Here is a 110783-nt window from a genome sequence, read left to right on the forward strand (position 1 = left end):
GCCAATGCTGGCTGTGGAGGTTCCTCGTTGCTACGGCGAGCAGGACGGCGACGACGCGGGCTGCGTCAGATCGCGTAGCGGAATCGCGTGCGATGTCTTTCCTTTCTACGGCGAGTACGTACGAGACGTATACTCATATACATAGAGAGATACAGGATAAAGAATCACAAAATTAAATTAGAGACTAATTATGCTTTAAGATGTGTGTATCCTAGGTGGCAAAAATCTAGGCGGGGCCTCACTGATTTGGCTTCCAGGCCCAGCCCCACAGAATTTTTTTCCCCTTCGACCAGTTGTGCCGTCTGGTCATTTCTTTATCCAACCTGTAGAATGCAGAATCTAACCTGTAATTAGACCGTGCTCGTTCGGCTGGAGGTGGAAAGTGGGATAGTTATTTGGCGCGTGACGCGAAAAATATATTAATATATGATTAATTAATTATTAGAAAATATAAAAGGATTTATACAATTTTTAAAATAATTTTTTATAGAAAATTTTCGTAAAAAATATACGTTGAAGTTTAGATAACTTGCGGCCAGTGCCAAACACGGCCACAAGTGATATTTTCTTTGGAAGGGAAACATAAATCACGGTGCTGGTAGCAATTTGGTGCTACTCAGTCTTAAAAAACCAAAACCCAATAATGATAGCAGGGGTTCACTTATTGCGCAAACCGTCAAAACCGCGACACCGCGCTCCCGTGGATCCCGCACGGTAACCGCAAAAACCGCAAAAATCGTGATGAATTTAAATCCAAAAAAAAATTGAACTTAAACTCGCACGGTTTTGCACGGTTACCGCGTGGTTTCGCGCGGTGACCGCGGTAAGCACTTGCTGAAATAGCGCATGAAAACCGCGGTAACCGTGGTTTCCTGCGTGGTTTTTGTGGCCGAAACCGCGGTTACCGCGAGGGTGATGTCAAATGCAAAAAAACTTTAAAAAATCTAAAAAAATACATGAAAAATAGGAAAATATTTCGTGACTATATTTATGACATAGGAAAAATATGACATGTTATAGGGAAAATAAGAAAATTTCCACATGACCTTTATTGCAACATACAAACATACACCGTCATATCACCCTTCGCTAAATAATTCACAATAATAACAAGTAACAACAACTTTATTTTGATTGATGCGTCACAACTATACCTACTACCCATTATTACGAATAAAACTATTATGTATGTACTAACATGCACGTATAATTTTTCTCCATACATATTTTTCATATATCCATCTGTATTTGAACATCTGTATTTGAACATTATGTACCCTAGTGTCTAGTGTAAATTAATAATGACTCAACACAAAAAATATTCTTAACCATCTTCCTATGTAATATTACTTGCAATAGGCTATTTTTTAATTTTGTTTCCCGAAATTCTCATTTATGATTTTTAATTACCCCGAAGATATACTTTTTCATGAATTTCTTTAACAAAATCACATTATATATCAACATACACAACATATATTTTTTCCATTAAATTTCCTCAAAATTTTTAAATTCTCCTCAAATTTAAACTTAGTTACCGCGGTTTACGGAAGCCGTGCCCCCGCAGACCACGCGCCGCGATAACCGCGGGATCGTGAACATGACTGATAGTATAACAAATCCGGACATCTGTCTAAATTCATAGGACTAAGACAATGCTTAAATTTACGGTGTGTATAAGATGCTTGACTTTTTTACTTATAATGTTTGACCATTTGTCTTATTTAAAAAATTATGAAAATATTATTTATTTTGCTTGTGACTTAGAACTTTACGTACGACTTGATATTTTTTATATTTAAACTAATTTTTTAAATAAAACGAATAGTTAAACGTTGTAACTAAAAAAGTCAAACATATTACATTATAAAACGGAGGTAATACTAGATTTATTTTTTGTGTGATAGAGAGAGTAGTTGTCAGGGACTATCAGTGGCAACAAACTCAGGTACCATGAGTAACAGTTGTAATGAGAGTAGACCTCAGTTTTAGCTGATGCACCGACAATGCAAGAGACATCTATACTTACGAGGTACGTATGGTATAACCAACAAAACAAGCCGTACTGTACCATCTGAATAATTATCGGTAGAGTTTATGTGAACCCTTTGGTCAAGTCTTAATTGCTGCCTTCCTTGACTTCTAGTCTACCACGGGGTCCTAGATGAACCATGTGATTGCATTTCGCTTACATCAATGACACTTTTTTACTACAATCTCTGCTGATCCCGATTACTACATGTAGCACCATCTTCCTCCAAACCGACAATTTTTAAGCTGCGGTTATCATAATAACTGTGATTATCTGGCAAGAAACAGTTCAAAACAGCGGAAAAACCGGAATAATCATGCTCCGCCGGACAGCGGCTTCGGAACTTTTCACAATAAGATAAGATATTTTTTACCATCTCTTAAAAAATAGCTCAAGATATCACATCTTTTAGTGTAAAATGCGTATTATTTTACAGTACCTTACTACAGCCGTGTTGCACTGGTCGCACCAGAAATAAACATTCAGATTGAAGTTCCCTTATGATCATTTGCTTTTCTCCTTCAAACCGTGAAAATCCAAAATAGTTAAGGAGCATTTGCAGCACTGGCTTATCATTTGTCCTTCAGGTTGCAGTTTAGTTAACCATGATCAGTAGTAGACCAGTAGTATTGTGCTCACCAACAGCTTACCAACTGCAAGCTCCTCGAGCTTGAGACAGCGACATGGAAGGAAAAAAAAGAAACCAAAAGTATCAAAAAGACTTGTATTTTTTTTACCCCACATAGCACTAAAATAATTTCAAAATCATCAATCTACAAGAACCTAACACTTGCTACACAATCTGGCAAACAGAAAAATGCTATTATATGATCATATCCTAATATGGTCATGGGGGGTTCAATTCAAAATTTGTGTGCAAACTTCTGCACACTAGCGTGGCACAGATTGAACATGATCCAGCCAGCCATTGATCACCATCAGCATCAGCAACTAGCATCTCGCTTGGAATGCTGCTCCTATCATGCTAAGGATCGAGCCGGTTGTTCCTCGGCGTGTGCCGCCGCGCGTGGGCGTAGTCCCTGACCATGAACCACCTCATCTTCTTCCTCTCCTCCTCCCACTCCCTGGCATGCTGATGTTGCCTTCTTCTGTCACCTTCATGGAGGAAGAGCCCACTGGACGCTGCACCTTCTCCTTCCACGTAAGAACATACATCAGTTTCTGGCTCTCATCTCACTCCAGCAGCAGATGCAAACCACTGAATGATCTTCAGAAAGACACAGTAGCAGGAAAAAGAGCAGAATACCAGCAGAGGTGGCAAACTGGCAATGGCAGCAGTCAGTAACAGCACTTACCAACAAGAACTTGCTGATGAATCAGAGACCTGAAGCTGAGGAGGAAGATGAGAGCAACCAAGCTCAGGAGACCAAGGAACCTCATCTTGCCTCTGTAAAATTTACTCTCAGCAGAATTGGTTAGGGCTTGGAAAAGCATGGATATATTATATATATGGCCATGCCTCATGTCAGAGCATTTCAGAATACACAAGCAGGTCAGAACATAGGAAATTCTAGTGGACACTTCTTCCCATTGGGCCTCTCTTTGCCTTGGTTAAATTTGATTACTGTCTTCAAGATGTCCTACGAGAAGAATCTCTTGTTTCTGGAGCTCATCGATGAGCTTAAAAAAAGAGAGAGAAAAAGAAAGCTCGAGCCTTTTCTTGCGCGCGGTTGCGTTCTTCTTGCTGGGGGGTAAGAGCAGCTGCAGAAATAGTTTAATTAAAGCCTCGGCAAATGTCTCCTCGGGTGAGCTCTGTACACTAAACCAGGCAGAGCCACATGTTCACTTGTGTCGTACGTGTAAGGCACGCACTCGGAGGATCATTTTCTCGGGAGGAATTAGAAAAGGTGGTTGTTTTTTGTTGGGGTTCTTTAATCAAACGTTGTTAACTTGTTATGCTGAATTCAACTTTGCCAAAATCAAATCTTTACATAGTAGGTTCCATTTTCTTTTCAGCTTATAGATTATTACATTTACTCTTGTCATGCTTCTAAACAAAATGATTTCTGCTAAAGCTCTATTCATTATCATTTCCTATACAACATTTTAAAATCAAATTTCTAATTTCCAATGTTTAATTATGTATCTGTCTTTAGATAATTGACATAAAACCCAATCCGTTAGAAAATCAGACGCAAAGAATGTATTTCGGTCTCAACTCTTGCTGTAGAACGGTGCGCACAAATTGGGCCATGTAGTAGGGCCATTTTCTTCGGTTAAGAATCTTTTTTACGGCGCGCACAAATTCTAAAAAAATTAATCAGGCAGCGGTTTAAACGGTTGGCATTCAAAGAGCGAAAAAAATACTACTACTAGAGAGGAAACGATCCCTCTCTACCACGTGGGACCCAGATGTCAGATCGCAACTCCCTGAAACGTCAGTGGTGGCCCCACACCCTGTACCCGGAGGGAGGGAGGGACGGAGAGAGAGACAGAGAGAAACAAGAGGAGCGTCGCGTCGGTGCGCGGCCATCATCCCGCACGCACCGACCCGACCCGAGGCGCAACACAACACACACCGCCGCACCCGCACGCCACCACGGCACCACGCACGGCACGCCGGGACAAATCCAACGAGAAAGCAACAGCCCCTCCTCCCCCCTCTCTCCCCGCCGCGCGATACCTCGCTTCTTCTAGAAGCTTCCGCTGCGGGCGACGCTTCAGCTTCCCCGCGCGGGGAGCGGAGGACTGGTGGTTTCTGCTGCTGGGCAGGAGCTAGTGGCGGTAGGTAGTGGCTGGCCGGGTAGTGCGTCGGATGCCCACCGGGACGGCGACGGCCGCGGCCTGCTCTCGCGCCACTCTGAAGCTTCTTCTTCTTCTTCCCCGCGGCTGGTGGTTAAAGCAGACGACGGGGAGGTGAGGAGGTCTCAACGCCGCCGCCGCCGCCGCCGGAGGTGACCGACTGCAAGCTGCCGCCATGGACGCCGCCTCCCGCCCCGCGGTCGTCATCGACAACGGCACCGGGTAAGCCATCTCTGACGCTCTCTCGCTTGCCAGATCTGTGCGCGGAGAGCGTGTGCCCTCGGCTGCGGCGCGCTGAATCTGAGGGGAGGAGAAATTTGGCTGCCCGCCCGCAGGTACACGAAGATGGGGTTCGCCGGGAACGTGGAGCCCTGCTTCATCACCCCCACCGTCGTCGCCGTCAACGACACCTTCGCCGGCCAGACCAGGGCCACCACCAACAAGGGGAACTGGATGGCGCAGCACAGCGCTGGCGTCATGGCCGATCTCGACTTCTTCATCGGGGAGGACGCCCTGGCTCGGTCCCGAGCAAGCAGCACCTACAGCCTTAGCTACCCCATTCACAATGGCCAGGTTAGGTGCCTGCAACCGTTGCCCTTCTGATGCTGCGCTGCGCAGCGCTCGTTTTGCTCTGTTGCTTCATTTACTTGAGCTGATATGGGCTAGCTGTTCAGGTTGAGAATTGGGACACCATGGAGAGGTTCTGGCAGCAGTGCATTTTCAATTACCTCCGGTGTGACCCAGAGGATCACTATTTTCTGCTCACGGAGAGCCCCCTGACTCCTCCGGAAACCCGAGAGTACACCGGGGAGATCATGTTTGAGACATTCAATGTGCCTGGTCTGTACATAGCGGTCCAGCCCGTTCTTGCCCTTGCAGCAGGGTACACCACCACAAAGGTTAGTAGCGCAAAAATTCCTTGAGATGAGAAGATGGATTTCGTTGGAAAGGCCACGTTATGGTGTAGGTCAATTGGTTTTATTAAGCGCTTCCAGTATGCAAGATTGTAGGGACTACTAACCTCGAGAACCTCTGCTTGACATTGAGATGGAATAGCTGAGTTTCGGTGTAACTGCCTTTTTTTGCATTTGGTGTTTGGCTTACCGCTTTTCATTTAATCTATAAGTCGTGAATGGCAATATTATATGTTCCAAAATGATGGAACCATTATGATAAACACACCAATTGGATGACAGTTTTTTTTGGTAACCTTAATTTGAAATCTCATTCTGTTGACACCTTATTGTTAGCCAGCATTGACTCTTGAGCTTAGTATGTGTGGTCATTGGGTTATGTTCAATTTTTTTTGCAGTTTGCACTACAATAGTACATTATTTATTGCTCTTTTCTTTCATCTCTGTTGACTTTGTATATTTATGGGAACTTCATGCTTTGTTTTCAGTGTGAAATGACAGGTGTTGTAGTTGATGTGGGTGATGGGGCTACCCACATTGTTCCTGTTGCTGATGGTTATGTCATAGGAAGCAGTATCAGATCAATTCCAATTACAGGCAAGGATGTTACCCAGTTTATTCAGCAACTGTTAAAGGTAGTTACCATTGCTTTCTTGTGGGTTATCACAAGATAGTACTCAACCTTCCGTTTGTCAGCAGAGCAGATGTTGCTGATCTTACACTATTGTGGATTGCTGTTTTGATACTCCAAATGTCCAATATAAGATATCAAATATTGACGAAAATAATAGCCAAAAAAATAATAAAACGGAGCAAATAAATGACAAGGAGGTGGGATTGGAGGAAAGTAAATGATAATTGTCATCCAATGGAACATGATTGCAGCACAAACAAAATGAAGGTTACTGTACAAAGTGGAACTGGTTGTGCCTTTTTCTTCAGCTTAAGCAGCTGAATTTTGAAAATTCACTTAATCATGGACCATGGTACAAATTTGTAAGAAATGTTTTAGTTTCCTCACCATATTTGTCAAATAAGCACATCTAGTTTGTCATTCTGAATAAATGAGCAGTTCAGCACACATGGTTAAAACTAGAGGTCAAACTGAAACTCTTGTTATCCACATCTAGGAGTGGTAATGCGCGATGACCCTTGGGTTCTTTCACAACCCTATTTAATTCCTAAAAATCTTTAGCTTAAAACTCTATAAAATTTTAGCTCCAACCCATTTTAAACCCAACCCTTAAATTTTACAGGCAAAAGAGTTAGGCCCATTATCACCCCTATCCACATCTGATGAGAGAGAAACAGAGAGAGCCACTTTTTTTGTATCATTGAACCTGCACGTGAAATTGGTCTGGGGGGTTGATATATCAACAAAGTGTGTATAACAAGTTTACCTCATATTTTGATTGAGATTTTCATTTTGTATATAGCAAAACTGAGTAACAACACGACACTTATTAAGTCACAGAGCCAATTATTTCTTGCAGGAAAGAGGTGAGCACATTCCACAGGAAGAGTCCTTTGATGTAGCAAGGAGAGTGAAAGAAATGTACTGCTATACTTGTTCAGATATTGTGAAGGTATTAATCGCATTAAGTATCTGTACTGTTAACTATTGAGTCATGGGTATTTATTTTCCTTTTTTCTAGGGTGAGTTGTGATTAAAAATGAAGGCTTTATTTTACCTCTTAATAGCATGGTGGTCTGCTGCCTGTCACAGTTATAGCAGCCACTGACTGGAACCTAGTTTTGTAAAATACCTGCTTTTCTCTGTTTTTTTTCCTGCAACTGGTGATTATTTTCTATCAATTATGTTGTCTGAGTTCTTGCCAGCTTTAAACCATGGATTTTTGTTATTTACACAACAAATAATGCAGTCCTTGAGAGATCAAAAAGAAAAAAATGTAACATAAATTTATTATTGTTATTTCAGGAATTTAATAAGCATGACAGGGAGCCCAATAAGTACATAAAACACTGGAGTGGCATCAAACCAAAAACTGGTGCCAAATACACCTGTGACATTGGATATGAACGCTTCTTAGGGCCCGAGGTACTTGATTTTGCATTAATGTGGCAGCAGCAAGTGTGACTTCTGCAATGTAACATATGATTTAGGTTCAAAACCTCATTTATTTTCATTGATGAAGTGTCGATCATAATATGGGATACTTTGCATAAATGGAAACTAGTTTTGAGTTCAGGATTTATGGTCATTAATAGTTAACTGTACACATGATATGTCTAGTAGCTCTGAAGCATTTTCTAACTGAACATTTTGATCTCACCTTTTTTAACCCAATCTTCCCACATTACGGTGAACCATGCAGATCTTCTTCCACCCTGAGATTTACAATAATAACTTCACCACTCCTTTGCATGTTGTTATTGACAAGTGCATCCAATCATCCCCAATTGACACAAGGAGGGCTCTTTATAAGGTTTGCGTGACCAAAATGTCATTTTACGGTTCAAAATATCACAGAAATCCTGAGTTTATTTTCAATGGACAGAACATTGTCTTGTCTGGAGGATCAACTATGTTTAAGGATTTCCACAGGAGACTGCAGCGGGACCTAAAAAAGATAGTGGATGCACGGGTCCTTGCATCTAATGCCCGACTAGGTGGAGATGCAAAGGTACAAGCTTTTCATATTTTCTCTTGCTCTCCTGATTGCTTCTAAGCACTGGCCGCACCGGAGACCTTGGTTTGCTTCGCCACCTGGAAATTACAGCTAATTTCTGTTTATTTCAGGCCCAACCTATAGAAGTAAATGTAGTTAGCCATTCTATTCAAAGATATGCTGTCTGGTTTGGTGGTTCTGTGCTTGCCTCTACCTCTGAATTCTATGAGGTATTCAAACTTCTTCTATATACAGTAGTAATGAACTCCCATTTCACTTGAAACCACTTAGTGCATTATATCTGTTTTTGCAAGTTTATTCTACAGCTTAGAAATTTTGTTTTGAATTATATCGCCTTTTTTGGAGCTTCCTCTTTCATGTTCGACATTAAAGCTAATTCTGTTAATTCTTTCCCCAATCAGGCTTGCCACACAAAAGCAGAGTATGAAGAGTATGGTGCAAGCATCTGTCGGACGAATCCTGTTTTCAAAGGGATGTACTAAACCACGGTGCAAAGCTTCTGCTGGAATGGCACCCAACCCAACGCGACCCCACCTGCGCTGGCCAACATGGTAGAACTTGACATTGGGGACCGAGGGACCAACGTTGCCTCGCTATATGAGTTGTACAAATCTAGCAGGCGAATATATAGATCCAGGCTTTCGTTTATACATTTCCCATGTTCATCAGCTTCTGCATAGGCTAGCAGCAAAAACAATGTGACCGGACGGCATGGGCCAAAATCTGGTTTCATGCTGCTGTATAATCTCGCTCCCCGTTTTTTGTTTGAAGGGTAATCTCGCTCCTTTGGGGCAACGGTGTAGCATTAACATTGTTTTCTGTCGGTGATTTGGTATTGCTAATCTCATCTCATGCTTACTATTGCATTCCCTCTGTTCCTCGTTACAGGGTATTTTAGTTTTAGTCGGTTGTCTGTAGTTTTGATCAAATTTATAGAAGAAAGAATCACAACGTCTATAATATCAAATTAGTTCCATTAAGATCCACTATGAAACGTCTTGTAGTATATTTGGTACGGTTTATATGTCAATTACCTCTTCAATTTCATCCGAGATTATAAAAAAATATTTCTAACACAAAATAAATGTAGTATGAAAACATACAAACTAATTTGATGTTTTAGATGTTTATACATTTTCCTTTTTTATACGAACTCAGAGAATTGGCTTAAGATAAACTTAGTGACTTGCACCCTCGTCTTTCTGATTTTACTTATATTTATAAGACAAAATTTAAATTTTCAATTTTTAATTTAGAATTAGTTTTGAGATTTTTTATCGCAATTTATTTTTCCGTTTTTGCTTTTAGATCGTTAATAACATGCTCATAAAAAAATTATTTTGTATCTACAAATACACCGTTGGATTTTCTGATGACCCCGTCAAAACACTCCGAATTTCTCCGGGACTTCATAAGCAAAATGATTTCTCTTTTCGCTTATGCTTATAAAATTATAAACCAAAAGTTGAATTTTAAAATTTAAATTTAGAGTTAATTTTGAGTATTTTATCGTCGTTTATTTTTCATACTTTGTTTATATACACAAAGAACACATATAATAAAGCTTAAGCATAAATTATTTTTTAATCATTAAAAAGCTATTCCCCTTTTGCTTAATTTCAGCAAAATGATTAGGCTGAGTTTTTTCCCAACTGGCTAATTTGTGAGTTTTTTAGTCAGCTGGCAGTTTGGCTGATTTGTGCGTAACAGACTATACCTGCGTTATGAGTTAGTCCCCCAAAGAAGAAAAGACTATGCTAAGCGTCCAATAGGCTAGAAAGTAGAAACCGACAGCTGAGACTCGAGCTAGAGCAACACACAAACAAACCAGAAGACTCAGGGATTCGACATGCGAGAGCAGAAGAGCTACCGACAGCCACGCTGTTACTTCAGAGAAGAACAAAAGGTAAGTGCCCCCTAGTATTTACACCGATGCTAACATCCTGAGTTCCTTCCTCCTACGAAATTCAGTTGACATGCTAATCACAGATCACAGAATATGTCACTGCAAATGGTCACCAGAAATGCTGGTTGAGATTAGCAGATATCGACCGGGACGCGCTCGGGGTTCTGGACTCTGTCTTGACCCTCAGAGAGCTTGACACCAAGCTGGCCTTTGATCCCTCCCCCAAAGGCGTAAAGTTTACCGGATTCCATGAGCGCGAATGTATGCGGGAATCCCATCTCTGAGTTGAGCCAGTATGAAGAATTTGTTGGGCTAATCTCTACAGCCTTTTCATTCAGCAACTTCAATGATTCAACTAAGGTTGGAGTAGAAAAATCTGCATCGTCTGCTGCTTCTTCATCCTCCTGACGACAAACACATCGGGTAGCATTTCTTTATTTTTCAGATCATGGTGATACTTTCCAAGAATGGATGAGATATAATAATGATCTAACCTGGAATCCTAAATTCAAGGATTCAGCAGATCCAAAGGAGTATACATCGCCATTATCAGCGACAACGAAGGTTGTGTATTCACCAGTGGAGACATGCACAGCCTTCACATTGCTCAACCCTTGAACCACAGTGGGGAGAGCCTTGTACTCCTCGTCACCATGTCCCAAACAACCAGTGTGGCCCCAGCCCCAGGTGCAGACACGGCCATCATCACCTAGAGCTGCGGCGTGCCAAGTGCCGGCTGCAACTGAAACCGGATTAAAGCTCAAGGTCTGGAAATGTTCAATCAACTTGGGGGTGCCCTTATTGTTTTTGCATCCATGGCCAAGCTTGCCGCCTAAACCACAACCTACAGAATAAACTGACCTGCAAGTTGGCAAGCACAGTAAATTCAATCGGGGTTCAAATTATACCATTTCAAAGAATTAAGCTCCAAATTCTAAGCAGTTCATGGCCTCAAATTTATTATCATTCAAAAATAATGGGCAGAAGAGTTAAGACTTACATTCCCGTTGGCTGGTAGGCCAACATAAGGAGATAACAATTACCAGCAGAAATCTGTGTAACAAGAACATCGTCAAGCGGTCCAGAGAGAAGACGAGGCTCAACATCTGAAGGATCTGAACTATGGCCAAGCCTCTCGGCTCGCCCCCATGAGAATGTATAAACCTGACCCTCTCTAGATAGAAACGCGGAGAAGTAACCACCAATGGCTGCCTGAACTACAAACACACCCTTTAGTGACTCCACTATCTTAGGAGTGGTAATGTGATCAGCTGCATCAGAAAACTCTGCCCCCACAAAGCTACCCTTCCCAAATGCGTATACACTTCCTGTGTCACTCACAAGCATTGTCTGCCTTGTTCCAACTGCAGCTTGTGTAATTTTGATGCCTTGTAAAGACCTAACAAGGAGGTGATATTTTATAATATTGGTAAACAAACATATAATTCATCAATTTCAACAGATTACCTAATAAGGCATGGTGTGAACCGATCTTCAGTATCCCCAAGGCCAAGCTGGCCCCAGCAATTCGCCCCGAATGAGTATACATCTCCCCTTGTGGTGAGAACAATACTATGGCCTGGTCCAGCGACAACCCGAGAGTAATTCCTCTCTCTAACCACAATGTACCTAAAAACAAGCTTCCACGATCCACCGCACCGCTGCTTCAGATGCTCCTTTTCCTCTTGTGTCATCGTCTTAATCATGGGTCTTTTATGACACATATCAAATGCTGCAACTTCCGGAAGCGATAGCGCCAAGTTTGGTGCAAAATTTGCAGGTTTACTGAAGAATGTACATGTAGCCTGATACAACAGACATATCAGAAACCCATCAGTAGCAGCAGCTCCTGCTAAAGCATTTAGACATAGAGAGAGTATCTGTATGACTTGCCTCCAGAGCAGCGAGATCTTTCGGGTCTAGCTCGCAGGTCGAGAGCACATGGAGCACAATGGAGGGGCTCACAGCAAGGGGAAATTCACCTGGGGTTTCATGACCATAGCAATGGCGCTGTGAGCGTTCCAGCACCGCATGCAGCGGAGACGAATGGGAGGTTGGTTCATCGACAATGCCGTGGAACTGCATCACAGGTGAAGTTCCACTTGCAGCTGCGTCCATCGGGCACTGCATGCTTCTTTGCAGTGCCCTCCCTTGTAGCTCAGTGGAAGCAAAGAATTCAGTCTGACACGAAGAAACAAGACTGACAGTTAGCTTCTTAATAAAGACATCATTCGCAATGGAGGTCAAATTAATGGAAGCAATGAATCATTCAATCGTGTTGGCAGTTCAGTTTTTTTTTTGCTAAGCAGCATTCTGCAGTAGATATAGTGACAGATTCGTCAGACAGCATGCACAGGAGAACAAGCCTGAACCCCAATCCAACACATTAACCAGATCAAGAACCAGCTTACAGTGGAACTTAATACTCCTCGATAAGAAACCATTGGCAGATAATAGCAGACAATACATAAAATTTTCATTTAGATGCAAATGATACATCCATGCCTTGCACAAAAAATTGGCATACGAATAAACTGCAAATGAAACTAACAATCACCGATGAATTGACCCTGGATGATGCTACCAAGCTCAGCTCAACACAAAGATCAGTCTCCACCAAATGATCTTCCACTCGATCATCCCCAACTCGAGACAGCTGGGAAGAAGAGCAGAGCGAAACTAGAGGATCCACGGTCCGATGATCGTGTCAACACAGTGTACAGTTCCACCACCCGATCCCCCACGCGCATCACAAAATCCCATCTTTGAGACATCCAGCACCCCAACTCCCCATTCCAGCACCCAAATCCCCCCTAACTCCGCCCGATCACCATCGGCATCACCCCTCCAGAATTCACGAATCCCGTCCCACGCAGATCGGCTCAGCACGATCAGAAAACCCGATACAATTTCACCAGATTCCCCCCCGATGAACTCCATATCCCCCCCCCCCCCACTCCAGAAAAATCCCCTCGAAAATCCTCCAGATTGAAGGAGAGAGAGAGGGGGCCATCCAGTAAACAGAATCCAAACCGCATATGAAATTAAGCAAGATTCAGTCCGATCGCCGTACTAGAATTCGTCCGATGACGATGGGTTCATCCGATCCTCGCAGGCTGCAGGAGCTGCAACCTTGGGGAGCCGGATGGGGGCGGGGGGCGGTGGGGAGGTGTCCGGGTCCGGTGGTCACTTGCGAGAAAAGAGAGGAAGAGGAAGCTCTTGCCTTTATATAGAGATGCACACCGGCTGGTGCCACGTCAGCTGTCATTCGTTCCATGCCTGCGTTCCGGCGTCCAGATGCAACAGAAATGATCGAGTATCGTTCCAAAATTACTTATTTTTCAGTTTCTACATACATACAATGTTTTAACTTTTTTATCTTATTTAATTTTTTATAATTAGTATTTTCATTGTTACTAGATGATAAAATATAAGTACTACTTTATACTTGGCTAATTTTTTAAAAGCTTTTATAAAATTTTCAAATAAGACAAATGGTTCAAAGTATTAGGCAAAAAATAAAAAAATGATGTTATTATGGAACGGATGTAGTACTCCAGAGGTAGATTGGTTTGGATGGTTAGAGAATCACCGAGAGTTTGATCGAAAATTTATCCCAAAGTTTTTCTTTCTGTTGTTCCATCAGAATTTTAGCTTTCGTAGAGGTTAATGTTTTCAATAAATATCTATACTAATTAAAAGTAGAGTTGTCTATCCTTATTAAGCAAAATGTAGTTAAAAACCCCGTGTCTTTTCTTCGTAGGTACATGTAGGCCAATCATATATTTTGTTTATTCATGTGCTTATGCAGCCCATAATTAATTATATGTACATGCTGTAATGTATACATGTAACTAAAAGTTGGTACATAGAAAAAAATTTTAAAAAAAATGTTGCTCTCTCCTCCTCTTCGGTATATTAGGAAAATGTCTTGGTTATATTTTTTTAAGGATTATTCAGAATAGAACCTGTTTTTCATCCAGAAACGCTAACTTTTAGGATTGAGATTAACATCGGTCTTACGTTGGAACGCTCTACGCATAGATTTAACAGACGACACAAAAATTTCACATTTCATGCATTGTAATTTGCAAAATTTTAAATTGGTTTTAAGTTGCACGGTCATATATGTACTCGAAGCACCCCCAGGTTCATGTAACGCACTAGAACAAACATTTATGTTCCATGTGAGCTTTAGGTAGTGTGGTAATTATCGTTCTTTCGGTGGAAATAGTTCCTACTCCATAATACTATTATTTCCAATGCGTAAATGTAATCCAATCGTACACAAAACTGCCAATTTTGAAGAAAGTAAGCACTAACGGAGGAAATAAGGCACCTTCCCGTTCTTCTCTGAACACAACCATTTGCACGAAGGAATTGTGCGCCTCGGACGGCTGACCAACAACATAATATACTATGTTTTACATTATAATATGTTTTGATCATGTATAGTTGTATAAGGATGATAATAACTCTAGACATATATATATATAACACGTGTGGATAATTAAATCATAGATAAATTTAGATAAAACCAAAATATCGTTTGATATGAAACGAACCACTACCATACATACTGCCCTGGTTTGAAAATGCCGTCTTACTTGATGGGCACAATCCAGTCCAAGAAGAAGAAGACTCCATGCTTTCGTTCATTCAGCAAACGGATCAAAAGGATCCGAGCAATTTTGTGTGGCGCATGCGCTTTAGGATATTGCACGGCGGCGCCGGGGCCGGGCACACGGAGTGCTCGCCGGCGTCAGCATCCCCACCTGCCAAAATGCGTCGCAGCAACTTGCAAGCCGCACTATCCGCGGTGCCATGCCACGCCACGCCACGCCAGAGAGCGAGATGGTTAAGAAACGGACGGGCCCAAAAGGCAGCAGGAAACGCACAGGTTGCGGGCCGAACCCCCCGCGCACGCTAGCGTTGGCCCAGCGCGGATCCCGCGCGAGGCGGGCGGACGAGGCCCGCAGAAACCAGTGCCAGCAGCCAGCCGGAAGAAGGCTTTTTTAAGCACACGGGTGTATATACACGCGTTACTTACATGTTATCTAAATAGTCATCAATAAATATGAAAAAAATTGACAAGATAGTTTGATATGAGTTATATCATTCTACCAACATGCAAGTTTAATTTAACTTCTACAAGTTGCAGCAAAAATAACAAAAACAATTATAAATATGCGTATACTTTGTTTCAGTTTGTTTGTTTTTTTCTATAACTTATAGAAGTTGAATTTAAACTTACATATTTGTGAAGTGATATAACTCATATTAATCTATCTTAGCAAATTTTTTCATATTTTTAATGACTATTTAGATGACATGCAAGCATACGGGTATATATACACCCGTGTGCTAAAAACTCTTTCCCGCAGCCAGCCCACCACGAATCCACGCTCGCGTTGGTGTTTGGCCCAAAAAAAAAGGAAGAGCGTTGGCAGCCGCGGAATCCGCTGCCGGCCCACGACGGGGTCGGTGTACTGTACCCGTGTCACCGAGCATTACACGGACGAGGCTGTGACGCCGCCGACGCAGCGGGAGGACAGCGCGCGCGCCGCTGGCGCACAGGCGTACTGCCCCTCGCCCGCGTGGTGACCCTGTGCTGGCTCCCGGCCGGCGCGGCGAGTTGGCGTAGTCCGTTAATGCCATGTTTAGTTTGCAGGAACTATTCCCAAGAAAATATAACATCCAATATTTAGACATATAAATAAAACATTAAATATATATAAATATTAAAACTAATTACATAGTTATAGAGAAAATCGTGATATGAATCTTTTAAACCTAGTTAGTACATAATTAGTCATAAGTGCTACAGTAACCAACTATGCTAATGATGAATTAATTAGACTAAAAAAATTGTCATGCGGTTTCTAGGCGGAATCTAAAATTTATTTTATAATTAGACCATATTTAATACTTTAAATGTATGACACTACGTGTCAATATGACATTTGTAAAAGTTTTTGGAAACTGAACCGTGTCTAAATATGGCATGTGTTTTTTTCTCTTCTAGCATCAGGGATCGTACGTGATGGCGAACGAGGATGCTCCGGAAGATCCAGTTGCGTCCATGCTGTGAGGCCTCCTCCAATAAATATCTATAAGCTATTTATAAGATGTACTATATAATTTTTTAATAAAGAGAGATAAAAGTTATCTCTTAATTAAGAGATAGTTTCTTGCATATACTTTAATGTTAAGTGAGAATGACATATAGGGTTATTTGTATTATGAGTTAGTCTTTTGCATATACTTTAATGTCAAGTGAGAATGATATGTAGGGTCATTTATATTATGAGCTACTTGCTAAGAGCTAGACTATTAAATAAGTTGTCTTCTAGATAACTTAGAGATAATGTGCTATCTCTATTATCGGAGGTGGCCCGATCATCACATCCACCGTCCCAGATCGTGTTTTGCTCGCGCAGTACATGTACATCTGCCAAAATTGGACCTCCCAAAAAAGACGTACTGTCTACTCTATCGGTTGTAAAACATAAGATACATATATTTTTTACATTATTTGACATTGACTTTGAAAAGACTGTTACGCTCTTAACAAATGATAAATAGATACGCGTAAAAATGATATGTTAGAAAAAATAAATAAAAAATAATCGATGAGATAAATAGTACTGTGAATAACATTTGGTAGATGATTATATTTTAATATGAGATCTAAATTATAACAAATATTTACATTTTAAAACATAATAACGAATATTACCAGCTAGACGAGATTCACTGATATCATCGCCTCGCCCTGCACGCTCAATCGCCCATGCAGTAGCCGTACGCATGGCGTGCTCTGACACGGAACAGTGCAAAGCATATGAATCCAACACGCGATCAACGGGGGAATAATAATTAATCAATTCGGTAGGATCGTCGGAGCATACGCGCGCTGCCGACCCGGGGAGAACCCAAATCCGAGCCTGCCGCGCGCACCAGATGCATGTGGCGATTACCTCAAGAATAATGGCTCGAGATTCCAGCACCAGATGTTTCGCGTCGGGGAGAGAGCACGTTCTGCGCGCGTATGCAGAGCAAACAATGGCGCCAGGAAGGTTCTCTGGATTAACAATCCGTGAGTGAACTCTCGCTGCCTGCAGATGGAACGCATCCACGATCAATTAATCATTCATCGATCGAGATCGTCGTCCATCGATCGGTCGATCTTCCTTGTCGTTGTCTGATATAGCGTCTATCAAGACGTTGTCAAACATTGATTACTTGATTAATTCGTTTGCTAGTATTGTTGTTGAAGTGTTAAAAAGAGGTAGTATGATTGAAACAGTACATTCTTCCCCATCAGCTAAACCTTTCGAAATGAATTTGGTACTCGTTTGAATTTACCGAAAGTGCAAGTTAGAATAAACCAGCGCTCTATAGTGGAGGTCGGTCTCACTGTCACTATGTATTTATGTGCCTAGTTGTACCGGCCACCGGGCAATAAATTGCTTGTGTCTAAGCAATTGGACTTTCGGTCGAGTCTGAGTTTAATTTTAATATACCGCGTGATTTGTGTTCTTTATTATATTATCTTATTTAAGTGATTTTTAGAATCGCTCAGACTATATTTAGTCCAGGCGAATGCTCATTTAACACGCATTTTTCATATGACTCTAACCTCTACGCTCTTTAGCAGAGATTTTGAGTCTCACGTATCGCCCATTTCACCGTTAAGACATGGGAATCATATCTCTCGTCCCCACGGTATTTGAGGATGTCTTTTAGCTGATCTACCGAGCCTTACAACAATCCAGCACACGTTCATCCTGTCATCTCGTCTCGTCCCTACGGTATTTGATGCCAGCAGTTAGCTCCATATACGGGACTAGAAATACCAACGCAAAGATCTTAAATTAAGCCCTACAAGGCCACCTTAACCACACCTAAAGCCACAAAGTATGGAGATCATAAATGGATACCTTTCGAGCTACTCAAAAAAACATGCACACGTACGAGCTGGTCTGCTCATCATCATCTTATCTTCCCCTTTTGTGTTCAGCAAGACGGCAAGTAAACGATAGGCCATAAAACCAATTAAGCTACCTGTGCATGTTGATGGCGTCCAACCATTCATCCTATCATGGCAAATTAATAATCTAATTGAGACGCTTATGGGCTATCTAACCGACCACCCCCCACCGCAATTATCATGTTCTTCCTCCCTATCATCAAAATCTCATCATTTTATTTTTGCCGCCAACCTCCCATGTGCAACCCCCAAAACCTGCTCTTTCCATGCAACTCGAAAAGAACATCTCAAGATCAATTAATTTAATCAGTACTCACACTAATACTACAGTCGTACTGCATAACATGGCCCCCTGCATTTTTAAAATTGGGTCCCAGTTTGGACTTTGCAGAGATTGCAGCAGCATGCATCGTTGGACTCTTTAAGCAGACGCACGCTTCTAAAGTCTCATTCTTGAGTCTGCCTATATATACAGACACACACAATGACACAAAGCCTTGGGTAGCACTGTCACCACTAGCCACAGCCTTAACCGGTTCCAGAGTTGGTACAGAAGCCGCCATTGATTTGATACAAGCTAAGGTAGCTAGCTTAGCTGCAGCGATGATCAAGCTGAGGTACTCCAAGAGGCTGTTCAAGAGGAGCTGCTCGTCGTCGAAGGCGACAGCGTGTGTTGGTGGCAATGCGGTGGCCGCCGGCGGCGGCGGCGCGGGGGAGATAGAGTGGGAGGTGAGGCCGGGAGGGATGCTGGTGCAGAAGAGGGAGGGGAGAGGCGGCGAGGAGGTGGTCCTGGTGAGGGTGTCCACCGGCTTCTCCTGGCATGATGTGTCCATTGGGGCTACCTCCACCTTCGGTGAGCGAGAGTTCAGACTTCAGAGTTAATTTTGTGTCTGTTTTCTTCAGAGAGCTGATGGTTTCTTCTTGGTTCTTCTCCTTTGGTATTGTTTGGGTCGATGTGAAGAAATGTTAGTAGTATTTGTTTTTTTTTTTGTTTTCTGAACTTTAGATAGGTTCTTGGAACTTGTTGTGGTCATGGTTTTCTCTGGGAATCCCATCGCGATGCACAATCTTTTTTCAAGAACGATAAAGTTCAGGATGAGATTGCACCCCTTTTCGTCAGCTCATAGCTTTGCCATGCATTTTTAGTCCTAGAGTAAGCTGAAGTGAGGTTTATTAGTTTACTCTTAAAATCTGAGTTACAAAGAAGAGCAAAGAAAGAGTGCAAGAAAATTTCAGTAATTTTGAGGAAATTTCACTGCTTTTTGTTTGGTAGTAGGTGGGTCATTGTGTTGCAGTTAAGAACCCATCACACCACACACACTTTGCTAGTTTGGTGTGAAGTAAATGTCAGTTCAGTTAGTAGTAGCACTCCTCTGCTTCACATTTTCCTTGCAAACTAAAATGCTTTTCAAGATTGTTCTACTCCGGTAATGGTTCACCAGGTGCTCACAAAGTCACAATTAGAGAGGTTAAACTACCTTTATTAGCCTTGATTCTACAGACAGTACATCTCACCGGCATATCCTAAATAACCAAAATGTGACCTTCTATTCTTCTGAGTGCTTGGGTAAATGCTGACCTTTTTTAACTACTTGACAACTACTAAAGGTTGCTTGCTTTAATTGAAAAAGAATAGCAGTGTACCACTCCTGCTCCATAACTGTACTGAAGAGACTTAAAATTTTGCTTGTAAAAGTCATACACGCTCAAAAAATTTATGGCTGCACATGCTCATATATGTATTTGTATATATGCAACTATGCATCTGTCAGTGCCTGGAAAAATGCCTAGGATACAGACAAAATTTCCTGTTACATTTCCCTTGTGTTTCCAAGCAAGCAAACAGTGTACTAAATGAAGTCCCAAGTTTGAATTTCACAATGTTCTGTATGTAACAACAAAATTTTGCTTCTCATATTGCAGGTGAGCTGAAGGTGAGGCTGTCCATGGTGACAGGGCTAGAGCCCAGGGAGCAGAGGCTGCTGTTCAGGGGCAAGGAGAGGGAGGATGGTGATCACCTCCACATGGTTGGGGTAAGGGACAAGGACAAGGTCCTCCTTCTTGAGGACCCTGCCCTCAAGGACATGAAGGTCCGGGCCGCTCTCGCAGCGGCCCAGGTCCTTCAAAGCCCATGCCACCCTTTTATCCAAGTTTAGGATTGGTGGCCTCTTATGTTATGCCCTAATTATTAGAGTATGATTAAGTTGTACTATTTAGTCGCAACACCTTGATTTCTGGAATGTTTTATTATATCCGGAATAGGAGGAGGGTGATGTTCATTCCTCCTCCCTTTAGTTTACTGTCAGTGCCACTCCATGGAAGGGCAAAGGGTCCCTCAGCATGAGAGTGTGTTGAGATGTTTTAATGATGTAGTAGTTAGTTGCAAGTGTCAGCCATGGTGGTTGTGATGTGATGTTAAGCTTTGGTGCTGGGCTCCTCCTATGGTCCCTTGTACTGTACTGTGGTCTTTTTCCCATTCCTACACAGGAATGGGGCTAAAGATGATGTGTTTTGTGTTTTCTTGAATGGAAACTGAATGTGTGTTCCTTTCGTTGTCCCTGCCTTGTGTCGGATTTTCATGATTTTGATTGCAATGTCTGTATGGAGAAAAGAGCCATGAATGATGCTTCAGGTTGAAGAAAAGGAACATATGTCATGTGGAAAATCTTTAGGTGATATGGAAAATGCTGTGTGATTGTGCCATTGAGACGATGGTGCTAAGCTGATGTTGTGCGGTTGTGCCATGGAAAAACTTCAGATTGGACTGCCCGTGGGCAGCAGTTTGGTCACTCGTATGTTCCCCATTTACAGACAGCAGCAATTAACATCTGCACTGGAATTAGGCTTTCGTTTAATCTCTTTTCATGTTTGAATTGACGGTATCAACACTGCAGCACTAAAAAGAAAGGTCACTTGGCTTCACAATGAAGCAAGTGCAAGACCAGGACATCCCCTGCTCCACACATAAGCTGTCTCAAGTCTCGACTTTCGTAATCTCATATAGAACAATCACTTCTTACGCTAAGACCAGGAGATGAACTTATTAAATTGATACTTGCAGATCCAACTGTAAGAGCCTAAAGGAATGTTAATAGAGCCAACGTTCATAAGTACCAACAAATCTGAAAAGCAGATGAAATGACAGGTGGAAAGCTAAGAAAATGGTTGAAAACATGTGAAGAAAAGGATAGTGAAAATTAGTGTTCACTGACAAGATGTCTAATTTACGCAAGTATTATCAGAGGAAGTAATCCAACGTACACAGAACTACCAGATGAAAAGGCAAATTGCTTCGCAGTTACTCCCTCCGATTTTTTTATGAGTAACGTCATTGATTTTTTACACACATTTAGCGATTCGTCTTCTTTAAAAGTTTTATGCAAATATACAAAAATACAAACATTGCTTCAACAATCTTTAATGACAAAGCAATTTCATCAAAAACAAATTACAATTGCATATTTTTTTTTAAAAAAATAAATAGATCCAAGAATCAACTATATCACAAGACAGAGCTAGTATATTTCATACTATATCCATTTCAAAATAGAATCATTTATAAACTATTATTTATTATAGTGTAAAGAGATGTTAAATGGTTCTCTCTTAGTTACTTCTGTTATCAATTTTTAAATTTTAAATTGATTAGATTCCCTTTTGAGTAACTAATTGGCTCTAAAATTATTGAAATAATTGAAACCATAAAAATCAATGTAAAATTGATTATAGTATTATAGTATAAAATTTAAATCATTAAAAATGGTTATATTTTACGGTAGAGTATTTGACAACTCAGACAACTGTTCAGTACTTCACATTTGTCAAACGGCCAGCATGGCCCCGGCCATTCCTGCACTGCCCAGTACTACTAGTGTAGTAGTACTTGGAAGGATGATGAATTATGCCACATTTTGGCGCCAAAAGGTGATTCTAGGCTTCTACTAGCTCCTGAATTTTTCCGCTCCAACTAACAGCAGCATCAATGCCTACCCAGATTCCCCAATCGAGTCTCTTGATGCAGGAGTTGACCTAGTAGTAATATTCTCCTATCCTCTCAAAATCTCAAGTGAAAAAAAAAAGTTCTTACCCGCTTATCCCGCTATCACCCCATTCTTGCCCTGTTCTCCGATCTCTCATCATCATCATCAGCGAGACGAGAGGATGCAAAGCCGCCACTACCCACTGCCTCAAAACACCCTTATCTTTTCGCTTTTATTTATCCTTATAAATAAAATTTAAATTTTTAGTTTTAATTTTGGTATAGATTTTAAAGCTTTTTTGTCGTATTTTATTTTACCATCTTTATGTTTAGATCACAAATAGCATATATTTATATATAAGTTTTATTCATATATTATTTTGCTATTTTGCGTTGTTAATAAATACTCTCTCCATATTTTTTTTATGACGCCGTTAACTTTTAGGTCCACATTTAACCATTTATCTTATTAAAAAATATATAATTATTAATTATTTTGTTATAATATGATTTATTATTATACACTTTAATTATGTATTATAATTTTGCATAGTTGGATATAAATTTTAAATAAGACGAATGGTCAAATGCGATTTAAAAGTCAACGGTGTCATAAAATATGGGATTTTTTTAAAAGACGGCAGCCTAGCCGGCGGTCCCTCTCGGAACCCATTTGCTTCTGCCCTTTTCGATCTTCTTGATGCCGGCAGGCTCATCCCTCTTCTCTCCTTGGATTGGGTGATTGGGTCTCAGGCTCTCAGCTCTCAACCGGTTCTTCCCGGAGATGATCGATCCCTGGTTCTACCCGCGCCTCTCCGCGGGATGGATCATCATCACGCGGTACCAGCCGTGGAACCGCGTGCGCACGCGCGAATCGCGCGGTCCTCCTCCCGTCCTGTCCCGTCGGATTAGCGTACGTGGAGTGTGGGAGGAAGGGGGAGTGGGTGGGTACCGGGTACTGCAGCGTTGCGGTGGCCGGCGATCACGGGCGGTCGGTGGGGTGGGGGTGGGGGTTCCCTTCCGCCGCCGCCGCCGCCGCCATCATCATCGTCTTCTTCTTCGGGTCAAAATCGGCTGCTGCTCTGTGAGGCTGGTTTCTTCCCATTGCATTCATTGGGCTCGGCCCCGAGAGGCCCGGATACGGCCCGCTACTACTGTTCCCTCTCGCTTCTAGTTGTGTGGGTAGAAAAGAAAAACGAAACCGAATTTTCCGGTTGCCAGGTGGGACTAATCAAAATATTTTTGGTTAACTTGAGAATATTTATCGGTCAACCGAAATAACCAAACTAATGTAAATAATAAACATTAAAGTCTACTAGCCCATAAAGTATATCGAATTATACAAGTATATTTGTTAATATATTTCTGATTTGGTGTTATCATTGGTTACTGAGTTATAAAAAGAAAGAAGATATAAAAGAGGAGAGCTGTTGTCAATTTTTTTATAATTCCTATCATTTTTGCTACAATCTCAATCTGTCAAATTCGGTCAAGATCGAAATCGAAACCGAATTGCTCGATCCTTCCCAAACTAATTTCGGTCTTACTTTCTGACCTTGTGGTAACCGAATTTCACGTCTAATCGAACTAACCGAACCAAAGTAACTGAACACCCACCCCACTCCCTTCCTAATCTGACGGATTTTGTTCCGAGCAGTACCTAGCGTGACTTCAATTTAAGCAGTTGAACTGGGACTATCCAGAATCCAAAGACTGAAATTGATGATGTTACTGTTCACTCAAAACAAATCATTAGACATGTACTACAACGATGACACTATAGCATGCAACCTACACCATCCATTGGAAAAATGAATGGATAAGATTCCATGCCTAACAAGTTCACAGTAAAAATATTATTAGATCTCTCATGCGGTGTTGATGAAGCAACATTGTTTCCATTGGACAAGTAAAAAAAAATCACTCGTCTGATTTTTGTTGTATCTAGAGTAATCAAATTACTCTTCGACAGGGAAAATCACATGGCTAAATTGTCAACTCTCATTGAGTAAACAAATTACTTTTTGATAGCAGTACTTTGAGTAATTTTATTAATGAGATTATGTGTTGCTCCCAAAAGTAATTTTTTAATAATATATAGGAACATGGACGTACATGCTATAATCTGTGTCATTGGTTTTTTCTATAAGTTGTTTAGTTACATGACATATGTACGTGCTATACTACGCCCCTTACTCCAGACCATTTATCTCACAATACGTGCTACGTCTGGTTAATCATATTACGAAAATAATCGTATTATGTATCTAGTATGTCACATCAATATCTCGGATAAATTAAATATAAGATTATTTTAGGTGAGATCATTTTGTGACAGTAACGGTCCAGTACGATGAGTAAAAACACGAAGTCAAGACGCCAGTGGAGCGCGGAATAAGATAACATCGTGCTAGGCATGACGTAAGAAAGGAGAAAGTGACGACATGTTTTGCCTGGATGAAAGTGACGATAATACGTTTGATATCATCCGTGGTTATTTACCTTTTTCGTGGTCAAGACAGAATAAGATGATATAGCACATTTTCTCTCGAACTGAATGTTCAGTATGCGATGGCCATAGTATATATCAGTAATCTCTTCTTGATGTGATTTATCTTGGGAGATGAAACAAACATCGATTGAAGTATGTATTCATTATAAAGAAAACTGTGTGCATCTATCAATCTCAAACATATATCCCTTGGAGGCACTACGGAATTAGAGAATCAGTACATTGTACTGCCGTGACATTCCGAAGGGAAATTTTCCATGCAAATAGAACAAAGGAGAGAGGATTAGAGGTGTAATGTGGGTAGCAAATATGGGAAATTATGCTGTAGTTATGGAAAAGATGTGTAATAAAGATCACACACACAAGAATACAAAACGATGACTAACCTATTTCTTAGAATAGCGAGTGAGATTAATGCAACAACCAAATGTGCCACCTTCAGTTGAGCTATTCGTGCCATGTATTAAAGAAGCATGATTTCCTAAGAAAAGTCATCAGCGTTGGTTAGATATTTTTTAAAGATACCTGTTAACTTTATAATGGAAAATTTGATGATACTAACATAGTGTGTGGGTATTGTGACGGAATTTTAATGAAAAAAAATTAACTTATTATATCCATCATAATAATTATTTGCATATAACATTTCTTCATTGCTATATATATATATATATATATATATATATATATATATATATATATATATAAAACAAAACTAATATGTGCACCATTTAGTATAAGCTATTCTACACCTCTCCCTTTTAAGACCTCCCAAGGCCCATCCCACCTCCCACCCTCTTTCCAAGTCCCAAAACCCACCTCCACCTAATTAAAAGGTTGGTCAAAGGGTTAACTACGTAGGTCAACTCCCTTATGGGTCCTCATGTCTGTCTAAACTCACCTTTCGTCTCACAGGAATTGTGCAGTAATGTGACGATAAAAATGCAGTAACGCGACGACTAATTTGCGGTAACAACGACGAAAAATACCCATGTGAGATCTACTTTTCTTAAAACATTTTTTTTCAAATAATATGGTACAAAGATTCTTAAAAAATAATATATGAGGTGAGAGATAAAGTTGTTTAAAGTTTAAAATCTTAAGAAATATCTATAGGATTTGTATTAGTATACACTAATGTTATGGCAATAGTTGCAGTAACGCTATAACGTCATGTTACTATAAAGTATGTATATTGTTACTGCATAATTATGGTATAAGTGTAGTAACATGTGCGTTTTTACAGTTTTTACGGCACTAAAGTCATGATACAAGTATAGTAATATTATGATCGAAGTGCAGTAACACGAGATATGACTCCATACTATTGCTATAATACAACTAATACATGTAGGAGAGCTAAAATGTTGTATTCTCAATCTTTAGAGAACAATATCTCATGTGTCTTATATTATTTTTTAAAATCGTTTTCACTACGGTGGTTAAAAAATTGTGATTTAAAAAATTAGATCCGTCATGGTATTGTAACTGCATTTTATAAGGCATGTTACTGTATTTTTGCCTTCGTGTTACTGCACTTTTCAGATACATAAGACTGGACAAAGGTGGGGTGTGGAGGGAAGTTAAAGGATGAGTTTGACCGGCGGGAAAAAGGTTTGACCATGCTAGGAGAGCTTTTGAGTCCTTGGAAGGAGGTGAGAGATAGGTTTGTGCCTTGTGAGGGGAGGTGGCATAGAATAGTTTATTCTATGGAGGTGCACATATTAGTTTATATATATATATATATATATATATATATATATATATATATATATATATATATTACTGACATGACCTCTCCACTTTCTTTTCTCATATAATGTAATAGAGAGTTGAGGAAGCATAGCTGAAATACGAGTCCTCTACTATGTTTTAAAAGAAAAGAAGTTGCGGTGAAGTGGTGATAAATTCACACCTACTCGTTTTCATAGGAATATAAATAAGTTTGTTTGTGCTATTTATTTATTAGACATTGATCTATTTGTCTTAGAGCAAGTTCAGTCAATTTATACAATAGTTACCTACAAAATATTAGTGAATGGTTCCACATGTCATATACACACTGTCTTGGAGTTTGTATGCAGCTGGCTTCCAATTTAGTAGCTCATCTCTGTTATCTCTTCCCTTTTATCTCTTTAAAATATGCTTATAGCCTGCTATTGTACCTGCTCTTATCCTATCCAAGGCAAGATCTCATAATTAGAGAAAATAACGATGATTTTGTACGTACCTTTTTATAACTTATTGTAATTTTTTAATATCACGTACTGCAAATTTTAGAATTTATCTTTTAGGGCGATAGAATTTATTTTGACATTTGCTTCAAAGAAGCTATAACCAACGGTCACAGATTTTAGAAATTAAATAAAAGTTTGACATGCAAACCCATGTTCCCGAAAAACATCCGAATCTAGAAACTGAAATTCGATTCCCCCGCTTGTGAATTTGTGATTGAATAAACAACACCCGAATCCAAATCTCCCTGAAACCGGGATCCAAGTGAGGCCATCGACCTCCTTGTCTCTTTTCTCCTGTGGCCTTCTCGTCTCGCGGCCCAGACCCCAGAAACTGAGATGGCATGTGCTCTGCTCACCAAGCGACGCATCTGGTCGGCCATTCCTTCCTTCCTTCCTTCCTTCCCTCCCTCTCCTCCCTGCTGCCTCCCAGCTCCCCCGCTGCTGCTGCTGCTGCCGAGCCAGCTGACCTCCACTCCTCCGCCACCGCCACCCCCAGCAAATTGAGCTGCAAAGCAAGCCCCTTTTTCTCTGCTCTGCACCGGTTGCGTTGCGTCCCTTTTCCCAAGGGTGCGGTGCCCTGCCCCTGCGCTCCTCTTCGCGGGATCAGATTCGCGTGGGCAGCGACAGCGCGGTGGCGAGCGGTTGAGGCCTTTTTACTGTTTCTTGATTACTCTAGTAGTATATATCAGGAGCCTTTCTTGCTTCCCTTTTGGTGGGTTCTTCTTTGATTAGTTAACCGCCCATACCTGCAGCGCCAATCTCTAGGCGCGGTAGTTCTTGGCTTCTTGCCAAACCGCAACCACCACCAGCAGCGGCGGGACGTGGATGAGAGCCCGCTTTGCCCGGTCTCGCCCTCTCTCTACTCTCTTGGCAGTTCCTGGGGCTTTCGTTTCTTGGTGCCAGTTGCAGAATTGAAGGTTTCGCATCTCTGGTTTGGGCCTGACGACCGACTGGTGAGTTATTGGAAAGAAATTTTGCTGCTTGACTGCTTTTTTCTCTCATTGTTTTGTTGGATTTGTGCCGTGCTTGGGTTGGGCAGGGTTGATCGGTGGTGAAGAAAAGGAGTGGTCTTTCGGTTGGGGGGCAAGGTTGTCGATGGAGCCGCCGTCTGGGATTGGGGCCTCTGTCTGGACCTTCTTCAAGTTCCTGCCCTTCTTCGTCGGCCTTCTCCTCCTGGGGATCATCAAAGGTGAGCACAAGTATTGGATGGGAGTTCATCCTGTTTGTTTGAGTTCATCCTGTTCATCCTAGGGAGGTTGAATTGCGTTGGAGGATGGCTTTTTTATCGACCAAATTATGTGTTGTAGACCTGTGGCCTATCTATTAGTTTGATGAGAGTGGCGAGCTGAAGATCTCTTTGGGTGACACATTTGAATTTCCTTGCATTGGGGTGGTATGGTAGAATGGGTTGGAGTTGAATTGCAGAGGATGTCGTCGTTTTACTTTTTGCTTCTATTTTGGCTGATTGATTAAGGTTTTTGGACTTTAGCCATCATGCCTGGTTCAGTTGTAGTTTGTCCCATGCACTTCATTTAAACTGATTGGAACTGTTCATTGCAAAAGGGAATGTTAAGTATCTACAAATTCCAAGATTGTTATGCTGAATTGTAATGCCTTTTTCCTATGCATGCAGGTGCTTTGCTCTTCCCATGGGCATGGCTTATTATGATGATCGGAATCTCTTCACTCGTTATTGGCTTATGGCCTATGCATGTGATTTGGACATACTACTGCATCATCAGGTAGTGTTCACAACTCTGTATAAGTTAATTCAAAAGAAAAAAAAAATACCCCCTCCGTTTTATAATACTTGCCTACTTGGCAATTTTGACTTGTCATTGTTTTGATTTTACTAGTTATATTTTATAAATAAACTTAAAAGTAATTAAAACATATACCATATTACTGAAGTGTATTACACTGTAACTATAAACAGTTAAATCTCATTTGTCAATCAAACCATTTAAAGATGCTTTAAGTTTAAAGATATTGAGGTCAAATTACGAAAACTGCCAGTCAAAATTGCCAAATATATTATGAAATGGAGGAAGCACCATATTATTATGGAAATCTATCTATCTATATATTAGAAAGATAGCTCGAAAAGAAGTCATCACGCTCCCTCTAGAGACTAGACATTCCCACATTAATCAGCGAAAAGTAAAAAAGATTTGAACTATTAGATCATGTTGCCAGATTAGAATGGTGTAGATTGATCGATATAGTTATAAACAAAAAACATATATACTTAGAGAAACAAAAGACAGGAGATGTGTGTGCAATCCAACTCTACTATCAACATCTATCGTATAGAAAATATAATTATATGTAGGAAATAGAATTAATGAGTTGTATCTAGCTCCACTCAAAATTGTGCAGGATATCCCCTGTATGTACTTATATACACTTCTCATCTTTTTTTGTGGAAGGCAGATCCAAGCTTGTGGGACCTGTTGTAAAGCTGCTACTTCTTCTTGCTGCATCTGTCGTTTTAGTATTGTGGCTTATTCTTGGGATCGTGGGAAGCGTCCTAGCTGGTTTGGTGTATGGTTTCCTAGCTCCAGTAATGGCTACATTTGATGCAGTTGGCGAAGGAAAAGAAAGACCACTATACCACTGTTTTGTGGTACATTCCTTTTCCTGCTTTTACCCTGGTATTTTCCTTGTTCTTATATTTCTAAAGTTTTACATAGGTGTATGCAACTTGAAATGCAGGATGGAACATGGAGTACTATCACAGGAAGCTGTACGGTAGTTAGGGATTTGAAAGATTTACTATTCCATTCATATTTTTCAATAATGGATGACCTTCGTTTTCATGCACCTCCTGATGGAAAGCCATATGAAATAAGGTGTGTTTTCTTGGTCAGGACATTGAAGCTTCACCTAAGATTCTAATAGTACAATCTTCTCACGAATTCAATTCATCTTTTTTATCTGGGACATTTGTTCTTATACATCCATGAACAATTAATGTTTTAATAGATTTTGAACTAAGATCCTACTTTAGAAAAAAGATATGTGGAAATTTCCCTTGTAATACTAACTTCACCATGCTATAGTTTCAAAATTTGTTCTATTTATTTCTGAATACCCCTGTCTTGATCTTATTTTCTTGAAGAACTCCGTATAACAAATTCAGATAATAATTCTCCATCTCCCAGACTGCTTGACATTCCTGGTGCATTATTCGCTGCTGCATGTGGGCTTCTAGTGGATGGAATAATGTTCACACTAATTGCTTTCTACAAGTTCCCTGTGATGCTTTTCAAAGGATGGAAGCGACTAATCGAAGACTTAGTTGGCAGAGAAGGACCTTTTCTGGAGACAGCTTGTGTGCCATTTGCTGGTCTTGCTATTCTTCTCTGGCCGTTTGCTGTTTTCGGAGCTTTTCTAGCCTCTGTCATCTCCAGTGTTCCTTTAGGTGCTTATGCTGCTGTTGTGGTTTATCAGGTAGCTAACTTTATGATCACAGAACATATATTTTATCTTCTAGCAAAAATACATGATTGAGTGTTAGCTTCTTCAACTTATTTGAGGTGAATTCCTGAAGCCTACTTATGCAAATGCGTCAATGTGCCAGGAATCCTCGCTTGTCATGGGACTAAATTATGTATTATCATCAGTGTCAATCTTTGATGAATATACAAATGATGTGCTTGACATGGCACCAGGATCCTGCTTTCCCAGGTATGTAGATGCTACCATGTTTTGAATCCTCTGTCTGAATGATGCGAACTAACTTTAAAACTTTACATGCCTAGGTTTAAATACAGGAAAAATGAAGCTTCGACAGAGAGTGGTTCGTTATCAAGGCCTGTCTCATTCAAGGACAAGCAAGATGGGAAGAAAGCTCCATCACGTGTTACATCATTTAAGGGCAGCTTTGAAGAGTTCAATCCATTTAAGGTGATCTTATGTAGGCTAAAATTGACAGATTCTGCTGAATCATTCTCAAGTAGGAGTACTATGTTACAGGCAATACCTGTTTCAGACTTCTAGAGATTACACTGTGCTGCTTGATCGTACCATTTTGACATTTTCACTTCTCATTTGATAGTATGCTTTAAACTTGCGCAATTTTGTCTGATTGATAGTGTTATTTAGTTGCTAGATCACCTTTTTGTGGAGTGTAAGCACCACGGTGAGGTTTTGGTTGCTGAAGCAGTGATAACTCCAAAAGATATCGAAGAAACAAAGTCAGGAAAAGTTGGAATACTTAATGTTGGCTTGCCTGCATATGTTATTCTTCATGCCCTCATCAGATCTGCAAAATCTAATTCTGATGGCCTAATTCTAAGTAAGTAAAAATCTGTTTTCATCATCAGAAACAAGTGCTATGACTTAGCTTTACTTAGCCTTTGAAATTATGCAGGTGATGGTTCTGAAATAACATCTGACAACAGGCCTAAAAACACAATCTTCGATTGGTTCTTTGATCCTCTGATGGTCATCAAAGAGCAAATAAAAGCACAGAATTTTACAGAAGAGGAGGAAGCATACCTCAAGAAGCGAGTGCTACTGACCAGTGATCCGAAGCGCCTCAAGGAGTCTCTTCCTCATCTGCCATCATTGAACGAGCGAAAACAAGCTGAAATAGACGCACTTTCCCGGAGGTACTTCTGTTCATCGACCTGCCCGTTTACAAAAAAAATAAAGTGCTCATTTTTCTAATCTGTTTTTAACACTATGCAAGATTGCAAGGGATCACCAAGACAATATCAAGGTACCCAACAGCGAAGCGCCGTTTCGATGACCTAGTCAGATCACTCTCTGAAGAGCTTGAGAGGACAATGGGTGGCAGCCAATCTGGCAGTGGATCCCAGATGCGAAAGCTCAGAAGTGGCATCGGTCGAATGCTTAGCCAGAGATCGATGGGGAAGAGGACTAGCAGCCGTGGTGATGATCAGGAGGCACAGTTGACAAGTGACCCTTGATATTTTGGGCAGAAAGGCCAAAGAGAAGCTCCCCCCATCGTCTTTCTAGAGCTACTTTAGTTGACTTAATTTGTACAAAAGTCTTTAGAACAGTGTATGAAGCTAACCCCATACACTCTTGAATGAACTGTATGTTGCAAGATTCTTTGTTTTTAGGTGGTGTTTAGATAGCAAAATTTTTTGGGAAATATGTTACATCAAATGTTTGACCTGATATTGGAAGAAGTTTTTAGACACGAATGAAAAAACGAATTTCACAGCTCGGCTGAAAACCGCGGGACGAATTTCTTGAGCCTATTAAGCCGTCATTAGCATATGTTGGTTACTGTAGCACTTATGGTTAATCATGGACTAATTAGGCTCAAAAGATTCGTCTCAAGATTTCTTTCACAACTGTGCAATTAGTTTTTTGATTTATCTATATTTAATGCTCTATTTAAATTTTTAAAAATTCGATGTGATATTTTTGAAAAAAAATTTTGGTAACTAAACAAGCCTTAGAATCAAACATCCTCCTTTTAGAAGCATTGGTTGTGCCCCCAAATAGAAATGTGTGTGGGTGGGGAGGGGGGCATATTTGCAAATGAAAAATGGTTTGTGAATAAAACTTATATTTACATGTTTTTAGCAATCTAAAAGTTAGGACTGAAAATAAATCATGTTGAAAAAACCCTAATTTAAATTTAATTTAAGGTTGAAATTCAAATTTTGTCAAACAAGCCTAAGAAGAAAAAGATGAGGGTGATGATGTCTTGCATATTTAGGCACCTGGCAAGTAGATTCTTGTGCTTAATGATTTATTAGTGACTAATGCCTTCTTTGGACTTGATTCCTGGAATGAATAGAATCTGGAGGTCTGGATAGCCACAGATGAGAAGGAACAAGAGCTCAAGAAGGAACAGATACTTAAGATAGTTCTGAAAGACATACACGGTTGTTTTTTTCCAAGTCAACTTCAATTCCGAGTATGAATCTGGCATTGCAGTAGGAAATCAAAGATTACAGTCGCGTTTCATAATTAGTGCAAAGAACATCACTCACGATCTAAACTTGGACGGTAATGTATCTATGAACTTGTACAGTAGAGCTACGTACTAGTCCAACATGCTCAAGAAACAGTAAAAATCTCAACAACAATGAGTATCTGAAGCATCACTGTTCTTTCTTCTTAGCATCTTTTGCCTGCCCCTTCTTGCGGATCTTGATGCACATTCCAAGGCGTATACTGTCTATGAGTGACTCGGGGAGAATGGAGATCAAGAACCACATTACAGAGTGTGGCCAGTACGGTGTGCACTTCGGCTCATAGCCAATGTGGCGAATGGCAGCACGGGCGTAGGTGTCTGCAGATGGGACAAAGAAAGAGGACTTCCTGATAGACGCCATCTTTGTTGCCACGTACAAGGGAACCTGAATAGATTGAAAAGTCAAGTTAAGAGTGCTGTGCAGAAGTCAACAATGTCCAAACAAAAGGTGGATAAATTTGCACATGATTTTACATGTTTTTTTTCCTGATAGACTACCAGGTACACTCAAGGGGCTTCAGATCTACAGACATGCTCTTGATTTCTCATTTACATATGCAATGTAGGCTTAGCCAATAATCTAAATTCTGTTTTAGTCAAGGAAGAGCACTTCATAAAACTAAATTATCAATGACAAACAAGCTGAGTCAAAAAGTAGGTAAAGCTCTGTAATCAGAGAAACAATCTTAAAAGTTAAAGTAGGCAGCAGGAAATAATGATTTTATTTGAGAAGGCCTTTGTCGGTGTTCGTAGATCATATCTATATTGTTATGCAATGATTTATCCTTAGCAGTCTGCCCATTTTAGAAATACTTAAATTTTGAGCACATAATTTACAAAGCCTCTACCATAACATTACAGGAGGCTGATTAAAACAAGGTTATTTCATTTGAAATTTCACCTGCTGATTAGAGACGAGGTTATTATGACCATAACAAGTGACTAATACCAATAATTCATTCCAATATAAGGAAATTCAGATGGTGATGTCACAAGAACCACATACAAGAAGATGCTTTGAAACTTGAGAGACCAAAACTAGTCATTACCTGGCATTGCACATCAATACCCTTGCTCTTGTACTCAACATAAAGGCATCTTGAGAACTGGTCAACGTAACTGAGAAACAAAAAATTAATTAGTTGCAATATCCTACATCAACCAACATAGGTGGATTGAAATTGTGTGAGTGGAAGTTCACTGTTATTTGAAGCACAGTAAACAATTCATTTAAACACGTATAAATATGTACATGGTAATACATGTGAAGAGGTTTAGTTCACATGGAAATGGTACAGAGCAGAAATGTCAATTTATGGCTTGCTTTAACAGGCTAATACAGAAACAGGCACATGTGATTTTCTAATATTATGGCATGTTAAAAATAAGTTGTTCACATTCTTCTAGTACTACACTAACAGACTGCAGACTTGATTTCACAGCAGATCTGAGCACAACTGTAGCACATCAAAGTCAAAAATCACTAAAAGATGTAATTCCAGTCTCCAGCTACTTTTATTTCACGCATCTAACCTGTATTTCAGGATTGGCACCAGAATCTGATATGCGTACGACATCAGAACTAACAGCTCACACCGAAAGTGTTCACAGAGTTTCCCCATCTAAACTCTCAAATCTTACTAGAATAGATTGGATCCTAACAAACACCTTAAATTGTAAAATCAAGTACTGAGGTACAAGCAGGGAAGTAGAAGCATAAAAATTCAAATAAAACTTAATCTAGTACGTACTTAAGAACACATTGCAGAGTAGTGGTGATTGGGGATAAGAAGGCGAGAGAGCTTACGCTTTGGTGGCGGCGTAGACGGAGTAGAGCGGATCGGACGGCATGACGGAGGAAGAGCCGGAGCCGATGTTGACGATGGCGCCGCGTTTCCTCTCCACCATGCCCGGGAGCACGGCATGCGTGACCCGCGTGACGCCCTCGACGTTGACCCGGATCAGGGTGCGCATGAGCTCCTCGTCCACCTCGTGGAAGTAGCGGGCGTACGGGTACGAGACCCCGGCGTTGTTGACGAGCACCCCGACCTCGAGCCCCCGGATGGCCTCCCTGAGCCCCTCCACCCCGGCGGCGAGCCCCTCGGCGGCGAAGTCGAGCACGAACGTCCGCACCTCGACCTTGGGGTACTTCCCCCTGATCTCCCCCGACACCGAGGCCAGCTTCTCGGCGCTGCGCCCGACGAGGACGAGCCCGAGCCCCGAGGCCGCGAGGCGGAACGCCATGGCGCGGCCGATGCCGTCGGTGGCGCCAGTGACGACCGCCCAGGCCCCGTAGCGGCGGCGCAGGGGCTTCCCGGGCCGGAGGAACGCGGCGTAGACCCACAGCGCGAGGAGCACCGCGGCGCGGGCGGCCACCAGGAGGCCGACCCCCGCCAGCGCCAGCGCCCACGCCGGCTGCGCGCGGAAGAACTCGGCGTGCGCGCACGTGCCGGCCATGGCGGTGGCGGCGAGGGCGAGGCGAGCGGAGCTGAGATGCGCTGAGCTGCTGTCCGGTTGGCGTTGTTGCGGAAGCGGTCAGAGTTTATAAATATTTAGCGGTGGCGATGCGGAGTCGCGTGGATGGAATGGATGGATGCTTGGGTGGGGGAAGGGGAACGTGGGTGGGGTTGGTGGAACCGGTGCACCGCCGGGCGATCTGCTGCCTGGAAGGCTGGAACACCGTTGCAACGCCGGCTTTTGAGTGGGTGAAAACTGACAACGATACACGATAACACGGCTTTTGAAAGTCGAATTTACCACCCCATCCCCCTTGGTTTACGCCTCGTAAACCAATTTTAATTTAGAACGTAATTTTAATATCGGACATCGGAGTTAGGTATTTTTTTTGGTCGTATCTTATTTTTCATTTATTTTTATATTGCTAGGAATATGCAAAATATTACGGTTAATTACTTGTTGGTCACCTTAAGTCGTTACAGCTTATGATCAGAAAAAATGAACAGGTGATTATAACTTAGGACTCACTGATTTAAAGAAAAAACATTATAAATTTGGAGGACTTCAATCATATAGAAAAAAAAATCCTATGAAGACCACCGAGAAAAAAAGATATTCCTACCATTTTCTTTGAAATTCATGTGTTTCTCCTACATATCAATCAAATGACAATTTTAAAACTTTCATATATTTTAAATTATTCCTACAGTTTTTTCTATGCTCTATATTTTGGCAATCATTCATTTTAAAGAGGCCCTTAGTATTGGGAAATAATATTTTTTTTCAAGTAATTATATACATGGGATATGCACATTTATGACTTGTGGTTACTAACTTCACCACTGGAATTTTAAACCATGGTGTCCATAGATAATATGTATATCACTATCTCAATAAGATTATAAATAAGTCAGGATTTGTCACTGGTCTTCATCTCACGTAGCGTGTTAGAGAAATTATTTATGGTACAAGCATGGATACATAATGCATACATATGAATCATCTACATAATAAAAATATTACTTACATACACGAGCTATGACGCTTTAAGACTTAGAAAATCAGCCATTACTATAATATTTTTCTCTTATTTTTTAGACATTTTGCTTCTCATGTTAAATCTTCATTTGTTACTCCATCCAACCCATCATTTAGACCAAATATTGTGTTTTCGTTGTGTCTCCCCTGACGTGAATGCCCAAGCATTATTGTGGATAAGAATTTTAGTGAGCTTAGCGACACTTATTTGTGTACAACAACTTCTAAAAATATTTTGATATAGTTATTATACGTTAAAAAGACATGTTATGACGTTGTCTAACGTCGATGGATAACCGCAATCTTTATATTGGATGGAAGCACGGGATAGGATGTCAGCACCACGAGTTCAACCACAAAAGCAGAGCCATGAGCTTTATATTGTTTGACCACACTCTTTATACAAGTTTGGTACACCAACATCTATAAGGTTAACTTCACTAAACTCTTATCCAGAACAGTTGCTACCTACAAAAATAAACAAAACACATACTGACGGAAGAAGTCACGAAAATAAATTCTAAAAAAATGAGTCTTGTATCGGTGCTAACCCGAAGACCCCGTGCCTTTCTCCTCGTTAACATTATTAATATATATAACAGACAGAGCTTGGCCGAAAAGAAATCCCCAGTGCATCGCCTAGAATGAGAAACCTTTATGAACAACACCATCTTTCTTTCTAGAGTTAGGCCCCGTTCATTTCTTATGAGAATTTTGGTTTTCTTAGAAATTGTTTTAGCTATTTAAGGGTATAAACTACTAAATTAGTTATTATAAAGTAAACGTCTTGGTTTTAAAATATCACATGTGAATTTTTTTATATTTTTTTAACGAAACGTAGCGTTTAGGAGTTTAAAAGCATGATAACCTAGATTAAAGAACAAGCATGCAACAAACTGACAAAGCGATCCATGGTTTACGTGGTGCCCTGGGAGCGTCGAGAGTTCAGATTCCAGGACCAAAAGGGATATATATATGGATTTGAATTTGGACACTTTACCAAACATTTTGTCAACACAAGTTCCATGGTCGGCTCTCACATTTCTGGAGTCCATCAGTCGTCTTCGACAGCAAGACTTGTTGTATACAATACACGAACTTGACACGCATTAGTCAAGGCACATATGCAGCGGAACAGCCAACCCAGGGCGACCCCTACAACGGCGGCTTTCACACAGCCTGGTTGGTGTCCAGCCAGCAGCTGCACTGTTGCTGTTGTTGCAAGTTGCAACCAAAAGGAATAGTTTCTTGGTGCCTGCACCGAGTCTCCAGTCCTGAGCCATATAGATTTTCTGATAAACAGAACAAAAGGTACGGTAGCAAGACGATGCAGAGGCAAGGCAACCCACCTAAGAGACTTTGTTCTACTGAAGATGGTGCACACCCAGATAGCTGAGCACTTGCCATCACTTTCTTGTGATTTGAACCTGGAATGCTGGCTCATATTCGTCCGGCTCTTTCACAAGCTTGCAGACATCGCCAGACTGAAGATCGTTTGCTGCAGCAAAAGCTTTCCAGCCTGAGGTGAAGCCTACGAAGATCGGGTGGTCATGGTAAAAGACTGGCCATAGCCTCTTCATGGGATCCTTGAGGATTACGACCCTCCGGTCTAGCCTTCCTTTGTGACGAAAAGTAATTGGAAGTGATTTCGGCAACTCCTAAGCAAAGACAGCAAGGAAAGAGCAGTCAATGGGATTGTCATTTTCATCAACAGTAGCAGGAACTAAATTTATAGCCTTATAGGCAACGCTAAGTCAACACTGAAGTTTTATGTTGCATCAAGTCGTTATTGTGATTTTAGTAGATTGATGATTGATGGGCATATCTAAGAACAAGTAGCTACTGACCTACTGTGAAATTAGTAGAGGGGCATCTTTTACAATGGCCTACTGACGAATTAAGACAAATAGAAAACATAAGAAGTCAGGCCTCAACAGTACAATCATAACCAAGAACGAGCTATTCTGAAGTAATGCTTTTTATGTGGCCTAGCCAGTAACAGATGTCTCCCATCCAACAAGATTGCACTCGACAACTGGCATCCATTGCCCCACGGTGTAGCTGAAAACCTTCACAAATTGCACAAAGTGTGTGGATTAATGAATCTAGAGATATATTACTCCCTCCGGTCAAAAATATTTGTCGTTAACCACACAAAAAAAATATTTGTCGTTAAGGATAAGATTTGGTCAAATTTATAAAATTCTGACAAGCAATTATTTCTTAAATGCTTATTTTAAATACAAGACAAATGCTATCCATATGTTCTCCTCGAAAAGTGCTATCATAATATCATAAACATATTAGGTTTTATAAATTTATTTTAACATAAAATTGTTTGTTGAAATTTTATAAGTTTGATCAAATCTTGTCATAAACGACAAATATTTTTTACTGGAAGGACTACTAGATTACTGCTAGTATGGACACTAAAAATGCATGTTGACCATTTGACTTATTTAGCAGTATTTTATAAAACTATATTGGTGTAATATTATGAACACGCGGATGCTTAAGTACATATGTACCTAGATATCAATTTTTGAACTGCTAGATATTTTAACAATTCATGTTTGTCTTTGAAGGTAGAATTCCACTTCCTATATGCGCTTATTGCTGAAAATACAACTGCACAACTTATACAACTATTTTAAAATCAATTGACCCAATATTCTTCACCCAACCCAGGCTAGCATTAGGCCTCCTGGCTAAATCAACTCTTTAAGTCCTCCCCTCATGAGACAACACCTCCCGACTATCCTCCGGTGGTGTTTCCCCACCATGGAATCAGAGCACGGCACCCCTTATAATGTGGATCCATTACAATCCAAAGGTGCTAATCCTTATTTTTGTCTGATAGTGTGCTAGTTTATTATCCTAGACTCCATGAGCGAAGATATGGTGACTTATTTGTCCTTGCTATAATAATATACTAGACAACAATGGGATGCAAAAGGAATTATCCATAGGATACGAACAACTCACAAGCCATTTCTGAATGGTGGAAGGAATGCGAAATTGTAAGGAATGATCATCGAGGTCCAAGAGTTTAGCCTCGGAGACCAGCAGAGCAACTGGGATCACACAACTGGTGAATTTTCCATTTTCCTGTTGGGGGATCTCTTCTGCATGGGTGAATTTAAGTTCCCAGCAAGAAATAAAATATGCAATTGGTCAGCCTCTCATTAACTTTACAGCAAAACAAACTAGGTAAGTTCACCTGATTGTTGAGCAAGTATATGGTTGACACACACTGGAATCTTGTCCCCCTGTATACTTCCAGTGCTACCAGTTGGTTTCAATGGCTCTGTTTTTGTTTGAAGTTGAACAATAGCTCCTACCAAATACAATATATGCTATAAATAAAACTTATCTTCTAACTAAACAACAGAAATAACTTCGTAAATATTAGTTTCAGGCTTTCAGAAATCATAGGTGTTATGAGAGGTAGCACCCTTCCACCTTTTTGATTGACAAAATGGTCGATCTCTGTCCTGCTATCAAGAATCAAGAGATTTTCAATAGGTTTGAGGCAGGTATCAGTAACATCAGACTCTAACCATGGATCAACTGAGTTTTGTCCCATTGCACCACAATTATCAACTAACTTCTTGTCAGCTTTTTGTAGTTCTTCAGGTCTAACCTGTGGCTGTTCAATGTCATCAAGAGCTGCTCGATCGCTAATAATACTCTTATTCCACTTCTCCAAGCACCGAGTACCTCCTGGAGCTTCATATATTCTGGAAATGTTTCCACTAATATCCATATCACTGTTATTTGAATATCTGTCCATAGCTATAGCAGATTTTACTTGAACAGTACTCCATTGATGTCTCTGTCTTAAATCTTCATCTGAATCATGAATTTCTGTACATTTTGTTGGAGTAGCAGCAGCAAGTTCAGGTTCTCTTGTGCTTCCACCTTCCTTGAGGTGAGAAAATGTGTCAACATTTCCCCATGTTAAAGGAATAACATCAGTGATTGGAATTGTTTCAGACCCATTTGTTTTTTCTGTGCTGCATGTTGGTGAAACAATCTTGTTTTTGCATTCTCCAAGGAAAACATTTTCTGTCTTATTATTTAGTGCTACTGAGGATTTGCACCAAACACCATCTGGAACTCTTTCAGGGTCTTTCTTTGCGTTGATAGTCATATGACGCGTTTCTGAATCTTCACTTGATGTCATTTGCGTCATGGTATCCTCATTTTCCTGTGTTGAAGAAGATTCATCAATTATCATAATAACCTCAGATCTTTTTGTTGTTTCTGGTATAAAGAGCACAGAGTCACTCCTTGTTTTACACACTATATTCCCCACATCTCTATCCATGTTATCCAATGCCCCTACGGATCCATGACCAATCCCACTTTCAACTCTTTCAGAGTCTTGTGTTTCTGAAGCTGCATTTATAGATTTAGCAGCTAGATTACTGGTACGAATCTCAGTGGCAACTGTTATTTTGGGCTCTTTGTTCCTAAGAGATTCACCAGAAACATGGGGGGCATCGTGTACGTCTTCAGAGTCCTGACCATCGTAATGTGATTCCAAATCATCAGATAGTGTATACCTTTCATTCCTTTTCTTCATGGTACCTTTTCTTCCGCTTTTGACATTGAAATGTAATCTTTCACAAGAATCTTTACCAAACACACGCACAGAAAATGTTGATTCTGCTGTGTACTCAAATAATAAAAAGTCACCCCAAGTAATAAAATGTTCTGAAACGAACTTGTTCCATCCCTCATAAAATGCTAGGGAACCATCCACCACCGACAGCTTGATCTTTGAAGACATCCCCTCTGAGTCTTCAAGATATACATGATGATTAATTAAATCCTTGAAGCTGGATGCGACTGCTGGAGGTATGAACTGCAGAAGCATATATAATAATGGGCACATAATGATTAAGGATAATCATGGTACAGTAAAAGAATTAAAAAAACAAGAAAAATACAGTAAAGTGAACCAGAGAAAAAGACCTTAAAATTATAGACTTTTTACATTTTAGGGTATTTGAGATCTATGGGGACCATTTATTAGTTGGAATCTAATGATCCACAGTTAAAAATACATATAGAGAGAATTTTAAGCAGTGAGACTGGTGCCAACTTAAAAATATGATTGAAAGCTAGGTACTTCTTGAACCCATGAATAGAGAGAAAAGGAGAAATATAACTGCTTATCTGATCCTGTCGGCTAAAACATTCTGTTCTTAATATGGTGGCAACAAGAAAAATGGCTAGTTGATTAATGGTCATGCCAGTGGCAGCAGAAGGTTACTATAGAACCATAATGATGCACTACGGGGAACTGATTGTTCATTCATTGGGTTGTTTCGGTCTTCCGAAGGTTCCAAGAGGTACATTTAAATTAATAAATGGTAGATAATCTTAAAATGAAATTAACTAAAAGTCTCAAGGTCATGAATAGCTCATTAAATAAGAGCAAAAAGACATAATCAGACATGGGTAGCAATTATTTCCTCCGTTCCACGTTATAAAACTTTCTAGTCTTGCCTAGATTTATATATATGCTAATGAGTCTAGACACATATACAAAACATATACATTGATATATGAATAAATCTAGACGAACCCAGAAAGTTTTATAATACGGAACGGAGGGAGTAGAAATCTACGCACCAGTAATTCCTTGAATTTGTTGCACATGAATTTCAAGAATGTGAATGATGCTTTCCTTTTTTTCTTCTTGCCATCACTACAAACCTTTCTATCATTTCCTTTAGCAACAATACGAGTCTTCTTTGTCTCCTTTTTATCGTCACTGCTAGCCTCCCGCATCTTCTGCTCCCTCTTAAACAGTGTGGACAGTGCCTTTCTCTTCTTTCCCTTGTTATTAGTGCTAAATGTCTGAGATGTTCTCTCCTCAGGTTGAACAAATGATACATCCTGCTTCTTTTCCTTAATTGTCATCTCCATAATGTCATTATGTCGCACTTTTGGCACTGTCCTCTTCTTATCACTGTCATCGTTACTCTTCTTCTGCTCACCATTCTGGTGGCTGCTCATGCCCAACATTTTCTTTTTCCTCTCCTTTTCAAAGAATGGGCTGGACACCTTCCTACTCTTAGCCTTATTGCCACCATTAAACATCTTCTTCTCCCTTTCCTCGGCATCACTTCCAGCCTTCCTGTTCCTTCTCTTATCACGGTTTGACGTCTCCTCCCCTTCGCCAGCATCATTTGGCGCATTCTTCTTCATACCGTCACGGCACCTTCTCTTCTCATCCTTCTTTTGCTCTACGTCGCATCATTTCGCATGTCATCACTGCAATTACTGTCCTTCTTCATTTTTACTTTGTCCCAGCTCCTGAGGGCCTGTTTGGTCGCCCGTATCCCTCAGGCATGGCTCATCTCTCTTATCCAGGCTGAGTTTGGCCTGTCTCTAGACATACAGATGCACTTGTTTGGTTGCCTGTATTGAATGAGCCCAGATATGGTTAGATGGTGTTTGGTTGCCTGTAGCAAAAGATTGCATGGAGGAGATGCTGTTTGGTTGGATTAGACACATCCTGAGTATAAATACATTCTATTGTGAGTGGTGAGGTTACCCCAAAAACTTGTATATTGAAATTTATCTTAACTCCTAATTCTTATGCACTGCAATGACATGGCTATCTGATGGGATTGTGCAACTGGAACTCTAGCTTACCTGTGGTTCAATGTTCGGCTCACCTGTTCCACCACATTCTACAGGAGGAAGGAAAGATCGTCAGTAATCACAAGCAGCTCATTTTTCAGTAGATTACAAATGTTTTACATTCTGCACCTAGCTTAATTGCAGTAGAAGCAAATCTTTTATACTCAGTAAAGATAATTATGTTTTCGTAAGCAAAATGAAAGTAAATCCCTGCCTTCATAATTATCAGTTTGTATTTATAATTATTGTGCACTTCTTTTGAAATAACCAACTACAAATGTAGGAGATCAACGGAGCAAGTCTTGAACATTTTAATCCACACAAATCAACCCAGAAAATGCAAGCTTTTAATAGATCTAGAAGAATTATTATGGGTAAGTGCTCTAGACTGCTCACATGACAGTAAATCAAGAGGAGAAAAAAATGAGGTGAAAGGAGGAAGGGGAAGAAACTTGTTCACCTTTGCACTAACCGGAAGAGAGGAAGAAGGCTGGCTGTGTGGCAGGAGCTGAACAGCGACCTGGCGGGACGGACAGCGACCGGCGGGATAGACGGGGATCGACGGGCGGAGGAGGGCGACGGCCGGACGAGGGGGTGGCGGAGGATGCCGAGCGGCGGATGAGGGCGCAGCAGAGGACGGCCGGCCGGAGGAGAGCGACGCGCAGTCAAGGCCAGAGGAGGGCGACGGCCGGAGGAAGGCGCGGCGGAGAATGGCGTGCAGCGGAGGAGGGCGACGGGCAGAGGGCGGCCCAGCGGAGGACGTCGCGCCGGAGGACGACCCGAGCGCGGTGACTCAGTGAGGGAGAGAAATGAGACCTGGCGACAGCAATCACTCTTCAAGCTCTTCGGTCAGACGGTCACCTGGAACAAACACAAGAGTAGCAGTCGAAAGCTTCAATTAGCAGTAATAGCAAACAATGAGGCTACAATATTTGACAGGAAATCACAGAAAAAGTACCACCTAAACTCAATACGCGATACGGCGATAGAAAAAAAATAATATTTAACTATTTGTTACTCTTTTCATATTTAATAATCAATATGTCTATAACAAGTGAGCAAATTAGTATAGTTCCATAGTCCATAGAGGCAAAAAAAAAATTGATTGCCCCCCAAAAAGACAAAATTACTGATATAAAATGAAACAAACATCTCTCCTCCATGAGATGAAGAGAGAGAACTGCTCGAGGTTACCTGCATTTGCCTCTAGAAATAGTATTGCCAGGCCGACGTCCTCTTCTTCGCACCGAAACCCCATCCAAATGCCACCTTCCTACTGTTAGGTAGGATGAGTGAAGCCAGGCGGCTTGGACAGACCAACGCTGCTGCGATTTTCCTTGGGTGACCCCTCCTCCTCCTTGTACTCCTCTTCCTCCCCAAGAATGCGGAAGCTATCAACTGGTAACAGCGATGGCGGCGGAGGTCGGAGGGCACGAAAGACGGGAGTCGGGAGATGGCGCAGAAACGGAGGTGGTGAGAGAGGGGGAGTGGTAAAAAGTTAACCTTTTTGGTAGGAGAGAAGGCGGCGAGTAGTCGTGGACTTACTTATTAATAGTTGCTTTTTTTGGGTGGTTGAGTAGTTCTTCTGTTACATGTAAAATATGTAAAATATTATGTTTATGTCTAAAATTTATCGATGAAAACACATCTTTTATATATATTTAGATTTATTAGTATTCATATAAAGCATAGGAGCGATAAGTTTGATCGATACACGACTTTTTTATTAGGCGTAGTAAAAAGACACACGTTGCATTTTTTATCTTACATTTAAAGAAAAGGTTTATTTATAGAAGTTCATTATCTATATAGAAAATAGAAAGTGATTCATTCATTTATAATACTAGATAACTATCGAAAATAAAAGAATATTTTATTTTTCAACAAAAAAAACTTAACCCAGCATGCCAAATATATCAGTGTGTGTTTTTAGTCATATAACAGACAAAATGACTATAATACGAAAAAAAACCGTCTAAACGATAAAAATGTCTACGTTTACATAAAATTTCCTTAAATACTCGGTTTTTCCTACCAAATAGAATGGGGCCGTGTTTGCCACCCAGTTAAGTTAACTTAGCTTTTTTTTATGCGCACGCTTTCCGAACTGCTAACGGTGTATTTTTTGAAAAAAATTTTATAGAAAAGATGTTTTAAAAATCATATTAATCTACTTTATATTTTTTAAATAATTAATAATTAATTAATTATATACTAATCTATTACTAAATTTTCCGTACCGGCACGGCGTGGGTCCCATTTACAGTGGTCAACGAGTCGGCGATAATCAACCACGGGGCCCCACGCGAGGAAGCACACGCGATCTCCCGGCACGCTGGTTAACACACACACCGACAGGTGGGTCCCTCACGATGCAAACACGACTGTGACAGGTCACCCTCTCCCAGTCTCCCTGCTACGTGGGCCCCACTCGTAAGCACAGTCTCCTCCAAGCCTTCGCCGCTCTTCTGCTCCTCCATCTCCCATGCACCCCGGGGATTGGGCCCACAAGCCATCGTCTCTCACCGGACCAAACACCCCCCAAAATTTTCCTCCTCCTCGGCGATGGCCTGATCGGATCCCCGGGCCCAGATCTACCGCCGCCGCCGCGGTGCCCGCCATGGGCGACCACTCCGACTCCGACTCCTCCCCCAAGTCGTCCTCCTCGTCGTCCGCCTCTTCCTCGTCCCCCTCCGCGCGACGCCGCTCGCCGCCGCGCGTCCGGGTGCAGTCCGACGAGGGCGGCAGCAGCGACGGCGTCCTCGTTGAGCTCCCCTCCCAGGTGAGCCGGCCGTCTCTCGGCGCCTCTTCCCACCTCCATTCTGATGCACGCGTTTGCACGGAGAGAACGACGGCTTATGGAAGCTTCTGCACCGCACTGCTGATACTGCTGCTGCTGCATGTAGGAAGCGCGGAGCCCCGGGGCTGACCCCGACGGCGGCGTCCTCGTCAACATGCCCGCCGACGACACCACCAGCGGGGAGACCTTCGAGGATGCCCCGGACGACCTCGCTGTGGGCAGCTCCCGCTCCGCCCGCTCCCTAGATGAATCCATTGCTGTCATCGACTTCCCGGACGAATCGAGCGTAGCTGCCGAGTGCCGGAAGTATAAGGTGCTGCTTCTTTTGTCACTGACCAGGTTGATGCTTTCCTTTCTGCGCTAGAATGTGTTTGTAACGCGACGTGGAATGAATTTGGTTCAGGAAGAGAGGGAGGTGTTTGCAAGGGAGACTGTGGTGCTCCGAAAGATGTTGCGTGAGCTTGTGTTGGGAGAAGCACATGAATCATTGCCGGCAGAGGACTCTGATGAGAGGGTTCTGGCATCGCCGACACCTCTACACTCGATGCTTGACGATTGCTCAAGACTTGTGCTTGAACTGAACTCAGTGGTGCGTGCAAGGGAGCAGGAGATTGAGAGATTACGTGTTGGGTATGCAGAGGCTGAGGTGACGAGGGAGGTTGTGGATGCAAACCTTGGTTCATCAAGGGAAGGGTCCGAACAAGCTATTGGGAGAATTATTGCGTCTGTTGACGCTGTGGTTGGGCAATATGAGGTCAGCAGCGAGGGTGCTGATGAAGATGGGATATCTCTTGTTGAAAGGAAGACTTCATTGCTGGCAGAGAGGTATCAGCACATCTTACTGGGTATTGAACAACTCGAGCAGGTCCTAGCAGAGGTGAGGCCTGATTTTGTGGCTACGGGGCGATGTGATCATGCTACCATCTTAGGTATTGTTTCAGAGGAATTGGTTAGCAGCAAGAGGAATGAAGCAGATTTCCTGCAGAAAGTGAACACTTTTGGGGAAGAAAACAAGAATCTTGCTGAAGAACTTCAGACTTTGAAAGCCTCTCTGGATGCAGCTAATGCTGAAGCAAAAAAAGCGAAAGCAGACTTTGAACAGATGGAGCATAAATTATCAACAACTAAGGAAAAACTCAGCATGGCTGTTACGAAGGGTAAGTCATTGGTGCAGCACCGTGATTCGTTGAAGCAGGCATTGGCAGAAAAGACAGCTCAGCTTGATGGGTGCATGACAGAGTTGCAGCAGAACTCATATGCTATGCAAGCCGCTGAGAGCAGAGTGGAGGAACTCAAGGTTTTGCTGGATGAAAAGTCGAATGAGCATGAAAAATGTTTGGACGAGCTTCGAGAAACATATAATGCATGGGAAGCTGCTAAGGCTGCTGTTGAGCAACTGACTGAACAAAACACTGCACTTACTTCTGTTCAGGTCTCCCTTTCAGCAAAGGATGGGATTCTTCAACGCATTGAACAGGTGATGTCAGAGGCATCATTCCCACAGGATGTGCTTTCCTTTGATATGACTGACAGATTGGAATGGCTAGTTGAACAAAAGAAAATTGCTGACATGATCTTCTCAGAGCACCGGAAAGTTAAAGATATCCTAGGCTCAGCTGACCTGCCACATGCAGTCTTAACTGGTGAGCTCGATTCACAAATCCATTGGCTTCTTAACTCACTGTACCAGGCTAAACAGGATGCAGCCCGGATGCAGGATGAGTCCTCTAGTATGCTCCACAAATTAGCTTCACATGAATCAAAGTTGAATTCAATGCACGAGGAAGTTGACCGCTTGACAATAGCTCTACTTGAAGAGAAGCAAGAAAAGGACATACTTACAAATGAACATGCTGAATTGATATCCATGTACAATGCTGTTAGTGATAATCTGTCAGTTGTCTCATCACAGTATACTGAGCTTGTAAAGGCACTTACAGAGTTTTCTGATGTCCAATTGGAAGGCAATGAAATCCTGGATGGTACCAAATTAGTGGAGCAGTGCCTCATCAACATCCAAGGAAGAGGGAAATCCTCTCCTGTTGAGTCTGAAACTTTCGAGAAGCTTCAAACACAAATTTACACCCTAGATCAAGAATTAACATTATGTAAAATAATTCTTGAAGAAGACAAAGTTGATAAATCTGAGATGATGAGGTTATCTGATGAATTACAAAGAATGGTGCAGGAAACTTATGTACTGAAAAATGAAAGGGACTCATTACAGAAAGATCTTGAACGGGTGGAGGAAAAATCATCTTTAATCAGGGAGAAACTATCAATGGCTGTTAAAAAGGGCAAGGGTTTGGTACAAGAGCGTGAAGGACTCAAGCAAGTCCTAGATGAGAAGAACTCTGACATAGAGAAGCTAAAACATGCACTGGATGAAAAGAATTCTGAATTAGATAACTTGAAACAAACTCTTGATGGAAACAGCTCTGTTTTAGAGAAGTTAAAACATGCTTGGAATGAACTGAACTCTGAATCAGAGAGCATAAAACAAGCTTTGGATGCAAAAAACTCTGAGGTAGATAAGTTAAAGCATGCTCTTAATGAGAATAACTCTGAAATAGAGAATTTGAAAGAAACATTGAATGAAAAGGACTCTGAAACAGATAAGCTAAAACAAGGTATTGATGCAATGAACATGGAAATGGAGAATCTAAAGTATGAGATAGCATCAAGAGAATCTGCTGTTATAGATCTCAGAGAGCAAGTTGAGCATCTATCTTCTAAGGTTACACACTCTGAAAAGTTGCAGCTAGACATTATTTCCCTTAATGACGAAAGGGGAAAAGTGGAAAGCATGTTGACAGAATCCAAAGCTTCTTGGGGTGCTCTAGTTGAATCGATATCAAGCATTTATCTTCCTTTTGATAACCCATGTGAGGAACCTATCGACAAAATAGGCCAGATTGTCCAATACATCAAGGAATTACAAGCTGCTAAGAGTTCTGTGGAGAACGAGCTACACAAAGCAAATGAGCAAGTGACCTCACAAGATAGCAGGCTTGCTGATGCCCTTTCAACCCTAAAGGTAACAGAAGATGAATTGAGTAAATTAAAGGAGCATATATCTTCTAGTTCTGAAGAAAAGCTGCAAGTACAATTGCATATTGCTGCTGTAGAAGAGGAATTGGAGAAAACAAATGAGGAACTGGCTATGACTGCCAGCAAATTAGAAGATGCCAATGTAACAATTAACTCACTACAAGATGCGTTGTCAGAGGCCAGAGTGAACCTTTCTGTTCTTGATGCTGAAAAGAAGGTGGCTGAAGCCAAACATGAAACAGAAACCAGTGCTCTTAATGCCAAGCTTGCCGAATATTTGGAAGAGTTGGATAAAAGTCATGGAAACTTACAGAGTCATTCGACTGAACATCATGGTTACCTTGAGAAACTTAATACACTTGCGATGAGAGACAATCTCTTATCATTAATGGCTGAAGAATTTCGCAAGAAGGTCAGTAGCTTGGGAGAAATGGGCCTTATGTTGAGGAGTATGCACGAACAGCTTGCTGTGAAGGGTTTTCAGATTGATCCAATAATGGAGGTAAATGCCCCCCCCCCCTCTCTCTCTCTCTCTCTCGTTCTCTCTCCTGGCCACATGCACACACAATTACATGGTTCTATGTTTAAATGATTTATGATTTCATTCTCTGTTGTTCAGTGCATTTATGCTTTTATTGAACTAGGGAGCTTTCTCAAGTTTTAATATAAAGTCAGGACTCAAGACTTTGTCACCAACTTCATCTTAACACAATAGATCTAGCTAAATTCTCTCTCTGGCCTCTAATCATAACAGTTACTCCTCTATACACGCACGCAATTCAGTTCATTTGTTGAGCTTGTAATGTGGGAGCAATTCTTATGTTTGCAATTGTTTCTTACCAATATATTTGGTAGTATTAGGACTTCTGATGCTAGCAGGCTGGAGAGAACGAGCAAAAATCTGTTGCTTTTCTCTCCCCACTGCCACCCCACAACAGAATTCAAGTTTGAAATGGGGAAACTTTGGCTAGTTCTATTTTTAAATGAGAGATTTTTTTTTTCTAATTGAAAAATGTTTTTGCATGGTTTATGCTTTATGCATCTCAAAATGTGTTGACTTGGCTGGCAAACTTAATCTGACCATTTAATATCTTCATAAGCAGGATTCAGAAACAGGAATGCCGTTCTCTCTTCCAGACTACGATAACTTTGTTACTGAAAGAATGGCGAGCAGCAAAATTAGAAAAGGGAATGCTGATGGTGTTTTGTCGTTCTCTACTATTGTTGAACAGATGAGCAACCAAGCTGAATACCTGTCTGAGTTTTTTAAAGACTTGTCAGGTTTCATGAATCATAATATCATGCTGGTTCATCGCTCTTTGCAATTGGCAAGTAGCAATGTTGCTCATACTTTAGAAGAGCATGGTACCTTGAGGAATGAATTGCAAAACAAGGACACTCATAACAGAGCTCAAGAAGCCGAATTGCTTTATCTACAGAAAGAGTTGAGGGCAATGTCATCAAGTTGTATTAATTGTAGCCAACAGATTCAAACCATTTCTGATGATCTTCTTGAACTAGGCTATGCAATAGAATTGGCAACAGGAAACTCCAACGCTGTATCAAAAGTTGAAGGATCTTTATCTGTTTTGAAGGATATGGATGATGGTGATTATATTAAGGTTTCAGATGCTTTATTATCTACTGTAAGCAAACTGAAGTCAGAGTCTGAAAAATTATCTAATCAGAAAGGGGCAGTGTTCACCTTGTTAGATGAGTTAAAGTCGAGGCTGAAACAAATGGAGTCAGCTGCTGAAACTTCTTCGCAGGAGCATGAGCAGTATGTAAAAAGAGTTTGTTTGCTGGAGAAAGATCTTGAAACATTAAAAGATGAGTGCAAGGGAATGGAAATAAAGATCCAGGAGTACCAAGAAAGGGAGAATATGTTGAAGGAAAAAGAGTTAGAGCTGCTGTCATTAGAGCACGCACAGAGTAAAATAGACAGAGGTAATTCCTCTTATGAAACTACCAACTGGACATTATTTTATTGACAATTTCCTACTTGGAACCTATTTACTTGTTTCACTCTTGTCCTAACTCTCTCCCTATGTAAATATTCAGGTATGGCCAAAGTTATTTCAAAGGATCAACTAGAAGCGCTTTTTGAGAAAATAAATAAGCTAAATATATCATCTGCTGAGTCGCATTTGCAGAGAGAATTGGCTATATCCTCTAGTCCTATTGAAAAGCTCTTCACTCTCATTGATGAAGTTGATGCGCTTCGGCACGAAGTGGATACCTTGAGATATGAAAATGAAGATTTACATTTAAATCTTGAGTCCCATGCTCGTGAAATTGAGCAGCTAAAGGAGGCATCCAGAAATAGTGACTCAAACCGCAGGGAGCTAGAATCAAAGAATAGTGAGCTACTTGAGGTAACAGTTAGCATGGAAAGGATGATTCAGCGATTAGGATATATTGGAGGAAAAGAAGCACTAGAAGATAACAAGCCTACAAGCACACATGCGCTGTTATCAAAGCTGGAAAAACTAATAATTTCCTCAAATATGGAATCTGGGAATGCTAAATCTTTAATACAGGAGCTGGGAGCAAAGCTACAGGCCAGGGAAAAGGCAATTGAGGAATTGTCAACAAAAGTTAAGGTGTTTGATGATTTGCATCATGTTCGGCTTGTTCAGCCAGAGGCTAATGTAGATAGAGCATTCGAAGCATCTTCCTCAGCGGTTGGTTCAGAGATATCTGATACTGAAGATTTGGTAAACGTTGTCTGCCTTTCATCTCATCGTTTCTTTTCTTTTGCTCAATTACCTTTTTTAGGGATATCATTGACACTCATAATACTATTTTACAGTAATATTACTGTTCTTTTGTGTTACTACCTCTGTCCTTAAATATAAGAGATTCTGGAGATGAATCTAGAAAGTGTTTGTCTAGATTCGTTCCCAGAATCCCTTACATTTTATGATGGAGAGAGTATTTCCCTGGCCACAAAATATTATACAAGCATTTTCGTTTTTGATACTTCACATGCCAGCACATCTCTTGAACATGTATGAATATTCAATCTATGCTTGGTTGTAACATTAGTCCACTTGTCTGCAGGGACCAGCAGGGAAGGCTTCAATTTCTTCTGTCCCTACGGCTGCACATTCAAGAATAATGCGAAAAGGTTCATCTGACCATCTTGTTCTGAATATTGGCCGAGAGTCTGAACGGCTAATTACTGCACAAGATTCAGACGACAAAGGTAACACAGCGTCTTTCCTGTGTTGTTTATATCTTTTTTGATGTGTCAATGACAGTGCTCTATGTTTTGTATTGCAGGGCGCATATTTAAATCACTGCATACATCTGGAATGATTCCAGCACAAGGAAAACAGATTGCTGATAGGGTTGATGGCATCTGGTAAGCTGTTTACACTTCAACAAACAATGCCGTTGAACTCTGAGGGTCTTAGGTTGATTTATCGTTGCATCGAGAGTTATGATGGTCTTGTGGGAACAAAGTAGTGCTTCTTACTTCGCATAGCTCGGAGTGCTTTTCTGAACGTTCTAATATCGTTCGTTTAAGTCTTACTATCCTGTATTTTTTCTGTAGGGTCTCAGGGAGCCAAATTCTGATGAACCGGCCTCGTGCAAGGCTAGGACTCATGGTTTACTGGCTCTTCTTGCACCTATGGGTGATAGGCAGCATCTTGTGACCATTGCTTGTCAATAACCAAAGCAATCGTAGCATAATTGTACAATAGCAGATATATTCACAGTTTTTCTTTCCTTCTTCTTAACTATACCTGGTACAAATGCCATTCTTTTCATTCCCTGATAGCTGCTCAGAAATTGTACTCGAGCAGTACGTGTTGAATTCCGCGCACAGAATGTAATACGTGCAGAAAAGAACAATACCATTCTTTGTTAGCTGAAGAAGTGGATGTTTCTGGTGTGACCATGATGAATTCGTCCTGGTTTCTTCGGGAAGCATGATGACAATAATATGAAATAAAAAAGCTGTTGGTTGTAATGAAAGCTTTTAAATGTTCGGGCTTATTTTCGAAAAACACAATGTTGTTGGCTGCTTGGACCCGCATTTCATCCGCTTCTGATGTATAATTCGATTACCTATGCATCGTACTATCTTTTGGATTTATGTTTCAACAGTATTTATATAGTTGAAATCATTCTCACAAACTAAGGTCTCGTTTCTTTCCATTTAGAGTTACCGTAATCTTAATTATTGAGTCACATTATTAATCTGAAGCAGGTAATGAATGACATAGTAACATACAATGGTGTTTATTAGCTGACTCTCAAATGTCACATATACAAATTTGTTCTCAAATGTCATATATACAAATTTGTTGACGTAGATGAAAGAGAGGGAAAAGTCGTTGTCATGCATGAAAACGGCTAAGAGTCGATTCTTAGCATTTATTAATGGAATTTTTGTTATGTTAGATGGATTGAAATAAAAGAAGAGTAATAAAAATATATTTTATAGTATTAATGAAGAAACTATATCTGACTCTGTCTTTGTATGTGTATTTATAAAATAGTGTTGCTGACAAGGATGATGGAATAGTCAATATTAAACTCTATCTTTGGACATGTCCTAAACATATCTACTTCTTGTCTCCTCCCTTCTAACACTCCTTGCCTATTTTCCCCTCATGTCTTCTAGAGCCAACACATTTTCCTTTGCGTTGAGCGTTGCCACCCTTCGCTCGTCAACACCACCACCTTCCTCTAGGCATCACGGATTGTACGACAGTGATAGGGTGACTATAGAGTTGTGTTGGCTTTGTGAGAGTTTTGCCACATCCGCAACAACGAAAAGTAGCTACCAAAGGACAATATCAATGATCGAGTGAGGTGTGTTATGTTGTCTCTCAAGCATTTGAGGCTGGCCTCGGCAACCAACTAGCCTGTTATAGAGCTTGCATATCATTTATTTTGTTTGATTGGAATTATTACTAAATGATCTTAATTATAATTTATGTTTCACATATTTGCATAAAACTTTTGATTAACATGAATGGTTAGACGTGTATTAAAATGTTAATGTGTCATTTATTAAATTATAGAAGTATTATGCTAGTGATGCTGGCCGTAGAAACTTAATATTTTCCAGTTCTTCAATTTATTAAAATATAACCACCGTTACTCTGTAGTCGATGTCTTAGTTGTTACGTATTCCAATGCTGAGATGTTGCGAGACTATCTTAGTTAGCGGTAAGTTATGGAAGAGAGATGGTTGTGAAGAGAGCGAAAGAAAGAAGGAGATGAAACAGGGAAAAAAGTGGATAATATATAGGAAGAGAAAAACATTTTGGTACATCAAATAAAAGTAGTGGCAACTATCAAATAGCTATTAATTTATAATGATATAGTTACAAATTCTCTCACCATTACAAAGCCAAACCTAGAAGGTAATATGACCTCTATCCTTACAACGAATCTAATCCGAGAGACATCGGATATGTGATACTTGGATAGATTTTTTGAGAAATGAGTAAATAGTGATAGCATATTTTAAAACCATAAAAGTTATAACGACGTAAATCCAATTAACCTATTTTTATTGGAAAAAGCTACCAAACGGGGTTTCGTTCGGACGGAACAGTTAAATGAACAATTAATTTAGGTGTGCTAATTGATAGACAATAAGTCACCGGTACCACGTGCTACATCGTGTTTCTGAGTTTTCACAGATATGTTCCGTACGCACGATATCCCGTGCCGTAGTCTCCTCATTTTTATTTGGTCGAGAGTTTATAACCATACCTAGTTTGTGTGTTTCCCTTCCCATGGCGAGCAAGCCAAGCAGCTCCGCGGCGGGTGCTGCGGCCTCTCGGGGCGGCGGCGGCGACTATGGAGGCGCGCGCCGCGAAGACCTAACCCTGGACAAGGTGTCGGAGGCGGCCGACGCGGTCGCCACTGCGTCTAGCGCCGGCGAGGTTGTCCGCGCGATCCACGCCGTCGCCGCCCTCGTCTTCCCCGTGGACTCCGCTGCCGTAGCCGGTGAGGCTCCGAATCCTAATCCGACATAGTCTTATCTCCATATCTGGTTCGTGTTATTGGGAGTGTCTGACGCTCTCTCTCGTTTGCGTCTGCTTTCCCGCAGGTACCGTGGACGAGCCCTTCAGGAGCCAGGTGAAGCTCTGGCTAATTTAGGCCTCCATTGTTCATCTCTGAAAAACGGCGAGTTTATTACTAGGATTTTTAGTTTCTGGCATAGAAAATTTGTGTCTTTCTAAGAATGATGGAAGGGGTCTGTCAGTTTTTGGAGAAAAAAAAGAGGCCATTTTCTGTTTTGAGTTGCAATCACACAACAAGATAGCAAGTGAACTATTTATTGGTTACATGGATATGTCGGTTCTATGTTTCAATCGTTCTATTGTCTAAATTGCAGTATTTGAGGAAATTGATCTCTCGGAGGAAATACACTGAAACTGGATTGTGATGATCTGTGTAATTTTCCAATCAATAGGCATCAAATTGATAAAGCTATAACATTATTGGTCACAAAATGGGTAATAAAAGTGCAAACCTTGCTAGGTGAGCAGCAGCAGGATTCATTAAAAAAACCTCTGTCATTTGATAATGCATTCAGAATACAAAGGACCATGTTTCACACTTGAGGGATAAATTAGTATGAATATTCAAAGACACATGCTTCCTTCAATGTGATTCAGACAAATAGCCAGTTGGAGTTCCAGCCTTTAAGGCCATGATGTAACAGGGAGAGTTATCTGTTTTTCTGTACTATCAGATTATCAATGCGATAAGCCTCAGCGATGATGAACAGGGATCTTGGATGCATGCTTTTTACCATGGTCCAGCATTTCCTACTATATCAAAGATATTGCTAAGCAGTAAGTTTACTCTTAAATCTGTCACTGCATACATACTTGGCATCACTGGCATTGTTGACATGTGCAACACTGCAACTCTCCCTGTTTGCTTATAATATTATCTGCCAGTGCCAGCTACATTCTCTACAAGTCTTACTTCATTTGATTGTTACCAATCTCAGAATGTATTCATGGTTTGCATGCAAATTAACACTTGACTTGTGCCATTATCAAAACCTCAAAGGGGGACTCATGTCAAAAATTTGATTATTATACTCAAACATTTTGATTATTCATCACAGTTAGATCACTTACAAACTACTTTCAGTTAAAATCCCATTCTCCCACTTTGATTGTCCAGATGTTGCCTTGAAGTGGTTACGGCAGATCAGTGCCTCTGCAAGGAAGGAAATCTATGATTCGTTTTTTGTCAAAGGACCTCCAACTGAAGTCATTCAAGCTCTTGTTCCTGCTTTGTCTCATAAAGGAGGCTCTAAGGAAGATCATAACACTATATGTTCAAACATTGAAAGGTATTATCAATGAACGATGTATCAATTCCTAATTACACCTGAAGCTTTTATTTGTCCAACTTTGTTTGCTTAGTATAAGTCTATAGCCCAGCCCTTTTTTTGACAATCCCCTTTGAGTTCAAATTTATTACACCCAAACGTTGTAGGGCAGTTCAACACTTCAACTACATGGGTCTGTACTGATATCATGTATTTTCCCAATAGTTTAGTTTGTATTCTTACTCTATTTTATGATTGAGTCATGCGGAATCAAACAATTTAGCATGCACATCTTATCTGATAATTCCTGGGTCTGTTACTATCTGATTTCTTCCTTTTTCTCCACCTGATAACTATATTTTGAGCTTTGGTTTGTCTTTACTTTTCCTCTTTTCAGGCTGTTAATTCTATGTTTGGTTGAGAATAAGGGGGTAGGCCAGATTATTGCAGAGTTCACTGTCAGCAGCAAGCATGATGAGGACAATCTCAACCCAGGCAGAGCAACTTTGATTTCAAGGGTTGCGCAACTACTCGCATCTATTCCAGATAAAACAAGAATGGGTGCTTCACCTGCATTGTCATCATCGTATCCTCAACCCCCCCACCCCCCCCCCCCCCCCCCCCCACACACACACACAAACACAAACGTCTTTGTTGTTTTTTCCTTCTTTTTCTTAGATCTTTCTCAGTTAATTTTTATTTATTTGCACTATGTGTGTTCCTCCAAACTGTAAATCCTTGATGGAAACCAAGGTCATTCTTCAAGTGTGTCGTGGATCAGCTTCTTCTTGGAGCTGAACAAGCAACTGTGGAGTTGGATGCTGATGAAGATGCTAATGGATCAGATGCCTCTAATTCAGTGTTACTCTTCGTTGGTGAAACGATATCTCGTGTTAGTCGTCGTGGATCTACTGGTGGGGATTCATCCTTAAGGATGTAGCTTGACCTGCTTTGACATTTTTATTTACTAATTGGGGCAGTTCTAGTTAGTGCACTAATGGTTTTGCAATGCATTTGTGTCTGGTAGGATTATAGTGTATTCAACTCCATATCTATGTTTGCAGTACAGGGTCTGCCACAAGGGTTAAGGAGCAGATCATTTTTATTCTCATGTGATTCTTAATCCTTAACTAATAACAACACAGGTCAACTGATATCCCCAGCTGATATTGTAATCATTGAAGGTAGCCTGTTTTGGGGCTTTTGTCCACGATGTTCACTTTTGACAGTCACAATAGACTGGGTATGCAATGGTTGAGATCTGACCTAGCAATAGCATAGGAACGTGTCATAGTTGATCAGCCTAGCACATTGTTCTAGTCATTAACAACTTCTACTTTGTAATCTGTGTACCCTTTTTTCCCCTATTAGTTGTAAATTTAGGCAGCCAGGTTAATTTGTATTTGTGATGATATATCTTATTCTTTTCAGGCATTTTAGTTGCTGAGCTGATTCCTAGGATCCGTAGCCACTTAAAGAGATGTATGGAATCTGATCATAAAACGATAGGTCCTGACATGATCAAGCGTGTTTCCCAGTCTCGATTTTGGTTTAATATGGTTGAGGCAATTAGAGACCAGCATTCCATTGAAAGGTTGGCAGAAGAGATGCTGCGCCAACTCGCATCACAACGTACAAGTGATGAGGAGGCATACTGGATTCTGTGGACTTTGTTTAACCAGAGCTTCATGCATAACACTGTTATGAGGTGAGATAGTACTTAGGTGCATTTTAATCCTATGCAACAGTTAAAGTGCTTGTTAATTAGCTTATCCACCTTGTTGATTCATCTGTGTCTGGCATGCTACATTGATCTGTGAAGGAAAAAGTGCCCCCTGGGTCTGTTTAAAATGTTCAATTTACAACTGTGCCAATCAGTTTTCGTGATTTCATGAAGATTTTTCTGCAAGAACTGATCAGCACAAGTTATTTTCCATGTTTCTGCCCAGAAGTCCTTGAGGCATCATTGTTTTTGTTGAGCATATATCATCTTGTTTTTAGTATACCACTGTAACACATACTTTTGGTATCTCATATTCAGGTTGACATCCAATAAGATATTTGGTTATAATTGCCTATAAATTTATCTGGGATAAAAGATCTATATTTTGTTAATATAATAGTCAAGTCTAAGGCTCTAATCTATTGCACTTTTCAGTTAGTGGGTGTTTTAGGTAAGGCGACTGATATTCTTCAGATACCCTGTATGTTTTTGTTGCTACATTCCTATGAAGGACAAACAAGGTGCCCTGTATATTGACTTAATTTTCATTATGGCCTAATTATGGGTGTCTATTTAGTGTAAAACAGCATGGTGCAATTGATTCGATAATCTTTAATCTGTCTTTTCTTTTCTTTTCTTTTCTTTCATCATATAATTCTCTGTGCTTTCTTCAGGGGAATGTTTGTCGACAAATTTTTGCTTTGGAAAACATTTCCTCTATGCTGTCTGAGATGGATTCTTCACTATGCTGTCTTTCAATTCCCACCAAATTCAGCTATAGAAACTCAGAAGCAAAGGACATCTAACTTCCTTGGTACACTGCAAACTTTAGTCAGTGCATGGTCCAAGAAAGAGTGTGTTCAATCATACCCAGTGGAGCAACAAGCTTGTATCCTTTGAGGCACTCAAAACTGTATTTTCCATTTTATATTTGCAAATTATCATTTTACTTGTTCCTCTTAATCAACATCCAGACATTACTGCAGCAATTGGGTTATGTTTGGAGAAGATGTCAAAAAGAGAATTAGAAACAACTAAAGATGTATTGAACAATATACTTGAAGGAGTAAGCTGTGAGTATTTTTCACTCTTTGAGTTAGCTTATTGTATTATGGTAATACTGAATGCTCTTATGCTGCAGGTAGGTTAGAGAGTCCAGTTGATTTAATCCGGAAGATGGCCAGTGCTATTGCATTGACATTTTCTAAAATCGTTGATCCAAACAATCCCCTATACCTTGATGAGAACTGTTTAGAGAATGTTGAGTGGGACTTTGGGGTTTTATCTCCTAAGGAAATCACAGCTCCGAAGGATGTAGAACATAGAAGCAAGCTGAAAGCATCTTTGCCTGAGAACAAGAAACATGTTGCTGAGAAAAAGGCAAAGGCTATCAAACATGGTATTTCAGATAACAGGGCGAAAATCGTAGAGATCAAATCACTAGATTCTTGTGAAACGTCTGGCCATGCTATGAATGGGGATTTCGAGGAGGAAGAATGTGATGAGGAAAGAATGAACATTGATGCCTCCAGTGAATCATCCTTGGAGCCATATGATCTATCAGACGATGACACAGATTTGCAGAAGAAATTCACCCAACTAACAGATCTTGCTGCTGCACTACGAAAACCTGATGACCCAGATGGTGTAAGTTTCCATTTAGTGCTACCTGTACTTGCAGAAAAAATTCTTGTAAAATCCTGATCATCCTCCCTTTTTTTCCCCCAAGGTTGAAAACGCTCTGAGTTCTGCCGAAAAGCTTGTGAGAGCTTCACCTGATGAATTACGCCACAACTCAGGTGATCTTGCTAGAGCACTTGTGCATGTTCGTTGCTCTGATGTGGCAATGGAAGGAGAGGAAGATTCTACTGAAGAAAAGAGACAGAAGGCACTAGTTGCCTTGCTGGTAACCTGCACATTTGAATCATTAGACGTTCTCACCAAATTGCTATACTCATCAAGCGTGGATGTAAGTCAGCGCATTTTGATTATTGATGTTATGACTGAGGCGGCGCAGGAGCTTGCTGAAACTAAAATTGTAAGGAGAGAGCTGCGGCATGGAAACTTGATATCTGACACCTCTCCTTCTTGGCTAGTTCCTAGTGACAGGGGACCTCCGGGTGCAGGTCCTTGGAGGGAAGTTTCAGAATCAGGAACACTTCTGAACTGGTCGCACCGGTATGAAAGAGAAGTTCCATCTAGATCAGGTCAAGTTAAATCAGGAAAATCTCGTAAATGGGGTCTTGAAAAAGCTAAAGATATGCAGACAGAGTGGTCAAAAAACAGATTTCCTTTGTATGCTGCTGCTTTTATGCTCCCTGTCATGCAAGGATATGATAAAAGATCACATGGTGTTGACTTGCTGAATCGGGATTTTGTTGTCCTAGGTAAATTGATATACATGCTTGGTGTCTGTATGAAGTGCATAGCAATGCATCCAGAAGCATCTGCTATTGCCCCAGCTCTTCTTGATATGATAAGATCTAGGTATGCCCAGTCTAAACAAGCATTTCCCCGTGTCAAGGAACTTTCTCTGTAACCAAGTGACATGATTTTTGACATTAAAATTTCGTTTCTACAGGGCTGTTTCGCAACATCCTGAAGCGTATGTCAGAAGGTCTGTGCTGTTTGCAGCTTCTTGCATCTTGATAGCGCTGCACCCGTCGTACGTCGCATCAGCTCTTATAGAAGGAAATCAGGACATTTCTGCTGGTTTGGAGTGGATACGCACATGGGCTCTTCACGTTGCTGAAACCGATCCTGATACAGAATGCACATCAGTAAGTGCTCTTGGTCACTATGGGGGGATATATCAGTTATGGATCACTAGTTTGCATTTTGTTCATCAATGTAGAGTATTTGTATAGAGCATTTGTGGTATAATAGGGCGATCTCTCTCTCTCTCTTAGAATACTTTTTTCCGTTTTTACTTTACTCATAAAGAGAAACTAATTTAGTAAGCTAGAAGTATTAGCAACTTTTCACAGTGTCATTAACTCGTCCATTGGCATGTTTGTCTTCTATCAGAATGCACATCAGTAAGTACTCTTTGGTTGTTAGGGCATGTTCAATGGTAGAGCTCATTGTGGGCTCTATCTCTAGCCACGTCAGTAACAAGAGTCTATTTTATAATGATACTATAAAGATAGAGTCAGATGTGGTTTTTTTATTAATGCAATAAGATATTTTTTATTACACTAGTTTACTTTTTATATACACTCACGCAAGAAAGTTTTCTTTAATAAATGCTAAGACTCGACTTTAAGCCGTTGCCATGTATGACAAAAGCTTTTCTCTCTCTTTCCCTCTCTTTTCTTCATGTCATCAAATTTGCTTACGTGACGATTGAGAGAGTCAGCTAGGAAACACCTTTATAGGTGGCCTTATGGAGGATCACTAGTTTGCAATTTGTTCATCAATGTAGAGCATTTGTGGTATAATAGGGCTTTTCCCGTTTTTACTTTACTCATAAAGAGAAACTAATTTAGTAAAGCTAGAAGTATCATTAACTTTTCACAGTGTCATTAACTCCTCCATTGGCATGTTTGTCTTGTACCAGATGGCAATGACCTGCCTGCGACTCCATTCTGAGATGGCTCTTCAGACATCACGAGCTCTGGAATCGGCGGATCACGGCAACGCCAGCGGCAGCAGGTCTCTACCGTCTAAGCTCGATCGCATCATCATACCATTTGCCAACATGATGTGATCGATGTATACTGTGTTTAACTCGTAGTAGTAAAGAAAACGCTCCAGCGTTATCTTGCCACACATGTAACTAACGTCAGCTAATCCTGCTTTAGGCTTGATAACGTCGTTACTAGTGGGCTTTTTTAAACCTGGGATTTGAAATGATGGTAGAATTTGAATTCGCGTGAAAAATTGTGTGGAAGTCGTCAGAAAACTGTACGAACCGAACTGATGAGCCGAGAGAGAGAGGGAGAGCGGAGCGCGTGCTCCGTGGGGGCCACCGGCCGCAGGACGTGGCTGCTCCTGGGGCCGTTGGATCAGCCCCGCCGGACGATCCAACGGACGAGATGCGCCCGTTGCTCTCTATCTCTCTCTCTCCAAGTCTCAAGAGCACTAGCGGCGAGCCGGCGAGAGGCGTGAGGTGAGTTCTCTCATTCTCTCTCTTCCCCATTTCTCTCTCCTCTCCTCTGGTTTTGCCCGCCGCCTCCGTCCCTAAACCCTACGTGAGATTCTTCTCCCTCTTCTCCGATCTCGCTCGCTCTCCTGGTGGTGGTGGTTGCGTGCTTGGTGTTTGCATTGGTGTCGGCGGTGCAGCTCTCGTTCGTGTCTTCGCGTGGCATTGATCGAGTAGCGCCGCGCGCGTCTCGAACCTCTCCTTGAATCTAGGGGCGTTTCGGCATCCGAAGCTTCGGCAAGGTTTACCGCGCTTTGATCCTTTTTTTTTTTGTTGTTGTTCTTCTTCTCTAGTGTTCTTGGCTTTTCCGTACCCGTGCTGCTCTTGCTTGATGCTTTTGAAATTGGGATTTGGGGGTGTAGTTTTCATGGAGGAGGAGGTTGACGAGCACCGAAGCTTCATGGTGATCCCCGTTCGCCTCTCTCTCCTCGGAACGAGTTGATCTTGATCTAACCAGAGTTTCATGTTCTCGTTCCTGGTTCTATCTACCATTGCGTGCGCGAAAAATTGGACGTCATGGGCATCAATTTGTTTCTCTTCTCTGCTTGTCTTTTTCAGTCCGTTTCTGAATTTCACATGCTTGGTGTTTGCATTGGTGTCGGCGGATGTTATCGTTCTTGTCTTCGCTTCGCTGGGTGGCATTGATTCGAGCAGCACCACCGCGTCTTGAATCCATGAGGCGTTTCGGCATCCGGAACTTGCCCGGGTTTTGCCGCACTTTGATCTCGTCATTGTCCCCTCGTGTTCTTGGCTTTGTTGCTTGATGCTTTTGAAGTTGGCGTTTGGATTTCTTGGAGTTGGATAGGCAGGTTGACGAGCGCCGAAGATTCATGGTGATCTCCGTTAGCTTCTCTCATTGGAGCACGTTGGTCTTGACTAGTGCCTGCGCGAAAAATTAGACGCCAACGCCATGAATCCGTTTCTCTTCGCTGCTTGATTTTTTCAGGTTGTTCTGTTTCTGAATTTGTTGCGGGAGTGTAAGTTTCTGAATTTGTGCCCGTCCTCTCCAAATGTCAGCAGCACCCGTGTCTCGACCTCTTCTCGAATCTTGATGCGTTTCAGGCATGCGAAATTTTCTAAGAATTTACCTCGCTGTGAACTTTTTCCTCCTCGTGTTCTTGGCTTCCAGTACTCGTGTTGTTGTTGCCTGATGCTTTTGAAGGAGGTTAACGAGCACCCAAGCTTCGTGATGAGCTTCGTTCGCTCTGTCATCGAAGCACATTGATCTTCATGACTCCATGTCTCTATTTCTTCCCGGTCTTGTGCCTGATGCGACCAGATTGTGCGCCAAAAATCAAGCGATATCAATTCGTTTTTCTTCTCTGCTTGTTTTTCAGTTTATTCTGTTTCAGATTCTGAATTTGTATTAACGAATGTGTTCCTGATGCAATGCGCAGGCAGCTTCTTCTCTACCAGTCTCTCTTGTTTTCTTAATTATTTTCTGTTTGGAAAGAACTGTATGTCCTATTTTGACACTATCTGTTCGTAGAGTTGTTTCTGCACGTGTTGCTTCGTTAAGCTGCTTGCTGTTTTTTTTTTTTTGGTTATTTTTCACGTTAATCTTCTGATTCTTCGCATATCAGAGAAGCTTCCATCTCTTCGTGATTTGAATTCCTTCTCCAGATCCTGCAAGATTGCACGATTCTTCTTGTTCAGTGTTGTACTGTACTGTTAGGTTGCCTGTTGTATTCTTCTTGCTGAATTTTACTAGAGTTTTCATAAGCAGAAGAGGTCCATTCTTTTGTTTTCTCTTCTTTTCTCAGTTTTGGATTTTGGTGTTACAATTTGTGAGTAAAGTTTATATGGTGTTGACAGTAATATTTTAGTTCCTCCATGCTCGATTCTTGTATAAGACAAGATTTAGGTGTAAAATACTTCAGCCCTGAAACTGAAGACTATGTATCTCAAAATTTCATTTAGGGGTCTTCAATGCATGCACCAGTTACAACTGTCCTTTGAGCTAGATAAGTAGTGGCATATTTTACCAAGCTTTCTGGTATTTAATCGATCTGTAGTGTTGTTTAAGTTTATTCACTTCACTCTTTCCCCATTTTTGTCAATATTGTATTTGTATATTTGTGTTCATGTTATAACTTTTCAGCAAAGCAAGCTCCAGTATGGGCAATAGTAACAGCCTTCCTGTAGAATCGAAGTTTACTGATGCAAAAGAGAATGACGGAATTAAGTATGCTGTGTCATCTATGAAAGGATGCACTGCGAAAATGGAAGATGCTGTGAGTACCCTTGCAGTCTTTTGTGTGACAAAAATAGGATAGTTCTGGAAAAAATATTAGTAGTTGTTAGTAATTGTGTAGCTTAAAGTAATTGTTAGTAATTTATTAGGATAGATCTGTTAGTACTTGTTAAATACCAAGACTGACATGCCCTCCTTATTCTTTAGCATGCAGCTTTCCTAAATCTTGATGATACCACATCCACGTCATTCTTTGGTGTTTATGATGGACATGGAGGTTTGATCATTGTCATGTTTTTTTTTTTGATCCTTCCAAATTGTTGGCACAACAGTTTACGTCATGCTTTGTTTGTCTGTCTGACACGTGCTTATCAATATGCATGTTTCAAAAACTTTACTGTTTGTCCTAAAACTTTTACCTATCAATTATCAAATAAGTATGATGCTACAGTTCAGGATAATGAACCAAGTTAGCTAATCAGTAATCACTTTCATGAGGGATATAACACTGCATGAATGCGAGTTAATATAAAGAGTCATGATAATTGAGAGGATAATGACATATTAACAGGTTGGATAATTTTGATACATATAAAATGCTAACTTTATTATGATACCTACCGAAGTGATGTTTGGCTACTAGTTTTCATAACATTGTTATGATTTATAAGCTTCTATGCACATAGCAGTAATCTTGACCCATCCTATTGAGCCGCCATACTGAGTTGTTTATTTTCTATCCCAGGACCTGAAGTAGCATCGTATTGTGCAAAACAATTTCACAATGAGCTCCGCAATCATGAAGACTATCACAACGATCTGACTAATGCACTGAAGAGTGTGTTTTTCAGGTTATTTTGGCCTAGTCTTACATCATTTGCTTTATAGCTGCACTTGCAAATATGGAATATCATTGTTCCTGTGTAACTTCTGCAGCATGGATGAGAACCTCCAACGGTCTGATACTTGGAGGGAGTTAGTTATTCCTCGTGATCATGGATGGCTGTATTTTCTCAAGACTGGTGTCTGTGCTAACCTTTGGCCTTTCCCACAGGTGTAATCTGTTAACCCCTAAACGTGTTTTAGCATTCATATGATGAAATTACTCAAAACTGTGTTTGTTGGACAGTGCATATTGTATCTATGAAAAGGAAATGGAAGAATGTGTATGATATCGAGACTATTGTTCTTTCTTGAGATGTACTTTGGAGTTGGAAGAGATATGTTTAACCCTAACCACGACTAATTGCTCCTAAAAAAAGGTTCAGTTAATTACATATCAATTGCCTGGTTTACTGAGTTGGAGGCCAACAGCTTCTTAAGTTATCATTGCACCTTGGTTCTTATCATACTATGGTGCTGCCCCAAATTAAGGTATTGTTTGCAGCATCCCTTCTATGGTTATTTCTTTCATGCTGGTTTGGCTTTAAGAAATGTGTTTCTTTACCTGGTAGCTTTTGTGAGCTATTTCTCGGTAGACCTCTCTTTCCTACTATGTTGAGTTTCTCTGTTACATACTTTAATTTCTTTCATCGTTTTCCAGGCTACATACACTGGGCCAGCACATGAAGGGGGCACAGCATGTGTGGTTCTCATTAGAGATAACCATATCATTGTTGGAAACGTTGGTGATTCTCGTTGTGTACTCTCAAGAAATGGTCAGGTATAGTGACTGTTTTCCTACTAATTTGCATGCTCGCTTATTGTGCTGTGCCTAACATTTGTGCTTGTTTCTGTTGTGTGAAAAGCATATTGATTTATCCTTCGATCACAAACCAGGCAGTGAGTCCGAAAGAGAGAGAGTTAAACAAGCAGGAGGAAGACCTATTGGATATAAGTGTCAATTAGTAATGGGGCATCATGTAGTCAAGGAACAATGGGGCTTACGTAATTTTAAGGGACGTATATCAATCTCAAGATCAATTGGTATAGTCGATTCTGGATCCGTTTTTTATTGGTTGTACTATTGGCACAAAAAAAATCCACATTACATTGTGATTGCCGTTTACCTACTTACGTTTCAGGTGACTTTGCTTTCAAGAAGAACAAAGATTTACCTCGTGAAAGACAATTGTTGGTATGCGATCCAGAAATTCTCACTGTAAGTGTAACTAGTTTTGTATGGTCAAACATAAAGGTTTTATTGCCGAGGTGGGATCTGATGGATACTGGCCCGACCTATGTCAGGATTACATAACTGAAGACACGGAGTTTCTTGTTATAGCAAGTCAAGGCCTCTGGTAACTCTTCAGCAAAATATAATTGACAATAACTTCTTATTAATCATTTTGATGTCATCAGTACTCATTGCCATGCATTTTCCCCCCTCCTGCGCGATGCATATATAGTTTCATTCATAGTTCCATACTGACTGCATATACCTACTGTATATTTTCCCCCTGCAGGTATTGCGTGGATAGTGAGGCATTGGTTGCTTACATACACGACCGTTTGTTTGTGAGTCCTTTTTTTTGCCCCTCGGTTTGCCTTCTTGGCAGGACAACTGACGAGATCTTCTGTGTCAATTATGCTATCAATTCTAGGAAATGACTTCAATCAAGCAATATAATCACATGGTTTACTTTTTGAAAAACAGTGCTAATCCCCAAACACCCCAAAACCAGGATTAGTTAGTTTAGCAGTTAGCACTGAATATAATGGGCGTGTTCGCAACCGCTGTCTGTATTTGGCTAATCAGCGTACGCAAAACAAAAAAATCCATTAGCATCTGATTAATTAAGTACTAGCTAGCTATTCCAATCTTAAAAAATAGATTAGTACGATGTTTTAAGCAATTTTCATATATTTTTTTACCAGAAACACATGGTAGCAATTTGGGAAATATCCACATGAAAAATAAGAAAAAATTAGCAGCATTAGTCATTTGCGAACGCGCCCAATATGTCGGAGTGACAGTCTGGCCTGTGCTCTGTACATATCTGATTCGTTCGTTGTTAAAATTGCTATTCGATAACATATCTGAATACATATTCTGCCAGATATTTTTTTGAAAGGTATATTCTGCCAAATATTATTGACGTTGCCAATATTGCTGTGCAGGCTAGGGCAGACCTGCGTGTCATCTGTGAGGAGGTTGTTGAGTTTGGCTTGCCATCGGGCGAAAACACGACCGTCATTCTGGTTCAGTTCAACGCACGCGCCTTCCAGTACGAGCTGGTCGATCCCGCTACCTTTCCCACCTCTAACATTGCCAGCACCAGTGCCGGCGCGGCTGGTGCCAGCGACTCGAGCGCCACGAGCGGCGAGGTCGACGACGGCAACACCGATGACGCCGACGAGGTCGACCCCACTGCCACTGCCGCAGCCAACGCAGCGACACCGGCGACGAGGTCATCGTTGACGCCGCCGCCATCGTGGCCGCTGGCAAGGAGTAGTATTTGAAAGTATCTAAAGAAATAGATCTAAAATAAAAATTGTATTTGACATGGACGACTTACACCCATACGAGACCAAGCTTACATGGATGCATGACTACGATAGAGTAGTTTCCACTTTTAATTTGTCCAACACAAAGATGATAATATTGTTCCTACGTACTTCTCTAAAACACCTTTCATTATATTTTGGTTGTTCTACAGAAACTATATCTCATGCATAACATTGTTTCCTTTCATATGTCTCATCCAAAACACCGTTTTCTTCTATTTTCTTTATGTTTACATCTCCATGAGTTGAATCAAACTCCACCCAGTGGATTTGGCCAATCTCTGTCATCTACTGCTTTCTACAGCCAAGATGAAGCCACTTTTTAGTTTCCTCGGTTGCATGGTAGCAGGAGGAGATGAACCTTGTGTGACCGAGGGAAATAAAGTGAGATCTGGCGCTCTGTCTGGCATGTTAATTGCAGGATTTTTTTGGGACAATTTCGTTCTTACCCTTGTTTTAGATTCTAATATTAATTTTACCCCTTCTTTTTATGGTTTTTGTATTTGCCCCTGTTTTTTTTAACTGAATGAACTGGATGCCATCTTCTGATTCGCGGAGGGCTGCCGCACCGCTGTCGTCGTTGCTGCTGGATCTGTTGCATTCCATATACTATACATGAAATTCCTTTTTTGCCCTCTCAATCCAAATTGCCACGTGTGGATTTCTCAAGGTACGGAGAGACAACCAACGGTTGTGATTTGGTACCTCTTGGTACTTGGTACTAACTCAAGTACTTGGTTACAGATTAGATTTTTCCTGTTTTTTATGTAAAATTTGGTACTTTAGATACTAAGAGATATCTTAGATAATAGAAGGTACCAAATTTTACGTAGAAAAAAGTGGTACCTCAGGGTATCTAATGCTTGTTTGGGGGAGATTTAGATTCTGAGAAGTAGCCCACTTCTGAGAATCTGGAAAAGCTCATAAACCCAGCTTCTGGATTCTTAATTCATTTTCCAGAATCTATAATTACAGATTCTCAGAAGTTGTGAACCGTTTGGGACAGCTTCTGGCAGAAACAGCTTTTGAAAAAAGCGCAGCTAGGAGAAGCTCCCCCAAACATGCTCCTACTAAGGAATGGAAAAATGTTCTTGGACATAATGTTTTGCTTGCCAGATTGAGAACACCTTGAATAGTTGAGTCTCGATCTCTGGTTTTTGAGTTTTAATGCACTTCGGTCAGTGATGCTTACATCAGTGATGCTTACATCTGATGGGTGATGACCTCGCTTGCCGATTCTCAATAAGAGATGACAGGAGGCTCCCCACCTGAATTCGATTAACTACAAACGGTTTAGAGTCTTACTTAACAAGGCTTAAACTAAAAATAAAAACTTACAAACGGAGAGTAGCACCTTGCATTTCTACGAGAATTAGAGAAACACAAATTAAACCAATATTTCCTTAAAATTTAAATGCGGAAATTCTTCTCAGACCTATATACAACTCTTAACCTGTGAATCACATTCACCAGTACTAAAATCAACCCAGATGCTATAATCTACTTTCTCTGATCCCCAAAACTCTCTTGCTTCTCGCTGCCCAGGCCCAAGCTCGTAGGACCAAATATTCATGTCCGAGGCGATCTCCTTCGTGGCGGCAGACGAACGGCATGGCTTGGGCACAAATGCTGTTTCGCCATCACGTGTAACAAGGTCGACATGGATGGTCTCAGGCCAGTCGTACAGCCTCGGGAGGAACACCTTGTTCTGCATCGATTTAAGCCTTGTCTTCCTCACCATCGTCGTGCGTGTGCCGGTGAACAACGCATGTCCTTCCAAAGACCCCATCTTCTCCCACTCCATTGTCTCCTCGTTGAGCTTGACGACGTGGACAGGTGAGCCGCTGTAGCCGACGAGGACAGCCATGAGCTCGCCTTGGTCGGACTCGAACAGGTGGCTGTCAACTTGGTGGTCAACCCCAAAGCTCTTAGGCTTATCGGGAACTTTGAAGTTACCGCCGTGGTTGCATGGATCATACACTGCCAGCTTCCCGTCTCTGCCAAGAAGGTACAACAGGCCGCCGTGGATGACCGGGTTGCTGGTCGAAGCTGGCAGGAGCTGTGGTCCTTCGAGGTCGAAGTCCGTTAGTTCCCACTCGCCGCCGGCGTCGTCGTCTTGGGTCATACGGGCGAGCTGCAGCGCGAACTTCGTGTTGACGCAGAACATCCTTCGCGCGGCATCATCGTAGATGGTGAACTCGGACATATAGAAAGGCATCTCCGGCAGCTCATGGACGGTACCGGCCATGAGATCGGCTTGGAGGGCGAGTTTTGGTAAGCACAGCGTGAGGCGTTGTCCATTGGAGCAGCAGATCTTGGCGTTGGGCACCTCGAGCGTGTCGGCGACCTCGAAGCTCTTGTGGTAGTAGGGGCTGTAGTACCTGATGTTCGTGGCGCCGACGTCGGCGGCGCTGAGGAGAAGAGGCGAGATCCACGCCGGGTAGAAGGGCGACACGGCGGAGCGCCAGTGCCGGCACGTCAGCGCGAAGCTCGGGTGGCTCGACCACCCGAGCCGCTCCAGGATGAGCACGAGCATGTCCAACGGGAGAGACGACCAGTGCGCCGCCTCCATCTATCCGGCGAGCGGATCGGAGCTTCCTTCAAGAAGAGAGAGAGAGAGTTCGTGCGTGTCAGCAATCAACTTAACGCGCTGCGTTCTGTTTTGCCGGCGGGATACGTGGACGGGAGATCAGCAATTAACTTAACGTACTTAGACGGGATACGTGGAGATCTCTATCTCTTCGCCGCCCGAATTACTGTTTTCTTTCCTGTTTTGTCGGCGGATGATTTGGAATTTCATCTCGTACGGGACTCGTCTATTTGTTGTCTGCTATCCAATCTCCGTACGTAGGCGGTGCAATTTCTTTCCTGATTTGCCGGCGGTGCAATTTCTTTCCTGATTTGCCGGCGGTGCAGATGATTGGAATTTCATCTCATACAGGAAATAGGAATAGGAATAGGAATAGGAATTACTGTTTCCTTTTCCCGATTTACCGGCAGTAGTGCAATTTCATCTCGTAAAGACCACACCAACTCCAACTCCACAGCCATCTCATCGTCGTTGCAGATCAGAATTACCGGCGATGCAGATGGACCAGTCGCCGTCCGTCGAATTCATGGAGGCGGCAGGCGACGCATCGGCGCTGGATCCCAAGCTTGCCCCTCTGCTGCTGTTCCGCCACGGCGACGCAACTTTCCTGTACAGCGTGCCGGCGAGAGCGCCGCTCCCGAGGAGGGCGGCGGACATGGATGACATGATGAGAGGCCACCGCTGGTGGACCACGGCGCAGGGCTGGTTGCTCATGGCGCGCCGCGGTTCACCGGACACCTTCCTGTGGGACCCTTTCACCGGCCGCCGTGTCGCCTTGCCTCCTGACCACGACGGCACCGTCCTCGCGGACGGCAGGCACCGGAGGTGCCTCCTGTCGCGCCGCCCGCCCACGGACGACCCGACCTGCGTCGTCGCCGTCGTCGTCCACCCCGCGGACATGGTGCTCTGGTACTCCCGTCCGGGAGACCAACGCTGGGTGAAGCACCATCACCAGTTCCTCCAGCCCGGGACGCATCTCCCCGAGCACCCTTTCAGCGTCATCTCCTCATTGTGCAGGCTCACGGCGATCGGCGACGGCAATCTCTACGCCGACCTCGGTGAACACTTCTTTGGCGTCCTCGAGTTCTCGCCGGAGCCCGTGTTCACCTTGACCGCGGTGAGCGGCGGCGACGACAGAAGACAGGGCGTATACGCGTTTCGTACCCATAGCTTCGTGGAGTCGAACGGGGAGCTGCACTGCGTCTGCTTGTATCACCCGGCCGACTGCGACCGGGTCGTCGAGCGTGTCAGCGTCTACAAGCTGAGCACGGGCACGGGCACGGCGGCGCAGCAGGAGCAAAGGCCAAGACCAGCGTGGGTGAAGGTGGATTCGCTGGGTGGCAGAGCGTTTTTCGTCGAGATGGACAGCTTCGGAGCGTCGCTTGATGCGCGGGGGGGATTGAAAGGGAACTGCATCTACTACTCGGGGCTCAACGGGAAAGTGCTGTGCGTGCACGACATGGAACGAGGAACTACGGCCGTCATCGATCCGGGCGCAAGTCTCCCGTATCACCGGTCGCCTCAAGTCTTGATGCCAACTATTTAGGTGATGATGAGCATGCCTAGTAACTGCATTCAAATTGCATGTACTGTTAGCTCGGCTATATTTCTTTAACGTTTCGTATCTATTGTGTGATTGGGAACGCTCTTTCTCTATTACTTAACTGTCTTAACACAATTATAGTATAATATTTGCTACTATAATTTCTCAGCAACTGTAAAACTTCTCTACTAATATAAATTTGAAAGTATATAAAGAAATAGATCTAAAATAAGAATTGTATTTGACATGGACGACTTACACCCGTAGGAGACCAAGCTTACATAGATGCATGACTATGATAGAGTAGTTTCCACTTTTAATTTGTCCAACACAAAGATGATACTATTGTTCCTAGGTACTTCTCTAAAACACCTTTCATTATATTTTGGTTGTTCTACAGAAATGTATCTCGTGCTTGACATTGTTTCCTTTTATATGTCTCATCCAATACACTGTTTCCTTCTCTTTCTTCATGTTTACATCTCCTTGAGTTGGATCAAACTCCACCGGTGGATTTGGTCAATCTCTGTCATCTACTGCTTTCTACGGCCAAGATGAAGCCACTTTAATTTCCTCGGCTGCAGGGTAGCAGGAGGAGATTTAACCATGTGTAACCGATGGAAATAAAGGGAAAACGCTGTACATACGAAAGAAGTCGTACGATTTCAGCCGCCGTCATCGTGTTTTGCGGCTGCGCCGCAATCGTTTTGTCATCGTCGTGTTTTGCTGCTGCATGCGCTGTTGTTAGTATCGGCTAGTCGTACGTACCACGGCTCGAAATAAAGTGAGATCCGGTGATCTGCCTGGCATGTTAATTGCAGGATTTTTTGGGACAATTTCGTTCTTACTCTTGTTTCAGTTTCTAATATTAATTTTACCCCTTCTTTTTATGGTTTTTGTATTTGCCCCTGTTTTTTTTAACCGAATGAACTGGATGCCATCTTTTGGATGAAAGTTATGGGCCCATTAGTTGTGAAATGTAACCAGTAAAAAAATAATTAAAAAAAGCAATTTCCAAAATTCTAAAGGATAATTTTGCCCCTGTTACAGCTAGAGAGAGAGAGAGGAAAAACTGGAGTGGCATTTTGCAAAATCTCTGGACGGATTGAGGGGAGGGTCTTGCGGCGCCGGCGGCTAGGTAGGGGAGGCGGCGGTAGGGAGGCGCTCGAGGCGTCGGTGGAGGCCGGGAGGCGCTCTCGGCGACTGGGCAAGAAAGGCGGCGGCTAGGAGGGGCTCACGGCACTAGCTAGGCACTCGCGACACTGGCAGCGGCTGGGATGACGACGGCTGGGCAGGGGAGGCGATGGCTGGGAGGCTCTCATGGCGCCAGGACGGCTGGGCAAGGGAGGCAGTGTCTAGGAGGGGCTCGCGGCGCCAACTATGTTAGGGAGGCACTCACGGCGTCAGTGGCGGCTGGGAGGGGGACGTAGCGTGGTGAGACCACTCGCCATGTCCCTGCACTGTGAATGGCCTTGACAAAATGATTCATTAGATCTTCTTGGAGTAGATTTTGTTAAACCATGTTTTTTGAAACATGCACAAAACCATCTTAAAATGGAAATTTTTAGATATAGGCTCTTACAATTGGCTCCTATTTTTTGCAATGAACTACATTTTTCCTTAGTGCTATTTATTCATGCATGTGAAATAGTACTTCTTAAATTCTATATTATAAGACTTTAAGATTTTTTGGATTTGCAAGATGTATCCATGTATCAATATCTATGTTGTGTATATGTGTCTAGATTTAGCACACAAATGAATCTAGATAAGACCAAAAAGTCTTATAATATGGAACAAATGGGATAGTGTATATATATATATATTTGCTTCTTAATTTGTTACCGTTCTATTAACTTTTGTCATACATGTTTTAAGATAATTTGAATTCAAATAGCTGCACACATTTGTATGATCCACTTTTGAATTTGATTTTTTACACTCATTTTGAATCGTTGCACGCAAGAAGCATTATATGGTGGTGGTAGTAGTTCCAAAAAACGAAAGAAAGAGAGTAAGTAAACAATGCATTTTTTTTACAGAATAAAAGGTACGGAAGTTGTTTTACAAATTATATGAATTATTTTTTCAAGTTTGCAATTATTAATAAAATAATCTTACCTCATTTTGGGTGATCTTTATTTCCTCTCGTTCACTCAGTCTCAGACGTATATTTTTATGTAAAATTTGGTATCAGGTTTCGGCGTCGAGGTCGTCGCCGAGAACACCAGTGCCGTTGCTGAGAACCCCCCCCCCATCGACCCCACTAGCATTGCTGCGGTTGATGACAGCACCACCGGCGACCAGATCGAGGTCGATGCCACTGCCGACACTGACATCAGCAACAACACCGGCGACCAGATTGAGGTCGATGTCACTGCTAGCTCCAGCGCCCTTGTCACCGTGGCTGCTGAAGAGGGCACTGGCAAGGGCGGTGAGACCATGGCAAGGGCATTGGCAAGTGCTGTTGCGGCTAACAACAACATCGGTAGCGAGGTCGACGTCGACGTTCCTGAAACTTCTTCCCTCAACAAGCTGGAGTGCTGGATTTGCCGTAAAACATTTGATCGTATCATGAAAGAGCGTCATGTCGGAACCCGTCATAATTTTTTTGCCCATGTCGCCAAGTGCGAGGACAAGAAAGATCTCGAGGTGAAGAACCGTGACTTTTGAGTCCCGATGAGTAGGATCTCCATAGATGCATGATACGGAAGTAGTAGTAGTTTCAACTTAAGAGATAATGTGTAATGATGCGTTGCGTTGCTTAGTCGTGCTATGGTTTTCGGTTTATGCCTCCTGGTTGGCATTTTTTGGGTAGGAGATTTTGCTTGCCATTTTGCCAGACTGACTAGGATTGTTGATCATCTGGTTGTTGACCTTTGAAAGTCCATGATCCTGTGATGTTTTTCTTATCTTCATTTTGGATACCTGTGTACGCTGATGTTGCTGGCCTGATTACTACGTTTGTCTGAAGTCTGAACTGAAGGGTGTTCAGTGATCAAACCACTCCGAAACCGGCCCTCTGGCGGCGGTATTGCTGCTTGGCTGGTTCGCATTTACTTACACTCTCTTTTTTTTTTCTTAGACAATAAACTAGATTTAAATTTAAATTGTTAACTTTAAATTTACAGTTAGTTTTTTACATATTTCTATCATTAACTTTTAAAAAATTAATAAGAATATATATATATAAGTTTTATTCGTAAATAATTTTTCGTTAGCAGATATATCTTCCGTCTTTCCTCTTTCGGTTCGGCAACAGCAACGGACTCCTCAGTCACCGTCAAGCTCGAGCCGACCTAACGAGAAGGAGGAGATGGACGCCGGCGGCGAGGATGCGAAGCAGGAGCGGCACCTGGTACTGGCCCACAAGCTCTTCCTTCTCTCCCACCCCGACGTCGACGACCTCGCCAAGGTCGCCCTCCGCTCCGACGTCCTCGATGCCGTCAAATCCGATGGTACCTTCTCTGCCTCTATCCATCGGCACGCCCTCCCTCGAGCCACGTAGCTGACGTACCTTGTTTTTTTTTCTCTGCGGGGGTTGATTGATTGGCAGGCATGGCACCGCTGTTCGAGTCGCTGGCCGCCGCCGGCGTGCTGGAGCCGGACGACACGCTGCTCACCGAGATGCGCGCGCGGATCGACGACGAGGTCCGCAAGCTCGACGAGAAGTAAGTGGATTCTTCCTCTCTTCAGTTCCTGGAATCCGGTTACTTTAGCCCAAAAAATAGGTCGCCGTTGCAGTGATGTTCTATGTGGGGATAAGTTTTGTGATATTGCGGGGCCGACCAAAAGGCCGGCCAAAGTATATTAAGGTTTGAAAAGGAATGTACAGGGGATAAGTTTTGTGATATCTCAGGTGTTGCTATGATCCGTTTGCCTAAACAAGCCTAGCTTACTCTGGATGCGAGACTTCGATTCCAGAACTGGCAGATAAATTCCGTTTGACTGGTCACTTGTAATTTATGAATTATGTTTAGGACTTTAGGACCAATCACGGAATCACCTGTATGAATCTGCAGAAGACGATAAACTTTCTCCACGATTTTGTGTCAGAATCCGGTCCATATGCATGCCTCTTTTCATTGTTTCTGTTACGGTTTGTAATGGGGCCTGTAGAGAAGTAATACAGATAGCTAAGGATCACAATTTACAACTTCCCAACCAATAGGAAGTAATTTATGAATTCCTTGTCTCCAAATAAATTACCGATGTAAACTAACGTGAAGGAAGAACGGCGTGTCAAACTTCGTTATCCTTGAGGTCCCAGTCAAGACATGTCCTTTTGGTGATTTGCATAATTCTGCATGTTTCTACTTTCTAATCTTCCATGATGCCCATCACATCCGTATCTAATGTTTCAGTTACTTGCAATCATTTGGTTCCTCTGAAAGTTACTATTTTTTCATGCATGAAGAATTGCTGATGGTGAAGAGAATTTGGGTGAGAGTGAAGTGCGTGAGGCCCATCTGGCGAAATCCTTGTACTTCATGAGGGTTGGGGAGAAGGTATAAACTTGTACCCTTCTATACTTTACATTAAGTGCACTCAAAACTTAACTATTTGCATTCTTTCAAATCAATATTGCAGGAAAAGGCACTGGAGCAACTTAAAGTTACGGAAGGAAAAACTGTTGCTGTCGGCCAGAAAATGGATCTTGTGTTCTACACTTTGCAAATAGGCCTTTTCCACATGGACTTTGATCTCATCTCAAAATCCATTGACAAGGCAAAGAAGTGAGTTATAGCTTTGGGTTGTACCTTTATGGAGTTCCATTCTGCCATCTATAATACTGGATCAATGATATCTGATCATTTATGGTGTTGTTTGAAGCCTGTTTGAGGAGGGAGGCGACTGGGAGAGAAAGAACCGATTGAAAGTATATGAGGGCCTATACTGCATGGCAACAAGAAACTTCAAGAAAGCTGTCAACTTATTTTTAGATTCTATTTCAACTTTCACGACTTATGAGTTGTTTCCATATGATACTTTTGTCTTGTACACAGTCCTCACAAGTATCATCTCATTGGATCGTGTATCTCTAAAACAAAAGGTAATTGCACTTATTACAGTCCCTCTCTCTTCTATTGTATTTAATTGCATTACAAACAAGAGATATGGCAGGTGGTAGATGCACCGGAAATCCTGGCAGTGATTGGCAAAGTACCTCACCTATCTGAGTTTCTCAACTCCCTTTACAACTGCCAGTACAAGTCATTTTTTGTTGCATTCTGTAAGTGTAAATAAGTTGTCTATGGTTTTACAATTGTTAGAATCATTGATCTGGCCTATATGGTCTAAACTTCTTTTCAGCTGGCATGACGGAGCAGATTAAGTTGGACCGCTATCTTCAGCCTCATTTCCGCTACTACATGAGGGAAGTGCGCACTGTTGTCTATTCACAGTTTTTGGAGTCATACAAGAGTGTGACAATGGAAGCAATGGCTGCAGCATTTGGTGTGACTGTTGATTTCATAGATCAGTAAGTGTTGTCACCCCTCTGCACTATTAGTTATATGTTGCCCCATGTAGGATACAATTTTTTTTTTCTGTTCCTACCCAGTAGAGATAATATCTCCCTTTCATTTTTTTTTTTTTAGGGAATTGTCACGGTTCATTGCAGCTGGGAAGCTTCACTGCAAGATCGATAAGGTCGCTGGTGTTCTGGAGACAAACCGACCAGACGCTAGGAATGCTTTTTACCAAGCGACCATCAAGCAAGGGGACTTCTTGCTGAACCGCATCCAGAAACTGTCACGAGTCATTGACTTGTAAATGTCGTAAAGTTCCCCAAGACCATAGACCATACTGAAAGTAGTGTTATGCTTATCCTCCTAGGTTCATGGGAACTGAACTTGATCTATATCTGGCTTTGATTTTGTTGCAGACATTAAAAGTTTAGAGTTTAGACGGAACTTGAGTGTGCAATATCAGTAAGTGCAAGTTCTGGTGCTGTGGATGGGTAGAATGAGAAGAGTGCACATCAAATTCTCACGTCCGCTGACTTATTTTCTGCGTTGTATCTGTTCGTTCAAGTCTTGCAGCGGATGTTCTCTCTGGTTCCTCACAGTTTGATATATGTGTCTCGACATGCCCGTCTGCTCGAAGTACATGGCCCTTGATCAGCTTCCGAAAGAGAATTGCAGAGCAAGCGTAATTCATTTCGTTCTTAGAACATGTTTTGATGTTTTTAGATGCGATATTTCAGAGAACTGAATGATGCAAGATATCAGAATACAGATAAATGGCATTCGGTTATACTCGGTGAGGCAGCCACTGTAACTCGTCAAGGAAATGAGAATAATATACAACAGTAATCTTCGCCGCAGCCGCAGCCGCGCCGGCGCCGGCGAAGACGTGCTCAGCGACGACACGCCGCCCACCACCTCCATTGGCGCCTCCTCCTCCTCCTCCGGTTTCGCGCTGCCGTGTACGTGGTGCGGGTGTGGCCGTCGACGACGAGGGGCAAGATAAGCGCGGAGCGAGCTTATCTCGTGGAGGTGCGGGGATTGCTGACGTGTGGGCCCGCGCGAGCGTCTTGGGCCCACCTGTCGGCGAGAGAAAGGTGGTCATGCGGCTCGTGTCCTACGACTCCCGGCATACGTGGCGTGGCCACGGTCAATGGGCAGCCGATTTCTGTACAGGAGGCACAGCTGCACCCTGCGTGGCTTCTCCTGGGGACGCCACGTTGCACATGGAACGGCCTCCTATTTCTTGCCTGGGCCCGGGCCGCCGCAAGGCCCGCTTGCTCCCGGAGCCGGGCCATATTGAGCCCAGTGATGCGGGTGTATGCTGCTGGGCTGGCCCACGTCGACGGCGCTGCTGGGCCCGGCGCCGGCGTGGAGTGAGCCCGTGGTCTCCGGGCAAGTGGCAGCACGAAGAAACCTAACACGTGCAGGAACATGCCTTCAGATCATTGAGCACACAGTGGTGATTATACTGTCATATACACCATAATACATGGTACTTTCGAGCTGTGATAATACATGGCCGTTGAGACGTTACTGATGAAGACGACGAACGTTTAGTCTATCATAAGACCATTTTCTAGTAGTCCGAGGGGACTAAAAACGTGGTTCTTTTTAGCTTAGGCTAGGTTTAGTTTTTAAAAACTTTTTCCAAAAACATCACATCGAATCTTTAGACATCTAAATAAGCATTAAATATATATATGAACATTAAAATTTATACAGTTATGAAGAAAATCGTGAGACAAATCTTTTGAGCCTAATTAGACCATGATTAGCTATAAGTGCTACATTAACCACCATGTGCTATTGACGGATTAATTAGTCTCAAAAAAATCGTCTCACGGTTTTCGGCAGAATCTAAAATTTATTTTATAATTAGACTACGTTTAATACTTTAAATATACGACGTCGATTTGACCTCCCACCTAAAAATTTTGCTTATCTAAACGCAGCCTTATCGTGAATTTGTGACGTCGCCGATGACCGTGGTTAAGACGTGACTAGAAAGCAAGCGTGGCTTGCCACGTGCAAATAGGATAGCTTAATTGAGTCTACTATACATTTTCAAGTTATTCAATATGAAATGATTTCTAAAAAAATTAGATAAAAGCCTATCTAATTTATGCGATCTCTCCAGGGTTTAAAACGTGCATACAACATTCAATTTCCAAAGCTAAAAAAGCTAAACACCTTTAAATTTATATTCTTTTCATGCTAATAATTATGATGCGAAATAAAACTTTATCCACTTCCTTTAGCACCCACCTTATTGCTTCTCTCTATAATGATGAAACTCATAATAAGACTCCTTGCTAACTGTTTTTTGAGGCATAGTGGTTACCCTAGGTCCTCTTAAAGAATATGGCCATATGGGCAAAACACTCACTTTGTTTTTCTCAAAAAATAAAGATAAAACCATAAAGTTAAAAATAAGTAGGGATAGAAACACCAATAAAGTTGAATATAATGGGAAGAATGCAAATGCCTCTATTGAATAGCAAAATTCATATTTGATTTATATTCTATAGCTTAGTTAATCAGACAATAAATGACTTAGGACTTATTAGTATCTCAATCCTTAAATATATTTTAAAAGATTCTAGAGATAAATATGTACAAATGTTTGTCAACATTCACTCTAAAATCTCTTATATTAAAGTACCAATGTAATACTTTTTAACCGTAGGATTTTTAAAAACACATTGTTATATTATAAAGAGAAAATCTGCTCCATACCATTGAGTTTACATCGATTCAACATTGACTTTGTCGAGTTCTAAGATATACCCTCGGTTAGCAGTTTTCTCTACAATACACCCTTGGATCTTATGCATTTGTAATAAATGTCTAAAATGTCTTTAGACATACAAGATTAACTATTAATTTATCATGTTAGAAGCTCGAGAAAACTATGAAATTTTTTCCTATCATTCTAACAAATCATTATAGTTTGTGGGTATCGTTTAAGATCGAGAAAATATTTTTCCAAAAAATAAAATATGAAAAAAAATCTTAAAAGATACCCACAAACTATAATGATTTGTTAGAATGCTAGCAAAAATTTTCATAATTTTCTCGATCTTCTAACATGACAAATTAATAGTCAATCTTGTATGTCTAAAGGGTATTTTGGATATTTATTATAAATGTATAGGATCCAAGGGTATATTGTAGATAAAATTACTAACCAAGGGTATATCTTAGAACTCGACAAAGTTAATGGTTGATCGTTGAATCGATGCAAACTCAATGATATGGAGTAGATTTTCTAAAAAGAAATAGTTAAATCTTACCCACCATGATACCTGCATTTACGATATAATTATATTTACACATGTAAATTTCAGTACTTTCTATCTAACTTTTTTTGTGATACACAATATATATGATGATTAGGATAAAAATAATTGATTATGTATTTAATAGAGTAGAATGCATATAAACATATTGACATATAAAACAACTAGGATGCACAAAGCGTTTATTTTTCAAGTTAATTATGAAATAAGGAATAACCATATTTTATATTTTAGCTTTAGTTTTAAAGTCACTAGCCACACGTACATATAAATATTTGACCTATAGGTTATATTTTTTTCTCAAAAATCTTTCCAACTTATGGTCACGTGCATCAGCAATAGTAGGATCTTGAAATGTCCGTGGGACAAACATGTTGAGTAAAAAACTGTAAACTTTTTGGATGAGTAGTGTTCAAAGCCTATTTTTTTTCATCTCAACCAATCGTAGGGGCCATTATTTGGTTTTTAGGGAAAAAAATCAATCAATATATTTTTTAAAAATAATTTATGAATAAAACTTTTATATATATACTTTTTAGTAATCTAAAAGCGACAAATAGTTTATTAATATTTGTATCTAGTTCCAAAATCCATTAGTACTGTTCAAATATAAGATCATTTTCATCCCATTTAGCTTGTCATAAATAAGTTCATTTCTAAATAATAATTATATTTGAGATTGTAAAAGTAAGAAATAAATGTATTAGAAATTAAAATAAATAAAATAAAGATAATTGTTGTCAGTATGCCACCCTCTGCCTGCACGGTGGCACCTGCGCCTGCACACTGTAATTCGGTGTAGTACTGGTAGGCTGGTAGCAGTGCACCTGCAACTCCATATTTTGGTGGTGTTTAGTTGGAAAAAACTTTTGGCAAAAAAGTCACATCGAATGTTTGACTAAATATTGGAGAAGGTTTTCGGACACGAATGAAAAAACAAATTTCAGATTTCACATGGAAACCGCTAGATGAATTTTTGAGTCTAATTAATCCATCATTAGCACATGTTGATTACTGTATCATTTATGGCTAATCATGTCGTAATTAGATTTAAAAGATTTGTCCCACGATTTCCTTTATAACTATGTAATTAATTTTAATATTTATATATATTTAATACTTTATTAAATATTTAAAGATTCGATGTGATGTTTTTAGACACAGACCTATGTACTCCTACGAGCTGTAGCACTTGTCATTTCCGAGGCTCAAAAGCACGTTGTGCCACACTGCCACTGCCACGCGCGGGAAGAAGAAAACACGCGGGAAGAAGAAAGAAGCGGGGTGGTAGTAGCACCAGCAAGCAAATCCGACGGCTCTCCGGAGGAAGCAAAAGCTCGATTTATTGTTGCGCCACGTGGCATGTTCTTCGCCCGAGAAATTGCACGGCATTCGGTATTAGAGAAGAGATGACATTACTTTACCAACAGGATTGGTAATCAAATTCAGAAGGCAGATCACGTCGGACGTCAGGTGGAAGTGAGATTACCAGAAAAAACATTTGATTTCTTTCCAGAAAAAAACATTTGATTTCTTTCCAGAACTGTTGTTTTTAACCTTTTTTTACTCATCGTGTAAGTCACAGCATTGTAAAGTCAGAACACATTGATGACCACACTAAGATATGATTTTCAGAGTTCTTGTATAATGTAATACTACTGCCTTCCCATCTACTGTATTTCACGGATTGGCCAGTTCACCCCAAATTTAAACTGAGAGAAATAAAAATGAATGGTCATGTAACAAATTTTCGACTGACTGAAAATCTGAAATGGCACCTAGAGTGTACAAAATCTGAAGCTATGAACCCGAAGAGCTGGGATCCTCTGTAGCATGTACTATTACAGAGATAAACAGTACAGTGAATTTGTACTGATTTTTAATCGTTGAATCAGACATGAATGGATCAGATCTGATTGCTACGGTGCTGCAGTGACTGTGGCTACAACATTTGTGCACGGAATTTTTTTTCACTGCGCAACTCACATGAACAACGATCCTCTGTTAGAATCCGGACCCATCTTTGAGTTACAACTTACAAATAGGAATCGGGTATGCTTTGCCAATTCTCTCACTTGAAGAACTAACAAGCTCATCTATTTTGCTAGTTTTCACAGCATACGGAACACTCGAACTGCGTCTCGGTTCATCGGGTTCCCCTTGTAGATGGTCATCGTCTCCTCGTCGAGATCAACCAAGACGGTGCACAGGGTGTACAGCGTTGGGCCGGTCATGTAGATCGGGTACTTGCCGTCAGCCGTGTCGCCGAGCAGCGAGAGCGCCTTCTCCTTGGAGTCCGGCGACCACTCCGCCGCTCTCCTCTCCCTGGCCATGGAGTTCTCGTCGTGAACCTGCGTTCACCGGTATGTTTCATCGGTCATGGAGGCTGGCCATGGAAATGGAAGAAACGGTTGTTGCTAGCCTTACCTGCTCCACCTGGAGATGGCGGTACATGTTGGCGTGGAAGAAGGGCGCCGCGCCGGCCTCGCGCACGGAGAAGCGGTTGCCGGAGGCGGTCTCGACGTTGACGATCCGCCGCCGCCGGACGTCCATCAGGTTGTAGCTGTGGCCGACCGACATGTCCGGCGAGGTCACCGTCTGCTCCAGAAACGCGCACACGCTGATCGATCCGTATAAGCTACTACACCGATGAGATGAGAAAACGAGCTGATGTGTTGTGAGTTACGTTCATGGCGTCGTCGAGGCTCGTCGCTTCGAGGAGGTCGCGCGACACGAAGTTCCGGGCGATGGCGCCGGCAACGACCTCGCCGCGCGCCGGCGGGACAGAGTCGAGGGTGAACGCCTGACAAGACCTGTCAGAACTTGGAAACGGTTGAAAATGGAAGTTTCAGAGTGACACTGACACCCACCACGCCATTGCTGTTGAAGCCGAAGGCGCAGGTCGGGAGCTCGCCGGCGTAGGTGTAGGCGGTGAACGACGACGAGCCGTCCGGCGACGTGGCCTTCACCACGTACCTGGAAACGACAGAGGCTTTTCAATGGGGCTGAGCGGCTGCCGGCTGTTCGTCAGGGCGAGCGAGAAGAGGTGAGGTGAGGGTGGCCGGATCAGCGGCTACCGTACGTGTGGCCGAGCAGCGCGACGTTGGCGTCCTCGTTGTGTCCGGCGATCGCCGTCGACTCGCTGACGAGCAGCACGTCCGAGCAGTCGTCGTCGGCTTCTTCCTCGTCGTGGTGATGATCCTCATTGGTGATGAACGGCAGGATCTCCTTCCTGAAGTTGACCAAAATTACCTGTCACTCGCACGTGTCAGCACAATTAAGATGTCCTACCTCCATCCAAAACACACTTGATCTTAAATCCACATGTCCTTGCAACCATTAAAAACACTCAAAAGGTAATAATGCATCTTTATATATTTTAAATCAATTGATGCACATTTTGAACATTGCCAGTCACCCAATATATTGATTTGATTATTAGTTATCAGTATAAAACCTATAAAAATTGTATTCTCTTGTATTTTAATAAATGGAAGGGTTGATTTTTTTCACACTTCTAACCATTCATTTTATTAAAAAAACTTACATAAATATATTTTAATTATAACTTACATTTTCACATACTTATAACTTTTTAAAAAGAACGAATATTCAACTTATGTACTTAAAAAGTCGATGACATTATCTATTAAAATATATTTAATAAATGAGGCAACAAAGTTATAATAGTTTAACTTGAACACTAGTATAGCCGTGTCAATTTTACAAGTTGACTCAATATTTAAATAGATATTGATGGTTAAATTTAAACATATTGGTAATTGGTACACATGTTTTACTCACACTGTCCAAAAATACAATGACATAAACGAGTTCAACTTTCTCCAACAATGTAAGTATATTTTCACCTACCTACGCATCACAATCAGTTATTATTTAATTTTTCTTACTTACTTTTCTATCTTCACTGATCATAATCTCTTAACCTTAATCTCTCAAACAGAGCGAGTACCAAACAACACTTAGATTTTGTGACCTGGGAGTTAAAAAAGAAGACGCAAACAAGAGAGGGCGAAATAAGAGGTGATTGTTTGATTTTTTTCCAAAAAAGTCCAATAACATTCTTATAAATAAAAATAATTTATGAATAAAAATTTTATGTACGTATTCTTAGCAATTTAAAAAGCAAAGGATAAAAAATAAACTTCGGTGAGAAAACCCTAAAATTAACTCTAAATTTAAAATTAAAAATTCAAATTTTAGTTTGCTACTGTAAACATAAAAAATATAATTATAGTCATTATACATGTAGGAGTGGGACCCCGCTGCCGTCGGCCGTCCCCACCAGCTCGTCCCAGTACCGCGGGTACCTCGCGCGGTTGGCGTCCCGGAGCGCATCGACGAGCGGCCGCCCCGGCGCCGTTGCCGCGAACGGGAGCAGCTGCTGCCGCAGCACGGCGTCGCCGCGCATCCTGCTCCGGATGGCCTCGCCGAACCGCCGCCCCACGGCGAGCCCCAGCGCGTACCCGTCGGCACACCGGCCGGCGTCGAACACGTCCACCTCGCCCCCGCCGGCGGCATCCACGGCACCCATCTTGCGACCCCGAGGAGCAGCAATCTTTTGGTGCCTTATCTGCAACAAGCCAGGTACTCCTATGTATTATTGATAGCTATGGTGCAATCGGCTTCGTAGAGTTGCGGGTTCATGGACTTGAATACTTGTTGGCCCAGTTTGTAATTTAGCCCAAACTAGAAAGCAAGTGTGGCTTTGCCACGCACAAAGAGATAAACTTAATTGAGCCTACTGCTCATTATAAATTTGTAAACTATATTAGGACCCATACAGGTATATACATATCCGATGGACTTAAACATAATTTTTCTTACAGTGTATTTCGATATTGATGACACATGTGCTTTATTTTCTACCTCTGCCCCTAAATGAAATTCTCTTCTTTTCTGTAGCATGTGTATATTAACTAGATAGTTTGATGATAAGTTTTTAGTTTTATATTATAAAGGAGATGACATTATTTAAATATTACTTTGCTATACAATACATTTGCGATTTGCGTTTTACTCTATAGACAGACATAAAAATAGTGGATACCTACATTATTTATTTGTATACTTAGAAAAAAACCGTGCGTTGTACTGGGTTAAGTTAGTATTAACTGTATAAATTTAAATAAGTTTTGAAAATAAATTATACGTCGAGTTATGTATAGTAAACTGTGATCAACATATAATTGATTGGGAAGACGATTATAATTGAGAATATTAAATTACGCTCAATACTATAAATGCATTAAATAAAAAAGATGGTGGCACACTAAAACAACCTTTTATGTTATTTTTAAATAAGTTCTATGGGTCCTCACTCTTTAATTTTTTATCCGATACAAATATTCAATATTAAATATTGCATAAGAACCTCTTAATTTTCAATTTTTTACCTTTCTCTTTTTTTTTCTTTTTTCTGTTTTTCTACTTTATTTTTCCCATATAGGCTCTTCTTCTCCCCATAACAGCCTTGTCGTGTAATTTTAGAACAATGGATTGAATCCGATTTAGACGTGAATTTCATATGAATAACTTTGTACATAAATAAATTATTTATATGTAGAAATATTGTACAACAATCAAACTAATCTACACTAAAATCACAATAAAAATGATTTATTTTGAGAATTTATATTTGTTTAGGTGATAAACAGAACTATAAAATTTGAGACTAAAATATTTTAACAATTAATTTGGCACCTGCACTAATTATAGACGTGTTAGAAAAAATAAAATTAAATATGATTTTCAGTGGACAAAGGCCAAGTAAAAATTTCTATTAAACACCTCGAACACAGAAACTTTTGGTAGAGAGCTAACCATTCCATCCATTGAACTACAGGTCACTTTTGAAGTCTTGAAGTCTTGGACGCAAGTAATATATATATATATATATATATATATATATATATATATATATATATATATATATATATATATATATATATATATATATATATATATATATATATATATATATATATATATATATATATATCTATATATATATATATATATATATATATATATATATATATATATATATATATATATAGAGAGAGGACATGGCAGCAGAGAGATAGGCAGGCTCCGATGGATAGCACGTCACGTGGCACGTTGCATTGCTCGAAAAATACACTCCAGCCATCGCATGAGCTGTCCCTAGGCACAAAACGAAAATTCTTGACGCTATCACAACGCTAAATACTTATCTAACCAAACAATATAAAACAGGTAGGGTCATGACAAGTGTCAGTTTTTGGTTTCATCTTATTTCTTATTTTCTTGGCATGTTTTGCATTCTAGTAGCCTTTGATTCGAATATTTGATGATATATTTGGTCTTTATGTACTCGAAATTCGAATATAGAGATTAACTTGAGTTGCATGCTGCTTGCAGTAATTCATTGTGCTGAGATTTGCATAATCTTGCAAATTGATTATTATTTTAATTTTAGTGTCTTAATTTTCCATATCCAATAAATAGCTAAATAAATGACACAGATTTTTATTTTTGCACCCAATAGTTACAATCATACACTCTAAAATACATCAAGCTTAATTTAAAATGGTTTCACAATTTGGACAATTTCGTTCGTACCCTTATTTTGATCTTTAATATTGATTTTATCTCTCTTTTTAGGTTTTTCATTTTTATGCCTGTTTTTTTAACTCAATACCTCCTTAATCCAAAGTATACTAACGGTGTTAAATCAGCTTTTAAAAATATCATTTTACCCTTTGTCAAAAATTTTATTTTTATTCTTGTTTATTTTATAATCTGTGGTTTTGCCCTCCGTGGTAAATTACATGGTATATATACATCAAGAGAGCATTATTAAGAAGGGGCGCGAGGGTCACCTGGCTAGAGGGCACGGTGAAGCCGTCGACGCCGGCAAATACGCTGCCGACAACCTCCGCGGGCGCGGCGAGCTTGCTGTTCTTCGCGGCTCCCGAAGTCGGCGAAGAGGGAGGAGGAGAAGGCGCGGCGAGGATTTTTGGCGGGGGCGGAGTGGCCGGAAGACGAAGCGGGGTCATCTCCCCTTGGCCGCTTCAGGCCGGGCGAGGCAGCCGGAGGAGGAGGAGGCGCTCATGACGCGAGGGTGCGGGACTGCCGGGGCGGACGAGATGGGCAGATGGCCTGTGAGCGGGACGGGGAATCCAATCCTATCTGTTCGCCCAGCTGAGCTATGGCCAGTGACACGTGGGTAGAACGAGAAGAGTGCACATCAAATTCTCACGTCCGCTGACTTATTTTCTGCGTTGAATCTGTTCGTTCAAGTCTTGCAGCGGATGTTCTCTCTGGTTCCTCACAGTTTGATATATGTGTCTCGACATGCTCGTCTGCTCGAAGTACATGTCCCTTGATCAGCTTCCGAAAGAGAATTGCACGATAGAGCAAGCGTAATTCCTTTCGTTCTCAGAACATGTTTTGATGTTTTTAGGTGCGATATTTCAGAGACTGAACGAATGCAAGATATCAGAATACAGATAAATGGCATTCGGTCATACGCGGTCAGACAGCCACTGTAACTCGTCAAGGAAATGAGAATAATATACAACAGTAATCTTCGCCGTTCCATAAGTCCGTAAAATACCAATTTCTAATGTCCCGGGAGGCTCTAGCTGCACATTTTAGTGAGAAGAACAAAGGAAGTTACTCAGGGTTACAGGCAGGCTACACACTGTTTGTTGGCAAAAAAAAAATCGAAAATGTTGAGAAACAAGCACACAGGAAAATTACAGCCGGCTGTTCACTTGACGATCTCTGGTATACTGCCTGCACGATTCAATCAGCTCTCTGTCTCTGCAGATTAGATATGGTAACCATGCAGATAAGTCAGAACGTCTGAGCATGATGGCTATACAAGGCCTATAGATTCACAAAATCAAATGTTCAAATAACAGGAAGCAGTAATGGAATTGTGTAGGAGCATTCTACACTTACTGATCCCTGGTTCTGCTGCTGCTTCTCCTTCTGCTTTCGCTTCCTCTCGTTTCGCCTCTTCACCCAGGGCTTCTCTTCCTCCACTGGTGCTTCTGCCTCTTTGCTGACAGTTCCTGTAATCTGCCCAAAGGACTCTTTGGCGCCAGATGTTACATCGCCGAAGAAGTCCTTCACCTTGTCGACCACAGTTTTGAGCTCTTCTTTCTTTGGGAGCTGGGATAAGCAGTACGCTTACTGTTAGTGACTTCCTACCTTGCTCAAGACAAGCTTACTGAAAAATGAACATTTTCACATTTTCCATATAAAATGCCTATCACCCTCACTGAACTGCATAGAAGCTCGTTTCCAGGACAACATATTCTGAGCTAGCTACTACCACTGTCTACTGGGAGACTAAACTGATCAGTAAAAATCTAGCAAATTTCTGGGATAAAGCAAGACTAATGGATAACAATTAATTTTTCGGGGGACTTCAATTCTTACATTCATGAGAAATTGCTGTGCAGTAACTTCATAAAATTTAACAAGAAACAAGAAATGGTGCCAGCGAAACGTACTTCGATCACATTACTTGTTGTCAGCGCAGACCTCAGGTTCGCATTCTCCTGTTCAACCAGATCAGATGAGTAAATTGGCACTGTCAATTTTGACTTCAATAGCAGAAAGTCACACACAAAGCTTTCGAGGACCGAGAAAATTACCACAACTTTGTAGCCATATCGAAACTCATTCTCGGTCTTCAGCACCCGGTACTGCTCTTTTGCAGTATCTATTATCTCATCCTCATCCTTCAGAAAAAAACAGATCATGAGACAGGCGCATCAAATCACTCGACCAGCCTTAGAAATCTACACGAATGGATCGCGTAAGCAAACACGTGGCGCTAATTACTTTGTAGATGACAGCGGCAAGGTTTCTGGCAAGCGTGTCCTTGTATATGTACTTGCCGAGGAAGTTGTCCTTCGCCGCCAGCATAATCTTCGCCGTCGTGCCGCCGGTGACGACGTTGAGCGGGTACCAGAAGTACACCTGCAGAGGATGGAGATAAGCACAGACCTTGATCACACGCACGGCAATGGCCGATGGGGGAGGGGAACCGAGAATTCCAGCGGCGGGCACAAACATTGGCGGTGCGGATGAAGATGACGAAGCGCGGGTTGCCGTCGTCCTCGATCTTGGGGAGCGACGGCATGCGCTGCTGCTGCGACCGCCGGTCCGACCACCCCCTCCCCCGCGCCTCCACCACCAGCGCGGCGCGCCTCTGCCCCACGGCCGCCTGCAGCCGCCTCGGCGCCGCCCTCACGAGCATGAACCCTCCCCCTCCCGCCTCGCCGACGCCGTGCCACAGCTGCCGCAGCCGCGCCGGCGCCGGCGAAGATGCGCTCAGCGACGACACGCCGCCCACCATCTCCATTGGCGCCTCCTCCTCCTCCGGTTTCGCGCTGCCGTGTACGTGGTGCGGGTGTGGCCGTCGACGACGAGGACTGGGAGAAGCAGTGGAGGAGAGGAGGTGGCAAGATAAGCGCGGAGGCTTCAGCTTATCTCGTGGGGGGGTGGCTGCTGACGCGTGGGCCCGCGCGAGAGTCCCGGGCCCACCTGTCGGCGAGAGGAAGGGTGGTCATGCGGCTCCTGTTCTACGACTCCCGGCATACGTGGCGTGGCCACGGTCAATGGACACCCGATTTCTGTAGAGAAGGCACAGCTGCAGTCTGCGTGGCTTCTCCTGGGGACGCCACGTTGCACATGGAACGGCCTCCTATTTCTTGCCTGGGCCCGGGCCGCCGCAAGGCCCGCTTGCTCCCGGAGACGGGCCAGATTGAGCCCAGGGATGCGGATGTACGCTGCTGGGCCGGCCAACGTCGACGGCGGTGCTGGGCCCGGCGCCGGCGTGGAGTGAGCCCGTGGTCTCCGGGCAAGTGGCAGCACGAAGAGACCTAACACGTGTAAGGAACATGCCTTCAGATCTGCGAGCACACAGTGGTGATTATTCTCTATAATTATACTGTTATATACACCATAATACATGGTACTTTCGAGCTGTGATAATACATGGTCGTTGAGACGTCACTGATGAAGACGACGAATGTTTAGCCTATCATAAGACCATTTCTAGTAGTCCGAGGGGACACTAAAAACGTGGTTCTTTTTAGCGTATTGTGAATTTGTGACGTCGCCGATGACCATGGTTAAGACGGGATGATAGATACCACCGGCCGAGCCGTTCGACTTCGTGATGGAGTGATTTTTCGTCTAGACGATAGCTCGCGATTTGCGGCGCCATCTCATGTCATGGGGTGAAAAGAAAGTGATAAATTTGGTCACCAACACTCTGCAGATATGTGCACCTGGGGGAAATTTCAATCTGGCCCTCGGGACTCCTCTATTTCTACGTATTGCCCTGCTTTCATCTAATGATACTTTTCTAAGGATGCTTTTCAGATATATATATCTATATAAACCTCTATCCTACTAACAGGTGTAGTTACTCCCTTTATGTCTAAGATACAGAAACACCTTTATACATATTTCTGCTCTTTTTCAACAGAAATTACAAACTTTAGACATATAGTTGTATCATTCAAATAAGATTTAATATTGTCTATACTTTCTGTTGGGTGGGAGCAGAAACAGTTATGAAAGTGTTTTTCATCATGAACATATAGGAAGTAGCTACACCTGTTAGGAGAATCTAATATATATATATATATCAAGACTAATACGCGCACTTCCCTTTAGTATAAGATATTCTATAAATCCTTCCTTCCAAAGCCTCCCAAGGTCCATCCCACCTCCCACTTCTTTTTTCTAGACCCAAAAATCATCCTCACCACAATTAAAGATTAGTCAAAGAGTTTCTCGCGTGGGTCAACCCCTTATGGGCTTCCCCTCTTGTCTATCTAAGAGCCCACCCCTCGTCTACCTGGAATTCTGGAGTAACACAAAGGAAAAAAAATACAGTAACACGATAACTAATTCGCAGTAACAATGTCGAAACATACCCATGAAGGATCTAATTTTTTAAAGCATTTTTTTCTAATAATTCGGTAGAAACGTTTTTAAAAAATAATATATGAGGTGAGAGATAAAGTTGTTTAAAGTTTGAAATCTTAAGAAATATCTATAGGATTTGTATTAGTATACACAAATGTTATGGCAATAACTACAGTAACGCTATACATTCTATGTAGCAATAATATCATGTTACTATAAAATATGAGTATTGTTACTGCAATTATACAGTAACATAACGATATAAGTGCAATAACATGTGCGTTGTTACTGTATAATTACAGTAACATCGTGATATAAGTATAATAACATCATGATCGAATGATAGTAACATAAGGTGTGACCGTACACTATTGCTACAATACAATTAATACATGTGGGAGAACTAAAAGGTTGTATTTTCAATCTTTAGAGAGCAATATCCCATGTGTCTTATATTATTTTTAAAAACCATTTTCACTATCGTGATTAAAAAAATATGATTTAAAAAACTAGATCCGTCATGACGTTGTTACTGTATTTTATAAGACATGTTATTGTATTTTTACCTTCATGTTACTACATTTTTCAAACAGACGGGACTGGACAAATGTGAGAGTAAGGTCAAAGGATAAGTTTGACCGATGTGGGAGAGTTTTGACCAGACTAGGAGATACGTTTTGGGCCCTTAGAAGGTGGTGGGAGATGTGTTTGGGCATAGAATAGCTTATTCTATGCTATATATATATATATATATATATATATATATATATATATATATATATATATATATATATATATATATATATATACTCTTTTCATACTCCTAAACAGTCCATTTTGTGTAATATACTTCTATATAATTTTTTATGTAGACTTTATAAAACAAGAATTTTTTTACTATTTTATTTGGTTGTTTGTATCCTTAAACAACTATCATAAAAATTAGATATTTCAAAAATTCAAAATCTTCGTTACTTTGAAATGACTTCAAATTACTCCATGCAAGATGTATGATCAATAGGGATGAAAAGGTCAGAAACGGTCGCTAGACAAACTATTTTCATATCCATATTATTTCTCAGGAATGAAATCAGATACAGTAAGCCAGGAATAAAAACGGTACAACAGTATATTGGAAATGGAATTATTCGACCGAAAGCATGTCGTTAACAGTCAGAATACCCCAGACCGGCAATTCATTTTGAAAAATGAACTAAATGCATGTTAAATTTATAATAACTTTAAGTTTCAAAGTTATTTAAACTACAAATAGGTCCATAAACCAAAATGAAATGAGACAAGTATATTAAAAAATACACAACATAGAGCATACAACACTAGTCATTGTCCTTGTAAACAGTTGGTTTTGGGGGGTTTGGCACGAGCCTTGCGTAAAAACAATATCTTTCCGTGTTCATACACCGTGATTACTGAAATAATACCGTTTACCGATAAATTAGGTGGTAAATAACAAAACTATTTTCATATCGTTTAATACCACCTCTGTTTCATAACGTAAAATGTTTGACTTTTGTTTGTTACGACGTCTGACTATTCGTTTTATTCAAAAATTGGTATAAATATAAAAAATGATAAGTCATGTTTAAAATTCTTTTGATAATAAAGTAAGTCACAAGCAAAATAAATGATATTTTCATAATTTTTTAAATAAGACAAATGATAAAAAATTATAAAAAAATTAAATATTTTACATTATAAAACGGAGAGAGTACTATTTTTATTTTTCGTTTCTAACAAACTTTGAGTCGGTAAACCATAGAAGGTAGATCGGGAATTTTCGTGACAGCTTTGACCCCTAATGATCAGCGATCACACCTTATTATCGCTCTCTTTTGCATGGGAGCCCTGGCAAGATCGGTAATTTACACGTGAACAGAAGGCAGGGGTTGGTGGGTGTGGTGGCACTGCAGGAGGCGGCTACGCGCCGTGGGGGCGGGGGTGGTCAAAGCGGGAAGGAACGCCGACGAGAGACTCGTCTCGTTTCGTCTCGTCTCGCCGTCCGCCACTATAAAAGCGGCGGGCGGGCGGGGTGAGTGGGCGGGGGGCAGGAAGAGCAGGTGGTGGGCGAAGGAAGAAATCCCCTATACATCGCACCCAGGAGAAGGACTCACCATTCGTCGCCAACTCGCCGTCGCCTTCGTCTTCGTCTTCCACCTCTGGAAGCCAAATCTCGTCGCCACCGGTTAGGTGATCCTTCCTCTCCTCCTCCTCCTTCCTTCGCGCTGCTGCGAAGATTCGTCTTCTGGGTTTGGTTTCGTTTGGTTTGGTTTGATCGGTTGGGTTCCCGTCCATCCATTTCCGTTGCCCGAGGAAGGGATTTTCGATTAGGATCTCATCGGTCATCGCGGGCGGAGTGCTCTGCACTGTGCGCCGCCATGTTGCAGTTGTTTATTCTGCATGTTGTTGTGGATTGAATTTTTGTGACGCTCAGATGTGCTTGGGATGCCTCATTCTTAGGTTGGGTGTCTAGGTTCGTTTCATGATTTTTGTGATACCCGGATGTGCCTGGAACCATGTTGCTTGTAAAGTCTACTGCGGTAGGAGCTCTGGAGCTGTCTAGTTCATTGCGGGATTGTTGAGTTTGTTCTGTGTTCTAGGGAGTGCGGTGGTTCTGTAGCTGCGTGTGTTCAATTTGCTCCTGAAAAATGTAAGGGGAGCCAGTGCAAGTTGATTTACATTAATCTTATAGATAGTCTTTTTTTACTAGCGTGGCTATAGAACTATTAAGTCCCTTTTACGCCCTGAATGTGTGTTGCTGGTTCTGTTTTTTACATATTTGTTTCAAAAAACTGAACTCACACTATAAACTGGCAATCAATGGGAACAGTTCACACATATATGTTCAGGGTAGCCATATTGGTACTCATTTCATGAAAGAAAACCTTTAATTACTTTCATTTTCATTTACACTTCGTTGCAAATTTGATGTTAGGTACTCCAGGCCAGCAGAGTTTTGGATACATTATAAATTATTTTTATTGAATCTCTCATATTGAGAATAACAATGTTTTTTTTTTACATTTTTAGGTTAGTCTTGAGAGGAAGATACCATACAGTTCATCATGTCAGGAGGATCTGGTGATTCTTCCCCAGCATCAGGGCGGGCTAGCTTCAGTTCTTTGTCAGATTTGAAGGACCTAGAACTGTCTTCAGAGTCTGGTTGCTTGTCCATTGTGGTCCTAGGTGCATCTGGAGATCTTGCTAAGAAGAAAACATTCCCAGCGCTGTTTCACCTATTTCAGCAGGTAATTCGATCAATAGATAGCTTCTTACATTTTTGGAGATACTAGCTTCTTGCATGTTTGTCAAACTTCTGAAAGAGTTGTAGTGAAAAGAAACAAAATTGATGCGTTTGTGTTGAGTTATTCAGCATTTCATCTTGAGCTCAGTTGCTCAGAAATCCTACTATAAACCTAAAACCTGTAATGCTATATTGCTATTGCTTTGCCATGTACATAATATTTTATCAAGTTGACACATGCACAAGTACAAAGTTCTGAATTGTAATCTTTGGTGTTGATAGGGATTTCTACAATCTGGAGAAGTCCATATATTTGGTTATGCAAGATCAGATATTTCAGATGATGGATTAAGAGAGCGCATTCGTGGGTAAGATAAATATTAACAAGTCGACATTTACCATAAAATAATTTAAGGACTTCATGTAAAAATAAGTTGGTATATTCTGTATGAGGACGTACTTTTCCTCTTTTAAGTCAAATGAGATACTGGAGCTAAAAGACGTGATTCTGTTATCGCAGGTACCTCAAAGGAGCTTCAGATGAACATATTTCAGAATTTTTGCAATTAGTAAGTCACTGATATCATGTATAACTTCTTTGTGTTTAGATTTTGTAACACATTGAATCTTCCTTGCAGATTAAATATGTTAGTGGCTCCTACAACAGTGGGGAAGGATTTGAATTATTAAATAATGCCATTTCAGAGAATGAAACTTCAAATAGCAACAAACCAGGAAGCTCGCGTAGACTGTTTTATTTGGCATTGCCGCCATCAGTGTACCCCTCAGTATGCAAAATGATAAGATCTTACTGCATGAATCCATGTGAGTTGTTTCCCCCATTTCCCCATTTTATGGATTTTTTGAAGCCGTTGTACTTCATTTGGTGTTGTGAAGTTATCCACAACAAAGTTTCAAAATATAGGGAATGCATTTGCTTGTACTCAGAATTTAATATGGACTCTTGTTTTTACTATTTTTTATCCTCTTTATTTAAGTAAGTATACCCTTGTGGATTGCTACTATTTCACCTTGCTAAGCACACCAATTCAGTAGCAGTTGCCACTCTTTTCCTGATATAAAATTTGCTTTTTCGTTGAAACTTATAGAACATAAAAAAATTGGCTTTCTGTAAGCAATTTGGTTGTAATGAATTTTCTCTTAATTATTGATTAAATTCAATGTGTTGATTCGTACTCCCTCTGTTTCACAATATAAGACATTTTAGCCTTGCCTAGATTCATATGGATACTAATGAATCTAGACATAATATAAATTATATACATTTATCAATTGATGAATTTAAGCAAGGCTAGAAAGTCTTACAATATGAAATGGAGGTAGTAGTAAATAAAAAGGAAAGTAATTATTTTTTAGTTTGATTTTTTTAAGTTTTGCTATACTATGTTGTAGTTTTTATTTCTTTTCTGCTAGTAACATTTTATAACTGTGATATTGTACTTTCAGCTTCACATACTGGCTGGACAAGGGTTATTGTTGAAAAGCCCTTTGGGAAGGACTTGGACTCTGCAGAGCAACTCAGTGCCCAACTTGGAGAGCTGTTTAATGAACAACAGCTGTACAGAATTGACCACTATTTAGGAAAAGAGTTGGTCCAAAATCTGGTAATTATGTGAATTTAGTCTAATGAGTTGTTTGATATCCTTCAATCCTTCATGCTACCATATGACATATTTCCATCTATTTCAGCTTGTGCTTCGCTTTGCAAACCGTTTGTTCCTACCTCTCTGGAATCGAGATAACATTGCTAATGTACAGGTAATATGTTTTCCTATGTAGTTACATCTCTGACATCCTTTGTTGGTATAAAGCTGAATGGATTGGTTTCGGAAAAACTGGAAAATTTTATCATTATCATGGTACGGACAAAATGTTCTTCAACAATATATATCCTGCAGATTGTATTCAGGGAGGACTTTGGGACTGAAGGGCGTGGAGGGTACTTCGATCAATATGGGTATGTTGGAAGCAACTTTATGTTGAATGGAAGTTCCTTGTATTTTGTTGTAACTTGTAAGCACATATGCCGGTGACTCTGGATATATTGTAAAAATGTAAAACCACTCTAATATATTGTCAATGGTTTATGGTTCGGCATTTGTTCCCAAAATATCATTTGATCATGTACAGTCGTGCATTTGAAATATACAGATTGCATTTTTCTTATTTGTTTTAAGTTATTGAGTTTCTTCTCTTTTTATGATAATAAAATGCCTTTACAAATTTATGAGCTGTGTGCATCACTACCTAGACCTCCATGGATCATTATTCGTCTTCACTGATGTAAATATTTGACCTCAGTTTTGTTTGTGCAGCATCATTCGCGATATCATTCAGAACCATTTGTTGCAGGTAAATATCTTTTTTGTATACAGCATAATTTTCTATGTAGTTATATATGCATTTTAGGTTGGGATGACCCAAGGTAGGCCAGTTATATATGCATTTTCATTTCCGATGTGAACCTATATTGGCATTTGCTCACTGTGGGGACTGCTGAACATTTTCCTTGACCATTCAGAATGATTAGTGCTTTATTCCATCGCAGCTCTTATGCTATACCTATGAGTAGGCAGAGCAGCAACCTATCATGCATAAGAATTCCTCAAAAGATAACACTTTTGTTTTCAGGAATAAGGTCCCCCTGGGTATTGACATTTGCTCTTGTCTGCAGGTCTTCTGTTTGGTGGCTATGGAAAAGCCTGTCTCTCTTAAGCCTGAGCACATAAGAGATGAAAAAGTCAAGGTTTTTGCTTCTCTTTATACAATTCTACTAAACTGAAAGTATGGATCTTTTTCTCATCGTCTGTCGTTGCTTACAGTTCTTCTATTTTTTTTTATTCCACAATGTCAGGTGCTGCAGTCAGTGACACCTATAATGCATGATGAAGTGGTCCTTGGACAATATGATGGCTACAAGGATGACTCAACAGTACCAGATGACTCCAACACACCTACTTTTGCATCTCTTGTATTGAGGGTACACAATGAAAGATGGGAAGGTATATGCTACACCTTACAACGAAGTCATTATTTAACCAATCTACTGCATTTTCCAACTGAACTGCCTTTTCTCGATACAAGAGTTTTGGCTGTTCTGCGTCACTTTGATAAAAAACATGTTGCAAATAATATTGTTTCCATAAATGCTTCTTCATTTGGTTCAGAGATTTCCATTTTCCATATGCCTATATTGTCCTAGAAAAAATGAAGCTGCATTGCCATCTACATCTGAACATCCCATTTACCATTTTATTCTTTCAGTGCAGTTAACATATTAATAATAATGTGGTGCAGGAGTTCCTTTCATTCTCAAGGCTGGCAAAGCATTGAACAATAGGAAAGCAGAGATACGTGTTCAGTTCAAGGATGCTCCTGGGGACATTTTTAAATGTATGTACTAAACACGTTCTCATATTCAAATGCACAACCTAATATAAGAAACTAAGGAAGTGGTTTCATTTAGAATATCTGACAAACTCTATTGGAAGTATAAGATGTTGCAGTATGTAATCACTAAAGAGAGTAGTAAACATTTCTTCCTGAAAATACTGAGAAATGATGTAAAATGTGCAAATGCTTTGGTATGAAAAAGTTACTTCTTATAATGGGTAACAATGTGACACCTTAGTATAATAAACACAGTTAGAAAATGATAAACTCTACGGTCCTTGAGAAAGTGGCTAGAAGTATCAATTTTTTAGTGTAAATTTTAGTATCTCAAAATAAAGTACGTAGGTACTAACATTTTACACTATATAGTACCTTAAAAGTACCTTCTTAAGGATAGTAAAAGAAATTCTTAGAAATAAGATAAGGATAAGCATGAGACTTTTGCTACTTTGCTACATGTTAGGATCTAAAATTGTTATAAGCTCCTCTACTTTCAGTTTGACCTGAGTATCTTACTAATTGGTATAGTCACTATTGCCATGACTTATGTTGACCCTGCTTATCATCTTGTGTGTGTTTAAGAGATTTGGAAGTGAACTGGTCATTTTCTATAGGCGTAAGAGTCTGGCAGTAAGTACCTTTACAGGATAACAAATCAATTTTCTTCTCATGAGTAAACTTGAGAAATTTTATATAACTGTGAATGTAGTTAAACATTTCTAACCTATTTCAATCAACACAGTTCTGTTTGCTCTTGTTTTGCTTATGCTAATGGTGTCTAAACCTCTGTTTTTATTTTACCCTGATGAAGGCAAGAAGCAAGGAAGGAATGAATTCGTTATACGGTTGCAGCCATTGGAATCCATGTATATGAAATTAACTGTATGTACAACATCTGTAAACCCACTACCTCAGACCATCACAATTGTCAGAATTGTCGATTTATGTTGTCTGAAGAAAACTGCAAAAAGGAAGTGTTGTCTGAACAAAGTGTATGAAACTTTTGCAGGTCAAGAAACCTGGACTAGAAATGGCAACCGAACAAAGCGAGCTGGATCTGTCATATGGGCTACGCTACCAAGACGTAAAAATCCCAGAAGCGTATGAACGCCTCATCCTGGATACGTACGCCCTGCTCCATCCTTCTTCCCCATTTCTTTCTACTACATTAACATCTTCTCTATTAGCATACCTGCACCTTATTCCCAACACCGCATACAAAAGTGCCATATATTTTAGCTGATCCAGGATATCATCTTACATTTCTGACAGGATAAGAGGGGATCAGCAGCACTTTGTTCGCCGGGACGAACTGAAGGTTTGTGTTACCATTCACATTGGCACTTTCCGAAATTACGACTGACTTGTGACAGGCTGAATATCTGACGACGATGCTGGTTTCAGGCTGCATGGGAGATCTTCACTCCGCTGCTGCACGACATCGACGCCGGCAACCTAAAGGCCCTGCCGTACAAGCCGGGAACCCGGGGCCCCCCAGAGGCCGACGAGCTGAGCAAGAGGATGGGCTACGTCCAGACCCACGGCTACATTTGGGTGCCTCCAACCCTTTCAAAATTTTAGCAGCCAGTACCAATGCAAGTTCTGTTTAGATGTCGATTATTACCAAGTGCTTTGTAATAATAAAAAAGGAACTACTACGTACTTCGCATGTCAGAGCACTGTCGTGCTTATGCGATTTTGGAATTAAAAAAAAAGACTATATGCTTCAAGTTACACGTGTTGCTGTTGGAGTTGGACCTGTTCTTAGTTTTTTTGCAAGCAGGGTTTCATTTACCGTGGAACTCGCAAAAACCGTGGTACCGCGGATCCCGTGTGGATATCGCAAAAACCGTGAAAATCATGATAAATTTAAATTTAAAAAATTTGAATTTAAAATGTGGTTACCGTGTGGTTTTGGGTCAAAACTGCGTGGTTTCAGGTCAAAACCGCGCGATTTCGGCCGAAAACCGTGGCTGTAATCCGATAATTATGTGCAAATTAATTTTGAAAAAAATGTAAAAATACAAGAAAAATAGAAAATTACTGCGTAGCTATATTTGTGACATTTAGAACATGTTATATAAGAAAAAAGAAATTTTTAACATGATTTTTTCTAAATTCTTAACAAATTTTGGTATTACAAGTATACTTACAATCAAATATTACGTATAAAACTAATATATATTTACAAACATGTGACCACATCGGTATATATAGAATTTACCTTAGTTTGGGTACTGAAAATTAACAAAAAAAGCCTACAACAAAATACTGCTATGTATCTACATCACAAATAGCTAACGCAATAAAAAATATGCCCAACTACATAGTTAACTACGTGCCTCATTTATCAAATACATACTTAATTAGGTGCTATGAAGCGTGAACAATACTTTTTTTTTATTTTACCCAACCATTTTTCGATATTGGATTTTTATTCGTTCATAAATTTAGTTTTTTCATCAATTTTTTTCACCAAACATCATTACAAATCAATCTCTACGTCATATATTTTTTTCATAAATTTCCTTAAACTTTTTAAATTTAGATTAAATTTACGGACGGTTACCGTGACATGACGAAGAGCGCGGTTACTATCGCGGTTTCGTGAAGCCTAGCTGCAAGTGACCAAATCATTGCTACCAATGTAATAAGAAGCATTTTTTATGTTCTTTGCTGAAGCAGCCCGTCTTGTCTCGTGGGTTGGACTCAGGAGTACTAACCGCTCGGGCGAGGAACGTGGAAAGTTTCCAGTACTCACGTAAGAAATAGTACTGCTGCTTTCTCTCTTCTTTTCTTTTTTTTCCAAAGAAATTAAAAAATACTCCTAAAACCATCGTAAATTTAAGATAATCCATATAAGAAATTTAAAATACTCTAACTTCTAATTAATCTTGTTTCTAGATTCATCTACTGCTACTACTGATAGCACGCTCTCGTGGCACATTTCTTACTTGCTACTATATGGCTATATGGCCTCCCGCATCCTTTGGTCAATACGGTTTGAGCCTGCCATATTAGCCAAGTTTGTCCCAGTGTGAGCGTCGTGTGACATACTTAATTAAGTTCTCCGTTGTGCATATGGTTTCAAATACGTGTTCCTCCCCACCGAGCTTATCTTTAGCGCATTAAATCTACTTCCTCCGTTTTATATTATAATGTTTTTTAGGTTTATATAGATTTCATAGTGTTAAACATGTTACTAGATGATGCTTATCTTGTTTTAGCATGTTCATATTTAGCAGTATCACTAAATCATTCTATATACACGTTCACCCTATATTTTCGCTTATGCTTATACTTATATACCGAAATTTAATTTTTTTACCTTAAATTAATTTTGAGGTTTTTTACCGATGTTTATTTTATAACATTGAATTTTAGATCGCTAAGAATACGTATAAAAAAGTTTTATTCGCAAATTATTTTTCATTTACAAATATATCGTTTGGTTTTTTTCTATGAAAAACACAAACAATTTCCCCATCACGTTTAATATGGTGTTTTTTGAGATTAAAATATACCTATATTTCCAACCGAGCTCACCGGTCAATGCGCATGCGACTATGCGAGTTGGGGCGGCTGCTAGCCACAGTGACGGATCTAAAAAAAATATTAGGAAGGGTGGGACGAGAGAGAATTACTTCTGGCCCATCCTTCTCTTCAGTAAGACCAAAAATTTTGTTGTGGGGCTAAACAGGGGCTTCAATGACGTAGATGGGCTAGGGGTACTGAAGCCCCCCTAGACCCGATGGTGGATCCGCCGCTAGCTAGCCACAGTGGGAAGCCCCTACTGCCGTCTCCTAGGGCTCGATCTCATCGCCGCCAGCCTCCGGTCTCGCTTCTATCAACCACCTCAAGCTGCGGCGTCACCGATCGAGCGGACAGACGGCTACTCCTCGCCGATTGCCGGCCACACCTAGGGAGGTGCTGCGAGGGGAGAGGGAGAGAAAAAGGAGAAAAACGGAAGAGAGGAGAGAGATGCATGAGGTGGAAGAAGAAGCTAGCTAGCCCACTGATACTGATATGGGCCTCATTGTATTTTCTTTAATCAATGTCAATTATATGCTAATAGAGGGGGACACGAAGCACGGTTTTGGGTTGTCAACCAAATTCAACCTTAATAGAGTCAGTTTTTATTGGTATTAGAAATTGGGGGACACTACACACGTTTTTATGGTTGAGGAACACGAGCTAAATTAACTTGAGGGTCTTAAGTGAACATTTTACTAGACAAAATAAAGACACAATAAAAGGCCTTTGAGGCCCATATGGTTTGTTCCCATCAGAGCCCAGTGGGCAGCACGACAGTGAGAATATCACTTGCTTTTGCTTGCATAACTAGTCAGGTGATAAAAACTGGAACGATTGTTTTACATAATCTATTAATTAACGGAGTGATTAAAAAAGAGAGAGATAAATTTGCACTCGCGCAATGCTTCAAGCGTAGTTCGCGAATTAGACTATTTTTCGACTAATACTAGTGTATTTAGTGAAATTTTGAGAATTAATATTATTTCTACGGAAAATCGCAAAATTAGAGGTCATCCGTAGAAAATCGTAAATTTAGGGTCATATCGAACTGCCATAGTTTGATAGGACCACTATCGAACGACCAGTAGTCGACCGGAGAGGAGATTGAACTAGATCACCAGCGCTGCATGACAGGGGTTCTGTCGAACCGCGGCAGTTTGATAGGCCACCTGTTGAACTGCGGCGGTCCGACAGGCTTGGCTGGCTCAGCAGTCGAACGGGTGATGGGTCCTGTCGAACTTGATAGGCCTTAGTCGAACGCCCACCGTTCGATAGACCCCTAAATTTGCGATTTTTTTCTGATGGTCTCTACTTTTACGATTTTCCATAAAAATAATATTAATTCTCAAAAAAATCCGTATTTAGTCATGCATTCGCGCAACTATGACATTCGTTTCTATTTGTTTTTCATATCGTGTCATTTGGAGACATTATATGTCATAGTTAATTAGAGCTACAAATTTTATGCATTAAATAATATTATTAAGAAAATAAATTATTTTTCATATTCTAACGAATTTACAATCCCAATATACTCATTCTATTTTATATAAGACATATTGGCTAGTCTAGATTCATCTATATATATCAAAGTATATTAATTATCTATATATTTAGATTTATTGGCATATATGTATAAATCTAGACAATACTAGAAAGCCTTATATTATAAAACAGAGGTGATTGTTTCATACAAATATTATAGAAGATAAAAAAAGCCCATTTACTTAAATAAGTTGCACCGAAGATGTGAACCGTAAATTTTATGTGTGTTTTATTTTAATTGCTACAATTAGACTTTATTACATGGTATGCATTTTTAAACTGATATACAACTTTTATTCCTTTAGCTTTGGAGGGTTAATTTGCAATAATTCAATTTATTGGCAATAATTATAAATAAATTCAGGGACTTAACGGGCACAATACACAATATTTTAACCGTAAGTCTGTAACGACTCTCTATTCATTTGATTTAGCTTAAGATATTTTTTAAGTGAATTAGAAAATAAAATTAGTAGGGAATCTAGTTAGAACGCCAGCATATTTATTTTCGTACGTAATAAATAATATTATCACGACAACAAATCGTTTATCGTGATTTATTGTATCACCAAAGGTGTCGCTGATGTGGCGCATGTAAATCTGGAGTTGAGTCAACAAACCAAAGAGGCTGGCCACGGAACTGCGGCGAAGTTCCCTTCCACATTTTCACGTCCGAGTGCGCGACGGCGGACACCGTGTGGCCGTCCTAAGTCCCTATACTTCCCCATGGATGGCCCCATCAAACGGGAAGGAAAAGAAGTTTTTTAGCACATGGTTGTATATATACCCGTTGTTTATATGTCATCTAAATGATTATAAAAAGTATAAAAAATGATAAGATAGTTTGATACGAGTTATATCACTCCATCAACATGCAAGTTTAAATTTAACTTCTATAAGTTATAGCAAAAATAACAAAAACAAATATGAATATGTGTATACTTAGTTTCAGTTTTATTTGTTTTTTCTATAAGTTAAATTTAAACTTACATGTTTGTGAAGTAATATAACTTATATTAATCTGTCTTATCATATTTTTTATTACTAATTAGATGACATGTAAAGTGTGCATATACACATATACTAAAAACTATTTCTCCACCAAAGGCTACACTCCGTTCCACATTTTCATGTGTCGCCGTCCCAACTCCCTATACTTCCCCATAGATGGCTCCATCAAAGGCTATATAAGCTCGATCCCCCTTCCCTCCAAAAGAAACACACATCAGCCAACTAGTGTACCGAATCCGCGGGCCGTTCGTTAAAGTTTCTGGGAATTCGACCATGGCTCACGCCGACGACGTTGGCGGCGGCGGCGACAGCAGCAAGCAGGAGGGGGAACTCGCGCCGCCACCGGCGCCCCAAGGCCCCGCCCCCGCCGCCCAGGGCGGAATTCACCACCACGGGGGGCCACTGCTGCGCGCCGCAGCATTGCAGCTGATGCTGTTCGGGGCGTACGGTATCCACGGCGCCGAGCCCGCGCCCGTGCCGCCTCCCCGCCTCTTCGCTGCATTCGTCGCCTGGACCGTCGGCTGCTTGTCGCTGTTTGTCGCGCCTCCGTGAACCACCAGCAAGCACGCATATATACAGCGTGATCCCCGGCTCTCGTTTCGTCGTTGCGTCGCGTCGCGTCACGTCACGTCACGTCATGATGTTTATGTACGAGTTATTAGTATGCTGGATTGGGTCCCACACGATCAATCTTCCATTGGAGATTGAAAGCAGAGCGGTTATTCATGAGTAGTACAACATCCGCAGTATTGACTCTTCGTTATTATTAGGATTATGGCGTAAGTTTTCTTCTATTACCTCTCTCTTATAATAATCTTATTTTTCGTTTTTCCATACCCAATGAAAATTTTCTATTTATATTATATCATCTAGTAACAATAAAAATATTAATTGTAAAATAAATTTAAATAAGACGAATAGTCAAAACATTACATGTAAAAACTTAAAAATGACTTGTATTTTCTTGTTCGTGCTTCATGACGGTTCGCTGGATTATTTATGTCCTGACTATTCGTTGTTTATTCGATCATGTTTGCGATGCCAGTAGTTGGCTACCTATATCAGATTTCTGTGTAGATTTCTATAATCCAATGGTTTGTCATCTAAATATTCTTTATATTAGTCAGTGTCACAACTCACAAGCATCACAGTTTGATAAAAAAAAATTAATTGCGTCGTGTAGAGAAGCTGGATGAGTCGCTTTATATCTAAATAATGTACTCCCTTCGTATTTTTTTATATGACGTCCCTTCATATTTTTTTTATATGACACCGTTGTCTTTTAGGTCCACATTTGACCATTCGTCTTATTTAAAAAAATTATATAATTATTAATTATTTTATTATAATATGATTTATTATTATAGGAACTTTAATTATATATTATAATTTTACATATTTGGATATAAATTTTGAATAAGATGAATGATCAAACGTGATCTAAAAGTCAGTGGTGTCATACATGAGGGAGAGTATAAAACTACCGGCACGAGCTTTTCATATATTTATGCCAACATGACCTATGCAAGGAACTGATGGTAACAGTGGAAGATTGTGCAGGGCTGCAGGCCCCAAGCACAAGGCTCTGCTGGAGCCTGGAGGCCACTTTCTGAAACAGGGACCCGCCTTTGGCAAGTTGGTTCGATCAGCAAAAATGCAAAATGGATAGCCGGCCAAAGCTACAAACTCTATGGACGGTCAAGTAACAAGTTCTGCCTCCGTCCCACTTCCAAAAATAAGCAATCTAGGATTGAATGGATATGAAATAAACAAACTAGTATTAGATGAGATGAAATAGAGAAGATGCTCTGTCTAGTTTTAGGTTTGTTCATCTTGGCACAAAGAGAATAGAGATCTTTCTTTTGTCGTCCTTGAAGAACCAGTAAGATAACAAGAAGTACCATATTTCAGATTTTCTAGTATAAACTTGCTGGCATAAACTTAATACCTCTCGGTACTTTGTGAAGGACCTAAAAATTTCTCCGGTAATAAACACTAAACAGTGCCACAAAGAATCAGCTATACTCATTACTCAGTGTACAAGATCAAGGCATTGGCTCACAAAGACAAAAACATGCAAAGCAAGCAACAAGTATAGATCAAAGCAACTGTTCTAGTGAATTTAGCATCCTGCAAATTATGTAGGGTACCAACAGACTCAGAAACTGATCCGCAAGCAGAAAAATTCTACATAACAAAAACTAGACTTCAAAACATGAGGTGTAATAGGTACATGTACACTGGTAGCTTCATATATCCATCTCCATGTTTAGTAGTTTCCCAAGAGCCATCATCAATACTTCACTCACTGTTCAGTTATCTGAAAAAGTTCACTCAGTCTTGATCAGCTTCTTGACTATGCTTTTAAGAGCTGGTGCACTAGCACTGCACTTCGGATCAACGAAGCATGACCTCCCTTCCTCGGCTGCCTTGCAGAGCTGTGGATCCATGGGCACCTTACCAAGGAAAGGTACCCCCATTTCGCTGCACATTTTTTCCGCTCCACCCTTGCTGCTATCAAACACCTCGCTGCATGCAACCATCGACAAAAGTTCAGGAGCTCTCTCCTTGATATAGTTCAGCGCCCATTCTGTAGCATCCATCTCACCTCCCTCGCCTTGCTTCACAAATCTGAAATCTGAGATGGCCTGTCTTAAGCCACTCATGTTCTCCACAACACCTAAGACTGGCACGCCAACCTTCTTGCAAAAGTTTATTTCCTTCCGCACATCAATTAGGGAGACTTGCTGGGGAGTTGTCACAATTATCGCACCATCTATTCCTGCTGCTTGCAGGTACTGTACAATTGAAATATGTTCATCAGATGTTCCTGGAGGAGCATCGACCACAAGATAGTCAATCTCCCCCCAATCAACATCCTTCAAGAACTGTTTGATGAGTCCATTCTTGCGAGGGCCTCTCCAGATGACAGCATCATCTGGGTTGGGCAGCATGAAACCAATTGACATGACACCAAGGTTGGATTCCACATAGACCGGTGACCAACCAAGATTGCTTTGATGAATATCCTGGCCTTCAAGCCCTAACATTTTTGGGATGCTAGGGCCACAAATATCTATATCAAGAAGGCCAACCTGGCAGTCCATTTCAGCAAGGGCAAATGAGAGCTGGGCTGAAAATGTACTCTTTCCTACACCTCCTTTCCCAGACAGAACCAGTATCTTGTGTTTCACTGTTGCCATCCGTTCAGCAATACCAACTAAGTCTACAAACACAATTGAGCAATTCAGTAAACAATTAATGCACTGTGTGGATGAAAGAAAGCAGTAATTGAACATTGTATGCATGAAAAGCAATTAACAGTGGCTAAAATTAGGGATGTGCAAAGTAACTTAGAAGAGAAACACAAACTATAATAATGAAGTAATTCACAGTTTTGTCCTAATTGTTTGATCACAGGAGTTTGTATTCCCAGGTGCTTGATCACATGAGTGTGTTCCTTTTATAGTGCAACACTGCCATGACTCGGTGTTTTCATGGCAAATTGGATATCACTGCATGTTTTCTATGTATTGGGTATTCAACAGGAGTTTCAGTCTTGATGCACTCTATTTTCTGTATATTAATATTTACTATTGTTTAGAGTCATTCTTCTTAGAAAAGGAGACTAGGGTGTGTTCTCAATTTCTATGTTGGATATAGCAGGATCATGCGTTCTTGCACCTCCTTTTCTTGTGTTCTTTAATGTTACGCTCATGAGAAAATCGTACTTCCTGGCAGTTCAGTTATTTTGATAAACCAGTCAGAACCAGGTATTTCATTGTTTAGCTCAAATGCAGCAATGAACTAATGATCATTATGATTACAATGACGGTCCGAAAGCCTTACTACCTGCATCACTCACATGTTTTTTTATTGACCATCTGAACTAACTACCGAATAACCTACAAGGTGTTTTGGTCATACTATTATGTATGCAATCAGGTAGAACAACAGATTCATCAAATTGCATCAAGACTATGAAGATATATCACTGGGTATGAACTATGAAGATATTAAATATTTTTATCCCACGTTTGCTTAAAATTTTAATTGTTGGTTTCTAACAACCCCAATTTGCTTCTTTCAACTGCTCAAATTATTCATGTGGTGCTCCGGTAGATATATGAACAAGAACAACAGGGCCAACAGCAAGGAATGTGTCTGCTTTCCTACTAAGTATTAATTCATATGTGTCTTGCTTCTCCTAATTCCTTTCAGGAAACGAGACACAACAGCCCCAAATATGATAGCCTTAAGAGAAATCCATACTGAAATCATGTTAAATCTGCATCTATGTAACAGAACCGGCAAAAGCTAAATTAACTCTTAAACTGTTGGGGGCAACAGAAACATCTATCGCACACCCAGCCGAAGGATTCGTGCATACGGAATCCTTTTTGCCAGATAATATGATTCAGCAACGATCAGTCCAGGTACCAGGATCGGGGCCCTTGGGGGCGGTGGCGCAAATCTGCTGGTTGGGGCATCCGGCGCAGGCCTCCGCCTTCCCCGCCTCATCCGACTGCGTTCCGGGGCAATCTGCAAAATCAAACGCTTAGGGTTCTTCTTCGAAAAGGCCCCAGTTTTTTTTTCCCCTTTTTTCGCGCATATGAGACTCCCATCACTTCTTCCATCGCAAATCCAACGCAAAGGGTAGTAATCGCGTCTTACGCTCGTTGGCGTCCGCCGGGACGTCGCTCTTGCCGTCGCCATTCTCCATGTCCGCCTCTCGAGCTCTCGGTGTTTCTCGTGCCTTCGGGGGGTTGGGTTGAGAACTTGAGAGTGGTGGAAGAAAGAAGAAAAGGATCCGGTCAAGGAGGACATCGAGCGTCCGATTTTAATCGAACGGCTGAGATATCTCGGTCGTGCCCCAAGTCGAGTGGTTGTCAAGGACAAGTTTGCATCTCTCGGTTTTTCCTCTTTCTGCATTTTTTTTCTTATTACGTGATTTTTTTTTTGCGTGGTTGACTCTATCCGTAAACAAAACTCATAATACAGGATCTTGTTCGTCTATGACCTTTATATTTCTATTTCTGATTATACTTATAAATTTAAATTTTTAATCTTAAAATTTATTTTAAGATTATTTTTATTATAGTTAATTCTTTAACGTTTTTTAAATTACTAAAAATACATGTATAAAATTTTATTTACAAATCATCTAGTTTGTAAATATATCGTTTCTTTTTTTCTGTAGAAAAAACTAGCGATTGCCACCTACTATAAGTGGAGCCCCCCTTCCCTTTTAACTTTTTACACGGTTTGAATTGTCGGATCTTTGATGATTCATTATTGTGCTTTGTTCGAAGAGAAAAGAAAACACTCAGCAATCCTAGCAACACCGTTTGAATTTTGCAACATCAGAATACGGACTGAAACTTGGGAGTTATTCGGAGGATTGCAAATTTGCAATAAAAAAGAATCATAGTTCCTTCGTTCGACGTAGCCTAACTACTCCAGTAGAGCAGAGAATATGGATCATTAAACACACGATTAGCAAGCAAGATGTGACCACAATTACTCTTTATCTTACAACGAGGCAAATATTTTGGATCAAATTGAGCGTGGCACCATTATCCGTTGATTGCGACCACTTTGTCTTGTACGAAAGTACTGGCACGACATGTGCATAATAAGTGAGTCAATAGACTAATGATACCTTAAACACCAACTTTTAAGGTGAAACATGCTAGTACGATGGGAAAGGAAAATCGACACTACGATTCGAATAATTCGATGCGATGAGACGCGAATCAGACCATAAAAGATAGTAGTACTAGTAATATAGTAGTATCAAACTATCAGTGACGCGCAGATTGGGTGGCCTATCTGTAAGCTTCAGAGGAACGAAGCGAACAGAGTGAAGCAACCAAGGAGCCAGATCAGCAGCCCAGCGAGCAGACGAGGCCAGGGCAACCCTGCGCCTCCGCCGATGATCATCGTGGCACCGAACAGCATGAGTAGGCACGCGGCGGGGGTGCCAGCGCCTCGGCGGCCGCCGGCGGCGCGCGCTGTCGCTTCGTTGGCGACGATCTCCTCGGGATCCATTGGCTCTTTTGGCTCTCTGCCTGGCTTGCCACAACTTCCGGAGATCACGACCGTTTTATAAGCAGCTAGTGCGCGGTGATTGCCTGTGTCACTGGCACCATGGTCCATGGATTGCTCTGTGTCACGGAGCGTTTTTGACTCTATGCAATCTTCTATTCTCAAATGTCACTTTCTTTGCAAACTTAACTTTTTATCACGAGTAGACGGTTTTGCCATTCTTCTTTCATTCTTTCTCCTCCTACTCTCTCTCCCTGGCCAGCCTGCTGCCATAAGCACGGGGAAGACACTGCGCGTCGTGAGCTCACCAACCAACATGC

At 41.0% G+C, this 110783-nt stretch overlaps 16 protein-coding genes across 34 annotated transcripts; 9 read left to right on the forward strand and 7 right to left on the reverse strand.

Annotated features, from left to right (window-relative positions):
* Nucleotides 1-4627: 4627 nt before the first annotated feature.
* LOC102717494 (actin-related protein 3) lies at nt 4628-9226 on the forward strand. 2 transcript variants are annotated; one of them, XM_006647393.3, is made up of 10 exons: nt 4628-5017; nt 5131-5368; nt 5470-5694; nt 6198-6344; nt 7203-7295; nt 7649-7768; nt 8046-8156; nt 8229-8354; nt 8471-8569; nt 8762-9226. In XM_006647393.3, the coding sequence occupies exons 1-10, from the start codon at nt 4971-4973 to the stop codon at nt 8840-8842; spliced, it is 1287 nt and encodes a 428-aa protein (XP_006647456.2). In that variant the 5' UTR covers nt 4628-4970; the 3' UTR covers nt 8843-9226. The 2 variants fall into 2 exon arrangements, with proteins under 2 accessions (XP_006647456.2, XP_015689637.1); XM_015834151.2 differs by having other exon boundaries at nt 8046-8354.
* Nucleotides 9227-10185: 959 nt separating this feature from the next.
* On the reverse strand, nt 10186-13443 carry LOC102717770 (ultraviolet-B receptor UVR8-like). The gene is made up of 6 exons (XM_006647394.3): nt 13340-13443; nt 12160-12447; nt 11734-12071; nt 11267-11665; nt 10761-11127; nt 10186-10670 (listed from the first exon to the last, which is right to left on the reverse strand). Exons 2-6 carry the CDS (start codon nt 12394-12396, stop codon nt 10398-10400), a joined length of 1614 nt encoding a protein of 537 aa, XP_006647457.1. The 5' UTR covers nt 12397-12447; nt 13340-13443; the 3' UTR covers nt 10186-10397.
* A 5286-nt stretch (nt 13444-18729) lies between these two features.
* On the forward strand, nt 18730-20867 carry LOC102718056 (BAG family molecular chaperone regulator 1-like). Its single transcript, XM_006647395.3, has 2 exons — nt 18730-19112; nt 20183-20867. The coding sequence occupies exons 1-2, from the start codon at nt 18863-18865 to the stop codon at nt 20413-20415; spliced, it is 483 nt and encodes a 160-aa protein (XP_006647458.1). The 5' UTR covers nt 18730-18862; the 3' UTR covers nt 20416-20867.
* Nucleotides 20868-27240: 6373 nt separating this feature from the next.
* On the forward strand, nt 27241-32151 carry LOC102718336 (uncharacterized membrane protein At3g27390). 4 transcript variants are annotated; one of them, XM_040521272.1, is made up of 12 exons: nt 27241-27628; nt 27740-27940; nt 28027-28176; nt 28621-28729; nt 29421-29613; nt 29703-29839; nt 30152-30440; nt 30571-30677; nt 30752-30896; nt 31095-31287; nt 31363-31603; nt 31684-32151. In XM_040521272.1, the coding sequence occupies exons 3-12, from the start codon at nt 28083-28085 to the stop codon at nt 31922-31924; spliced, it is 1749 nt and encodes a 582-aa protein (XP_040377206.1). In that variant the 5' UTR covers nt 27241-27628; nt 27740-27940; nt 28027-28082; the 3' UTR covers nt 31925-32151. The 4 variants fall into 4 exon arrangements, with proteins under 4 accessions (XP_040377206.1, XP_015689678.1, XP_040377207.1 ...); XM_015834192.2 differs by having other exon boundaries at nt 27241-27940; XM_040521273.1 differs by having other exon boundaries at nt 27242-27940; nt 30296-30440.
* Nucleotides 32152-32858: 707 nt separating this feature from the next.
* LOC102721994 (very-long-chain 3-oxoacyl-CoA reductase 1) lies at nt 32859-35480 on the reverse strand. The gene is made up of 3 exons (XM_040521055.1): nt 34757-35480; nt 33999-34068; nt 32859-33334 (listed from the first exon to the last, which is right to left on the reverse strand). Exons 1-3 carry the CDS (start codon nt 35404-35406, stop codon nt 33077-33079), a joined length of 978 nt encoding a protein of 325 aa, XP_040376989.1. The 5' UTR covers nt 35407-35480; the 3' UTR covers nt 32859-33076.
* Nucleotides 35481-37340: 1860 nt separating this feature from the next.
* LOC102718620 (B3 domain-containing protein Os02g0598200-like) lies at nt 37341-43932 on the reverse strand. Of its 5 annotated transcripts, none has more exons than XM_040520529.1 (8): nt 43565-43931; nt 43117-43154; nt 42088-42879; nt 39907-41314; nt 39665-39781; nt 39430-39569; nt 37794-38102; nt 37341-37699 (listed from the first exon to the last, which is right to left on the reverse strand). In XM_040520529.1, exons 3-7 carry the CDS (start codon nt 42664-42666, stop codon nt 37851-37853), a joined length of 2496 nt encoding a protein of 831 aa, XP_040376463.1. In that variant the 5' UTR covers nt 42667-42879; nt 43117-43154; nt 43565-43931; the 3' UTR covers nt 37341-37699; nt 37794-37850. The 5 variants fall into 5 exon arrangements, with proteins under 5 accessions (XP_040376463.1, XP_040376461.1, XP_040376462.1 ...); XM_040520527.1 differs by having other exon boundaries at nt 37341-37718; XM_040520528.1 differs by having other exon boundaries at nt 37341-37718; nt 42088-42976.
* Nucleotides 43933-45618: 1686 nt separating this feature from the next.
* LOC102718898 (myosin-3) lies at nt 45619-52960 on the forward strand. The gene is made up of 8 exons (XM_006647398.3): nt 45619-45886; nt 46011-46217; nt 46308-49457; nt 50059-50902; nt 51017-51672; nt 52019-52163; nt 52241-52322; nt 52515-52960. The coding sequence occupies exons 1-8, from the start codon at nt 45725-45727 to the stop codon at nt 52615-52617; spliced, it is 5349 nt and encodes a 1782-aa protein (XP_006647461.2). The 5' UTR covers nt 45619-45724; the 3' UTR covers nt 52618-52960.
* Nucleotides 52961-54670: 1710 nt separating this feature from the next.
* LOC102722279 (telomere length regulation protein TEL2 homolog) lies at nt 54671-61894 on the forward strand. 2 transcript variants are annotated; one of them, XM_015833859.2, is made up of 13 exons: nt 54671-54931; nt 55035-55063; nt 55683-55785; nt 56126-56297; nt 56674-56862; nt 57030-57190; nt 57708-57984; nt 58674-58888; nt 58974-59072; nt 59141-59646; nt 59729-60486; nt 60581-60779; nt 61559-61894. In XM_015833859.2, exons 1-13 carry the CDS (start codon nt 54718-54720, stop codon nt 61706-61708), a joined length of 3072 nt encoding a protein of 1023 aa, XP_015689345.2. In that variant the 5' UTR covers nt 54671-54717; the 3' UTR covers nt 61709-61894. The 2 variants fall into 2 exon arrangements, with proteins under 2 accessions (XP_015689345.2, XP_040376672.1); XM_040520738.1 differs by lacking the exons at nt 60581-60779; nt 61559-61894 and having other exon boundaries at nt 59729-60294; nt 60387-60469.
* A 135-nt stretch (nt 61895-62029) lies between these two features.
* On the forward strand, nt 62030-67944 carry LOC121053542 (probable protein phosphatase 2C 16). Of its 6 annotated transcripts, none has more exons than XM_040520824.1 (12): nt 62030-62110; nt 64289-64377; nt 64545-64614; nt 65083-65188; nt 65274-65391; nt 65652-65711; nt 65881-66000; nt 66086-66263; nt 66362-66438; nt 66525-66577; nt 66743-66794; nt 67398-67944. In XM_040520824.1, the coding sequence occupies exons 2-12, from the start codon at nt 64345-64347 to the stop codon at nt 67737-67739; spliced, it is 1209 nt and encodes a 402-aa protein (XP_040376758.1). In that variant the 5' UTR covers nt 62030-62110; nt 64289-64344; the 3' UTR covers nt 67740-67944. The 6 variants fall into 6 exon arrangements, with proteins under 6 accessions (XP_040376758.1, XP_040376754.1, XP_040376757.1 ...); XM_040520820.1 differs by having other exon boundaries at nt 62084-62110; nt 64245-64377; XM_040520821.1 differs by lacking the exon at nt 62030-62110 and adding an exon at nt 62173-62192 and having other exon boundaries at nt 64245-64377.
* Nucleotides 67945-68930: 986 nt separating this feature from the next.
* On the reverse strand, nt 68931-70439 carry LOC102722839. The gene has a single exon (XM_006648747.2). It carries the CDS (start codon nt 70354-70356, stop codon nt 69220-69222), a length of 1137 nt encoding a protein of 378 aa, XP_006648810.1. The 5' UTR covers nt 70357-70439; the 3' UTR covers nt 68931-69219.
* Nucleotides 70440-70652: 213 nt separating this feature from the next.
* On the forward strand, nt 70653-72080 carry LOC107303686. The gene has a single exon (XM_015833857.2). The coding sequence runs from the start codon at nt 70868-70870 to the stop codon at nt 71918-71920; it is 1053 nt and encodes a 350-aa protein (XP_015689343.1). The 5' UTR covers nt 70653-70867; the 3' UTR covers nt 71921-72080.
* A 3071-nt stretch (nt 72081-75151) lies between these two features.
* On the forward strand, nt 75152-77980 carry LOC102719175 (26S proteasome non-ATPase regulatory subunit 6-like). The gene is made up of 8 exons (XM_006647399.3): nt 75152-75375; nt 75474-75588; nt 76335-76425; nt 76508-76653; nt 76751-76970; nt 77042-77150; nt 77231-77399; nt 77518-77980. The coding sequence occupies exons 1-8, from the start codon at nt 75234-75236 to the stop codon at nt 77690-77692; spliced, it is 1167 nt and encodes a 388-aa protein (XP_006647462.1). The 5' UTR covers nt 75152-75233; the 3' UTR covers nt 77693-77980.
* Nucleotides 77981-82383: 4403 nt separating this feature from the next.
* On the reverse strand, nt 82384-88099 carry LOC102699290. Of its 3 annotated transcripts, none has more exons than XM_040520967.1 (7): nt 87572-88099; nt 85019-85281; nt 83770-83919; nt 83558-83663; nt 83374-83490; nt 83115-83285; nt 82384-83038 (listed from the first exon to the last, which is right to left on the reverse strand). In XM_040520967.1, exons 1-7 carry the CDS (start codon nt 87746-87748, stop codon nt 82799-82801), a joined length of 1224 nt encoding a protein of 407 aa, XP_040376901.1. In that variant the 5' UTR covers nt 87749-88099; the 3' UTR covers nt 82384-82798. The 3 variants fall into 3 exon arrangements, with proteins under 3 accessions (XP_040376901.1, XP_040376900.1, XP_040376902.1); XM_040520966.1 differs by having other exon boundaries at nt 83770-83939; nt 84955-85281; XM_040520968.1 differs by lacking the exon at nt 87572-88099 and adding an exon at nt 86532-86571 and having other exon boundaries at nt 83770-83939; nt 84955-85281.
* A 127-nt stretch (nt 88100-88226) lies between these two features.
* Nucleotides 88227-90152, reverse strand: LOC102722271 (protein HHL1, chloroplastic). Of its 2 annotated transcripts, XM_015843589.2 has the most exons (7): nt 89782-90152; nt 89550-89687; nt 89360-89446; nt 89216-89263; nt 88659-88871; nt 88455-88517; nt 88227-88336 (listed from the first exon to the last, which is right to left on the reverse strand). In XM_015843589.2, the coding sequence occupies exons 1-6, from the start codon at nt 90070-90072 to the stop codon at nt 88500-88502; spliced, it is 795 nt and encodes a 264-aa protein (XP_015699075.2). In that variant the 5' UTR covers nt 90073-90152; the 3' UTR covers nt 88227-88336; nt 88455-88499. The 2 variants fall into 2 exon arrangements, with proteins under 2 accessions (XP_015699075.2, XP_040376903.1); XM_040520969.1 differs by lacking the exon at nt 88227-88336 and having other exon boundaries at nt 88426-88517; nt 89782-90151.
* A 3539-nt stretch (nt 90153-93691) lies between these two features.
* LOC102719456 (glucose-6-phosphate 1-dehydrogenase, cytoplasmic isoform-like) lies at nt 93692-100105 on the forward strand. Of its 2 annotated transcripts, none has more exons than XM_006647400.3 (16): nt 93692-93857; nt 94698-94915; nt 95194-95279; nt 95432-95480; nt 95550-95736; nt 96379-96536; nt 96622-96690; nt 96831-96889; nt 97248-97284; nt 97607-97678; nt 97787-97934; nt 98230-98325; nt 99137-99207; nt 99335-99450; nt 99598-99643; nt 99730-100105. In XM_006647400.3, exons 2-16 carry the CDS (start codon nt 94733-94735, stop codon nt 99904-99906), a joined length of 1554 nt encoding a protein of 517 aa, XP_006647463.1. In that variant the 5' UTR covers nt 93692-93857; nt 94698-94732; the 3' UTR covers nt 99907-100105. The 2 variants fall into 2 exon arrangements, with proteins under 2 accessions (XP_006647463.1, XP_015689444.1); XM_015833958.2 differs by having other exon boundaries at nt 93692-93852.
* Nucleotides 100106-106514: 6409 nt separating this feature from the next.
* On the reverse strand, nt 106515-109200 carry LOC102719738 (cytosolic Fe-S cluster assembly factor NBP35). The gene is made up of 3 exons (XM_006647401.2): nt 109090-109200; nt 108856-108957; nt 106515-107641 (listed from the first exon to the last, which is right to left on the reverse strand). The coding sequence occupies exons 1-3, from the start codon at nt 109136-109138 to the stop codon at nt 106746-106748; spliced, it is 1047 nt and encodes a 348-aa protein (XP_006647464.1). The 5' UTR covers nt 109139-109200; the 3' UTR covers nt 106515-106745.
* Between the last annotated feature and the right edge of the window lie 1583 nt (nt 109201-110783).

This window comes from Oryza brachyantha, chromosome 2 (genome assembly GCF_000231095.2).
Source record: "Oryza brachyantha chromosome 2, ObraRS2, whole genome shotgun sequence".
NCBI classification, from domain to species: Eukaryota; Viridiplantae; Streptophyta; class Magnoliopsida; order Poales; family Poaceae; genus Oryza; species Oryza brachyantha.

What these genes read in the sequence shown, in the direction of transcription:
- LOC102717494 (XM_015834151.2), top strand. Translation starts at nt 4,971, where the DNA reads ATGGACGCCGCCTCCCGCCCCGCGGTCGTCATCGACAACGGCACCGG. An exon ending in GTCATCGACAACGGCACCGG is followed by an intron (nt 5,018 to 5,130) that starts GTAAGCCATCTC and finishes GCCCGCCCGCAG; the next exon opens with GTACACGAAGATGGGGTTCG. An exon ending in CTTGTTCAGATATTGTGAAG is followed by an intron (nt 7,296 to 7,648) that starts GTATTAATCGCA and finishes TTGTTATTTCAG; the next exon opens with GAATTTAATAAGCATGACAG.
- LOC102717770 (XM_006647394.3), bottom strand. Translation starts at nt 12,396, where the DNA reads ATGCAGTGCCCGATGGACGCAGCTGCAAGTGGAACTTCACCTGTGATG. An exon ending in TTCACACCATGCCTTATTAG is followed by an intron (nt 11,666 to 11,733) that starts GTAATCTGTTGA and finishes CCTCCTTGTTAG; the next exon opens with GTCTTTACAAGGCATCAAAA. An exon ending in GCCTACCAGCCAACGGGAAT is followed by an intron (nt 11,128 to 11,266) that starts GTAAGTCTTAAC and finishes GCCAACTTGCAG; the next exon opens with GTCAGTTTATTCTGTAGGTT.
- LOC102718056 (XM_006647395.3), top strand. Translation starts at nt 18,863, where the DNA reads ATGATCAAGCTGAGGTACTCCAAGAGGCTGTTCAAGAGGAGCTGCTCG. An exon ending in TGGGGCTACCTCCACCTTCG is followed by an intron (nt 19,113 to 20,182) that starts GTGAGCGAGAGT and finishes CTCATATTGCAG; the next exon opens with GTGAGCTGAAGGTGAGGCTG.
- LOC102718336 (XM_015834192.2), top strand. Translation starts at nt 28,083, where the DNA reads ATGGAGCCGCCGTCTGGGATTGGGGCCTCTGTCTGGACCTTCTTCAAG. An exon ending in ACATACTACTGCATCATCAG is followed by an intron (nt 28,730 to 29,420) that starts GTAGTGTTCACA and finishes TGTGGAAGGCAG; the next exon opens with ATCCAAGCTTGTGGGACCTG. An exon ending in AAGAGTTCAATCCATTTAAG is followed by an intron (nt 30,897 to 31,094) that starts GTGATCTTATGT and finishes AGTGTTATTTAG; the next exon opens with TTGCTAGATCACCTTTTTGT.
- LOC102721994 (XM_040521055.1), bottom strand. Translation starts at nt 35,406, where the DNA reads ATGGCCGGCACGTGCGCGCACGCCGAGTTCTTCCGCGCGCAGCCGGCG. An exon ending in GTCTACGCCGCCACCAAAGC is followed by an intron (nt 34,069 to 34,756) that starts GTAAGCTCTCTC and finishes TTTGTTTCTCAG; the next exon opens with TTACGTTGACCAGTTCTCAA. An exon ending in GTATTGATGTGCAATGCCAG is followed by an intron (nt 33,335 to 33,998) that starts GTAATGACTAGT and finishes CAATCTATTCAG; the next exon opens with GTTCCCTTGTACGTGGCAAC.
- LOC102718620 (XM_040520529.1), bottom strand. Translation starts at nt 42,666, where the DNA reads ATGAAGAAGAATGCGCCAAATGATGCTGGCGAAGGGGAGGAGACGTCA. An exon ending in ACAAATTCAAGGAATTACTG is followed by an intron (nt 41,315 to 42,087) that starts GTGCGTAGATTT and finishes ATGCTTCTGCAG; the next exon opens with TTCATACCTCCAGCAGTCGC. An exon ending in CCACCATTCAGAAATGGCTT is followed by an intron (nt 38,103 to 39,429) that starts GTGAGTTGTTCG and finishes GTCTTTGCTTAG; the next exon opens with GAGTTGCCGAAATCACTTCC.
- LOC102718898 (XM_006647398.3), top strand. Translation starts at nt 45,725, where the DNA reads ATGGGCGACCACTCCGACTCCGACTCCTCCCCCAAGTCGTCCTCCTCG. An exon ending in ACAAGATTCAGACGACAAAG is followed by an intron (nt 52,164 to 52,240) that starts GTAACACAGCGT and finishes TTTGTATTGCAG; the next exon opens with GGCGCATATTTAAATCACTG. An exon ending in GATAGGGTTGATGGCATCTG is followed by an intron (nt 52,323 to 52,514) that starts GTAAGCTGTTTA and finishes TTTTTTCTGTAG; the next exon opens with GGTCTCAGGGAGCCAAATTC.
- LOC102722279 (XM_015833859.2), top strand. Translation starts at nt 54,718, where the DNA reads ATGGCGAGCAAGCCAAGCAGCTCCGCGGCGGGTGCTGCGGCCTCTCGG. An exon ending in ATATGTTCAAACATTGAAAG is followed by an intron (nt 56,298 to 56,673) that starts GTATTATCAATG and finishes TCCTCTTTTCAG; the next exon opens with GCTGTTAATTCTATGTTTGG. An exon ending in AACCTGATGACCCAGATGGT is followed by an intron (nt 59,647 to 59,728) that starts GTAAGTTTCCAT and finishes TTTTCCCCCAAG; the next exon opens with GTTGAAAACGCTCTGAGTTC.
- LOC121053542 (XM_040520820.1), top strand. Translation starts at nt 64,261, where the DNA reads ATGGGCAATAGTAACAGCCTTCCTGTAGAATCGAAGTTTACTGATGCA. An exon ending in CTGCGAAAATGGAAGATGCT is followed by an intron (nt 64,378 to 64,544) that starts GTGAGTACCCTT and finishes CTTATTCTTTAG; the next exon opens with CATGCAGCTTTCCTAAATCT. An exon ending in ACATACACGACCGTTTGTTT is followed by an intron (nt 66,795 to 67,397) that starts GTGAGTCCTTTT and finishes ATTGCTGTGCAG; the next exon opens with GCTAGGGCAGACCTGCGTGT.
- LOC102722839 (XM_006648747.2), bottom strand. Translation starts at nt 70,356, where the DNA reads ATGGAGGCGGCGCACTGGTCGTCTCTCCCGTTGGACATGCTCGTGCTC.
- LOC107303686 (XM_015833857.2), top strand. Translation starts at nt 70,868, where the DNA reads ATGCAGATGGACCAGTCGCCGTCCGTCGAATTCATGGAGGCGGCAGGC.
- LOC102719175 (XM_006647399.3), top strand. Translation starts at nt 75,234, where the DNA reads ATGGACGCCGGCGGCGAGGATGCGAAGCAGGAGCGGCACCTGGTACTG. An exon ending in CGATGCCGTCAAATCCGATG is followed by an intron (nt 75,376 to 75,473) that starts GTACCTTCTCTG and finishes ATTGATTGGCAG; the next exon opens with GCATGGCACCGCTGTTCGAG. An exon ending in TCCATTGACAAGGCAAAGAA is followed by an intron (nt 76,654 to 76,750) that starts GTGAGTTATAGC and finishes TGTTGTTTGAAG; the next exon opens with CCTGTTTGAGGAGGGAGGCG.
- LOC102699290 (XM_040520966.1), bottom strand. Translation starts at nt 87,748, where the DNA reads ATGACCCCGCTTCGTCTTCCGGCCACTCCGCCCCCGCCAAAAATCCTC. An exon ending in TCACCGTGCCCTCTAGCCAG is followed by an intron (nt 85,282 to 87,571) that starts GTGACCCTCGCG and finishes GGCTTGTTGCAG; the next exon opens with ATAAGGCACCAAAAGATTGC. An exon ending in GCCATCTCCAGGTGGAGCAG is followed by an intron (nt 83,039 to 83,114) that starts GTAAGGCTAGCA and finishes CGGTGAACGCAG; the next exon opens with GTTCACGACGAGAACTCCAT.
- LOC102722271 (XM_015843589.2), bottom strand. Translation starts at nt 90,072, where the DNA reads ATGGAGATGGTGGGCGGCGTGTCGTCGCTGAGCGCATCTTCGCCGGCG. An exon ending in TCTTCATCCGCACCGCCAAT is followed by an intron (nt 89,688 to 89,781) that starts GTTTGTGCCCGC and finishes CATCCTCTGCAG; the next exon opens with GTGTACTTCTGGTACCCGCT. An exon ending in CAACAAGTAATGTGATCGAA is followed by an intron (nt 88,872 to 89,215) that starts GTACGTTTCGCT and finishes TGCTTATCCCAG; the next exon opens with CTCCCAAAGAAAGAAGAGCT.
- LOC102719456 (XM_006647400.3), top strand. Translation starts at nt 94,733, where the DNA reads ATGTCAGGAGGATCTGGTGATTCTTCCCCAGCATCAGGGCGGGCTAGC. An exon ending in ATCTTACTGCATGAATCCAT is followed by an intron (nt 95,737 to 96,378) that starts GTGAGTTGTTTC and finishes TTGTACTTTCAG; the next exon opens with CTTCACATACTGGCTGGACA. An exon ending in TTCGCCGGGACGAACTGAAG is followed by an intron (nt 99,644 to 99,729) that starts GTTTGTGTTACC and finishes TGCTGGTTTCAG; the next exon opens with GCTGCATGGGAGATCTTCAC.
- LOC102719738 (XM_006647401.2), bottom strand. Translation starts at nt 109,138, where the DNA reads ATGGAGAATGGCGACGGCAAGAGCGACGTCCCGGCGGACGCCAACGAG. An exon ending in CCCGGCGGACGCCAACGAGC is followed by an intron (nt 108,958 to 109,089) that starts GTAAGACGCGAT and finishes TTGATTTTGCAG; the next exon opens with ATTGCCCCGGAACGCAGTCG. An exon ending in CCCCAAGGGCCCCGATCCTG is followed by an intron (nt 107,642 to 108,855) that starts GTACCTGGACTG and finishes TTGTGTTTGTAG; the next exon opens with ACTTAGTTGGTATTGCTGAA.